The sequence below is a fragment of the Bemisia tabaci genome, chromosome 4 (genome assembly GCF_918797505.1).
Source record: "Bemisia tabaci chromosome 4, PGI_BMITA_v3".
Classification (NCBI taxonomy): Eukaryota; Metazoa; Arthropoda; class Insecta; order Hemiptera; family Aleyrodidae; genus Bemisia; species Bemisia tabaci.
This window is the reverse complement of record NC_092796.1, coordinates 29,619,203-29,741,098: the sequence shown is the minus strand read 5'-3', so window position 1 is coordinate 29,741,098 and position 121,896 is coordinate 29,619,203. Positions and strand designations below refer to the sequence as shown.

The 121,896-nt window shown below is 39.2% G+C and overlaps 3 protein-coding genes across 9 annotated transcripts in view; 1 reads left to right on the top strand and 2 right to left on the bottom strand.

Moving 5' to 3' along the window:
- Window positions 1-889: 889 nt before the first annotated feature.
- Window positions 890-20,248, top strand: LOC109036731 (pickpocket protein 19-like). The gene is made up of 10 exons (XM_019051093.2): window positions 890-1,552; window positions 6,149-6,383; window positions 7,787-7,990; window positions 8,680-8,848; window positions 10,358-10,503; window positions 13,602-13,800; window positions 14,623-14,902; window positions 18,211-18,267; window positions 18,759-19,019; window positions 19,491-20,248. The coding sequence occupies exons 1-10, from the start codon at window positions 1,495-1,497 to the stop codon at window positions 19,706-19,708; spliced, it is 1,827 nt and encodes a 608-aa protein (XP_018906638.2). The 5' UTR covers window positions 890-1,494; the 3' UTR covers window positions 19,709-20,248.
- A 141-nt stretch (window positions 20,249-20,389) lies between these two features.
- LOC109036701 (facilitated trehalose transporter Tret1) lies at window positions 20,390-73,612 on the bottom strand. Of its 3 annotated transcripts, none has more exons than XM_072299663.1 (8): window positions 73,487-73,612; window positions 40,018-40,135; window positions 35,387-35,522; window positions 29,651-30,042; window positions 28,037-28,247; window positions 26,137-26,375; window positions 24,579-24,844; window positions 20,390-23,944 (listed from the first exon to the last, which is right to left on the bottom strand). In XM_072299663.1, exons 2-8 carry the CDS (start codon window positions 40,045-40,047, stop codon window positions 23,692-23,694), a joined length of 1,527 nt encoding a protein of 508 aa, XP_072155764.1. In that variant the 5' UTR covers window positions 40,048-40,135; window positions 73,487-73,612; the 3' UTR covers window positions 20,390-23,691. The 3 variants fall into 3 exon arrangements, with proteins under 3 accessions (XP_072155764.1, XP_018906603.2, XP_018906616.2); XM_019051058.2 differs by lacking the exon at window positions 73,487-73,612 and adding an exon at window positions 61,605-61,896; XM_019051071.2 differs by lacking the exon at window positions 73,487-73,612 and adding an exon at window positions 45,440-47,188.
- A 6,392-nt stretch (window positions 73,613-80,004) lies between these two features.
- Sol1 overlaps window positions 80,005-121,896 on the bottom strand; it is a 307,494-nt gene continuing 265,602 nt past the window's right edge. For all 5 annotated transcript variants that reach the window (XM_072299662.1, XM_072299661.1, XM_072299659.1 and 2 more), the window contains 7 exons: window positions 111,077-111,309; window positions 109,876-109,956; window positions 98,832-99,018; window positions 98,085-98,269; window positions 95,731-95,938; window positions 93,113-93,357; window positions 80,005-80,926 (listed from right to left, as the gene is read on the bottom strand). In XM_072299662.1, the coding sequence (XP_072155763.1) occupies window positions 80,865-80,926; window positions 93,113-93,357; window positions 95,731-95,938; window positions 98,085-98,269; window positions 98,832-99,018; window positions 109,876-109,956; window positions 111,077-111,309 (1,201 nt within the window). In that variant the 3' untranslated portion in view covers window positions 80,005-80,864. The remainder of the gene's footprint in view (window positions 80,927-93,112; window positions 93,358-95,730; window positions 95,939-98,084; window positions 98,270-98,831; window positions 99,019-109,875; window positions 109,957-111,076; window positions 111,310-121,896) is intronic.

Here is a 121,896-nt window from a genome sequence, read left to right as displayed (position 1 = left end):
CAGCGTTTTTCAACCCATGATACTAAAATGTTTGCACATCCTGTATGGATTATTCTCATTTTAATTGATGAAAAAAAAATATGTATTAAAGGAAAATATAATGTGAGTTTTGTAAATATTATGGTGGTTCCGTATCAAACTTAATGATTTCCAAAGCGCACGAATTTCTACAAAATTTCTTATAGCCTTTTATAGCCGATGGCGATAAAATGTAAAGCCCGGCGATAGGAGCTATAGCCCGGCTGTATACTTTTTTTTATCGCTTCGTATAGCCTGGCTGTATGATTTGCTCCGCTTTCTACAGCCAGATATACGATTTTCTATTGCCTTCTTTAGCCGGCTATATGAATTCCTATGGTATTTTGAAACGCAGCTCCTATCGCCAATTTTTACCAGGGTGATGCCACTCGATTTTCCATCCTGAAAATACACCACTCCCATTTTACCCAAGATATGAATATATTATCAGCACACTAACTTCTCTCAATCTAGGCATCAAGCAGCTGTTCCAATTTTGCTCACCAATCGTTCAAAACTTATTTAGCCGAATTTAACCTATGCCCTTAACACGCTCTAACTTTTCAGGAAACCTATCGCTATACAAAGTTTGCACACCGATGTAATGAGCATGTGAGATAGAATCCATCACTGAAAAATTCACATTATGACGATTCGTTACGAATAGCAGATACGGTGATTAGGTTCTTTTCAAATCGTCGCTTCTTTTGAAAGCAGGTATTTGAAAAGAGGATGGGAAATGATGCCATGTAAATATCGTAACTAGGAAGAGAGTATTCATATGAATGGACAGTAGCCTTGTGAATGCGCAAAGCAGGGAGTTGGTATTCGGTAGTTCATTTCGTCCCCCACGCGTGAGTAGGTGGTTTGGTGTTTCAGTGGTGCCCTTTCTACTTTCCTTTCAAACTACAACGAGACAAGAAAACTCCGGACGTCATGTATCAAATTGACGTATTTCTATCAAACGAAACTATGTGCATTATGACGTGAACCCTCTTATGCACATATGCTGATGGGTCTCAAGGCTCATGTCTTCGTGCATAGTTTCGTTTGACAGAAATACGTCACAATTACAGGAGTCAGGCGAATTTTAATGTCGATGTCCTTGGAAGTCAACAATTTTGATGTTCACAAATGAGTCATAATTCGTGCAATGTAATACAATCTCAACCGTGATGTACTTTTTAACAATTTATTTTTCTTCTTAAATACTTTTACCGTACCCAATTATTTTTGGGGCCCAGCATGATTTAATTTAAAGACGAGCTCTGATTATGAAAGTTTCAAACTGTTATGAAAATATTCCCTCACACGTTACAAAGTAAATGTATCAACTCACGACGATTAAGCAAGTTTACTATCAAAGCTTGCTTTTTCCCTTATTGAGGATAAAAAAAATGCATTTATTAGAATTCCGTAAATTTGAATATACCCGCATAAAAATGTTTGATGGATTTCTGAGATAAGTTCACGAGAATGCCTGCCGGGAAGCGAATGTCAACGAATCGACTTGGATTGAAACTGGGCGAGAAAAGTGAGTATAACTTTTTTATGCAATTGGTTTAGATAATTGTTCCTCTATTCTGCCGTGTTAAGGAAAAACGCCATAAGTCGTTTGTCGTTTCGTCATTTGTCAGATTTTCTTCGATTCAATACGAATTTTCTGGAAGACTCGTGAGTATTTTCCGTTCAAAGAGCTTGATGCAAAAAAGGCTTTTTTCGCCTTGAGGGTCGCTGAGCTCAGAAATCATAGATACTTCCAAAAAATTCACGTTTTTAAAATTACAGCTCCGCACTGGACCACTGAGCGGCCGGTCGGCGCTCAGTGGGCCTCTAAAATAGCGCTAATGGCGCTATGGAGCTGTAATTTTAAAAACGTGAATTTTTTGGAAGTATCTATGATTTCTGAGCTCAGCGACCCTCAAGAGTCCCTAATAATGCATTTTGCTCAGTTTGAACATTCAATCTGATTTAATAACAGTGAAATCCGACTTTTTTGCACGCGAAAATCGGTCGGCGCGCGTTGAGCGGAAACTTCAACCGATCATAACTCCGGAACCGTTTGGTTCCCCAGCTTAATGGACCACTCGTTGGATGCGGAAAAAGACGAACAATTTAAAAAACTGGTTTTGGTTCAAATAAAAAATTGAAATCTTTGTAAAATTTTTGTTTAAAAGAAATTTTTCAGACCCAAAAACTGGAAAAAAGCACATATGTTGACTTAAAAACGTGATATTGGGATTTTGACCTTTAGAATCTTAAAGTATGCAATTTCAGACGATTTTTCGTCCAAACCGGACCTCGATATCTTTCTTCGTTCGAGAGATATCGAGGTTCACAGGTTTTGACTTTCGCCCCCTCTAGCTCCCCCCCCCAAAATTTTTTGGGGGTCTGAAAATTTGGGAAAAGAAGCGCTCAAGTATGAGTAATCAATAGACAAAGTCTGAAGAAATTCCAGAGGGGGGGGGGCGAAAAAAACCGTTTTTGCATCAAGCTCTTTTCAAAGAAGTTTCCTCGTAATTAGATCTGAATTATACGAAAATTTCGAGAGAAAATATTCACAACTCTCCTCAAAAATTAATATTTCATCACAGGAAATTTGGCAACTCTCGAATGCTCATACTGCGTTTTTCCTTGGCACGGCGGTATTTTAGTCCGTATCTTTGCGAATTCGGGGGAAATTCCTCCTTAGAGCCTCTAAAATTGAATTTTACCGATTTATTTTAATTTCTTCTGACACGACTTAAAAATCACAATTAATTTATCGGTGCTAATACCTCAGTCTCGTCAAACCCCTTTCGATTCTACATGCTTCAAATCGATGACCTCAGTGCGAAATCACGTACCTCCGTTGGCAACGCTGCAGACCGCCTGCCATCCTTTATTTTTTCTTTAAAAAACTATAGTTTATGGAAATTCATGAAAACTTCTTCGAGTTTTTTTCTCTGTTAGCAGAATATTCTGTAAAAAGTTCAAGCTATAAATACTAGTTTTTCTTCGAAATATCAAATTGGAGCGGAAATTTTGGGTCAGCGCAGTGAACTTGGTGTTGCACTTTGGCTGTCGATATGGAAATTATTACGTGTCGATAATCGAAAAAACGTTAAGATAGGATACGTCTCGATAACATTAAAAGTTAGAGAGCCAAAACCACAGGTATTACTGTAGTATCATCACCGATGATATAGAAATCTTTGTTTCTATGGTTTTAGAAACTTTTAGGCGTGAATCCTGTAGATATGAATCACCTGAATATGAATTGGACTACATTTTGCGATCATATACTATGATCTAGATGGCTCATTTTAGGAACAACATAAGTGCCATTAATTTCCATAAGAGGATATGTGCTTTTATCTATGAGCCAGACATTGTAGTACCTCATTGCAAAACGAAGTCCAATGTCCATGTCCGTATGTAGAGTGTGTATTTTTATACGAAAAAAACGACTCCGAGATGGATCCTTGTATGATGTCACTTAGGAATATCATGGATCCTTGTTTGACGTCACTTAGGAATATCTTGGCATCATCTCTCCCTCTGAGGAGTAGAACTAGACACTAGCTATGTTTATGCGAGCCTCTAAACCTAACTTCAATCGAAACCTGAGTTTGAAACCTAGGTTCAAATCACGGCATAAACGATTCGGAACTAACGAAATGTAGGTTTCCGAAATTTGTGTTTGAAACCTTATTTATCACTAAAGAGTAGGTTTTCGCACTCCGCATAAACGAACCGGAGGTTGAAATTAGTTGAAATTCGACTTCAAATGCGATTTTCAGGTGCGCGATCGGCAATATGGCGGATTTATTATCATACCGTTCGTAAACAACTGGTGCTAATCCCACGATTTAGCTTTAATTTTGCCATCATTCAACATTTTTTACAATCATAATTTTACTATAATTGTTGCTTAAGCACTTTTGCGTGATTCCTTCAGTTATATGTGGCTTACTTACCCTTATTTAGCTAAACGTAGGACGTTATTTTCTAGTGAAGGTGTTTAGTGTCAGATGGAATCCAGGCTTATTACTGCTTTTTCAGATTATTCTTGCAACTCTAATCAACATTTTATGACTACAGAAGCAAAGCAAGCAAAGAGCTTTACAGGCTACAATTGAGTAATAGCCTTACCCACCAGTTCATCATCTGCGGAGAACTTTTTTACTGCATCCGCACGATTTGCCTAGGATTTCAAGATAAGGCACCCTGCTTCCCTTTAAGTAGTGCACCGAATTTTTTCATTTCAATCTACCGATTAAATCCAAAATCTGATCCAATCAGAGCTGCATAGCTCTTGAATTTGTGTGTTATCCGTGTACGTATTTCCTGATTGTCCTACTGGAAGTGTGACTCCAGCCACAACCGTGACCTGCTGACTTATTTCTTTGATCCAATCTCTAGTAAATGATGACTCAAATTCTGAAGCCATCATTTATTGAAACTAGTTCAAAGTTATTGCTCCAAAGTATCGTCACTCTTCTCATACTGATGCAGAAGGAAGGAGATTCTTCGGTGAGTGCTCTGTGATCCAAGATTTTCAATTTGAAATAAGAATAAGGTTATTATTGAGGCGTGTAACAATTTTTGGTCGTTGAACCACTTGTCATAATTGAGCTTTGGCGTTAGAGATGCATCAACTGTGGAAAGTGGCTCTGCCTGTGCAAAAATATCTTGTGACAGCAGTGAATGTTAGTAAATGCGCTTTACAGATAGACTGAGAGCTCCAGATTCCAATCTACCTGAATAATTAAATTCAGAAGGATTTTTGAATTGAGTTCATATCGAATCTCAGTGGGAGAATAATATACAGTCTAAGCGAAAGAATATCAATGGTAAGGTTGGGTTTGTGTCTTAGGTTAATGAAATGCAATGGCAGGTTCTGAAATCTTGTTTGTCAGTTGCTCTTTACATGAGTCACCTTTGAAAATCAAGTTTAAGAAAAACACATATAGGTAGGCAAACAGTGGTAGGTAGCTTGCCTATTTTCTTCCTGTCTTGCTCATGGACTCGGAGAGCAGTCGGAAAGAGGGGTGAGAAACAGGATTTCAGCGCGTGTCTCTAGGAATGTGGAAATTCAAAATTTGTGAAGCGTCACCAGTTTGTTGAGATTGTCACCGTCCGTTGCCTCAAGAGGATTTAGACGCCTCTGCTTCAGCGATACATTGTTGACCTATCAATATCTGCTTATTTTGATCATATCTTGAAGGAGGAATTCCCATAAGTAAGTATATCCCGATTCTTTATTTGTTTCACTACAATAATGGCAGACACACAATCTTTACGACAGCATGGAGTGAAGGTGCGGTGCTTTACTGGATTAGCACTCCTACACTTTCAATGCCTATATCTACCTATTGTAAGATCATTAGAAGCTCAATCAACAACATGATGAATTTCTGCGCCTGCCATAATTATTTTTAACATGACTAAAAATTACCTATGGCAACTTTTCTGAACTCAGAATATAAGCTCGAGCATGATTTGGAGGGTTGTTGAGATTAGGCATTCATTCAATTTTAAAGATGAACGTAAAATGATTAAACATCTACTGTCATTTTTCCAACTGTTGCTCAGAAAGTCAGTAAAGGCTTTTCTAGTGAAGATGAAGCCTCCGCTTATATATTGTGGAAAAATTGAACATACACAGGATAAAGGAGTGATACCTAATAATTTATTGAATCAATTCAAAGTGGAAAAATGAAGTATAGCTTGTGAAAATGGCGCCAACATGAAATTCAAGTTCAATCGAAAATATGCGCATAAACAGCGCCAAAATCGGAAAGTTTGATTTCCCGCGAAAGTCGGGTTACAGCGCCCGCATAAACCCGACGGAGGAAACTTGCATTACAAACTCGGGTTTCGTGAAACCCCGGTTTCGAGCCTCGCATAAACGTAGCTACTGATGTGAGCAGTGATGGTACCTTTCCACAATCTAGGGAAAGCAATTTGTCTTACCCTTCCAGGCATAGCACTAAACTGTTTATTCTGTGTGATCTGTCACTATGATTTTACATTTTCGGGGAAAATCTGCCTACATGAATTTATGGTCAAATTAGGAGGACCGTATTCGCTAGAAACCTTTCTATTTCAATTGATTAACGAGTGTAACGGCTCGTAATTTTTATAGCGGCTATATCAGACGCTGTCACGAACCCGAAAAAACTACATTCAAAGGAGCTGATCGACGATGCAGCCTTCTGGAGGACGGAATTTCCATGGACGACGTCTGTTCAGAGCAAGCACTACTCTGCCCATTTACGCAAAGGGCAGTCTCTTATGGACACCATGAAACAATATGCTAGATACTGCACACTTCATGGAATTCAATACGTTTTTAAGGATGACTCCTCTCTGGTTGAAAGGTGACTTTTTCCATAATTGATCGAAACCTAATTTCAACCTGAATTTGATTTATTTGAACCTGATTTTCGTCCTTCCCTTTCAATAAAACGGGAAAAAATTGATTGTCAATTTAAAAATTAAATTGTCAAAGGGTATGTCCTACATGATTCAAAGGAGCATTTTGCAATAGTGGAAATTGTTAAATGAGCAATATAATTTTTTCCGTGAAGGTTTTCACTGCTTTTTATTGTTAATTTATTGGTATGTTTACTTGTTATCATTGGCATTATTAAAAAGGTAGAAGGCCTTTGTGAATAAAACTCCAATATATTAATACAAGTTAATGCGTAAGGCTATTTTATAAAAAATTAATATATTTACTAATAACGATTCATTTAACAATTGCATCATATTTATGTGCTTACGTGAAATGACAGATTTACGAAGCTACCTTGGTAGGAAAGGAAGGGAAAAATCATCCAAAACAAATTTTTCAATCTTGAAAAAACTTGGTTTTATTTCTTGTTTAATATTTTTTAGGTAAAAAGCCTGACAAAAAAGGCCTTATTGTGCTCCTTTTTGGAGGAACTCAGCGATTGTGTTCAAATGTGGCCTTAATGAAACGATTCAATGCGACAATGTTCCGGTGAAAGTTCTGGCTTGAGTTCAAAGTTTGTTTTGGCAGTACAGCGTTGCAAAGTTTACATTTTTTACCATTAAAAAATGCTACATTTTGAATTTCCTCGGTAGTAGAAAACTCTTTTAGTCGATACCGCTTTATTTTCTGAATCACAGAATTATCAGTTGACGTTACTGTTTCTCGGAAAATAAGAAGGGACCACAGTTGCTTTTTTTAAACTGACGAACACCAAAATATCAGAATTTTCAATGGTAAAAAATGTATATTTTGCAACATTGTATCGCCGCAACTAGCTTTGAAATCAATCTAAAACTTTCTCTGGAAAATTGTCTCATCATAAGATTTCATTTAGGCCACATTTGAACAAAATTTCTGAGTTCCCTTAAAAGGGCCACGTTTTTGACAGATTCTTCATGCATGCAGTATCACAAATGCATCGGATTCTGTTAGACGGGCGTGAGTCCAAAAACTCATGAGCCCTGGTTCTCGTTGATTATGCAGGACGCTAGGGCTCATGAGCTTTTTGGACTTCTGCTCGTCTAACAGAAACCGATGCAAATGTGAATGGAATCCACCGATGATTGCATTATTTTTCAGTTGATTTGTTCTAAGTATTTGACAACGATAGAAAGACTGATGACATACTATTAACTTCATAGTGTAATCACCTCCAAGCAGTGTTGCTCTAAAACCGTACGATTTTACGAGATCGAAATTCAGGATCAAAGAGGATAAAATATTTCATTTTGTACCGGCTTCTCCTGTTGGTGAATTATTTTGCAGACTAGCGTGGCTAGCTGTGATCATTTTGAGCTTCGTTTGTGCTAGTCTCCTCGGTGTCACAATGTGGGACCGTTTCTCATCTTCTCCAACGGTCACAGCTGTAAAGGACACTCACCTGCCTCTCTACTCCCTGCCTTTTCCAGCCGTCTCCATTTGCGCAACAGATAAAATACGCCGAGATGAGGCATACCACTATCTCTCCAGGTCGGTAGAAATTCTAATTCTGTTGGGTGCATGAAGTTTGGCCCCCGGCCCGAACGCGCGCTTTTTTCATCCGAATGAGCGGGTTTACCGGTTTCAGTCGTTTTTGAGTGAAACGTGCATCCACCGTGAGAAAAGTGTTTTTTCCGGAACGGATAATCAATTCCGTTGTAATTTTAAGGTAGCATCGTTACCAGTTAACAATTTTTAAATTAAATCAATATTGAAAAACAGTTTGTCCAAGGACTTTCTGCCTGTTACCTACTGTGTGACTAAATTCTGATCTAAAACTTTCTACGGTTACATAATTTCCATTTTCTCAGAGTAATCGCAGAGAAGAATAAAGGGTCAACCACAATATAACTACAGTTTGAAAGAATTAGCGCCTGCAAGACTGTAGAAATACCTCACGCATTGTGCCAAACAGTGCGGTCGGCACACAGCCCATAACAGCGCCTTCAAGACTGCGTGAATACTTCTCGCATTGCGCCAAACGCAGTGCAGTCGGTCAGTTGGTCTGAAACGCATACTTGCAAGAATTTATAGGAATGCTGTTGGACTGCGTGTCATCAGTTTTGACTTTCTGCTCAAGTTTTTACCATACTTAAAGGAGAAATATGTATTGTCGTTGTAAATTTCATGGTTATGTATGTTTCCCTCTAATTTTTAATATATTTTTTCACAATCACAAGTTACGTGAATCTTTCGAATCCAGCAACGGCCATTATGGTGGATGATTTTCTAGCGACTATGTCTCTTTTCCAATATCCTGCATATTCAAGGATGAAATATTACTTAAATCGGACGAATGATTTTTTACCTCAGCTCTCTAAAGTCAACTTGACTGATTTCATGCTCTACGTAAGTACGTCACATGGATACTCGAACCTAACCTAGAGTAAATTGTTTTAATTTTATGAGGGTGAAGTTTTGACTTCTTCTTGATAAAAAAAGAATATCACGCGATAAATCTCTTCAAAAAGTAGTGGCATTCCTCCAAGACAAGGTGTGGAATTTAAACGTAATGTAGTGAAAAAGGAGGGAAGCTTGTCTGAGTTGAAGTTTTGAGAGAAGGCTTTGAATCATTCAGCCACGAAGCTAGCCGAGTTTATGCAAAGTCCGAACTTTCAGAGATTAACCCTTAGACGCCCTTTTTTTAATGCAAGAAGTCCCAAGTCGGGTGAAATTTACTCAAATATAAATACATTGATTTTGACAGTTTTTGAAGGTAAGATTATTTTTTGAAACTTTCACCTTTTTGGTATCATACTGGCGCAGAGTAATCCCCTCACATTCGTCATGAGTAACTCCCCCAGCAGCGGTTGCGATATATCGCATGGTTAAGATAGGGCTATGTCTTTTTGTGTCGGGTCGACATAGTTTCAATAATCGGGACACAAGGGAGGTAGTCAGTTCAATTTGATCCGGTTTTGGATTTCCAGGATTAAGCGTTAAAAACGATTCCCTGGAACGACACAACTCTTGTTGCCAAAATACCAACTTTTAGAAATGCGGCCTTCAAGGCGCGTGAGACACCTCTAAACATCCTTTTTTCTCCAAAATGGTCATCAATTTGGACACACCATAGCATATTCTGAGCGAACTTAACCTTAAGTTCTCTCAAATTTCAAAAATAATCGATACCCCAACTCGCGTTGAGAACAGCGCAGAGATACAACAATTCAAGCTTGATGGATGTCCGTGTTTCATCTGCAAAATTGAAGGCGCGACAGGACGTCGCTAAGTGTGTAATCGCAATGGCCCCGTTTTTTTTCTAACAAGGAGTCGCTAAAACTCAAGCAAACAGTTAAAAAAACGAGGCCCAATTTTGCCTCTCCTATCTTCGGTTGTGTTGTTCACGTAGCTCTTGAAGCACCAATACAAATATGACACAAACGGAACCGACACAAGATGGAAGTCAAGCAAGGGAAATGATGCACGTTGATTGCGGCGCAGAGATACAACTATTCGTGCTTGATGGATGCCCGTATTGCATCTGCAAAATTGAAGGCGCGAAGCGGGCGAGACGTGAACTTGGAATACTCCGCTGTTATGCTGCCGATGCCGAGGAGGTGTCAATCAGATTCGGGAGAATAGTTAAAAAATTAGACCCGATTACGTTTCTCCTATCTTCGACTGCTTTGACACTTGATTTTTCCCCCTTTCAATTTGATGTCTGATTCTTTCTTTGCGATATATTTGTAGACCTGTATCTAAAGCTTGTATGTACCGGCCCCATATATCCCACGCAACACGTGTTTTCAGCAAGCCTCGGGTCAATTTGACCCGGCTTCGGCATCTAAAATTTGAGAAAAGTTAGAAGGTAAAAACTATATAAAAATGAATACAGTTACCTTTAATCATCCGCAGGTATCCCCTACTTGTGAAGAACTTTTTGCTGGATGTTTTTGGATTGGCCATCAACACAACTGCTGTGAACTTTTTGATGTCCAAAGATCAGAGGAGGGATTTTGCTACTCTTTCAATTCTTTAACATCACAGAGGAGAGTCGATTGGTAAGACAAAACATTTTTCAGTCATTATGCTCAGCGCTGGGTAAGTGACTTAAATTTGGTGTTTACAGGATCTCATTTTGCATTAAGAATAAAATCATTCGACATGCAGATTCCTGCTCCATATGAACGACTTTCTTTTTCATAGAAAGAAATAGCTACCAAAATCTTGTGTCAACATAGGAAGTACAACACGAAGTAACACAAAGTGTTAGTTGCTTCATTGTGTTACTTTCCCCTGTGTTAAGTCGGCCAAATTTTTGGGTTAAAAATCAGCAACCCCGTCAAAAATTAGTCGCTAGACGCCAGGTTTGTCTCACGAGCGGTAATGCAGTGCGTTAGTCCCTCGCAAGTTGCGACCTCAGAGTACCAAGGCGTGGCGTGCTTTGCGATAAATCGATCGGTCTGCCATTTAAACCTATGGAAAAGGATCGATATGCAGGGTGTTCGCAACGAACACCTTAATAATCGACTCTTTACCATAGCTTCAAATGAGGAAAAATCGATAATCGATCATTCACCCCTCGCCGCTGCAGAGTACGAGGAGGAGAACAAGAGTACATAGTAAGTTCGGCAGGAAACTTTCTTCATGATCCGATACAGCGGCAATTTTTCAAATTGGCAACACTGTATTTCCTCCATTTAAACGTATGTAAAACAATCGATTCTTGGTGAAGCAGGTTGTTTCACCTAAAATCGATATTTTTAATTGATTTCAATGAAGGAAGTACAGTGTTGCCAACTTTCAAGAATCGCCACTGATCCGACGTATCAGAGTAACCTGCGGTTTGGGTCGATTTAACACAAAATTATGTCAAGCAACCAAGTCCTTCGGGTTACTTTGACACTGAAAAAGTAACACGGACGTTTTGAACTGTGTCGATATGAGCATTTTTTCTCATTGTTTCAAGAAAAATTTCTTCTCGGCGGCAAACAAGAATATTTTTGCTTGACTCAAGTCGCTCTCTTATGGCGACAGGCGCTTAAATAAGCAGTGGCGAAGCGTGAACGATCGATTTTCGATATTCCCCCATTCGAAGCTACGGTAAAGAATCGACTATTAAGGTGTCAATTGCAAACATCCTGTTTATCGATCCTTTTTCATAGGTTTAAATGGGAGCGATACATCGCAAATCACGCCACGCCACTGTGAATAAGCCTGAGAGTGTGAACACGGAAAAAAATAGGGCAGTCGACACAACCAGCGGCTAGTTAAAAATGCGCCAGCTACCGTGCGGTAGTTACGATAACTACCGCGGTGGAGGTCATAACTAACTCGGTAGTTAGGTATCGTAACTAACGCACGGTAGCTGGCGCATTATCAACTAGCCGCTGGTTTTTTCGACTACCCTATTTTTTTCCGTGAAGATCGAAGTGCTTCGCTCAAAAAAACACGCCTAAACTGTTGCGAGGGGGGATGGCACATTTTTATCCTTCCATTTTCACTTTTCAAAAAATATTTCATTCTAATATATTTAAAACAGCCCGAAGTTGAGGGTCTTACGGAGGAAAGACTCCGACTTCTAAAGAGGAGCGCTCCACGTCGCCGCGCCATTTTGTCGCTCCTCTGACGTAAGGGCGTATCTCAATTCCAATGTGAGCCCTGTTTTACATAAAACTCCACGCTTTCTGGAGCTCATGCGGAAATCGCGATACGCCAATACGTCGAAGGAGCGACGAGTTAAGTGACGTATTGTGAAAGTAAAGCACTTTCAAGGAATAATTTGCATAATCTTTCGAGGAGGTTTCAGCCCCGCGTTTCTTCCTTCTCTCGTTTTAAGCTTTCCCTCGAAAGTTTCCGAGAGTGACGAGAAGCTTATATTCATAAGTTTAAGAATGACACCTCTCCTGCTGCAGAGGCTTTCACGACACTTGCGGGAAACTCATAAAACCCGATGTGGAACATTTCCTGTCCAGGAAGGTGAGCGAAATTCCCCAGGGAGGAAAAGCGTGTAGTTTCATTACAGTCTGAAGGAACTGAGACGAGAACTTTGATTAATCTTGCGAAACGTAATTAAAATATTAAGTACGTTTATGTTCCTCGGTTATTATCACAGAAAAATTATGGCCGAGTGACGTCATGATTATTTAAAGTTCTCGTCTCTTTTTGTTTTTGTTTCTAATGACATTTCACAAATTAATTTTTTCCTCTTGGAGACAGACACAGAGGGCAAGTCTCCTGAATTGCATCTTGAAGTTTTTATTTCTTTTTAGCGCTTTTACTCGATGGTGACAATAGCTCCAGTTTTCAAATATGAACAAGATATTTCTTTTTTCAGTTTCTGTATACCTCACAAAGCTCAGCTACTAGAGCGTTCACACTCAAAGAACACTAGAGAAAAAAACACATTGGATGTAGAGTCCAGACTCTAAAAAACATCGACAAGAAAAAATACTCTTGATTCAATCAGATTTAAGCTTAAATCAAGAACCAAGCCTCTTAATTTGAGCGGATTTCCTTTTGATTTAAGCTTAAATCTGATTGAATCAAGAGTCCTTTTTCTTTTCAATGTTTTCAAGAGTCTGGACTCTAGATTCAATGTGTTTTTTTTCCAGTGAATCTTTGAGTTAGTGACGGGAGTCTCGGATAGAAACTCAAGTATTCACTGAATTTTTTCTTTCTTGAGATATTACTTTGAGTTCTAACATCGTTTCTTGTCGACAACATTTGGTTTTTCTGAGTTGAAGCCGTGCGGATATAACTTTAAGTCAGTTTTTTTGAGTTGAAGAAACATTGTTTTGCCATCGTTTTTTAAACGCTTAAACTTAACGATAACAAAACGACGCTTTTTTAACTAAAAAAACCAAATTTTGTCAACAAGGAACAACGCTTTAAGTCAAAATGATATCTCAAGAAATTTTTTTTTCAGTATTCAGTGTAGAATAGAAAGTTCCGGTGTTAGAAGCAATATTTCAGATTGCATAGTATAAAATATGCGACTTTAAATTGCTGCCAAATGGTAAAGTTTTGGGTATTTTTGCGCCAAACGATGGAAAATTTTTCCATCTTGAGGCACATTTGTACTCGCTCTCCATCGTCACACATATTCGTTTGAAATCTACCGACATATGGTGCATATGGTATAATTTGAATTTTGCAGTCCTCCCCTAGGCGATCTAAGTAGTGTATCTTATATTCTGGACGTAGAGGAGGAATTGAGGAGGACACATCCAAGCTGCAATATTCGTCGCAACACAGCGGCGGGTGCTACAACGGGTCTTGAAGTATTTCTCCACAAATTCAACCAATCCGATCGAATTCGGAATGCAACGAATATCATAGGAGAATCTGGTTTTCGGGTAAAGTGTCCTCTTAGAGCTTACATTCTTATCCATGGATGAAGTTTATAAAACTAAGGCCAATATAAATACGGGCAAATTAGCTTTCATTTAAAACCAATGTTCCATTCAATTTTTTCAATTTTTGGACTTTAGAATGAATATTTTTCGAAACTATGTTTTATGAACTTTCAACTTCAAGAAACCCTGAGTCATGTAAAAATTGATGTTTTTGGACGTTACTCCTACATGCTTGTGAACGCCCCCTTTTTCTTGCCTCTTCCTCCCCTAATGGCGCGGCGCTTAGTTCCGTTTGATAGAAATAGTTCAATTTCAAAGTTTTGTACAAACGGAGTTATAAGCTTTTAAGGCCTTGTCTTCACGGGACGTTTTCATGGTATTTGCCCCAAGTTCGAATCGCAGGAATGAAACTTCTGGGATTTTTCCCAGTTACCGTCTCCACGGGACGAGGCTCATACGGTCCTGGGACTAGTTTGCGCGGGAAGATAAATTAGCTAAAGTCGAGTATTTAACCGGGATTAAAATAATAATTGCACTCAATTGACAATTACACACATTATTATAACTGAACAAACATTAACAATAGAGTAATCAAAAAAATATCGCACAATTCGTTTTCACTTCTTCTTCCTCTCTCAGTGGGTCCTAGGGGTACAAGGACCATACTTGGTACTGGGAAAAATATTGATTAACTCAATATTTTTCCCAACTTTGTAAGTGGGATTTTTCCCTGGGACAAATCCCGTGAAACGGCCCGTTGAGACAAGGCCTAAAGTTTCCAAATGTCCGAGCTCCCCAATTGACTCGATCCACTGTGTGTAGGTTCAGATTTACCACCCAAGCGAGTACCCGGAGGCCGGGATGGGGAACCTGATCGCGCCGAATCGGGCGTACAAGATGAGCGCCTCGGTCAAGTCCTTCATGACGATCAGCACGGACCAGATCCGGAAGCTGGACGTGGACATCCGCTTCTGCTTCTTCCCGGACGAGCAGCAGCTCAGCGTCTCCAAGACCTACACCCAGAGATCCTGCCTCATCGAGTGCCGGCTCGACTACCTCCACAAGATGTGCAACTGCAGGCCGTACTACTTCAATATGCTCGGTGGGATGGTTTTTAAAACAGTCACGTACTCCGCGGATGGCAACGGCTCAGCCGGCCGATTATTGAGACTCATAGACAAAGCCATAGACACACGGAGAAAAAAACTTCGTGCATGGGACCCGAAGTTGAGGTCATATGGATCTCTGAAGTTTTCGGATTACACGCCCAAAAACTTGAGGTCCAACTGCCAAAGTTCGGGTCAGACACCTGAAGTACTTCGGTATGTACCGGAGTTCTTCAGATGTGGGACCCGAACCCTCCGGTATGTACCTAAGTACTTCAGATGTCTGACCCGAACTTCGGCAGCTGGACCTCAAGTTTTCGGATGCGTTGTCCGAAAACTTTAGAGATCCATCTGACCTCAACTTCGGGTCCCATGCACGAAGTTTTTTTCTCCGTGCATAGAAGACAAGACAGCGGGAAGATTGTTGACATTTATAGATGAAGCTATAGACAAAGAAGACGAAAGGAATGTGGAGGGATTCTATTGGAGGAAGCGGGTGGTTGCAATGGACATAGGAGGTGGGTAATAGACTAACTAACGGCAACCTACAGGGGACCCTATAGTTAGTGCATCCTTAACCTTCTTAGTCTATAAGAACTTTCCACTTCAACCAATAGGCTCGCTCCATATTCCCTATGTCTTCTTTGTCTATAACTTTGACTATCAATTTCCACAATCAGCCCGCAGGTATGGATGGATTCTGTTGGTGGAGGCAGGTGGCTGCAATGGACAAAGGAGGTAGGTAATAGACTAACTAACTGCAACCCATGAGAGACTCTATAGTTAGTTCATCGTCCTCTCCCTTAGTCCATAGAAACCACCTACTTCAACCAATAGGTTACATACTCCCTATGTCTTCTTTGTCTATAGCTTTGTTTATCAATTTCAATAATCAGCTCGCAATGGGCTCATTATTAAGAGTGATAGACAAAGTGATAGACATAGGAGACACACGGAAAATGAAGCGAGATCCTGTTGTTTGAAACGGGTATAGTTCATATAGATTACGCGAAAAACTATAGACTGACTATTCGTCGTTGCCTTTCGTTAATCTGTTACTTGCATCCTTATTGCACTTACCCGCCTCCACCGGTAGGATCTCTCCATTTTCACTCCATTGTCTCCGTTGTCCATGGCTTTGTCTATCAATTTCAATAATCAGCTCGCAAGGCCGTGTTCTTAGGACTACCTCATAGTCGTTCTTTAAACAGCTCCCTTTCTTAAGTAGGTATATACGGTTTACATTGTGGTTAAGGGAGAAGAGATCCTCAACACACCACCTTAAAGGGGGCAATCTCTAAAACTCTCGATTTAAATTCAAAAGTACAGCTTTAAAAATCGACCCTGGTAAGGTATTACAATGATTTATCACTACAAGAAGTAAAGGATACGCAAGAGGAAGTTTTATAAATTTGACAAACTTTAAGGGAGGCACAAACCTACCGCACAACTGCCGAAAATGGCAAACATTTCTCTTTTTAAATTTTTTTACAAAAGTAAATCCGTGTAATCTTTTGCAAAGGTCTGTATCCAAAATTACACTGTTGAATTGTACTCTTGATTCGTCAGAATTATCATTTTCATGCTTTTAGGTAAAGGATTTCCCTTAGTCACGATGTCAACCATCAGTGGCGTGGCGTGCTTTGCGATATATCGATCGAACTGCCATTTAAACCTATAGAAAAGGATCGATACATAGGTACGCAAGGGACCTTAATAATCGATTCTTCACTACATCTTCAAATGGGAAAAAATCGATAATCAATCCATCATTCACGTCTCGCCACTGTGAACCATATGGGACTTCCTAAGGAGAGAGGCTGTTTCAGGAACAACTATGAACACGGTTTTAACAAACGTTTATAAGGACCTTTTTAACGTAGCATCATTAAAAGGACAATTTTGAAAAACACTCCAGTAAACTTCAACAGTTTTACCTCGGGAATAGATCTTTGCAAAAAATGCAAAATACAAAATAAAATAACCACTATAAAGTTTGTTAACATTACAGAATCTTCTTTTTTAAAATATATTTTTTGCTATGGCATATTTTTTATCCCCTGCAAATGATCTTTTTCCCGAGTAAACTTTTGAAACTTTACTCGAGTTGTTAAATAGCTAAGATGAGAGAAAAATAAGAAAATCCCTAGAATGCGGTCAAAGCGCTACGTGCTGTGTCCTGCGTTGAGCGAGGGAATGAAAACCAAAGCGCCTTCTTTTTAACAAATGCAACACGGACATCCACAAAGAACGAATAGTCGCATCTAAGCGCCGTCACCAACGCAGCGTTCCGCTCGCGCTGTGGGCTGTCACTAAACAGATTTTTAATCTTAATCTTCAATGAATGAACTTTATTATTTTCAATTTTAAAAGGAGAAGTGTTAACATTTTATTCAAGTTGACTTACAACACTTTATTCAAGCCAGATTTTTAAGGAAGCATCAGATTTATTGCAAAAAATATAAGTCTTCCGATTTTATGCAGATTTAAACGATTGACGGACAGTGTATTCAAAAAAAATATGCGTCATAATTTTTAAGGCAAAAATATGGCGAATCCGATTTCTACGCATCGTTCCATAGATAACATTCTTAAATTATTAATATTTCTCCTCCAGAACGAAGTTGGATGAAAATAAATAAATTTAAAATGAGTTTTCCAAGAGTCATTCACGATTGAAAATTGAAGATGTTTCTGGCTGAAATTCTGAAACACAACATTTTCAAATTTGACAAAAAAGTTTCCTTAGTTTTAAGCTAAATATAAGTATAGGTAAAAAGTGTGGTATGGGCGAATGAGAGGACTGATATTTGTCAACCGTGATTTTAAGAGTACGTTTCTGTTTTAAGGAATATCTTGACAAGCACATTGATAAAAAGGACTGCAGCTAGGAATTAAGCTTCGTTTCCAATCCAAATCATTGGCTTACCTACCAATTTTTATTCTCCCTTGACCAGGTTCTCTTCTTTTTTACTCAAAAATGAAACCAATCGAGGCTGAATTGTTCATGGATCGACCTATAAACTTTCATGATCAGAACATTTTGAGAGGTATATTTGCTGCCTTTATGGAACTCAATTTGCCCGTAATGCAGCGATATCAAGATGTCATCTTGTGTAGATTCTTCTTTAATATAAATGCAATATTTTTGTTTATTACAAAAAACAAAAATTAAAAAATGACGGATTTGAAGCATTTATGAGGGAGGTATATTCCTGAGTTAAAGCTGAGGGGCTCTTCAGCGATCTTCAATAATCATATTTTAACAGTTGTTTGTCTACTTTCCTTTCGATTATCATTACAGATAATAGGATTCCTATCTGTGGCCCAGAACAACTGAAATGCATTGCAGCCCATAATAGTGAGTCCTTACTATTTTTTACCTTTGAGCGAATTATCGAGATTAATAAAAGAAGAATTAATCGACACTTTGATTTTGTGTTACTGTGCATTACTGCCTGGATTTTTCACAGATGATTCTTCACGAAAAGAAGAAACACCAGCCAAGTTTCTAACAAATAAAGTCGAGTAATTTTCTATTTAAACAATAGTACATGACAAGAAGTCTGCAACGTCGCAATCTGAGATATGCGTTTTTGCAGTTTCACCGTAGATATTTTGCTGGAAACACTTTTAAATTATTCAAATTCTCACTCCGTGCCTCCTTTTTTATGAATGCTTCCAAAAAAATACAAGAATTTCTACCGTAATTTAATGTTTATATTTGGTAAGCCAATACGGCATCTTGTAAAATTACACTGTTGCTGAATAAATAAATCATAAAAAAGAAAGAAAGAAAAAAAATTACGAGAAATATACAAATATTCTACACGAATTTCTCACAATTTCTAGAGGCTCTGCGATTGTTCAGTCCTCCTTTTGGGAACATCAGAGGTTTTTCACAGAACATATCCAGTGGGTTGAGCATGCCTCTAAACTGCTCACAATGTTTGCCCACGTGCCATGAGAGCACCTACGACGTGGATACAGACTTCTCGCGTGACACTCAGCCCTTGGCTCAGAAGACGGATGGCTACGTTGATGTATTCTACAAGAATGAAGGCGCCGTCAAATATCAGAGAGACGTTACCTTTGGCTGGTCCGACCTACTGGGTAAGCAATGTCCTATCTTTCGTAATTCAAGGATTCTTCGGTAAAAATATGACGTCGTAGATGATCGAGTATTACCTCAAAGGATAACTCATTATGGATAGAATGTTGTCGTTTATACTGTGCTAAGGAAGAACGCCGTATGAGCCTTGCCATCTTTCCTCCTATAAAAAACGAATTTACCGGAAAAATTTTGAATATTTTTCTCAACATTTTGCAGACAATTTTCCCCGGGATTTAATCTTAAATATCTAAAAATTTGAAGGAAAAATATGCATAACTTTCCGCAAAAATACATGTTTTATTCATTGGAATTTGGCAATTAATGTGCTGTGAAAGGATTCCGCAGTTTGTGGTTTCGGTAACTTTTAAGCATAGGTGACGGATTAGTCAAGCTTCTGAAATTAAGTATTTCGTGTTTTGTTTCTTTTTTGCCCTTTGGCTCTTATCTTTTTTTTAATATTTTTTATCCAGTCTCATTCGGAGGTATTGCGGGGCTATTCCTTGGATTCAGTGTATTGTCCTTAGTGGAGCTGTTTTACTGGGTTGGGAAAATTATCTCATTCTACGCTTCAGAATCCAAAGCCAAAACAAAAAGACAATCCGCGGAGGAAAAACTGCGGACAAAACTCCCTTGGAAAGTTCATCCTGCACATTCGATACACTTCCCTCATGTTAAAAAGCTCTATTAGGTATGTTTCATCATTATTGAAATGTACATAGTTTTTGACCCGTTATGCTTTTAGCTTTTTCCTATGTTTTAAGTGAGTTCATAAAGTTAGAGAGCTTTGGCAACAGGTTATCAGTCTCTGCAATGCAAGTATCTCCTCTTTTGTCAATAAAAAATCAATGACAGTTTAACTTATGTATTTATTGACAAACTTTCCTGGTTCAGACAATCAAACTTTGTAGTCATTAGAACCAACTTTCAGTCTCCACTAGTATAACTTTCGAAATAGTCAGATCCAAAAAATTCAATACGAACCACATTTTTTACTCTCTTCATAGCGCTGATACAAAGAATATTAAACAATCAATATAACATAATTTTGACATGCTAATCTAAGTTCAGACCTAACAAGCGTTTTTGTGTCAAGGCAAAATTTTGAAACAATTGTGACTTATGAACGCAGATATGTTCGTTTACTTTAAAAAGTGTGCCCTACTGCTTACTTCTACCTGCCTGACTTTTTCAATATTCTATTAGAAAACTGATTATTCCCTTCAACATTTTATCAAATTGATGCTAATAAAACAGTTTTAGGAAGCAATTTTTCAACAAAAACGTTAGGGCCAGTCTTATCATAAGGCTACATTCCCTCTTCCCACCTGTCTTACCAGAACAAATAGAAACAGACAAATAACCGCAGTAATTGGTTTTATTTCTCTTTAATTTATTGCAGAGTATTTACAGTAATTATTAAAGCAATTAGGAGTATACATTGATATTTAAAAAAAAAGAGTTCATAGAACTCAAGGCTATTTTCGCACAGGAATTAAATCTAACAAAGAAATGTAAACTTATAAAATTAGGTGATAAAATAAAGTTAAAATATGAAAGCAGGTGGATACAGGTTTATTTAACATAGGAACTCTGCAGAAGACACCCAAAAGTCACTCCACCTGAGTTCCCTCATGAATATGAGAATGGAAATTTAATACTTTGATGCTTACCTTAAGAAATAATCTATCTTCTTCTTTTTTTGGTCCATTCTCACAATTTCAGATGTATTCAGGATAATGTTCCTGATAATAAAATGATAAAAACAAAAGATTTTGTTAAAAATTGGAAGTCTCTGCATTTTGTATAGGTTCCGAGTAGGCAGTGGCGATACTTGAAAGTTGGCAACACTGTTTTTCCTCACTTTAATATATCGATATTTTCAGTGGATTTAAATGGAGGAATAATTTCATATATCGAATTTTAATATCGATATTTTCAGTGGATTTAAATGGAAGAAAAACAGTGTTGCCAACTTGCGAAATCGCTGCTGCTAGAGGGAAGGACGTAACTACATTTCATTGACACGCAATTTCCACTTGCATTTTAAATTTTCGCCGAAAAATATTTTGCTAAGAACTTGTACCCGATATTTTCACCGGTTATTCTTTGGATCAAAGGCAAAAATCAGCAAAATTTAATTTGGACGAAAATTGCTGTCGTATTCTCAAGGGAAATGGCTGGTTTTATCCAGTTTTGCGACATCGGGGTGGAATTGGAGTCCTTCGTCTGGGAATGATGAATTTATTTCATAGTAGAAAATTTCCATCAGAGTTTCAATATTCATGATTTATGAATTTTATGAATTTTTGAGTACATGAAAAACTGAATTCTTCTTGTAATTAATTGCTTATCATTTCTATTGTAAGGTGAGGTTCTTCAGTCATGATTCTTTCTATGTGCTGTTAAATGGTTCCGCAAATGATGAAAATATAAAAAAAAAAAGGTTCAATCGTGGCGCACACGGTCAAATATTGAAAAAGCGTAAAAGAAATGAACATTTAAGTAGATTGTTGTAGGAATTTCTATGGATTTCAATCGGATACGTAAATCTCCAGCTTAGCCATTGCGATTATGTCGAATGTCAAGTCAGATCAGACAAATGTGTTGTGGTAAATGATAAAGTAAGTGAAAAAAGTACAAAAAAGAAAAAAAATCCTAATTTAATATTACATCCAAGTTGCATTATAATCAAAATAAAAAATTATAATAAACAAGAAATACATATTATAGGTACAAATTGATACTATAAATATTCAAAGAAAAATCAACAATCAAATACGTATATAAAATTTTAAAAATTTAACAGGACGAGAAATATAGCTTGTTACAGTATTGTAATTATTGTCATTGATGAACCTGGTAAACCTCGCATGGTCCTTTAGGTCTGATAATTAGATTTGATACGGACCTAAGTAACATTGAGTACACACAATATGTAGTTGCTGTGTTGTAGCTCTGGTATTAGCCCGACTGAATTAAAAAATATAAAAATTGCACGTTTGTCTAAATAAATTCTCAATGAGAATTTATCCTGTAATGCAGAATAATCAGTCTACTTTTTCCTACCATAATAATAATTTATCTAATTTATAATTTCCACGGCGAGTGTCATTTTGAATCAAATCAACACCGAGAAGAATTGAAAAATACCCGTATTGAAATTATCTTGATGAGAGAGGCACTGAAAGTCGTAATTATTATCATCAACAATGTTCCTTTTATGTTACTTATAATTCTTTATTGTTGCTTTTTTTTATAGGTTCTAATTTTTAAATATATGACTCGAAAACCCATAAGGAAATCAATTCCCTCTGCCCAAGAGAAAAGTGGAGGAGCAGGTTATGAGCGAAGACAGTTCATGAAAGGGAATTTGCAGGTCAAAAAGCAAGAGTAATCTGAGTTCTTGCATAATTTTGGTTGCTTTTCTTGTAGATTGCGAGAAGGAGGGTGAATGAAAACAACGCAGATCCCCTCAATCTTCACGCAAAATACTGAGGACATTAACTTTCTAAATATTAAACTTTTGAAAGCTCATTTTTTTGCTCTGAAGTCTTTGGATCGCCGTGTCATTTATTTCGATGTATAGGCAAAGATCTTTCAAAAAATGTCAATGACATGTTGAAAAATTTGCCATTTTGAGCCCTCATCGATCGAAAACAAGTTGTCATGCACGCAACTCTACAGCCAGGGCAGACAGAGGAAAACCTTCGTCTATAACCGATGTTTGGTTTATTCACAACATTAAGAATTTTTGGTTCAGGTAACCGGAATTTCTCGATCTTAAAAACCAAACTTTGGTCAAGAAAACCTACGTTTTTTTAAGGGAACACAAATTTGAGTGCACCTGCATGATTAAAACTTAGATCATCGATGGCTAAAACTCTGGTGTTTTACAATAGCCGAAGTTTATTTTCCTCCGTGTAGCGATGCAAAAACTCAAGAAAATAAAATAACTACGAGATCTTTGGAGTGACGTCCTCTGCTCATCGTCATTTTAGAATGACATACAATCCAGCCTCAACTGTTCGGCATGAGTACGTACCTCAATTAGTTTTTTAATACACTGAAAAAAAGTTCGACCGAATGAGCCAAACATTCGAGGTTCCATATCGATAAGTTTGTCAAATCGCGCTCATGACAGAGATTCCTTCGATTAAAGCCAGCTAATAAGTTAGGTAGATTAGAAGAATATTTGTTTCGAAGAACGTAATCTTGCTTCAAAAAGTCGAATAGATCAATCTATGTAGATGGCGAAAGTGCGAAATCACAGATCTCTGTTCGCGACGTCGTAAACTTCCTTTCATACTTTATTTTCTCTTCGGAAAACTTCTCGACTTAATTTCTCAGAAAGTTCCTTGATTTTTCCTCTCTGAGAGTATAAATTTCAAGCTATAAAGTTGGCATGCTTCTTTCCGAAAAATTGGAATAGGAGAAGAGATTTTGAAATCCTGCGATGGAAATACATTGTTTCATGGAAATACGTTGTCATATACGTTGTTTTTTAGCCATCAATATGGAACACCAAATGTTTGCCGGGAACAATTAAACTTGTTTTTTTCAGTGTATTAGGCTCTTCAAAAGTTGGAGAAGGATATTAAAATCAACGATTGCCGAAATGAGGATTGTCTGCGACATTTTTTAAGTACATTTTCGCTGAGCTTCTAATACGAATTAAACAGAGAGATTGTTGATGCCCTTCTTCCTACTCCTAGTGAAATAATCTTCAATCTCTTGGAGAGTTTTCCCCTCGGTTTCAGGTAGACATAAGAAGATGAAAATGACCCCAGCGCAGGCAACCAGACCGTAGACGAAGAATACTCCGGGGAATGTTACAATGCTTTCCAAGTCTAGGTATGTTTTCGAGATGATCGACAAGATTATGTAGAACAAGGCGGCTGACACGCCACCACCTGCACCGCGGCCTCTGAAGAAGAAAATAAGAAACAATGGTTATTTTAAAAATTGGACGTATTCATGCTAAAAAGAACGTTGTTAACCATCGACCAAGTAGGCAGATCAACAGTTGAATGCTGAAGTCCCGAAATTAAAAGTTTCCACCATTGCCAAGATACCAGTGGAGGGGAGGGTCTCTTGTTTCTGTCCTCAACTAACATGCACACCCCTTCTTTCCCACCTGTCTCTGGGTCCGATTAGCAGAGATACGTCGAGAAGCGTATTTTTGTTGATGATCGGTCGAGCCAAAATGCCGCGATAATGGAGGCGAGATCATAATCGGGTCGGTAAACATCTGAGGTTAGACGGGCTAGACTTTCGAAATTGATGCTGGTCGGATGCCATCATCTTTAACAGGCCATTTCTAAACCCTACTTTTTGTAGGATTATATTTTGGCTCCGACTTCTGCAAGAATTTCACCTTCTATCCGTCTGATGAATCTCGAGTTGTTCCGAAAAATTATGATCGCGTCGAAACAAAATACGAAATCGCTTGATCCCTTCCATTTTGGTTCGAACGATCGAGCATCAACGAAAGTACGCTTCATTTGTCCAGACAATGAGCGATGACTGAAGAAACTTTTTAAAATGTGTTTGGTACAAACCTGGAGGGGAAGACCTCGCTGATGAGCATCCAGGGGATGGGGCTGATGCCGACGTTGCAGCAGAAGTAGAGGGCGAGGAGGACGATGAAGGGGAACCAGGGGCAGTCGAAGTCGGTGCGCTCGATGAGGACGGCGTAGATCCCGATGAGGATGCAGGCCACAGCGCACAGAGTCATCGAGATGAGCGACAGGCAACGCTTCCCGAGCTTGTGCACCGTCGCGATGCACACCAGCCCACCCAGCACTTGCAGAGCCGCCGACAGGATCTGAAAGCACATTCGAGGAACATAAACATCAAAAGGAACGCATTTCAGGTCAGCGCGTCTGACTCTAGACCAGTACTGCCGTGCTAAGGAAAAACGCCGTATGAGCCTTCAGGCATTGCCAAATTTCCTCGGGCAAATCATTGATTTTCAATAAATTTTTTGAATATTTTTCTGCCAACTTCTCAGATAATTTTGTTTGTAATTTGATCTAAAACGTCTGAAAATTTCTAGGAAAAATATTCATAATATTCCTCAAAAATAAACATTTTATCGAAGGAAATCTGGCAACTCTCGAATGTTCATACGGCGTTCTTCCTTAGCACGGCAGAGTAGGTCTCGGCTTCGAATCCCGGTCGTGGCGACTAATTTTCAAGGAACTGACGAGTGGATCTGCAGAAGCAGACTCCGCCTGGCCTTTATCCCTGGAAATTTGAAAGCCTGGAGCATGGATCTGTACTAACCCTAAGTCGATGCTCATTCAAGGTCACAGAATCCTCATAATGTATTAAAAATCTCAAACTTAAAAAGAAAATAAAAAAAACCTGCATTTTACCCAGGTAGCTTTTTTCAACGGAAAATTCGCGATATCTTGAAATCAAGTTGCAATTTATTTGTGATTCTACAGCAATAAAACGCCAGGATCATTAAAATCTAAGCGCAATTATCCTCAATCTTGTCGCAGTTTCTTCTCCATAAAATCGCGTTTGATAAAATCGAAATTTTTTCTCCATATGTCAAAATTTTATGTTCGATAATATTGCGACAAATCGTCGTCGGTATAATCGCGATATATTCTCTAATCAAATCGCAACTTATACTGCTACTTAGGTAGGGTGGAGTTCATGCATGCATTGGATAGAGCCCTGAGCCTGTCAAAAAATGACCGTTTTTTGCCTCTCTTAATGAGCAAATGAGTGTCTGAAATAGTTGAGCTCTTTTTGAAAAGATCCAAAGTAGATATACCAGTGGCGTGGCGTGCTTTGCAATATCTCGATTGATCTCCCATTTAAACCCACGGAAAATGATCGATGAATAAGGTGTTAGCAACGAACACCTTAATAATCGATTCTTTACCATGACTTCAAATGGGAAAACATTGATAATAATCAATCATTCACGTCTTGCCACTGTGCTTAATGGCATCCATTAATATATGCTTGGAAAGAATCTTGTGCCCTGCTAAGGACGTTTTAGTTTTCCTCATTTTGTATCGTAATTCAATCTTTATCTCTTTCACCTTTTTTTTTTTTTTAATTTTTTTTTAAATCAAACCATTTATTCAAAATACTTACTGCTACAAAATGTGGATCCTTAGGCAGTCTGAGTTTTTGGAAAACGGGGACCATGTAAGGCCGGATGGCATTGAGTGATGCGCAGTTATAAAAGAAGAAGTAGGAAACAACAAGAACTAATGGCCTTAGCATAGCTGGTCGGAGTAAGTCTTTGATTTTCTCCCCGATGGTGACCTTGAACTTGTAGCTATTTTCTGCTGGCACTTTGGCTGGAGTCGTTCCTTTACCATCCGCATTTACTGAAAAAAAATGTGGCTTAAAATTTGTTGCAAACAAACTAATGTTATGCGAGTACATGTATTCTTATAGACGTATTTCGATCAACGACGCTGCAATACACAGAGCAAACTAGAAAAAATTAAGTGCAGTAGATTTGGGAAAAATACACGCTCCTCCAGAATGCAAAGTCAAGTAGGTAATGTCCACCTAAATCAGAGACAGCCTCTGAGTGTGTCTGAGTATATATTCCTGTGTTCCAATGAAACCTATTGCTTTTAGGAGGGCATGATTCCTGATTAGCTGAGAGAGTCAAGAAGATAACAATAAGAAAAGAAACCTTTTCATAGGCGTAGCTAGGTCATTTTGCTGGGGGGGGGGGCTGGCCCCCTACCACTGGGGGGTCTGGGGGGCCTGAAAGAATCATCCTCCACAAAAAAAAAATTCAAAATTCGGAGAGGTGAAAAGAGGGTTTGGCTCACAAAAAATCGTTGCCTTCGATACAGTAATCGACCTATCAATGGGCCTGTTGCAAACTTTTGCTAGAGCAAAACTAAGAGTTGTTTCTTATAGATAATGCCTCAAAAATCACGATGAGCGCATCGGCAAACTCTGAAATGCACTCATAACTTCACAATCTGCGTAAGAAATTTGCGGTTTTTTGAGCTTCTCGCTTCAAAAACGATACTACGGCACAGGTGAACATTTTGTAAGAGGAGTCGTTCCATCGTCGGCAATAATCATCATAGCCGACGCCAATCCGCCAAAACACGTTTGATGGGACGAGATAACACCTGAACTGGATTAGACCAGATAACAATCGGTGTGTTAACGTTCATATTTTCCACGCCCGAATTGATTGACCTTGAACTCTCCTTAGAATTACGCGCGGAACTGCGTGCAAGCGTCGGCCATGATGAATATCGCCGACGATGGAGCGACTCCTCTAACAAAATGTTCACCTATGCCGTAGTATCGTTTTTGAAGCGGGAAGCTTAAAAAAACGCAAATTTCTTACGCAGATTGTGAAGTTATGAGTGCATTTCAGACTTTGCCGATGCGCTCATCGTGATTTTTGAGGCATTATCTACAAGAAACAACTCTTATTTTTGCTCTAGCAAAAGTTTGCAACAGGCCCATTACAATCTTTAATTTCGTAGCCAATTCTTCTTTTCATTTCACTAACTTTTTAAATTGTTTTGTTGCGAATGATTCTTTGGACTCATGTCCAGGGGCTTTGAACCTTTTCTTCTACTTACTAAAAAGTCAAAATTTGCGGGCCAATTATCGAAATTGATGGACAAAGCTATAGACGACGAATACACAAGGTATATGGTGGGATTCTATTGGTGGAAGCGGGTGGTTGCAATCGACAAAGGAGGCGGGCAATAGACTGACTAATGGCAACCCACGAGAAACCTTATAGTTTGTCCACCATAGGAGTAGTTTCACCACATATAGTTTCTCCCTTAGTCTATAGGAGCCACCAATTTTAATCAATAAGATCGCTCCATATTCCATATGTATTCATTGTCTATAGCTTTGTCTATAAATTTCAACATTCAGCCCGCTACCAAGATTTGAACTTAATCGATATGCGATTTACTAACGGCATTTCGACACGCCAAGAACCGGGACGAATCTGTTTACTTTAGTATATCTTTAATACTGAGGAAAAAACTACCATATCCAGCTGTGGGCACTTGAACGTAGTTCTTTCCAGCTGCCTTTTGTTGATTTTCATTTTGCAATCTGGAGGCTTCAACGTAACGAACAAGTCCTTCGAACTCATCTCGAACACATTCCGGCGTCGTCCAACCCCTGAGCCAGCACAGGGCCTTCATGGCGTCAGCTTTTCGACCCTTGGTCAGGAGCCACACCGGTGACTCAGGTACCTGAAAATCAACGAGGTATACAAGATGAGTAATGCTACGCAAAATAATGAGGTGATAAAACTTTCAGTGAAGCAGTTTTATTGGCCTGTGTGAATTCTGCCGAAACCGGTCATATAATTGAGAAAAAAAAAATAACTAACTAAAAATATGTTTCATGACGGTTGCTTTTGTCAAACTTAAAGGGTTTAGCAGAAACCCAAACATTACAACTTGTATCACGTGTTTCGCCCCATCCAACTTTTCTACTCCTGCGTTTAAGTCTCTGAGTCTGCCGAAAAGAGTTCGCGTTCTCCTTCATTTTTTGACAATGCAATTTTATCATCTTGGAGGTGAATATAATTGTATCACGTGCTTCGCTCTATTCAACTTTCCTATTCCTGCGTTAAAATCTCTGAGTCAGCGGGAAAGAAAATAAGCTCTTTTTCATGTTGTGGATATGCGAGAGACTTGTGTTGCTTCATAACTGTGATCGGATATGTGAAATAGAACCTCACCATCTGGAAGAAAATTTTCGAAACTTTAAACTTCGCGCGACTAACGGTCGCGGAAGGCGCCTGCAAAAGTGTTGGGATACTTCAAGCATTGCGCAATCGCTACCCGATTTCTCTTCTCTGCTGGACAAAAGAGCCTCAAAAAGTGACCACACAGCGGCACTCCAGCACTTGGGCAACTATCATGTGGACGAATTTATGCTAAAAAGAACTATTTGGAAGTGGAAAGATGGGGTGTGCTGGTAGTGAGCTGCGTAAGAAACAATGTAAAAGTGGATATAGTTCCTTTTGAGAAAATATATAAGCTGGATTTGACATTAAATCAAAAGGAACTGAGCGCTAACTCGAGAGCCGTGGGCATGTGACAAGAGCGTTGTGGACAGGGCTCATGAGTTAATGAGTCCCGCCACCGATCTCCCCGTCGTGCCCGGTCTCGATCGTTGCCGCTGACGTCACTGGCGCTTTATCATTCCCATTCATTCTTATGGCCCTCAACTAACGATCACACCTCATCTTTCCACTTGCACATAGTTCCATTCAGCATAAGTACGTCCATGTACACAGAGAAAAAAACTTCGTGCAGGAGACCCGAAGTTGAGGTCGTATGGATCTCTGAAGTTTTCGGATCACGCATCCGAAAACTTGAGGTCCAGCTGCCAAAGTTCGGGCCAGATACCTGAAGTATTTCCGTATATACCGGAGGGTTCGGGTCACACATCTGAAGTACTCCGGTACATACCAAAGTACTTAGATGTATGGCTCGAACTTCGGCAGCTGGACCTCACATTTTCGGATGCGTGATCCGAAAACTTCAGAGATCCATATGACCTCAACTTCGGGTCTCATGCACGAAGTTTTTTTCTCCGTGTATCTTCTGGGAACTAAAAAGAGTGAGATTGAAAGGGACATTACCTGCGAAATAGCAAGAATGGATATGATAGGAAAGACAGCGCTGATGGCCATGGCCATCCGCCAATCCTTGGCGACATAGCCCCCAATGAAGAACTCGACGAGATGTCCGAGCGGAACATGGGAGTTGGTGATGCAGGAGAGCATGCCGCGGAGCCTCGGCTGGCTGATCTCGCCGACGTAGGCCAGCGTGGGCGCCTCCATGAAGCCGATGCTGAAGCCGAGGGTGACGCACGACCAGTAGAGCATGTCCACCGTCGTCGCCGCGTACATGAGGTACCAGCCGACCAGCTGCGGGATGTTCACCACCACCAGCGAGATCTTCCGCCCGACCACCTCCTGCACGTACCCGGAGAGCAGGCTCCCGATCGGCTGCACGATAAGGAGGATCGAACCTGCAACAGGAGGTTTTATTACTTGCGTCCATTTATACAAAGTGATTCTACATATATTGTCGTATTTCTGCGGAAAGGACTACACGGAGAAATAAACTTTGGGCACGGGACTAGAAGTTCAGGTCATCTCTAGACGAACCTCAACATTTCTGCTTCAGTTCCATCCTTCCACCAGAGTACTGCCGTGCTAAAGAAAAACGCCGTACGAATCTTTGGGCGTTGCCAAATTGCCTTTAATAAAACAAGAATCTCCTGGTAAAGCCTGGTAAAGCTGGTCCGCCGGAAGGCGACGGAGTGGACGTCCGTGGACGTGGTTTCACAGGACGTGGCGTCCTGTGAAAGGTTGGCGACAAGGGGTGGAGGAGGAGATCAGAAGGTGCCAATTGCCTGATGATCTCGGGGAGGACAGGGGGCAATGGCGATTGGGCGTCGCAGAGCGCAAGGCGGCGCTATAAAAGCGACTATATGTATGTATGTATCTCCTGGTAAACTTATGAATATTTTTCTTCCAATTTTTTAGATAATTTTGTTCGTAATTCCACTTAAAGTTCCTGAAAATTGCAAGGGAAAATATTCATAACTTTCCTCAAAAATTAAAATTTCATCCTGAGAAATTTGACAACTCTTGAATGTTCATACGGCGTTCTTCCTTAGCACGGCAGAGAACCTTATATACGGAGAGTGCGGAAATGTCGAAAAATGGAGCTTTTAGGGCCCAGAAAGACAGCCAACCAATGAATTGGACGTATACCTGCCGAACAGAACTGTGTGCATTATGACGTAAGCCCTGACGTTAATCCTGTTATGCATATATTCTTATAGGTCTCAGGGCTCATGTTTTAATGCACATAGCTCCGTTTGGCAGAAATACGTCCAATTAAAATTATCCAGAGTGATTTATTATTAAAATTGTCACGACCCGTTGTTTGTGAAGCACATATTTGACTTATTTTCAGCATAAATTTACTCATTTTTGGGCAGAACGCTCATTCCATCACTCCTCTGACGTAGGGGCGTATCTCTGTTTTCAAGTGAGCTCTGAAAAGCATGGAGTTAAATGAGGAACAGGGCGCACATGGAAATTGAGACACGCCCCTGCGTCAGGAGAACGACGATTTATGAACATTCTTGGCCATCTTGCTTTGAAATCGGGATCTGAAGATTGACAGTGATATTTTATGTGTTAGAAGGTTGGTTGCCCTTCTGGGCACTTAGAGTTCCATTTTTCGACATGTCTGCACTCTGCCTAAACAGGCTGTACTCTCTCTCTACCTTCCACCCACTCATTTAGGCGCCCTCTGCGCCTTCAGGAGAAACCCAATCTGGGATCTTCTTCGGCAACCTGTCTTCTGCCATTCTCTGAATCTCTGAACATGACCATGCCATCCAAAAAATAATGAGAAACTATTGAGTAAAATAGAGAGGTTTTTTTTTTTTTTTTTTTTTTTTTTTTTTTTTTTTACAAATTAGCCTAATGGTGTGCACGATTCAAGTACTGATAATATGCACGGGGAAAACTAATTAGTATAGAAACTACTCATATTTTACCATAGTAATTCCTGATTGTTCGACTTATTCTCCCCATCTTTTTTTTTTTTTGTTTAGTTTTTCCCCGTGGAATCGAACTCTCAATGGCCCCGGAAAACCGCCTCCAAAATCCAATAGCCGAGAAAAGAGCAGTTAATTAATCAGCTTACATGTGTAAATCAAATCTTCATGAGTGCGTGAACAAAGGAACACCAAGAATTTTACGTATGACACGATATTCTTGTGGTGTATTTTTCTTACATAATGAATTATATTGACCATACCGGAGGCAGCACTGAAATGTGCACGAAGTAGGCGTAAAGCACGACTAATGAACGATCAAGGCAAAAATGTGGTCGACATGGATGTCTGACTGGCGGAAAAGCTCGGATTTCCGCGTTGAAATCCCTTTGAGACACGAATATTTTGGGAGATTTGGCGCCCACGCTAAGGTACGTTTAAGTCGTGTAGATTTAATGACTCGACCTTGACACCGCGGACCTTTTATTTATACCTGCATGTTTAAGAAAAGTGTGCAGACTGCGTCCGCCTAATGGAGGAAGGTGTATCTATTTGCATCATTTTCGGGCTCTCACGTCGAGAGCTCAATGTGTGTACTCTAGGCCGTGAGGTTCTTACATTCCGTTTCTTTGATCGTGGCTACTAACTGCCACTGTATGGATTTTTAATTAAAGTCTGATTATTTAGGTAATTTTGAGTGACAGAAAAATTTGCAAATATAAAACATGAGGAAAGGAAAAGGAGGTTCAGAGGGAAAACATGGAAAACAAAAAAATTGAACAAAAAATTAAAACGCAAAGATTTGATACCTCATTTTTTAGTGGGCATGCTTAGAAAAAACTAGCATCAACCGGATCATTTCCGCTCAATCCCTGTCTCGAAGAACGGATTACCTATCGATGGCTAAAGTTGAAAAATGCGTATTTCCAATGCAACGTTAAAAATACTCTTATAAGCAAAGTATTCTTCTAAGTTTCATTTTTTCAAAAGTAAACTTACTCCTTGAAATTTCCTGAAATATCATTGAATGTGTTGAGAAAATTCTTCGGCAAAACACCAACTCAGATTGCAACGTTGTGATCGAAGATACGTATTTTTTTACTCCAGTCAGCGATATGACGGTCTCAGACGCTCAAATTTGCTAAATTTTCTCTACTGCCCCCCCCCCCCCATTTCCAAGTTAGTTTTTTAAATTTAATTTCTTTTTCTTCTCTTTTTTTTACTTTTCTCTCCATTTTTTTCAACGTTCCCCTGAAGAATCAGTTAAGGAAACCGAATTCAAATTTCACAGCTAAGCCGTAATTTGAAATTCTGTGGTGTGCGAGAAGTTTAAAAATCGTTTCAGACCCAGCCCAGTTATTTCAAATTGGTTTTTATTAGTTTCGATGGCTGGATCAATTTCTTCCTCGCATCAGAAACAGATGAGAACTATTCTGACTCATCGCGACACGAGTAGCTTTAGGCGACCAGCGCGTGTCCGAGAAATATGTTTTCATTTACAAAGTATTGACAAAGTGGCTAATTCAAAGATTACGGTGTAAAAAGCTCGGGCGTCCGTTACAGCCTGTAATTTATTCAGCGGACTGGTCTTTATGGTGGCATTGCCTGAAATTATGCAAATTAAGTGGGAAGGTGAAGAAAGGTGTGACTCGCCAACCCACTTGATCCATTAATCGCGCTCCTTTTCGCTTCATCACTCGTGAATATTCACTCAAGTTCGGATATCAAGAATGTCTCATTACTCTAATCGAGACGCGTAAGTGCAGTTTTTGAAAAGTTATGCAGTTTATGTTTGTTTATTCTCCTACACTGGAAAAAAAAACACATTGGATCTAGAGTCCAGACTCTTAAAAACATCGACAAGAAAAAGTACTCTTGATTCAATCAAAATCTAGCTTAAATCAAGAACCAAGCCACTTAATTTAAGCGGATTTCGTTTTGATTCAAGCAAAAATCCGATTGAATCAAGAGATTTTTTCTTGTCAATATTTCAAGAGTCTGGACTCTAGATCAAATGTGTTTTTTTCCCCAGTGCGAGCCCATTTTCATGCTTTTCCAGTTAATTGATTTCAAAATGAGCCCGTTGCAGAGTGCCTGTCTGGGACTCTCTTTTACGGGGGAAAAATTAAGCTTGAAAGTTATTTTAGAATGCTTTGGAATGTTGCTTGCAAAATATCCAGGACAATTCGAAGCTTGGCACAGAAGCTCAGTTTTTGCCAGCGTCAATAATTGACGCACACAGTTATTGTCGCAAAATATAAATATTTTCTTATTTACATATTCAAGAGGAAAATAAAATTAGTCCAAGATTGCTTGATTTTTTTCAGAAACAAATTAACACAGTTGCCAATTTGGCCCCTCCCTGTTTCAATCCTCGAATGGCGAAACGGTTAGGAAGCGCATTCCCCTGGTTCATGATAAGACAATTATACCACAACACTGCCATGCTTAGGAAAAACGCCATATGAACCTTCAGGCGTTGCCAAATTTCGTACGGTAAATCACGAATTCTCGGGAAAATTTGTGAATATTTTTCTTCCAATTTTTCATATAATTTCGTTTGCAATTCCACCTAATGTTTCTGAAAATGTCAAGGATAATTATTCATAGCTTTCCTCAAAAATAAACATTTTATCGAAGAAAATTTGACAACTCTCGAAAGTTCATACGGCGTTTTTTCTTAGCACGGCAGAACATCAGACAACTTTTTACGTGTAAATAAGGTGTCAGATTGTTGCGTACGCTCTTTCTTTCTTTAGAAGAGGTTATTTAGCATTATAAATCTCGATTGCACAGTTGCTTAACGCTGCAAGAACCAGGGATTGGACTAAAGTTGCGGTTGTTTATTTAATTGCCAACGCAACTCGGCCATTGATTTCGGGCAACGCACTCAAGTCAAGGTCTCCGCAGCTCGATCGTGCGATTTTACGAGGAGGATTTACTCGCTACTTTCAATTTTACACTCTCATCAGTACCCCACCTTGCCCCCCTCAAAGCCCAGTGTTGTCAGAAGAGGATTGTCCGCCAAATCGGGTTCGATCGATTGATTATTAATCGATTATTGATCGGTGCATTGTCATTGTCTGAAAGTTTGGGGTTGTCACGATTTCTGGCACACATCAATGGCTAATGTGTGAAATCACGTATCTCCAATTGCAACGTTGCCGACTTTCTTTCAAACTTTATTTTATTCTTGGAAAATTAGTCAACACAATTTCTTGAAAACGCTTTTGATATTTAATTTCTTTTCTATTCGCAGATTATTCTATATACATTTTAAGCCATTAAGTTGGCTTGTTTTTCTTTGATTAAATAAAACTAGAGCGGAAATTATGAAACACCACAATGGAGATACGTTGTTTCAAACTTTGGCTATCAATATTACGGAAGACGCATAAGAAATTGGAAAAAAGTGAGGAAGAAGTAGAAGGAGAAGGAGGGCGAGGAGTGGAAGAAAATGAAGAAGATGAAGAAAACTAAGGGGAGGAAGAAGGAGAACAAGGTAAAGAAAAGAAGGAGAATCGGACGACACTTTGCAATTCGGAACCTGGAATTTTTAACTGAATAATTTTCTCATGTAGATGATTTTTATAGATGAGCCAAAACTAGTAATTCTTGATTGAATCCGTAACTGCAGAGGGGGCACATTTCAACATTTTGGCGAACTTTAAGCACGAGCTATCATTCCTCTGTACTAAATACACCTTAGGTGCAAAAATGAGACATGTGTAATGATTGCAAGTGAGGGGAAAAACGAATCTTTCAATTTAAAAAGGAAAATGAAATTAACACTTACAGAACCACGATGATTGATCATCATCCAACGAGAGTCCTTCTTTTGCCTTATATATAGCACCGATTACAATAGTAGGAACTGCTATGATCATGCCTAAAGATAGAAGCAGCAAACTCTGTGCTAGAGTTGCCAGAACCTACAACAAAAAGGATAACAGTTTTTACTGACAAACGATTTTAATGGAGAATTATAAGAGAAGCTAGTGGCTCCAAAACTTCAAAATATTCCGAGCGCCAGAAAAACAATGTGAGAAGCCGCGGTTTGATCAAAAAATGTACTGCTCCTTGATTAATCAGGAACTTTCTAAGGATAAATAGTGAAAAAAATATTGAAAATGTGCATAGCTGTACTTCATTTGCAATTTGGAACTACAACATCTGGCTCAGTTTAGAAACGACGTAAGTGCCATTGGTTTCCCTGCGTGCATGAGTGGTGGTGTACACGCTGGTATTGCCTACTCTATCAAATGAAGGCAATCGAAGCTCATGCAATCCATCTAAGTTTATACAAAAGGAGCCGTAAGATCTTATCAGAGAAGTTTGAAGTTTTATTTTTCTAGAGCACTCAATGTTTCGGATATGGACAGGAGAAGATATGCGGCTGGCTACAAGCTCAAAACCACTCCTAACTTATTTTTCCTCCCAAAATGCAATTTTCATCTTCCCCGTTTAATTTAGTTCAAATCAATCATAAGCAACATATGAGGTACCATTATTTTTTTCCGTGCAGTCTGCTGTGCACTTGTGCAGGCCCTTCAAAAATCATTTTTTAAGTTATAGACATTTGTCAAATGCCAATCAAGCACGGTCGTTTTGATGTGGAATAGGCGAGCTTAAAATTGCAAATTAGTGGAAAAAGGCAGTTTCTAGCATGAATCGTTCATAGTGTTGCGGAGAAAATTAATGATCAGATATAATTAGTTGTCCAAGCTGTAGAAATGAAAAACGATCTTCGAATAATTTTACTACATGAATTTCCATGCGTCGACGGGATAGCTATCATTTCGCAACGAGCGGGTTAATGAGGAGCAATGGAAAAATAGTAATCTTAAAAAGGGCTCTTAAATTACGTCTCGTATTTCATAATGCTAAAACATTAATGATGTGCACTCACGCGACGGAGAATCTAAAAATAGATCCTACTGACGAATCCTATAGTGACATGATATTTATGTCATAAATGCATAGTTTACCGGGCGAGAAATCGTCAATAATACATCATGGTATGTAAAAATCACATCATACACTTCTACGATTTCTAATTGAATTCGTCACCTCCCGGCCAAAATATCACAAGTGCCATGGGACGATTAAAAATTTCCGCCGCCAGTTTATTTTTTCACAGAGAAATTGTTCAACGAAGCAGTTTGAAAATTTCATTGAATTTTCTTTGTGCTGCCGATAAGATTCAGTGAAATTTTCAAACAGATTCAACCAACGATTGCTCTGTAAAACAATATAATGGCGGCTGAAATTTTTATATAAAGTTCAAAAACAAAGGAAACAAACTTCGCCAAGCGTCGCATGGCGCTTGTAAAACTTTGGCCGGAAGGTGATGAATTCTACCATAAAAATCCAAGTTAGTCCAAAATGAGCTCTAATAATGGTATGAACAATAAAAATGTCATGCTCGATTAATTATCGATCGAATAAATGGATAAGAGTTTAAATGAACACTGCAATCACGCAGTTACCCTCTCATAGAATAAATGAATTAAGATAATTAATGATTAGTGTAGAATTTAATTAACTCTCGCCTGATGACGGCCCACCGAATAAAAAAAGTGATGCTGTGTCAAAGATTCATCTAATACTTTAGAGATATTACACAATCATCACACAGTCAACATTTTGGGTTACTTTTTCTCAGTAGTGGTATAATTAACATTTCTTATTTCCTTCCTTGATAATATCAGTTTACCTGTTTCCCGTTCGGCGATTCTTTGTTGACATCGAATGAAAAATGGGTCAACATTTTATTTTGCAACTTTGAGAAGAAGGAAAAGGGCCGGATAAAATGAAACTTTACCCTGCACGTGCATGATATATTTTGGCCGATCTTTTATCCTCCCATGATGAGACAGCGTTAAAAAAAGTCAGTATAAGGAATGACAACAGGGCACGCATGATTTATTGCAAGTAAATCGTCACGACAACCTGTTTCTGCAGAACTTCTCTCAAACAAGAGCACTGGAGCATGACTTCGCGGTGCGAAATTTAAATGCGCGAATTTGGCTCGAGACATTGCGATCGCCGTTTCTTAATTCCGTGACTCCTTAAAATACCGTTCGCACCAAAATGACGTTTAGTAATCGTATTACTGAGTCTTAATGCTCAATTATCGTCGCGCTGGCTTGCAGGGCGTCTTGAAAGCTTTCGTCAGGAATGGTTGCACGGTGGTGTACCTTGGAGTAAAACTTGGTAACCTTTAAGCAGTTTGCTAATTCCCATGAAAAACCTAAATTTTTTCGCATGAGCTATTGGGGGGGGGGGGGGAGGGCTGGTAAACGTATATTTGCAGCCTATAGCTGTGGAGTCAGTGCAAACACTTTACAAGTTATCGACACGCATTAGTAGGGCGTCATCAAGTGAAATTCTTCGCGGATTTGTTACTTGCACCCAAAGTACACTACAAAATAAATTAGATATTCACATTCCTTTATAACCAATGTGCCGTAAGTATGTGGTATTATTTCTTTACGCAGATTCTTTTCGTAGTTCTATGATATTAGACATACATATTTTCTCCCTTTAAGTCAAGACGCAATAAAAATGTTTCAGCACTTTCTCGTATAGATATCTCTAGCTCACTGGAAGGTGATGATCATAAACATTTTGAACCAACACGTATAATCCATGATCGTTTGTGTCATAGATCGATACAGAGGAGGGGGGATATATGCTGCCGTGTTAAGGAAGAACGCCTTATGAACACTCAACCGTCGCCGTATTTCCTTCAATGTAAGTCAAATTTACTGGGAAAATTCTGAACTTTTTTCCTCCAATTTTTTCTCAAATTTGTTCGCAATTTAATCTAGAATACGTGAAAACGTCAAGGAAAAATATGCATAGCTTCCTTCAAAAATACATGTTTTACTCGGGGAAATTTCGCAACTCTCTCAGGTTCATGCGGCGTTCTTCCTAAGCACGGCAGTATGGGTAGTTGGGTCGTGTGCCCCCCCCCCCCCCTCTTTTTCGCCCCATAGAAAGGAGGAAGAAAAACGGTAGAAAGAAAGGAGAAGGAGGGACGCTTATATTAGGTAATTATCCAAGACGAAATCTACTCAAATTGCGTATGAGATGCTTTAAAATTTCGAAAATTTTCTGATGAGGACTTCCCCTCCCATTTGAAGTGTTTGATTACTCTGATGATTTGTGTACATTAATTACCAGCTAATAAAATGCGAAAAAATATGACCAACAAGCCAAAAACCGACTTCTATCCTCACATTTCAAACCATACACTATTTCCCGTGTGAACCCGTTATTCGTTCCGCTTGGCAGCACAGTCGGTAGATACTACCTGTCCTCTTTGATTGAAAAAAAAAGAATCTCTGGAGGCAGTTTTTTTTGTTTAGACAATAAATTTGTGAACTTCACCTTCCTTGCCCTCATTTTTTACTGCGTCGATTCTTCATAATTATTATTTTCAAGGGATTACGTACGCTACTATTGTGCTGTAATTAGCTTGTGGCTACTTGTATATCCATCTATTTCATTGATGACTGACGCTCTGCCTGTGATGATGCTCACACGCGTTATGTTGCCAAATTGATAGGAACAAAGGAGACTTTAAAAAAAGGTAACTCATGTATGAATGAAGAATAATGAAAATAGCCGCAAGAATGAATTTCAGCAGCAAGGATCGAGACAGTTCAACATTGAATCCTTTTTTGTTTAATGTCGATTAAAATAATGCTTGCATTTGCCTTTGGTGTAACAAGAGATCGTGAAACACTTTTTTTTGATGTGCGCTTATATTAATAGCTATCAAATAGGTTTAGATTTAAAGTCAATAAATAGCTTGGGTAACCAGATTTAAAGTTAAATATTTTGAAAAAGAAAATTGTGGATCGAGGAATGAATGTGACATTTTCCCGATCAAAAAGATTTTCTCTCAAGAAAAGGGCTAAAATTAAGTAGCTTTTTGTTCTGGGGTACAAATGTACTGTTTTATCGCAAACAATTTAATTAATTGCCAAATTTTGGAATTTTTTTCAGTTGATAACTGCCAAAGTTTTACTTTATACAGCTAATGTAGTTAAAAATGTATATATATAGTGTTATAGAAAGTAAAAAAAAATTTTTTTTATGAATTTAAACACACGTAAAATGCGATTTAAGAGTGAAAAATGTTTTGTAAAACACAGATTGAAATGTACACAGAGGGTCCAAGTTTAAAACATCAAATCTAAAAATTGAAAACATACCGTCCCTTACGAACTTTAGTCAAGTACCTCATTAAATGTGACGGGGTTTTTTTTTATAAACTCGAAGTTCCGACTTTCTGCGTTTCGAAAATCGGGTCAAATTTTCCGTTTAATCATGAGTTGTGGCAATGATGTTTCTCAGCGCAAGCCGATCGATTTAATTACCGCGGATTGCGAAGTGAAGTGACGAGGCTCATTTTACCTGTGGTAAGGCCGTTCGCATGTTGTCCATGTTCACTGACTGTTCCGAATCGGACGTCTCCAAATCCAGACTTTTCACCTCGTCCACGCTGTCATCATACTCCTTCTTCTTCTCTCCGCTGAAATCATGAGAAAAAAAGTTCAATGAGACCAAACACTCACGTTTTTTAAGCATTGAAAGTTACGCAAGGAATGTTTTGAAAACTCATCCTCCGTTCAAAGTGCCAGCAGACTGATTATTGAAATTGATAGACAAAAAAGACAGAGGCATATTGGGGCGATCCTATTGGTTGAAGCGGGTAGATGCAATAGACGTACGGCGGTAAATAGACTAATTAGCCGCAACCGACGAGAGACCCTAAAGTTTGGCCAACATTTTCCCCTTCAGTCAATAGGAACCACCCTTTTTCAACCAATAGGATCGCCTTATTATGTCTCTATCTTTCATGTATATAGCTTTGTCTATCAATTTCAATAATCAGCTCGCAGGAGGGCTAGGAACCTATTTTCTCGATATGGCCTCCATTTGGATCTCAGTAAGTGCCCTAAAGTCTCACACAAAAGCATTCCTAAAAGTCCGCATGTTTCTGCAGCAATTTTTCACAATAAATATAGACGAAAGAAAAAAAATTACCAATTGGTCACAGAAAAAAGAAATTTTAGGGTTTCACTAATTTTTATATGTAATAAAAATTGGACTACATTTTGTAATGGAGAATTATCAGTTCTTGCTCACTTTAGAAACAACATATTTGGCATAAGTTTTTTTATGCAATTGAGTTCTCTTACGGGAATTCTTCATTACAAAATATAGCTGAATTGCCATAGGTGACTTCTTATCATTATTGTTGTTAGCAAGAGGCAAGATCAATTTGTCGCGTGAAATGTCCCCATAATTCACTTCATACCGTTAAAACTTAAAACATTTTTCTCTCTTAAATTATTTTTTTTTCTTCTATTTCGGCATTACCGAAAAAGAGGGAAAAGTACAAAAAACTTATGATACTCTCCCATGGGTTAATATTATTAGTTTTTTCTTTTGTTTTGTTGATCAATGCATTTGTTGTTATTTTTAAGGTATAAATATACTCATCCAAATGTCAGTTTGTATACAAAAATGAATGAACTATTTTGCTGTATGTCTAAATCGCGCAGGTCGTTTTTTTCGCTTCATTTCTCCTTTGAACGAAACACAGCTGGTGATTGAATTCGAGCCCGCTTCCACATGTTATAAAGCTCCAGATACGAGTGGAGGACTCAGGGCTCCGAATCAAACTAAATATTCATACGATTCGTCGCTCTTCTAACGTAAGAACGTATCACTAGTTTCACATGAGCCCCCGAAACCATGGATTTATACGTAAAACAAGGCTCACGTGGAAATCGAGATACGCCTTTACGTCAGAGGTTCAACGGATTGCGAGGCGGGAAAACCTGTGATGCGGATCGAGAGAGATATATAGAGCGGAGGTAGTAGAACGAGGGAGATGGAGATGGGAGGTGGGTTTATGAAAACAAACAAAAAATCGCGATCTTGTCAGTGCCCCGCAGCTTTCCAGCGCATCGTCTCGTGGGGAAATTCTCATTTCCATGGGGAATTCTTACTCATTAGGAAAGAACGGGAAAAATGGATTGCTGATCGACACGGCGAGTTGGTTTTTATCCATCACTCACCGAATAGTTTTTCCCGATACCTTCTTATTTTTCTCTTAAACGACTAGATGATTTCTCACAATAATAAGTTTGAAAAAAGCTGTAAAATGTAAATTAGGGATGAATTCATTAAAGTATTATTCACAAATCTTGTGAATATTATGTGATAAATTCCTTTAAACCTAAATGAACGCATTTTAATCTTTTATGATGTTCATTTTTACAAACAATTCTTTTTTACAGGTGCAATGATTATTTTGACTGAAATTGGGAAAAGAATCAGAATTTCAATCTACACTGAAAAAAAGGTGCTTGGTTAAAGCATGATAATTCTTTAATTTGCCGCCAAGAATTCGTTTTGTCTTGATTTTAGCTGAATTTGTCTTGATAAAAGCAAAATAATGCTTGGATTAAGCGGTAGAGTAGTTCATATTAAACAGCAAAATTCTTGATTTAAGAAAAAAATATTTCTCGGCGGCAAATTCAAGATTCTTTTTTTTTCAGTGTAAGTTAGGATATTTGATTATTTGCCTTGGAATTTGAAATAATACCTGATTTTACTATTTTTCTGCGACAGACATACGCTCATGCGCGGAAAAAAATCGTTGCATTTGAGTCGCGTGCTTATAACACGGCCAATGCCGCGACGCAGTGAAAGTCCAGCCGGGCTTCCTAGACGCTTTGACGGGTGCGTGGGTGGGTGCGCACAGAAGTTGAAGGCCTCCGCGAGTGGCACGCATAATGGCCTTGTTGGGATTAGTGTGGACACGACTGGCGCAATGGATCCACGCTGCCGTGATAGCGAAGAGAACAGAGTAAGTAAATGTCTGTATAAGCCATGGATAGCACATGCTTTTATGGGTCTCAAGGTTCATCCCAGCATTCACTCACTGCACTCTTTGCTATCACGGCAGCACTATACTGATGCCTTCGGAATTTTTCGCGCTGCATTGAAGCTCCGAAAACAGATCGACGGATCTGCATCCCATTCATCTTGAGCATCAAATGGATCACATATTGCAATCAGGAACTAAAATATCTAGCTCATTTTAGAAATAACATATCGACGGTGAAACTACCAAACCACGTATCTCGGTTTGCGATGTCGCAGACTTCCTGTCATACTTTATTTTTTAAATGAAAAACTACTTAACATCCAGTCTTGAAAATTTCTGTGATTTTTCCTCTTTGTGCGGAGAAAATTCCGTGAAGATTTCAAGGAATGATATTGATTTGGTCTACTTCAAATGAATAAAATGTGAGCGTAGATTTTTAAACACCGCAAACGAGATACGTGGTTTGGTAGTTTCACCGTCGATATGTGCCATTAGTTTCCCTACGCAGGTAGGTGTTTTTATCGAAGGGCCATGCAGAAATTGTAGTTCCGAATTGCAAAATGCAGGCCAAGTGGGCTTCCATTTGCAATAAGGCGATGTTTTAATATTTTCGCTTCTACTTTATTTTTTCGAAAAAAGACAAGCTAACTGTATAGCTTAACATTTTTACAGAAAATTCTGCTGATCGAGAAGAAAAACCAAGAAAGTTTTGAAGAAGTTATGAAGACTAATTTTGCAGAGAAAAGATATGGTCTGCAACTTTGAAAACGGAGATACGTGGTTTTGCACTTCGGTCATCGATAAGTACGTATGAGCTTGTAGATTAGTCCACGTATGTGCGCTATTGGATCATTTGGTGTTGTTTTAAGCAGAAGGAACTTATTGACATAATATCCTTTGGAAAACCACGATTATTCATCACATCGTTTTACTGGACACGCGATCTTTAATGTTTCACAACGTTTTTGAAATGTTTTGAAGATTCCAAAATGTTCTATATAGAAAGACATGGGAGTAGCTGGAGGGGCCCTGGAGGATTCCTTGATACTTCTTCTGTTAAAGCTCTTCTAATCGCCCCTGTAAAAAATATATGTGGTTTTTTTGACATTGTTACATAGAAGAGATCTATACATACCTACCCGTGGAAACATTTTTGAAAACAACGTGCTAATTCATTGTGTCCTATCGTCTTTGAGCTGAATAGAATCGTTTGATAATAGTCAAGAAATTAAATTAGCAATAACATATTCAGAGCTTTAGACTCTGTTTCGAACGATCCAACCGAGTGTAGTCGTTTACATGCCAATACTTCGCGTGATCAGAAAGCAATTTGTCTTTTTTTCTGAATTCACATAGCTGTCCACATTTCTTGGCAAGAGATTTTAGTCTAGTGGCGCGAGTCTAGCACTATCAAGGGCATCCTTAGTAAGACACAGGTGAGCGCCTGAACATTGAGATTATTCTCACTAGAATGTAAAAAAATAAAACAATCTAAAGTTGTTTTGGTAACGTAGAATGCAAATTTAACTAACTAAAAAGGAGTTCACAAGTAACTCTTTTGTGACAAAAAATGGCGATTGGGTGTGGTACATTGATCCTATTGCCGAAATCTTTGCTCAGAAGAATTTTCCGCAGCACGCTCATAATTTAAATAGATCCAGACTATACGGATGTAAAATTAGAGACCCAAATGCCAGGGATCTAGTTTTCAGCCCTTTATTTTACGTTAAAATTATATCTGGTCTAGAGATCACATGGTGAAAGTAACACGCTAATTTTGAGAAAAAAGCGAGAAGGGGTCAGATAATAAAAAGTGCCGCGATTTTTTTTTTTTTTTTGGAATGACGGATTGAGAACATTTACAATCTTCCAGAGACTTCGGACTGGAATGATTCAAATGAAAATTTACTGCATAGGAGAATTTCCGGTAAAAAAACACGGTGTTTTATTTTAATGTCGCATCGCAAAATTCGTAATATGAATTTAAGAAAGGGGTACAGAATGTCAAATTCAAATTTCAGAAAAGAAAATTTTCGTTACGTAACCACAGACAGCTGAACACCCACCATATTACGTAACATCTGCAGAGGCATACTGTTCACACTGCAGGCTGCACGTAGGGCACGGACATTGTTGCAAAATCGAGCAGGCGACTAGTTTCTATTTTATTCAAATGAGCGCAGAACGTGTTAACTCGTATCATAGAGTCAGACGTTTGCGACGATGGTACAGACACAAATGTCACCAGACGTAACAATAGTAAGCTGAAAGTATACTTTGGCAGAGGAAACTTAAAGCGTAAAAATCCTGCTTATAATATCCTGACCGAGTATTTCGTTCTCCTGTTTATTCGTAACACTTCATATCCTTGTTGGGAAGTTGCTAATAGATTCCATTTTCCGGGAGCTGGATTTAGTTCACATACACTCATGAAGGTCTTTCACTTTTTGGGAATGCACTATCTCCAAAAAAAGAAATGGCTATGCGGAAATGACATTCCAATTTGAAAGCAGCCGAATAGAAACCACATTCTAATATATATTTCAAGTCAAAGTTGGGAAAAATCTACGAAAAGTTTCTGGGGGCTGGGATGTTTCGACCGCTGACAAATGAAAAAAACATGACAAAAAATTAGACAACGTGAAACAAAGTTAGTCCGATTCTTGTTGATTCCGTTCAATTGGAATACAGGTTTTTGCCGATGAAAGAAAATAAATATTTTATTTGACAGGAATTCATTTATGAAGGAACTTATTTCTACACCAAATAAGAACTGTGTGCCTCTAAAGACTGTAGCAAAATAGCATAAATTAGACTTTTCTTTAAATGGGCTTCAATATTTTTGCTCGCTACTTGTTAAGTCGAGTGGAATTCAGTGAATTCTGGCCACTTATCCAAAGTTATTCGATGAGATGTAAATGATTTAAAACTTACATGATAGTTCCTGCATAGAGGTATCATGTCACCGTGTTAAAATTGGTGGCATTCAGTGACCCACATGACCCAGATCTCACAATGGCATACAAACCAATCGCAAATTTTAATGAAACTGTCGATTTTAATATATGGTAATTCAAATCTATACGGGTGACTTAAACGCCGAATAGAAAGGTAAACTAAAACGGAATGAAAAACTGATCAGAGGGTCCACAACTGAACGTTCTATAAACTATCCAATAGATTTAACGGCCACAGCAACGCAACAAATCCCGGTGACTTGAACGCAAAACAGAAAAGTAAACAAACAAATTCATCAACGACCACCAATCACCAAAATCAACGGATGGACCCGTATCAACGAAAACAGAACGAATTTCAACCGAGAGCTTCGCTATCGTAAAACCCGATGGAAATGCACGTTACGTAATTGGCTCGCTGATGACTAGGAGGTGGGGAACCAGTTCGAAATGTTCGCAACTCTGTCTGCGAATTTACATGCACGAGGGCCGAGTCAAGACCCAGTGGTGCCATTTTTACGGAAAATTCGTAAAATTTCTCCAGGGAGGCAATGTAAAAAGAGCGAGACTTCACTGAGAGACGGTAACACTGCCAAGGACCGGATGCTTCTCTAGACCGACAAGATAATGACCAACAAGACAACGCTGAGAAATCGATGGACCAGCGGTCACCGGTCTTGTTTGGCACGTGTAAAAATTTACCCGGTGTGTCCACAGTTGTCCAACTTTCGATCAAGTTCGACCATTCTGTGCTTCATGTGGACATTTTGCGAGGGAAATCTTTTTACATCCAACGGCTGTTATTGCATAATCGGCAGGAAATGCACATCCTTCTATCACTATAGGTGTAAATCAATGACCAAAGTAGAAAACCACGAATATTCGTCTGCGACTTTGCAGATTTCCCGTCATACTTGATTTTTCCTCGGAAAAATTGATCTGCGATGACTGAAATCGTGCGAGAAATTAAAGTTACTAAAGTGATTGCCGTCTTGAATTAACAGTTTATTGGGAGTAGAGATATAACTTGTTTGGATGATTAGTCTATATTTGCAAGAGAAGAAAAGTTGCACGATCTTAGCGACACCGGAATGCATTGACATTGGTTCCTTTTTGCGAAATGCAATCCAAATGAAAAAGAAACAGAGTGCACTCACCATCTGCTTTATTCTATCATTGGTTGCGGACTATAACCTGAGGCATTAGTCAACCTTTTCAGCTGAGCTGACACTTTTGGAATGATTCACAAGAAGTGACTTACGACAATCGATGTTATCGAGTAAATAACATCTGTATTCATTAGATTAATATCTCTGCGCAAAGTAGTCGGCGCGGCGGCCGGCGTCAATCATATTTCATGAGCGTAGCATGCAAACGGTATCTTTTGCCACTTTTTTTGAGGCCGTTGCCTTGGCCTGGACTGGGAACAGTATTTGCGGCTTGATCAAGAAAGTAGTAATCTTTGCATCATAGAATAATGCTGCTTACTTGGAGGTTGATAATAATTCTGTCCGGCTGGAGAGAATCGTGTAAGATTTCATTCAAAACCCTACTTTATTTGTCATACTGATCTGCTGTGTGCAGTGTACCGAAAAGAACAGTAAAATAATACAAAAATGAAGTTTTAAAGATGGATCGAGTAGCGTCCAAGTAGAAAATTTATTGAACGAATCCTTCGTTCCTTGTGTAACTTTCAATGATCATCCGAGAGGCTCTTAGGAACAGTTCGAGTACTTGAAACTCGACGAATTTTATTTTTTACGAAATAAGAAGGATCTGTTTCATTTTACGTTAGGCAACTAAGCAGCACGTGCTCTCATATTCGAGCGTGGTTTAATTTTTTAAATTCACTACTATTTTTTACTAATTGACGAATTAAAATACGCCGAAATTATGGTTTCTCCGCTAATCGCGAAGCTTACTGCAAGTCTAGAAAAATTAATAACACCAAAACGTTTTAATTTGCCAAATGTAAATACAGTGCGTTAGCTTTCTGTTACAATCTAGGTTGTGTTCGGAATATTCGTAAAATGAATAGAGAAAGTGCAATGTTAAGTTGGTAAGTTAATTGTAAACTGTAAACTGTAAAAAAAAAAAAAAAAAAAAAAAAAAAAAAAAAAAAAAACAACGGTGCCGTCATTTTTGACAACTGTGGAGTTAATCCCCTGTTTTAATTGGTTGCAATTGACACTTCCATTCACCGCTAATACCTGCTAATCAAAGTTGACATCTCTATCAAAATGAAAAAAAAGAAAAACATCACCTGCGCCGTTTGGTCAACTTGACGATTAGTGAGTAATTTTAATTCTAGGCGTTGATATTGCAATCGCCTCCGATTGGAAGGATTATTGGAATGTCAGTCAGGATTGCGATGCGCGTGCCGGCATGCATGGCATTAGTATGTATAATTTTTACACGCCTAGTCGTACAACATAGAAAAAAAAAACTTTAACAGGTCAATCCATGGCATCCTAAATTTTTCAGTCTTTGAACATATCTGTAATTTGAAGGCTAATATTAAAAATGAATATATATCCGAGTTTCTGATTATTAATTTTCATATTTTCCTCCAAATTTACTTTTCGATATGTTGGCCCACGTCATATTATTGATCAGTAGCAATTTTTAACTTGTTGAAAGTGAAAAAACAAATAATAATAATAATAATAATAATATTGTTAGATCAGTTTTAAACATTTTGGGAAGAAATCGACCTTCTTAGGACCGACGAAGCTCGATTTCTTTCTAAAATTTTTCAAACTAATTGACAATTTAAACAAAAAAAAAACAGTACGTTGGTTTTCTTAAATCAGTGTTTTTTTCTTTCTTTGTTGTTAACTCTCATTATTTTTCCCTTGTGCCTACCAGTGCGCCTTCAATATCTCGACAGGCAATGTAAGCGGCTTGGGAGCAGTAATAGTTGCTCGCAGAATTTCGGCCACGCTTACTTGGTTTATTCACAACACTACTGGTTTTATTTGAGACATTAGAGTCCTTTATAGGTCTTACAGGTGCACATTCGAAGAACTGTGGGGTCCTAAAGAGAAAAGAGAGGATTCAAGGCTACTGAGAAATACGTAATAATCTGGGGAGATAGTCGCCGCAAGGGCTCCTGCGCGCGGCACCCCGAGGCAGATTTTTGAGAGGCGATTGCTCCCTAGCCTCCCTAGCTAGTCCGCTCCTGGTCCACTAGTGTAGCATTAAGTCGAAAAAATCTAGGTGTTTAACCACAGATCTGACGTAAAGATGCGCTAGGAAGTCATACAATTGTTAGAAGGAATATTTGATCAATTGGTGATTGCAATATTTTTGTTTGCCAGAAAATCAGGGCCGGATTTACCTGTTTGCCGCCCATGGGCCGCCTGTATTTTGCCGCCCCCTTCTCATTCGTTTTGAAACATCATTAAAAACCATCAAGTGAACGTGCCGGAGGGGGAGGGGTGCATAAGACGCGTTTACTCGTGTTGGACACATTTTTTGCGAAAGCCCTGTCAACACTACTAGTACTAGCAAAAGTTCACGGAACTTACCGCGAAAGTTAAGTTCCGTAAACCTATCTCTGTGTGAACAAGGCCTTCCATTTGTAAGCAATGAACGTAAAAGTTGTGCAAGAACAAACATAAATGTGATTTAATAATTTTAACTTCCGCCACCGCGAACGCACTGTGTTTGACGCAATGCGTGAAGTATTCATGAAGTCTGGTAGGCGCTACGCGTTTCACGCTGACCGTGCTGTTTTTGGCGTAATGCGTGAAGTATTCACGCAGTCTTGTAGGCGCTATGCGTTTCACGTCGACCGCTGCTGACCGCACTGTGTTTGACGCAATGCGTGAAGTATCCATGCAGTCTTGTAGGTACTATTATGTTTTACATGCCGACCACCGCGCTGAGAGCTTCGCCTTTTCATCTCAAGTCCTCGTCATCATTGCTCTCTGTGCCGCGCCGCTCCATGCCAAATTGCGTGTTAGGTTTCTCTCTTAACTCGACTAATTAAAGGTGCAGTCTATTTGTATCACCGTAAGACTACACAATTAGAAATTACTATACTCTTAAGAAATGAGAGATTTTGTCGCCTTTTCTCGTTTGTAATTTTTTCTCTGAATCCGATTTTTTTAAATACCCACAATTGCGAAATTTGCCGCCATGGGCCGCGGCCCATGTGGCCACCCCCTTAATCCGGCCCTGCAGAAAATGAGACTAAGTTTGATAAAAGACCCTTAAAAGCAAGGAGTTGAAAAGGTTACCTCCAATCTTCACAAACTCACTGCATGTGAGAAGGACACTGTTGGTGTGACCCAGTTTTCAGGAAGGCGCAAGGTATTTGACTTTTCTTAAACGTTGCAAGCACCCCATCAGTGGCGATCGATTTGTAATATTTTTCTATATGAATCTGTGGTAAAGAATCGATCATTAAGGAGTTCTTTGCGACCACCCTGTGTATCGATCCTTTTGTACAGGTTTATGGCAGATCAATCGATATATCGCAAAGCACGCCACACCATTGTATCTCATTGAAGGTTTTCTTCGTGTGTATTTCTCGTGTGAGTAAAACTTGTTGCTTCTGGGTTCCAATTCTCCACTCTCCGGTCAACGGACTTTAATCTGGCGTTGGTTTGTCAGGGGAGTCCGTTACAGTGTGATCGTGAAATTGGAGACTTTTTGGCAGTGGGAACAAGAGTAACCTACTTGGAGAGTGGACGTAACATTAGTAGAGCTGGCTTTGCGTATTTACGTCGATCATCCAACGCACTTTTTAAGGAACTTTATCCTTTTAACTCGCCGCTAACACGTTACACTGCCCTATATATTATATCTAATTATACTGAGCAACGAGGATATATTCCTCCTTTGTGTCGGTTCGGTGTCGCCTGTGTTAATCTTTCAGTATAAAAGTTCAATTTCTCTTCCTTTCCCACTTTCAGCCCGTCTCCATAACGATATATGTGACGAAGTCAGGTACATGAAACAAAAAGTATGATAATTTAAAGTAAATTCTGGGCTCATATTGGCGCCAGCCAGAACTGTGGTCGATTCAAGTACATTTCTGGTTGACGCTGCCATAACTCTGGCTAGCGCAAAATTCAGCCAAGTATATAGTTGAAATTATACACCATTACTGATTTCCTGAGCAACATTGGTACACAAGTCTTGCATTGACAAGCAAGCAATACAAAGTAAATGCAAAGTAATGTGATGCAAGGTAAATTTTGTAAATGCAAAATAGTAGTGTGGTGTCAGCTTTATTTTTTTTGGGAAGGAGGGACACGAGTCCTCCATACCGAGCACAGGTCACAAGAAGTAATTTACCGCGGCAATGAGCTCATAGTCACGTAACATGGGTGACCTCTTATTGAGACGCACGGCCTGGAGGCCAAGCTTTCCTCAAGTTAATTTTTCATGAGTTTCGCGGTTTCCTGCATTTTTGCAAGTTCATACGATTTGTCCGTAGGTTCGTAGCTTGAGGGTATCCCCGACTTTGTGAATGATCAGATTTCGGCAGCTGGACCTCAAGTTTTCGGATGCGTGATCAGAAAACTTCAGAGATCCATATGACCTCAACTTTGGGTCCCATGCACGAAGTTTTTTTCTCCGTGTGGTTATTTACAGACAGTTCCAAATTTACTGTTGATGTTCAAATGGTTTCAGTCAAAACACAATCCCAGTTCATTCTTTGTTTCAATTGTAAAGACTTATTTCAGACCACCTTGTAGGCCTACTTCCTCACGCGAGTTGAGCGTTCATCAACCCATACAAGTCGCACGAGGTCGCCAACCGAAACGCAGTTCCCCCAACTTCACGCTGCACGGGAAATCTCTTGCTGCAAATGTTGCATCACTGTGGCTTCAGGGATTTCCGCGTAAGCGCCGCGGAACTGGATACTTATAATGCGGCTCGTTTTTCCACCCTGAGAAGCCGAAATTCCTCTTATTCCTACTGACCTACATCCTCCAACTCTCACTCAAACAGAACCCATTGGAATAATTAGTTGCCGCATGTGCCTTGAGCACAGCTACTCTAATTGGACGTATTTCTGCCGAACGGAACTATAAGTGCATTGAGACATGAGCTCCGAGACCCACAAGAATACGTATGCATAACATGGTTCACGTCATAATGCACATAGTTCCGTTTGGCAGAAATACGTACAATTTAAATACACTTTCAATTTGAGTTTGTCACTGTAGAGTAATCTGTATAATTTATCCTATCTGACAACAGTGGGGTACAAAATACGATATTTGTCGAAATAAAGTCAGAGAAAAAGGACTTTCTATGGGACACGACTAAAAACTCGTCGGCCTCCTGTGGTAATGTATTACCTCCTGTCCAAAATATTCTGCCAGTATAGAAGTAAACACAAGAAAGTTTTCCAGAAAATACGTCGATTTACGAGTTGATAGAAAAATAAAGTATGACGGGAAGTCTGCAACGTTGAGGTACGTGCGGTTTCGCACTTTGGTCATCGATATTAAAGAAATCCCCGAAAAACTGGGCGTTAAGGTGATTCGATGGACGCCATATTTTGTGTCAGAGGGACGTGCGATACATCGCATCAATTCGTTCCATAATTTCAGCTACTTGCCTTTTTTTTCGAAATTTGAGATCGCACTTCTGTTGTCATGAGACTAAAGAATTTATGTACCAAATTTGACAAAGAAATTCAACGAAATAAAGGCAGGGTTTTTTCAGAGGAAAAATATCGCATTCGAGTGCAGTTTCGATATCAGTATCTAATGCGATGTTTTCTCTCTTAAAAACTGCGCCTACATTACGTTGAATTTCTTTGTCAATTTGATACATGAATTTTTCAGTCTCATGACAGCAGAGGTGCGATCTCAAAATTCGAAAAAAATGACAAGTAGCTGAAATTATGGAACGAATTGATGCGATACATCGCACGTCGCTCTGACACAAAAAATGGCGTCCATCGAATCACCTTAAGAGAAACTGAATGGAACGGAGGATTCAGTTTCACAGTGGGTGGGAACTAGCGTTATTTTTGTTTACATCATCAGAGGGAACTGACCTAGAAAATCCGAGACAAAAAAAAAATGATCATTAACCTTGACCAAGGACTCGCAACAGTCCCGAATTTTCTCATCTCCCCAACACGCGCGCGTCTCTCTCAAAATCGAACTGGAAGGAATAAAGCGCTGTTCCGGACCGGATGCATTGTCTTATGTTTTCCATTCCTGCATCCAATTATCAGCAAATCTACCGATTCTGCTGAAGAAGATACAAAAAAATATGAGAACAAATCGATCGCGAGACGTGAAAAGTAACAAAGCGTGATGATATGCACTTTTTTCGCCCATTCGAGGAGGAAGAATAGCATCCACCACGAGCGAGGATGCAACAATGATGCCAGCTTGTGCATTTGCTTTTTACTTTATGCAGAGACTACGATTTTAAGAGGATAAATTTTTATATTGATTTGACAGCTGCCGGGATAAGACAACCCAAACAAGCGTGGTAGCGCGCCTGCGCTCTATTGTTCGTCTGGACGTCCATCTGGGCGTTCATCGGTGTCCTTGCGGCTCATCAGAGCAAAACAGCAAATCGAATTAACTAAAATTCGACTCTTGTAGACACGAAGCTAATGGTATTAATCAAATATACGAATGAATTTTGACGTAATTGACTATTTTTTCACACGGATATTCGTGGGAAAACACACTGAAAAAAGCTTTTGCAAATTATGTCTTTAATACCGATGTCTGAGCTCTGAGAGCACGATGGGCTAGTTGTGCTGGTTACAGAATTGTGTATTGATGTGATAAGCTTATAGATTGGCAAAAAAGCATTAAAATCTGTTCAAACGACAAATCTCTACGTCTAACATTAAGATATCAATCATAGAAGAACACGGCGTACTTGGAAAAAAGAGAATGGGGGTTGTTGGGTGATATGGGTGTTTCCAATCAATTGTGGTTGTGCCCCAATAAATTAGGCTACTGGCCCAAATGCTCCGGTGCTAACCCAACTTGAGTTGCGACACTACCACGAAATTGAAAATCATTTTTAAAGTATAAGGAGAAAATATGCGTTGCTGAATCGTAAAAAAGGTGATCTTGAAGAAATATATGCGTCATTTATTGTGAAGAAAATAATGCATTTTCTGAACCGTCACACACGATAGCAGTGCTTCACCGATGTGAGATGGAGATTCAATCTTGAAATAAGTGAACAAGCATCAACAATACTGATAATGAAAAATAAAGCTACCGGGTATTCAAATATACCCATAACGCCAACAGAAAAGGTTGAAGCGGTAGTTTAATGAACTTGCCGTCACGTGCGATATCACGACTTGTCGGCCGACGTCGAAATTAAGGATAATTAAAAGTTCATGCGAGATGTTCAACACATCGCTGAAATGAGGAGTGACACGGAAAAACTGTTAAACGATCGAGTTTTTGCCGAGCACAAGACGTTGGATGCCCCTGGGGAACGAAATAAAGACCAATCCTGTCATAGACGAGCGTGATTGATCACAGCGTGGACAGCGAACACAATCTCCGCGGATCCACCGAGAAAGAAACACGGATACGAGATAGCTCTCCCAATCCATCAGCTCCTATAAAAAATACTACGGTTGTAAGAGATATTAATGTATGTATATCCACGTAGGAATGAAAACATTAATGAATGTATCTATCGCGAGTCCCGGGGAACGGCCGCGATTGTGGTTTCAACCTTGATCTTGATCGTGGACTCGGCTTCTTGGGTCCTTGCATGCATTTCAATTTGTTTTATTTCATATTAATTATCCTCGACACACTATGCTCATAGAAATATCCTCACTCTAATTGGGCGGGGAGAGTCACGCGAAGAATGGAGATGTTGCATATGTGAGGAATTTACGATTTGACTACTGATTTTTATGTAAAAGTCCGCGAGAAACACGATGATGCCGCTGGTTTTCTCTGAAATCAACTCCCAAGCTTAAAAAAAGCTCTCAAGTTGAGGCCAAAATGGAGGGGATATCCCACGCTATCCCGAGAGTTCATGCTAGATGATGTCATACACGGAAAAAAGTTTTGGGAGTCATCCCCTAAAATTGTACTACTATCCCAATTTTTTGATGATATGGGCATTTCCAATTATGTAATTTTTTTCTGCTTGCCGGTATTTCTAGACAGAACGTGGGTGGATGCGATATCAAATGCGGCCTTCTGATCCAATGAATTAAGTTTTTTTTAAAACGGCCACTTGGTTTTTAATTTTGGAGTGCCTGGCTGAAAAGTATAAGGTGCGGACGCCTTGAAGTTCATCTCCCTTGAGATGGGGGCTAAGCGGTAAGTTTACTCATTCTTTCGATGGACTTTGAAATTTTTCGGTTTCTAAAACGCAATTTTAGGTGTTTTGCCGGCGTTGCTTGGTTCGGGCCATTTGACCCGCTTTGTCCGTCTTTATGGTAAATTCGGCCTTGTGGAAAAATATTTATGATATTATGTCGAATAATTTTATAATTTATTGAAGGTAGTATATTCATACGTAATTTAAATATCAGTTCTACTTTTCTCACTCTCATAGAGTGGTACAAAAATTTCTAAGGGGCGTGGGTGGCAGGCCATGCGGTGGTCATGCCGCTTTGCAAAGATCACACGGCATGAATCAGACGACACGCCCTCCGATAATGCACATTTACGATCTCTCAGTCTTTGCTGCATCACCTAAAAATAGGAGTTATGGATGATGCATATCAGGCTATACATCCATACATAACCCTCACTTCAAATTGAGTTAGTTGCTTGGTTACCTAAAACTTTGACCCAAAGGAATAAAAGATGAAAGGGGAAGAACACTGGAAAAAAAAAACACATTGGATCTAGAGTCCAGACTCTTAAAAACATCGACAAGAAAAAATACTCTTGATTCAATCAGATTTAAGCTTAAATCAAGAACCAAGCCTCTTAATTTGAGCTGATTTTCTTTTGATTTAAGCTTAAATCTGATTGGATCAAGCGTCCTTTTTCCTGTCAATGTTTTCAAGAGTCTGGACTCTGGATCCAATGTATTTTTTTTTTAACGGTGAACACTAAAGTAGGTTCGAAGCAAAAAATGTATTATTTCAGCTAGGCACTCCAAAATTTAAAACCAAATGACTATTTTACGAAAATCTTAATTAACGATCTTTTTCCATAGGTTTAAATGGCAGATCCATCGATGTATCGCAAAGCACACCTCGCCACTGCTGTTGATGGTCACATTATAGATAAATGTTTAAAAATGTCCTTCGTATCCACACCTCTTCTCTTAGAGGAGACTCAGTGACATTTTGAATCGTAAAAAAACTGGTGGAAATAGCAAGAGTTTTCTCGTGCGCCTAACTGAATCTAAAAGCACAGAATGATGCTGGAGCGGATAAGATCAAGCACGTCCGTAGCGGACTTAAAGGAGCGGCTACTTGAACTCTAGGATGGATGTCGATTAAGTTGTGGATGCGTCTTTGACAGACCGTGTTTATTTGGGCCCTGAGCAATGCCACGGAGATAACGACCGCGGTAATTACCTCGGTTTCCGCCGCCTGACCTTAGGTCGTTTGGTCAAATTGTCATCGAATTTATCTCGCGAGATTCAGCGGCGGTCTGTCCCACTCAACTCAATTCAAGGAATTAGCTGGGCGATTTTTGAAAGTTCCCGCCACTTTAAACCCGTTTCGAGGTCAACTTTGCTATGTTGTGAAACCAACCCGAAACAAAAAGTCTTGTCACAAACTATTATTTTGATACGAAACGAGAAATTTGGCAAAATTTTTAAATAATGGTTTTTTCTTGAAAATTTCATCATTGATGGATCCTATATTGTTCCATCGAATGTTTTGCTTCGATTTTTTTTGCAGGAGTATGTTTCTCTCTTCTTTGAAATACGTAAGTGAGTAAGAATGTGAATCTATCCCTTAAATAACTGAGAAAAAAAGCATATCGCCGCATGTATCTGTAAGATTTGGATTAAAACGTACAATTTATCCAGGAGCCAACTATGTCTAAAAGTGATTTCCCCTTATCTGATCTGTCATTTTTGATCTATCTCGTCGTATCATGATCTATTTCCGTAGTTGCCGTCTATTGAATCTTTAATTTTAAAATGCCTTCCTCCAACTCTTCACATTGAAAGAATATGGGGAAAAAGTATGGAATTGCACTTCACACATATCTGCTTAACAATTAAAAATTGTGGAAAAATCCAAGATTAATTGTATATTCGTGGGATTTTTTTTTTTTTTTTTTTTAATAAAAAAAAAGTATGCACTCATGAATGACGAATAAAATTAAACTTCCATGGATATTTTTCGTCATGAAATGAATTAGTGCGTGTTAACATTATTTGCCTGCGATAAGAAAAAAATTTCACTAGGAACGATATTCACGTAATTTTATTCCGACATTAGTCCGTAATTTTAAGTCAATTTTCAGCTTCTGTGTCCGTCTCACAAAACTTGTACAAAAAAACTCATCAGAAAATGTCATTTTTTGATTCCATAAAAACTAAACAGTAATTTGAAAGTTTGTCGCGCCTTTTGATCGAAAAATGTCTACTTAATCCTGAGAGTTAGTCTAAAAAGGAAAAATCCGATTTTTTTCTATCGATTTGAGCCAAGTGATCGATTGCCATAAAACTGATTTTTCCAAAATTTACCGGTTCATGTTTAAAACAAGATTCCACGGAGAGACGACGCAAATTGTTATCTTCTCATAAACAACCGTTAAAGGACCTAAACTTCCCTCGTTTTGTAAGCAACATTCCTCGAGTTTTGCATTGTGAGCGACAAAGAGCGTGGGTCGATCTCGTCACGAGAAGTTGAGAGAATCGTGTTTTCCGAGAAAACTTGATCCTTGAATTTTCAAATTTGCATTGAGGAAAACCCATCAGGGAGTGCCACCCTCCAGAGGCCCTGGAGAAAAGTGAGGGGTCAACTGATGCTGGTTCAGCACTGTTCGAATGGGTGACATAACCAGTGGCGTGGCGTGCTTTGCGATATATCGATTGTTATGCCATTTAAACCTATGGAAAGAAGATCGATACACAGGGTGTTCGCAACGAACACCTGTAATAATCGATTCTTTACCATAGGTTTAAATGGGGAAATATGATAATCGATCATGCACGCCACGCCACTGGACATAACGCATAACGTGAGATCAGATACCATGAGATTCTATGGCACTCAAATTGGTATTGTCGCTCACGACACATTTAATCAGATTCATGGAACGATGAAATATTGTAGGAGGAGAGAAATATCGCTTAGGTTTTGCTGAGGAACATCAAAAATGAAAATCGTAATGCTGTTTTAGATATTTTAAGCCCCCAAACCTGTGATAAACATATCACGCAAACATGTTGTAGATTTTAAAAGTTGCCGAATCATTCCGAATAAAATGTTTATTTAAAAGTTTTTGAAGAAAAGTTAGTATTTTTCTTGAAATTTTCAGATACTTGCCTTAAAGTGGAACTACAATTCTTTGAACATTTCAAATAAAAAAAATTCACAATTTCCAAAAAAATCTTACATTACCAGAAGAAATTTGGCAATGCTCGAACGGCATTTTTGTCGACACGGCAGTATGTCCGCAAGATTTTCACGTCTACCGTTTCTTGACCGGCGTAAAATTTGGAAAAACTTAAATTGTTTGAATTCATAATCGTATTATCTTTAATTTATGTGTGTGTAATGAAATATTTATCTACCTTTACAAATATAAAATTATGATGAGGATGAGAAAAACTCGTTTTTTAAAACAAAAAAATAAAATAATATAATATGAGCAAGGGCTATGAGGGTGATTATCACGCTAAACCCTTTACACACCGTGAGTCAGTGTACTTTTTTAACAGTACTTTTTTATATGTTTAACAGAGTAATTCGATAGGAATTTTTGACCGTGATCCAAATCCCTCGATCTAAAAAATCAGCAAGAATGCGCTCAGTTATTTTAATGCTCGATCGATGAGGTGCTTGCAGCTCTATTTATTCACCAAACCGCTCCACTCTTCCTGGCTTCTTTTTATGTATCGGTACTTTCATGTACACCGCCAAGGCTCTAACCTCTCTTGTTGAACATAATTTTTTGTGGAACTTAAATTTGAAGGGTATTAATTAAATGGGTGATTATAAAAGGAGACGTATATGGCTACTTTAATCGGTGCAACTACTGGTGAGAATAAACAGAATATATAGATGAAAAAGGAGCAACAAGAACGCGTCCGAGTTTTATGAAACACATCAAAGCTCAACTCCACAGACTAGAGTACCTATATTAAGAGAGTATGACCACTGGTGTTACCACCTCTGATTGGCTCAGCCATCTTAGGCTGAATGGAGCCCTTAGGACCCAAAAATGGCGGACGCCATAAGTTAATGTAATGCAAATGACTCAAAATGTAGTTTCCTTTGCTTATCGTAACGAGAAATTTACCCAAATGCACTATTGCGACTTCTTACATATTTTTACGGCTTATCGTGTGCAATTTTCGAGAAAAATTATCTTAGATGTAGTAAGGTTGGCAGCAAGTGCGGTTGGTGATAACCGTCAAAAGTTGGCATCCTCAAAAACCAAAACAAAGCACCGCCATTTTTGGGTCCTAAGCCTCTCCATGGGGCCCAGTGGCCATACTCTCTTAGTATAGGTACTCTACACAGACAATAGGTATATTTTAGAAACCTTGCACTGCTGTCTTTCCAATAGTGTAAAAGTAATTTTCGAAAGTTAACGCTGGTATTTGCCTACAGATGACTGACCATAAAAGAGTTGATAAGTTGGTTTGGCGATCCCAATCTAATTTGCAGAGGCTCGCCTAGTAAAGCTCTCATTCCAACATGCATCGGTCAACATTGCGAATTTTATATGGACTTTTTGCTAAGCAATTCGATCGTCGACCACCATTAGGGGGCAAATAGCGTTGACCTCCGAACTTAAATGTTGCCCCTCTCGAATATCTTCATTAGATTGTCAGTATGGGTTTCCAATTCGTTGATGGCAAAAGTGCAAAACCACTTACCTCCATTGCGGTGTTTCAGAATTTCCACTTCTATTTTATTTTTTCAAGGAGGAGCAAGTGAACTCTATAGATCGAAATGTTTACAGAATATTCTGCAAACGAGGAAGGTAAATAAAAGAAGTTTTCAAGAAATTATGCTCGCTAGTTTTCAAAAAAAAAAAGCAAATATGACAGGAAATCTGCAACGCCACAAACAGCGATACGTGGTTTCGCACTTTGGCCATCGATACATTGTCTTGCTAGACTCATTCGGCCGATCACTCATTAAGGGCTTCCTTCTTCCCGTCATAAATCAATTCAACTTGTAAACATGTGTTATTGAATTGAAAATTAATACAGAGCACGAACCGATATTTTTAATGGCACGGCCATTAAAACAATTAATGTCTCAGAATAATTACCGGTTCTTTTTGCCGCACATGAAACCAGCATTGCGAGAGCCGATACGATAAAAGTTGCAATATGCACGTTTAAATCACAGGATATCTACTCAAGCATTAAAAAAAAAAAAAAACTCGAGACAACTCCAATTTTTATGGCACCATTTTTAAGGTCTTACGCTTTTACGTGTTTTCTCCAAAACTTTAACTCATCATATTTACTTAATTTCGTTGCATAATGCACTTATCTGATCAGCTGATAGTCGATGTTATTGGATAATTTTTTAATTATGTAATTAGAAACAAGTGTTTCGAAAGCTTCGCATGTAGTATGAAATTGTGATTAAGGGTCCTCTAGTAATTAGGTCAGGTACTTTGGGGAGGGGGGGTATGTTTAGGATTGGTCGGCAATTCCTTTTCACGGAAAATTCGAGGGTAAGAAGGGACCTAACATGAAGAGGGAGGGACAGCCTGGAGGAAACCGTGGAGTATTTCAATTTTTTTTGCGTATTTTGAGTTACCCACGGTCCTTTGGTCTTAAAAACCTATGAAAAGGAAATGCATATAATGTTCATCTGGAATTTCATCACCTATAATTCTGTGAACCAGCCATCATTTCGATAAATTGGAAAAACCAAGAAAAGAACGTAATTTTTCACCGGTTTTCCAATTTTTTGCAGTATGACACAAGGATTTATCGGGAAACCAAAATTCGGATTTTGCGTCAAAAATTACACAGGATCAATATGAAGCCTTATTACACCTGAATTTTGCATCTACAAATCCTCCATTGGATACCGAGCCAATTCGTCATTTCCTCCAGGAAAAAACGTAACTTCATTTCAAAGTTGCCATATTTCCTCTTGCAAATCGCAATTTCATCTGAGGAATCTTAAGCATTTTCAACTGAAAATGTCACTGGTTTATCATTTGATCTCATGCAAACAGCAGAAAAAAATCGAACAAAAATCGCTCAGGCGCACTCGTGTAAAAATTCGAATAATTTGAGTCAAGTTTACAAACTTGGATTGGATTTACGTTCCTTTCGTTCGGAAAACGACGAATTGTAGGATTCCTTAATGTTAATTGGACGTATTTATGCTAAAAGGAACTATGTTACACGCAAACCCAATGCACATAGTTCCTTTTAGCATAAATACGGCCAATTCTTCAAGGAAAAATTGGATTGCTGCTTAATTTACTGAATTGTTTCTTTCAAGGTTTTGCACTCAGAAGGCTTAGATAATTGTTAAAATATATGTCCGACATGTTTCAAATTTACATTTCACAATAACAGAAAGCTACTTTAACCGCAAGGGTGGTTAAGTTACCATTTTTTAATTGTAAAATCCATATTTAAAGATGTCAGACACACTGGAAAAAAAAAACACATTGAATCTAGAGTCCAGATTCTTGAAAACATTGACTAGAAAAAGTACTTTTGATTCAATCAGATTTAAGCTTAAATCAAAAGGAAATCCGCTCAAATTAAGAGGCTTGGTTCTTGATCCAAGCAAAAATCCGATTGAATCAAGAGTATTTTTTCTTGTCGATGTTTTTAAGAGTCTGGACTCTAGATCCAATCTGTTTTTTTTTTCCCAGTGCACTCTCTTTTACTACTAATTTGTCAAATCAGCAACATCATTAATTGTCCCCGTCTTTTATGAGTGCCGAAGACCCAGCCCGATGACCAACCCCAACATATAGGACCATGAACTTTTTTTTTAAAAAAAACCTCGAGGACCGGAGACTGACCTGCCGAAGAGCGTATCCTGAGGCGCCATGCTGACCCCGATAACCGGACACCTGCACTCAGATCACAATTGACACTGGGTTCGCACTTAACACTTGACACTCGGGCACTTAACCGCGCGGAGACATTGACACTGGGAGTGAGACGGGCAGAGGAACCGCCGACCGGACCCGGGCGCGAATGAATGGCATGGGGCGTCCTCTTATTACATAAAGCTCGGCACTTGGCACTCTGCGTTACGTAAGCGCGTCCTGGAGCCACGGGCACGGGACTACCGCGGGATCGGTTCTGGACCTCGAGGATCGTGCATCGCGATAGTTGGGTCGCTGGGTGTCGCTCGGGTGCCGGGCCGTGGTGGTGGCGCCAAGGATAACCGGCTCCCAGAGCCCCGTCGCCCCCGACTTTCGGACGATCCTGTCCTTTTCTGCCGTCCTCAGGAAAAACCACATATGAGCCATTGAGCCTTGCCAAATTACCTTCGTCAAATCACCAATAGAGAATTTGCAGGTGCAAACGTTGTTCTCACAAAAAAACGTAACTACATTTCCATATTGACAAATTTCCTCGCGCTAATTGCACTTAAATTAGGAGAATTTAGGGAATTTCTAATTAAAAATTTCACTGATCACACATTTCTGATCTCGGGAAAAAATCAAACACATTCACAACAAAATTGCGTGCACTGGAAAAAAAAAACACATTGGATCTAGAGTCTAGACTCTTGAAAACATTGACAAGAAAAAATACTCTTGATTCAATCGGATTTTTGCTTGAATCAAAAGGAAACCCGCTCAAATTAAGAGGCTTGGTTCTGGATTTAAGCAAAAATCCGATTGAATCAAGAGTATTTTTTCTTGTCGATGTTTTTAAGAGCCTGGACTCTAGATCCAATGTCGTTTTTTCCCGTGTGTCTGAAATTTGATGAATTTCGTGTTTAAGTGGTAACTACTGAGTGAACTGTACGCGAGGATACCCTTGATTCATGAATTGAACAATTATCGGAGAATACATGACAAAATGATCTGATCTGCTAAAATACATTTTTTTAAATGAGAAATGCCGCCAGATGACGTTACAAGACGGTGCATTTTCTCACTTTTAAATCTATTTCTATGCTATTTCCTATATCAGGAACAAATTGTAAAAAAGACTGTGAAATCAGCTCTTGAAGCAATTTCAGATGAAGCAATACAAAATTTTTATGCAAATTCTCCATTCTTAGGAAAATTTTTGAATTTTTATTTTCCGGTTTTTCAGAGGATTTCCTTCGTAATTTGATTTTAAATGTCTGACAATGCAAAAAAATATTCATAACTTTCTTCCGAGATAAATAATTTCTAAGAGATAATTTGGCAACTTTCGAATGCTCATGCGACGTTTTTACTTAGCGCGGCAGTTTTTAGATACCCTGACGCTTTGTCGCCTTCGCCGAAATCGGGGGCCGAGCGCAAAAAACGGCCGATTTTTTTGTTCTGTTGCGGACTTTGATGGTGAATTCAAGTTAATAAAGTGATTATTCATGTGAATTGCGGAAAGGCTAATCACCCCACGCAGTCGCTTTCATTTTTTTTTTTTCACGTTTCTTCTCTTGCTCTCTTACCTCCGCAATGTTTGCAATATATTAGAGAAATGGTTATTCTTAAAAATAAACTTGTGTAAATACCTTCTTTCATTCTTTCATCATCATTATTTTTTTAAGAATGTACATACTAAGAACTCTGCGCATGCGAAAGATACTATGCCACTACAGTCAGTCCAATTTCAGGGCGCGTTAATCCTACGTTTAATACTACTACTACTACAACTACTACTATACTACTACTACTACTACTACTACTGCTACTACTACTACTACTACTACTACTACCATTACTATTACTAACACCACTACTACTATCACTACTACTACTAACACTACTAACAGTACTACTACTACTTCTACTACTACTATTACTACTACCACTACTACCACTACTACTACTACTACTACTACTACTACTGCTACTACTACTACTGCTGCTACTACTACTACTACTACTACTACTACTACTACTACTACTACTACGGATACCACCCATGTGTTCCAGATTCTATTCTGGCGGCTGCCGACTAATTTTCAAAGAAGTCGCAGATTTTCAACACAAAAATTTGGTCACTTCAATTCGAGTCGATTTGACAAAGGGAAGATTATAATTTTAAAAAAAGGCAGCTTGTGTTACCTTGTGTTTTATTTCCCATATTAACACAAGGTTTTGGTTACTTTTTCTCAGGCCTTGTCTCCACGGGACGTTTCTTGGGATTTGTCCCAGGTAAAAATCTCACTTGCGAAGTTGGAAAAAATATTGAGATGGTCAATACTAATCACAGGATCAACTAAGAGTCCTTGTGGAGTCCTGGAAACGACTTTAAAGGAAAAAAAGCGATTTTGTTGTGCTGTTTAACGGGGAAAAAGCCCAGAAGTTACATTCCTGCAATTCGAACTTGGGAAAAAACCCGTGAAACGTTCCGTGGAGACAAGGCGTTACTTTGCACCACTCCGGTTGATTTTGTACCACTATAGTGACTAGAAGAAAAATTCAGCACTTGCCTTAATATGCACCAGATACTGTGTGAAAAGTTAAAAACCCAACACTTCCAGCCACAAATCTGTGGACGCTGGGAAATTCGAATTACTTTTTGCCAAATCGTATGATTTTCAGTAAATCATCCACAACTCTGAGACTCACGTAATTGAATAATTTACATCCCTTCCATGCAAGAGGCCTCTTTTTCTTTCCTGTTTTAGATCCTCCCAGCCTCCGAATACTTGGCGCGCGCCTCCTGTGCTCAATCAATAATAATTATCGACTTAACGATCAATTGACGAGGCAGACCGATAGTGTACTTATGTAACTGCTCTTGTAAGTAAGTTTGCATTGCACGCACTTAAAAGCTTACGCTTTCCCTCTCAAGCGTGATCTGAGAACCGGGCTACATTCTTTACTGAGCATCTCAGTCATGTAAAAACGCTGTGCTCATCAGCGATATCGACGCTGAAACTCCCAAACCACGTATCACGCTTTGCGACGTTGCAGACTTCCTCTCGTGGTTTATTTTTTTGAAAGAAACTACTCGACGGCTATTTTTAAAAACTGCCATGCGTTTTCTTCTCTGAGTGAAGAACATTATGTGAAAACTTCAAGGAATGATGTTGATAATTCGCTCACATGTAAAAAAGTAAAATGGGAGATGAGATTTTTACACCTCGCAAACGAAATACGTGGTTTGGAAGTTTCACCGTCGATATTCTCTGGAGAGAGGATAAATCAAACTTCAAGTTGAAGTTGAGAGTACGGGCAAATGTAAACTGCCTTGTAACGTAAAGAGAAAAAATTTGGTTCACATTGAATTTCAAAGTTTTTCGGTTCAATGTTTTCAATGTTTTCTCACAACTCGACTTACCTTAATTTTTACAAATAAGATATTGCTGTTATAGCTGAACCAGTCAGTTTGCTAAAATTAGAATAGTCAAATCTTCAAGGAACTTTGAAATTTGAAACTTGAAACTTAATATGAGGAGGATAGAATGATTCACCCAGGTTCATGCACTGATTGCAATGACCGTGGGGTAGGCATTGGAAGTGAACAGTTTTGATAGAGGCGCGGCGCGGTGGATCAGAATATCAATAATGACGCATTGTTGATCCCGCTAAAGATACAGCAACATTGTTTCATAGTGTGAGAGTGGCCCAGGGACCTGGCACCCAAGTCGAGGGCGCTGACAAAAACCCATACGTCACGGGACTGGGCAGCGGTGGAGCACCCCCCAGCGAGAGGGCAGAGGGGTAGTATCCCTTCTGCGCATGCGCAGGGCGAGGCTTGACCGGTTCCGAGTCAAGTGGAGGGGGTAGCCAGAGCCGGAGACCTAGGGTGCCAGGTCCCTGGGCCACTCTCACAATAGTATTGAATACTAAATGATGACCATTCCAACTATGACACTCATTCCGCGATAGTTTTGATCCCTAATTATCCTAAATGTGAAGATTAAGTCATTTACGTAAGTTGTGATGTACATGACACGGTTCCAAGAGGGAAATTGTAGAATTTATTCACCGTTTTTCCATTTACTCCTTATCGATTGCAATCATACATAGACATAGTATCAATCATAGTATTATCTAACGTTAACATATAAAATTAATGCAGTTTGTTAAGTTTTAGTTTTAAGCCACGTAGATAGATACAAGAAACACTTGTAGTAGTTACGATATATTTAAATAAAATTTCTTTTAAAAAAAAAAAAAAAAAAAAAAAAAAAAAAACATAGTATCATTCAAAAACAATACATGGGTGGGCTGATCAAATCGATGACCGAATCAGCGTCGATCAAATCACATCGATCGGTTCAAATTTTATTTTTCAATCCATCTATGTCGATCGAAGCGACACAATTTTTTTTAATAATTTGTCGATCGATTCACGTTTTTATTTTTTGATCGACTACCCTCCCTACCCTAGAAAGCCCTATTTAAACCGTGCAATATGCTGCATTTCCATGTCTTATCGCGCTGCTTTAAATTTTAAAAAAATCGGCCTACAGGAGGCGTGGCCCCCTGGTACTTTTATTTCAAGGTTATTGTCAATTTCAAATCTCTGGCTACGACCGTTTAGAGGACATTCATCCTCCTCACAGAACTTCACAACTTCCCCTGTCTGATAGTTGACGGTTTAATCCCATAGCTCACGAGGGACTGCAAAGATGCCACATCGACATCTTTTCGCGAGAAAAATAACATTGTATAACGATTGGACGTATATCTATCAAACAGATTTATGTGCAGGTGAGAAATATGAGGTGTGCTCGTCAGTTCTCTGGCCGCGAGAGTGAAAGAGAATACTGCCGTGCTAAGGGAGAACGCCGCATGAACATTCGAGAGTTGCCAAATTTCCTTTGATAAAATGTTTATTTATGAGGAAAATTATGTATATTTTTTCTTGAAATTTTCAGGAACTTTAGATCAAAATACAAAGAATATTCTTTGAAAACTTGGAAGAAAAATATTCATAATTTTGAAGGGAATTCGTGTTTTATGGATGAACATTTGACAACGGCTGAAGGTTCATACATGGCCGGATTCACCTACTTGCCGCCAATGGGCCGCCTGTATTTTGCCGCCCTCTTCTCATTCATTTTAAACATCAATAAAAACCATCAATTGAACATGCCGGAGGGAGCAGGGTGCATAAGACGCGTTCACTCGTGTTGGACACATTTTTAGCGTAAGCCCTGTCAACACTACTAGCAAAAGTTCACGGAACTTCGCGCGAAAGTTCAGCTCCGTAAACCTATCTCTGCGGGGACAAGGCCTTTCATTTGTAAGAAATGAACTAAAAAATTAAGAAAGAACAAACATCAATGGTTTAATAATTTTAACTTCCGCCACCGTGCCGCGCTGGCCACACTGTGTTTGGCGCAATGCGTGAAGTATTCATGTAGTCTTGTAGGCACTGTGCGTTTCACGCCGCGCCGACCGCTGTTGACCGTACTGTATTTGACGCAATGCGTGAAGTATTCATGCAGTCTCATAGGCGCTAATATGTGTTACATGCCGACCGCCGCGTCGAGGGCTTCTCCTATTCATTTCAAGTCCTCGTCATCATTCTCTTTGCGGCGCGCCGCTCCGCTCCAAGCCAAATTACGTGTTTGGTTTCTCTCTTAACTCAACTAATTAAAGGTGCGCAGTCTTTTGTATCACGGAAATACGACAAAATTAGAAATTATCGAACTCTCAGGAAATGATTTTGTCACCTTTTCTCCTTTGTAATTTTTTTCTGAATCCGATTTTTCCGTGCCTGCATTTAAAAAAATTGCAAAATTTGCCGCCCCCTAATTTTGCCGCCATGGGCCACCCCCTTAATCCGGCCCTGGGTTCATACGGCGTTTTTCCTTAGCACGGCAGAATAATAAAGCGCCGGTGACGTCAAGGATGCCGTTGTGCAGCTCGCCTTGTTGGTCATTAACTTATGAGCCCTGTCCACAGCGCTCTCGTGCCATACCCGCGGCTCATGAATCCCTCATTCAGTTGGCACATAGTTCTGTTTGCTGAATTTAAAATCCCGCTTTTCCAATTCTTCAAAAGGAATCACGTCCACTTTTACATTGTTCCTTACCCAGCTTTCTAGAGCATACCCCATATTTCTCACCTGCACATAGTTCTGTTTGATAGAAATACGTCCGATTGAAAGAGGTAAATTTGTATAATCCAGCAAAGTGGCAACACTGCAGCGGACGACGACTGAAAGCTCAACCGCGCAGGCGCTCATCATGTCACTGCCGTCGCGTCACTGTCCCGTCACCCGTCATCCCCGGTGCGAGTGAATGACCTGCATCGATGATGTTTACTTCTATTACGTCGAACAGCACGATGACGTCATGACGCGTCAGGTGTCGCCCCTCGGTGTCAGGTGCAGCTTTACACCCTTTGAGGGGCTGCCCGGCACCACGCACAAACAGCATACGGCATCACAGAGCCGTAATAATCGGCGATTCGCCGCGGGGCATGGTTTTTTTTTTCCATTTTTGTGATTATTTTATTTTCCCGATGCTCGTTTGGATGGAGGCGGTGACGTCATATGGATTTGAGTGAATGGCTAATCGAAGTGATGATTGGAATTTCATCAGTTTTAGATGCTTTGAGGCCCCCGGAGCGAAGGAGACTATGCTCGGAGAAATTCAGGGTGTTCCAAAAGTCCAGCCAAAATGTTGACCCCTCCCCCCCCCCAAAAAAAAAGATGGTCCCCTTTGAGATAGGAACATTCCCAAAGTTTCATTTTTCTATCTCGAACCGTTCAAAAGTTAGAGGGGGAGGGTACTGGACTTTTGGAACACCCTGTACATAAAAAAATAGAGGAAAAATTATGTCAGTCTGCAGGCTGATTAACGAAATTTTGTGCTCGTCGGGCGAACATAGATGACATGGGGTAAATGGCGTAACGTGATTCGTCGGCTATGTCTTCTCGCTGCTTTGTCGTGTTTATGTCAGGTGGAATTCAACAGCATGCTGCGCAAACATACTGCAAACATAACATACCAACACGGAAAAAAATGATATTGCTGATCTAACAGTTTTGTAGTTAAAAGAATAGTCCTACATGTATGAATGTAGTGTAGATTCTACAATAAAAAATGCCAATTTAACCACCCTTATGGTGAAATTAGCTTCTCACCATTGTAAAATGTACATTTGAAACATTTCGGGCATATTTTTTAACAATTTAATTGCTGATTCAGCGATCCATTTTTTCCCGTGAGGCGCTCTCAAAACGCAATACAATTTGTTCGTGCAATCCTATTAAAAGGATCTGAAGGAAAGTCGCGTCAAGCCTTGCATCTTTATTCGTCGTCTCCCTCACGAAAGAACGTAACTCCAATTTGAGGTTGCCAAATTTTCCCTCACAAATTGCATGTTAACCAGGAGAATCGAGCGTTTCTAACTGATATTATCACTGATTTTTCCTCAGATTTCATGCGAAATCAGAAAAATGTTGGATACATTGCTCAGGTGGATTTCTGTGAAATTAATTATTTGTTTGAGTCAATTTAGCAACCTTGGACAGTTCCTTACGTTCCTTTGTACGGGAGACAACGTATTACACTGGGAAAAAAACACCTTGGATCTAGAGTCCAGACTCTTAAAAACATCGACAAGAAACAATACTCTTGATTCAATCAGATTTAAGCTTAAATCAAGAACCAGGCCTCTCAATTTGAGCGGATTTCCTTTTGATTTAAGCTTAAATTTGATTGAATCAAGAGTCCTTATTCTAGTCAATGTTCTCAAGAGTCTGGACTCTAGATCCAATGTGTTTTTTTTTTCTAGTGTAAGAGAGTCCAGGGCTACATAATGATGCGTTACGAGGAGGGAGGAGACGTCAAAAATGCCGAAAAGTGCGTTGCGTAAGTAATGAACGCTCCCTTTTTCAAAGTTTCACGAGCACTCATACGCGACCGGGGCCGGGGGGGGGGGGGGTGGAAGAAGGGGGCGATCGGGAAGTCATACGGGACCCGGCGAACCGCAAATCTCGGCCCCGATTCGGGGGTGGCTCGTAATTAAACGCGCAAAGTTGACGCACCTGAACCGTGGCCACGAACAAGATGAGTTTGCAGACTCTTGTTTACCGAGCTCGCATTTGTTTCGGCGAACCGCCGCCCGCCGCTTTCCGGGCACAAAAACAGCCTCTCGCAGCTCGGCGCAGCGGCGGATAATGCCTCAATTTAAATTCTGCAGCGAGCTAGCGGTACCCGCATGATTGGAATCGATGTCAACACTACAGAATAGAGAGCTCCTGCTCCTCACGCAAATGACATCCTCCGCGCCGCGGCGCGGCGGAAGAAAGCTCGCGCGCTTTTCCTCGTTTCCGGCGAGCGCGTCGGGCGATGCCGCTCCGGGAGGAAAGTGGCTCAATTAGACCCGGAGATAAGGGTTCCCGTCTTCGGAGCGCACCTCCGATGAGACGCAAACGTCGCCGTGAATACGAATCTGTCGATGGGTCTATCGCGAGAGTAAGCAAAAACACTAAAAACGTGGCCCGAATTGTACACGGAGAAAAAACATCGTGCGTGGGACCCGAAGTTTAGGTCATTTGAAGTTTTCGACTTAAGCATCTGAACACTTTCAGTCCAGCTGCTGAGGTTTGGATCACACATCTGAAACTTCAGTTCTTACATCTGAAGTACTTCGGTTTTCACAACCGAAAAACTTCGGTTCTCACAAATCTGAAGTAAATCTTCAAATCTGAAGTACTTCAGATGTAAGAACTGAAGTTTCAGATGTGTGATGGGAACCTCGACAGCTAGACCTAAAGTGTTCAGATGCTCAATCCGAAAACTTCAGAGATCCATATGACCTAAATTTCGGGTCCCACGCACGAAGTTTTTTTCCTCCGTGTATGTAACAAGGCGGTAACATAGTGCTGGGTCCATACTATTTTGCGGAGAAAACATATTTTGAGGACAAAAATTTCAACAATCTCAATTGAAAAATTTAAGGTCTAATGAGTAACAACAAGCCAGGAGGGGTAAGTGAATTGAAGGCATGCTCCTTTCCTACAGACTATCCAAAAGTGACGAAACGCTCTATTCCGTTTTGTTTCAGTCTTGGCGTGCAGTTTGAAATAAATGCCGATTTTTCATTCGATCTTATTGGTCGAATCGCTCCAGGCCAGAGGGAGATTGGACAAATGAGAGTCGGGTATGATAACCTTTTAATTTTTTTTTGGTCACTCTTTTGTTGACGCGAACCGTAAGAGAGCGCGAAGCACCCTCTGGGGGTTGGGCCGCGTAGCGGCCAGGGGGCATGGCCCCCTAGTGCACTCGTAGAGCCGACCTAAATTATGCAGAAACGACCTGTGTATTCTTCGCAAACTCGTCGATTCTGCGTCAATTTTGCAAGCCTGTCAAGAGGCGTAAACGAGATGGTTTAATCGTTTTGCCGCTAGATAACGGCATGATCAAAAGGGGTGAGCGAGCATTGTTTGATGTATGTTAGTGCTTGTAGATGTGTTTACTTTCGGGGCTTTGCATAGTCGAGCAGTAGTAATAGCAACGTTTAATGAATCAAAGGCAGTATTGCCGTGGTCGTGAAAAGGGGGTCAACGGTATTAATGCCGACTTGCTTTGTCAGAGAAGGCCCCGATAACCATCACCGTCGTAACGTCCATCTAACGTGATGTATTAATTCCATAGTACCGTGTGCAAATGTGCATTGTTTTTATTGTAATTTCAGTTTAAGGAACTACTAGTTACAGAGCATTTTAAATGGGTTAAAATGGAGATTTGCATGCAATTTTTTATTGCTTCATCTGAAAGTGCTTCAAGAGCTGATTTCACTAAGTTTTTTTGAAAAAAAAAAAAAATTCTGATATGGGAAATATTAAAAAATAGGTTTAAAAGTGAGAAAATGCACCGCTTAGTGACGTCATCTAGCGGAATTTCCCATTTAAACACATGTATTTTAGCAAATTAGATTATACTTTGTCATATCTTCTCCAATAATTGTTCAATTTATGAAGCAAGGGTATCCTCGTGCTCAGTTCACTCAGTAATTTCCATTTAAACACGAAATTCATCAAATTTCAGACACCTGCAAATTCTCTATTAGTTCGATAGTACCCCGCTATAAATGAGGTAAAGGAAACCGACACAACATGGAAATAGAGTTAGAGAAAGGACTCGCTTTAATAACGGCGCAGAGATACAACTATTCATGCTTGATGGATTTCCGTGTTGTATCTGCAAAATTGAAGGCGCTATGCGTGAACTCGCAATTCTCCACTCGATGCCGTCAATGAGATATCACTCGATTCGGGAGAAAAGGTAAAAAAAAAGGTTCGATTACATCTCTCCTATCTTCGGATGTTTTGCTAACGTAGCCCTTGAAGCACCACTATAAAAAAGACTGACGGAACCAACACAACATGGGAACAGATCAAGGGAAAGGTCGCGCGTTGATGACGGCGCAGGGATAGAACTATTCGTGCTTGATGGATGCCCTTGTTGCATCTGCAAAATTGAAGGCGCTATGGCGCGAGACGTAAGCTCGCGATACTCCGCTCTATGCTGCCAATGAATTATCGCTCTGATTCGGGAGAAAACTTATGAAAACCAGGTCCAAAAACGTCTCTCCTATCTTCGATTGTGTTGATATTTGATTTTGTGTTTTTTTTTTCAATTTGATGTCTCATTCTTTTTTTAAGATGTATTTGTAGACCTACATCTCAGTTTGGATGTACCAGCCCCAGAACTCGCGGAATACGTGTTTTCAGCAATCATTGGGTCAATTATTGACCCGGCGTGGGCATCTAATACTTGGAACCGGCGAGGGACGCTAAAAGTCCATCTCTTTGCTAGCACCATTGCACTATTTCTAATAATTGAGGAGATCAGAGTTAAAGGGGATTAGATTGTACGGTTACGCCATTAAGTTTTATCTGTCAACTTATCTCTTTATTCATTAACAAGTTTACATATCCACGAAATCTCGTAGAATTGCCATCAAATCATACATAAATGGAACGCGTAAAGCAGAAAGCAACCAAGCCATATCAGCTATTGCCAAATTCAATTGGGGAATTTAATTTTTTCATGAAAACGGTTGTGCGAATTTTGCTGCGAATTTCAGCTATTTTTTTTTTGCATTGTACGAAGCATCTTCCTGAACATTTTCACAGGAATCCGCACAAATGTCCTATTGTAAAAAATTGAATAATCATGTTAAATTTGGCAATAAAAGATGAGCATTGGTTTCTTTTTGCTAAAGGCGGTCCAAATGATAGCCGCCTTCACGACGCTCTCTGGCCACACTGGCGTTCTGCGATGCCTAGCCGCTACAGTACCCTATCCTCCTATAGCTTTTAAAGGAGTTGGTACTCTCTCATCGCATTTAAAACCCAAATAAAAATTAGAAATGCTTTTTACGAAAAATTCCCGAGAAAAATCTATCGCTCTAAATAAATGATCGATTTGTCAGATGGAAAGCAACGATGCAGGCCAGCTCTCCTGGCTCAAAGTGCAGAGTGCATATCGTTTTCTCAAACTTCACTGTGCGATGATTTCTCCAATCTGCTCAAAACGTGTAAGGAAGAGCATTTTAAAAGGAGGAAGAGGGAAGGAAGTGGGAGGTAAAGGCAACCAATGAAAATAATTTATCATTGCCGAAGAAACGAATTTTTTTGGAAAAGTAGGGGATATGCGTTCCTGGCTTTCTTCCCTGAGTCTTCTGAATCCGTTGGATTCTGAATCAAACTTTCTTAAACTTATCCCCCAAAACTAAACATTCTTTCTTGATTTTTTTTCAACCAGTTATTTTCTTCTAGAAAAGTAGAACCCAATTTTGTTTTCACTTACCTGCTAAGATACCAACGCCGAAGATCATAACACGATCCTATAACCCATAACCACAACAATAAAAATTTTACAAGGATGCGACGCGAAATGACTTCGACAACTACTTATGAGATGACAATGAGAAAAAACTATAAATTCGACTTGTCAGATTGCATCGATGCTGTCGATAAGAATACACAATTAATTGTCATATCAGTAGTGCAAACTTGAATTACTATCAATTTATGATAATGTTGCGTCTTAGACTTCCGCGACAGATAGATCTCTTTCAGAATCCGAGTTCTTGGAAAAGCCGGTGGACAAAGAGAAAGCTCAGGATTTAGAGAAGTCCAGTTAAATGGTTTCCACGTGTATCGATGTTAGACGCGATAGGTAATGAAATTATATTCTTTGCAATAAAGTAGTATTATATAAAATGCAATGACTTTGAAGCAACTGTTCGTCTGAGAGGCATCGGTAGGTAGATTTTACAATTTCTATTTCAGTTTATTAGTTAAATATATTTAAAAAAAAATAAAAAAAAAATAATAAAAAAATAAAATAAAATAAAAAAATAGAGCGCTCTATTAAAAGAAGCGCGCTGCTTAAGCAAAAACATTTCGACGATAAGACGCCCGAACCACGTACCTCGTTCATATTTTTTGTAAAATCTCCGCTACCATTTTTGAAGGTGAAAAAATCAACATCATTTCTTGAAGTTTTCGCAGAAGTTTTTTCGCACAGAGAAGAAAAATCACGAAAGTCTTTAAGCACGGACGATGAGTAGTTTTCCGAGGAAGTTACTCAGCATTGACGTTGATCAGTTTTCTCTTTGAAAAATAATGTATGACAGGAAGTCTGCGACGTCGCAAACCGAGATGCGAGGTTTTGGAGTTTGATTGTCTGTTCGTTTCATTATGGCAGTTTGGTTCAGTGCTGCGGTGCTAAGGAAAAACGCCGTATGAACATTCGATAGTGTTAAATTCCCTTCGACAAGATGTTTATTCTTGAGGCAAGTTACGAATATTTCCCCTTGAGATTTTCAGAAACTTTAGGTGAAATTGCGAACGAAATCATTTGAAAAATTGGAATAAAAATATTCATACATTTACTAGCAATTCGAGTTTTATCAAAGGAAATTTGGCAACGCTTACAGGTTCATACAGCGTTTTTCCTTAGCACGGCAGAGTAGATCACCTACGCTTTGAAGGTGGTAGTGCAGTGTATTTGACATAAACGCTTTAAAAAACTACAAGCAATTAAACGACGACATCAATGACGTCTGAATGATTTCCAGAGGAAACGAGATTCGTGAAATGAGCGTCACTGGGTCGAAATGCGGAGGCTGGCGCCTGTCATGGATACTGGACAATGGAGGTGCTGCGATGAGAGGTGACGGGAAATTGACAAAAGAATCGGAAAAATGAATCATCCGTCTCTCGTTATCTTCGTTGTCACCCGCGCTCATGTTTTCGGTTTTCGTTTTTTCGCTATTTTATTCCTCAAATCAATGTCGCTCCGCTCGTATAAATCTGGTTATCGCGTCGATTAATTTGATTTTGACACAGAGTCGTTTACATTTCTCTTTTCGAAACGAGTGGGCGACCCAATATTGCTCGTTTTCAGACGGGAGTTTTTTTCATGGAGATCGTTTTATTCATTTATTTACGCTGCCGTGCTGAAGAAAAATGCCGTATGAACATTCGAGAGTTGCCAAATTTACCTTCATAAAACATGTATTATTGACGACATTCATGCACATTTTCCTTTGAAATTTTCAGATATTTTAGATTAAATTGCGCACGAAACTGTCTGAAAATTTTGGAAATAAATATTCATAATTTTCCCTATAATTTCGGTTTTTATGGAAAGAAATTTGGCAACGTCTCAAGGCTTATATGGCGTTCTTCCTTGGCACGGCAGTACGCTGACGCGCAAGTCGAACTCAATATCCTCATCATTACTTGATGGAGGGGATGATTTAATTAGTTCTAGGACAGCTCAATTTATTTTCGTCTTCCTTCGAATCCAAGGGATCTGTTCCTTTCGAAGAAAATCATCCTGATTTTATTTTGTGACAGAACTTATCAAACGTGACACAAATTTAGGCAATTGTTGAAACGCATCAGGATAGTATGGATCGCATTCAGCAAAAAGGCACCAGCGCGATTACAGTGTTTTCAAAATCGTGCAACTTCTCCCTTTTCTATTAAAAATGCGTATTAGGTGTTCAGTATTAAAATTTATACTATTATTTTCCATCAAAATTGACAAACATTTTGGTGGGAAGCCAGAATTATTTGCTATTCTGGGAGATTGTTTATATAATTGTGATGAGGCAAAATTGTTACAATAGCATAAATGCGCTGGTTCGTTTTTGCTAAATCGACGGTGTAAGTCCGCAATCACATACCTCGTTTGCGGTGTCTGAAAATCTCCGCTTCTATGTTTTTTTTTTAAAGGAGAACAAATTGACATCATACCTTAAAGTTTATGCAGAATTTTTTTCGCACAGAGAGGAAAAATCACGGCAGTTTTAGAGAATTGCCGTTGAGTAGTTTTCCGTTTAAAAAATAAGGTATGACAGGGAGTATGAAACGTCTCAAGCCGAGTTATGCGATTGCCGACTTACGCCGTCGAAATGCGATCCAAAGTATTATCCTGTAGTTTCCAGATACAATGAACAGCAAACATTTGAAACACAGGATGAACAGAATCTTCCCCATTCAGCAAGATCATGCTAATTGAAATTGAAATTGAGTTGATTGTGATAATTTTTTCAAACCCCAAAAGGATCGAATGATGTAAAACTATGACTAATCGCACATGTAAACAGGGCTGGATTTACCTACTTGCCGCCCGTGGGGCCGCCTGTATTTTGCCGCCTTCTTCTCATTCGTTTTGAAACATCAATGAAAACCATCAAATGAACGTGCCAGCGGGGGAGGGGTGCATAAGACGCGTTTACTTGTGTTGAACATATTTTTTAGGAAAGCCCTGTCAACACTACTAGCAAAAATTCACGGAACTTTGCGCGAAAGTTAAGTGTCGTAAACCTATCTCTGTGTGGACAAGGCCTTCCATTCATAAGAAATGAAAGAACAAACATAAACGTGGTTTAAACATTTTGACTTCCGCCACCGCGCCGCGCAGACCGCACGGTGTTTGGCGCAATGCGTGAAGTATTCCGACAGTCTTGTAGGCGCTATGAGTTTCACGCCGACCGCTGCTGAACGCACTGTGTTTGACACAATGCGTGAAGTATTCACCCAGTCTTGTAGGCGCTATGCGTTTCACGCTGATCGCACTGTGTTTGCCGTAATGCGTGAAGTATTTGTGCAGTCATGTAGGGGCTAATATGTGTTACATGCCGATTGCCAGAGATTTTGTCGCCTTTTCTCGTTTGTAATTTTTTTTCTAAATTCGAATTTTCTATACCTATATTTAAAAAAAATTCAAAATTTGTCGCCCCCTATAGATTTGCCGCCATGGGCCGCGGCCCATGTGGCCACCCCCTTAATCCGGCCCTGCATGTAAATTTAATAAAAAAATGCGTCGTAATCTACGAGTTGAAATTATCTTCATGTAAATAAAATATATGGGTAAGTGAGTAATAAAAACTGATTGCTAATTTTTTGAAAACTATATTCAACGATTTTTGTTTGATACAAATGTATATAAAAAACGAGAAACTTACTGTGGAAGAGGTGTTTCTCTCACGTGGAATAGGAGGAGAGGGGACTTGTTCCGATTTTACTCGAATTGGATGTATTATAGGTGAAAAAGAGTAAAACGCATTTCTACCATAACGGAAAAGAAAATGAAAAAAAAGTTTGAAAACAGCTGTTAATACTAATGACATGTAAATCCTGTACGCCTTATTACACTAGTTCGGATGTGAAATGCTGTTCAAACTGTACGCCGTATACTTCCTTGCTAAGGAAGGACGCCGTATGAAAATTCAAGAGTTGCCAAATTTCCTTCGATAAAATGCTTATTTTTGAGGAAAGTTATGAATATTTTTCTCTTAAATTTTCAGAATCCTTCTGTAAAATTGCGAGCAAAATTTCCTGAAAAATTGGAGGGAAAATATTCATAAGTTTACCAGGAAATTCGTGTTTTATCAAAAGAAAGTTGGCAACGCCTGGTGGCTCATACGGTGTTCTTCCTTAGTACGGCAGTATACTGCAGCTTAAAAAATATTTTTGACCATGTATTTCGTTAAGTTTACGTTTGATACCTGTTAACTGGTATGCATGCATAAACAAGCAGTGAACTCCAACACAATGTGTTGATAAGGCGCGTCATTAACTCGCACATATCAACCCCTTTAGTTTACATTTACAGAGATTTCAAAAAAGGCAAGCAGCACAACAAGAGAATTCACGATCCAACAGTGCAAGGTCAACGACGCACCTTGACGAGACCGTGTATTGTGAATCTAGAAAGCTATTCGAACAAATTTAAGTTTTTTGATCTGCCTCAAGCAAAATCTTATCAGATTCTTGAAGAAAAGTGCTACGGAAAAATTTAAGCGAAGAAAGGAAAAATTCTGTCGAACTCCTAGAAGATAAAGTCGATTTAAAGGTATTTTGGGGCTAAAATACCCAAATCACCGGTATTATAAATCCCGTTATATTATTGAAAAGAGATTTACTCGATATAAATGCAATTGTATTAAATATGTCTTGATTTTTTTATTTGAAACGTCATTTCATGCAAAGAAGCTTAACCATGTCCATGCTTTATTCATTCATGAATTGAAAGTAAGCAATCCACATCCCGAAAATCTACCGATTTGCCGTGAAAAATTGCAGAAACTTGATATACCAGGTCGATGTACCCACTCTTTGAATTTACCAATCGATTTAGTGAGTGCACGTATGTGAAAGTCAAAATGCTATAGTCATTTTGGGTGCATTCATTTTTCATGAAACAATTGTAAGTAATTTCAATCCCGAAAAACCATACATTTTCCGTATAAAATCGAAAAAATCAAAATATGTCGACTCCCTGACGTGAAAATTAAATTCTACGTGTGAAAATACTTATGTATCGATATGCTGAACAGAATGCCCGCCTCTCCTCGTAATTTACAAACCGTTCCTATACTCATCTCAAAATTTTTCTCAGAGCTTTGTGTTATTATCAGCTTCCATTTAAACCCCGGTTTGATGGCCGATTCGGCTGCCCAAAAAGCAAGCCATTTTTGAAGGGCTCTATGAGAAATTCGTGATATTATCAGCTCTCAGGAAATCACCCCATGGGTAAAATTGCTGGTATAAATTTTCGAGAGCTTAAAATAATCGTATTCAAGAAACTAAGGCATTAAACTATGGAGTCAATTTCGTTTTAATAATGTAACGGGATTTACTTGTCTTCAGGTCAAAACTCATACAAGGAAGCCCCTTGCAAGAGGCTAATTTTTTGTAATTTCACTCAATTTTTTCTCCTTTTTATAATTGAATTGCTTGTCACATTCTGAGGTCAATCATATTAAATTGTAATTTATACATTTCTTTTTTCCCCCCTTCATTTTATTTTTTGTTTGGAGAAGTTTTGTTGATTTCTTCGGATTTCGAATACTGTAACTTCTCTTCTATTTGGCCGATTTTTATGAATGAGACCTCTTTTAATTCGTGTTTCAACGGAGAGTAAGGAAAAAATTGCTAAAAACTCGCGAAACAATTTTTTTTGAAAATTGGGCGAATCCTAGCGTGACGGTGAAATGGTTAATGAAGCGTAAGTAATTGGGCGAGGGGCTGAGGATCCCGGCCTAGCTTGGCGACCGTCATTAGCTATTGTTCGTCGAGACGCCGACGCAGTGATCAGGAGCGTGGGGAAGAGAGGGGTAAGTGGATTCCTGTATGAGCCACGTTTAGCTAATGGTCTAATGAGTCTCGAGGCTCATCACAGATTGCACTTACACAGATTGCACTGTATTTCTTAGTTTTAATAAGAAATAAAATATAATTCCGTAAAATTAGTAAATAAATACCAAGACAATTATTCAGGATGTCAAAGACTGACTGAAAACTTTTTATTAACCTCATATGATAAAAATATTATTATCAGCTGACACTGACATTGTTGTCAGATGAACAGCACTATCAGAGCACGGGTACCAACTTTTGAAAAGTATAACAGAGGTTTGGAGATCTGTCAAAGCAACGTTTTGAACAAAACGGAGGAGTTAAATTCTCATTCCGAGAGTGCCGACCTGCTCAGCCATCCTCGAATCAGTTCGCTTGATTCTGCTTATATATGCATATTTTAAATCAGCGCGTCGTACTCTTAGGCTTTTTTTAAGAAAACCAAGTAACGTAGACTCTTGGTATTCACTGCACATAAACTAGAGAGCCCCAGAATGAGAAACAACTTTAAATCATAATTATTGACGGATAAATAAACTTTTTACACGCTTTGGAAAATCTCAGAAGTTCGCGGTAGTCACTTTTCGGTAAGGAACTAAGGGACTCGGTTATTGTATCGAGCAGGGTTCGAAACGATCGCAAAGGCGTAACCGTACGCGCAAAAGGGACCTTTTCAAGTTAAAACTTTCCACCAAGAAAAACATTGAACATATGGTCCCAATACTGCAAGTAACACGAAAACAGAATAAGGCAGGGGTCGAACTTCCTGTGGAGGAATTAAGACCAAAAACAGCAAAACAATCAGTATGAACCTAATGAGTTTCAGTGCAAGTTTCAAAGTTGAGTGCGCCGCATTTTTCAGTTTTTAAAGATGAAAAGGTTATATATTTTTACAAAAAAACTCATCGAGAGACAATGGAAATGTTACGAAATGCAATTGGACGGAAGAGGGTCCGTTTATGCGTTGCAGTGAATAGTGAGCGAAGAAATGTGACGCAAATAGTTACGTGCGGCTCCAAATTTCAGAAAAGTACTATAAATTTGGGTCGTGAGCGATTTTAACTTACAACTTTGTTGAAAATCTATGAAAATGGGACGTTTATTTTAAGATAACTTGGGTCAAAGGTAGAAATAGGGGGAACAATCTTGGATTATGGTTAGATTATAGAAAAGGGGTGGGATAGTTAAAGTATGCGTTACGTGGTTTTTGAACGCTTACTTTGAGAAGTAAAAAATAAGACATACTAAAAAAGGCAAAATAAAATACAAAAAATTACAGATTTCCTGGAAAGAAAACAAAATTATTACAAACACAAACGCGTGTTATTAAAATTCTAATCTAATGATGATTGGCGAAATGGCACAAAGTAGAAATATGAATGATATCAGATTCGATGAAATGTCCATCGAACTCCTCCACCAAATGAGAGAAGCGTTGTAAGGCGGCTGTAGCATTCACTCCATAAAAAGAGTTGAAATGCGTCCGTGGATTGAGCATTGGGATGATTTTTGAGGAGAGCATGTCATCATAACTCGACCACCACCAAAAGTAGAAGAAGTATTAGGAAGACAGAATTATGGACAACACCTGAAAGATGAAAAAATAACACACTCAGTTAGATATTGTGCATAGTTTGAGGATGAAGCAGACCATTCCTCTTTCTCTTCCGTAAAGTTTTCACGCGATAATTGAATCGATAATGGCTTTTTTATGGAGCGTTCTTCAGGCTCACAATGAATACCTCCGTCATAAAAACGAGGGATTAATTACTTAAAATGGACGTACTTCTGTCAAACGGAACTATTCGCATTATCTCGTGAGCTCTGTAATGCACGCATTCTTATGGGCCTCAGGGCTCATGTCTTCATGCACATAGTTCCGTTTGGAAGAAATGCGTCCAAATTATAAAATGCGTGACGCCTTCACAAAAGTTTACCTTCGAAAATGCTGTAGAAATAAAAAAAATTAATTAGAACACTTTTTATACCTGAAATGAAAAACAATGTAAAATGAGTAGCGAAAAGAGACTCAAAAGCAAGGGCGTTAGTTTCTACGCCTGAGCTTTGTATTCCAACAGGTAATTGCATTATCATGCTCACAATCAGATGAACGCAAGGGCACGTAATGAAGTTTGAAGTCCTGATGATTTGACCGCGCAGAAAAAATTGATCTCATCTGCAAACTTTCAAAATTTCATGGTGCATTTTGGAGGTCAAATCTGCCATTTAATTTTAGGCGGAAAAGATACTATGAAAAAATTTCGAGTTGAAACTAATTTTGAACTTAAAACGGCATTTGGTCCATTTTCTTTGAACTTAAAACGGCATTTGGTCCATTTTCTTTGAACTTAAAACGGCATTTGGTCCATTTTCCTCAGGGTTTGGTTGAAAATTAAATACTCGCAACTGATCCGTCCTTCAAAGGTGTACTAAAAAAAACTCCGGCCACGGAAGCCGTACTTACGGGCTAAATATATATGGATACTAGTCGTGATTAGCTCGCTTTGCGAGCTGACACGTCTAGCCGGGGAGTGCCCCTGGACCCCAGTTCTACGCTTCGCGACGAACTTGCGACTCGCTCCGCGAGCCGCCACCGCCCCGCACAGTTTTTAACATTGATGAGGAGACAACATCTATGTCTTAATCTTCTTTTTCACCAAGTTTTACAGAAATTGATGTTCTAGGAGTCCGGACCGCGTTTTCGTGCGGGGCCGCCATCTTGGATTTGGAAATGATGAAAATCTGACCAAAAATGCGAGTTTTCCGTCGAAATACACCTCCTACTACCGAATTTCACAAAAATCGATGGATCGGAAGCCGAGATAGCAATTTAGGCCACGGCCGCCATCTTGGATTTTGAGATTTTGAAAATCCGACCAAAAATTCGAGTTTCTCGACGAAAAATACCCCTGGATACCGAGTTTCACGAAAATCGATATAACAGGAGCCGACTTAGCATTTTAGGCCACGGCCGCCATCTTGGATTTTGAGATTTTGAAAATCCGACCAAAAATTCGAGTTTCTCGTCGAAAAATACCCCTGGCTACCGAGTTTCACGAAAATCGATATAACAGGAGCCGACTTAGCATTTTAGGCCACGGCCGCCATCTTGGATTTGGAAATTTTGAAAATCTAACCAAAAATTCGAGTTTCTCGTCGAAAAATACCTTAGGATACCGAGTTTCACGAAAATCGATCAAACAGGAGCCGACTTTAGCATTTTAGGCCACGGCCGCCATCTTGGATTTTGAGATTTTGAAAATCCTACCAAAAATTCGAGATCCCCCGAGAAAAATACCCCCGCTTACCAAATTCCACAAACATTCGTCGAAAAATACCCCCTAAAACCTTAAATTTCGTCTATAAGGCAGTGACGTCACGCAACAGGATTGAACCTGTTCGGCGCGATGCGCGTAAACAACCGCGTATCTCCAATGTAATACTATATGGAAAAACAACTTTTCGCTCTTGCGGGCGTCCTAAGCAGCGGATTTGAGTGGGAATAATTTTAATCAACTCCTCATTACAATAGCTGAGCGTGTACCAATTTTAAAGGAAATCGCTTCGGCCAATTTTTATCTAGGGGGGGCATAGTGAGTGGGAACAGCAGCTTTATATAGAGTAAAATACCGTACGCGTTCCGGGTTCAGAGGCCGTAAGTTCCGGGCGTAGCACCTTACGGCTCCAGCATCCGGAAGTTTTGGCCTCTGAACCCGGAACAGACGGTATGTCTCTACAGCCCTTAACTTTTTTTTTCAGCGTGATACGACAGTCATTCATCCAAACCATGAATCTAGTCGCGGAAATTCGCCCAAGCGGACTCTAATGGTCTCTGTTTGCGTCTGGTCCAATCAGAAAGAAGCGTCGCTTTTATCAGCAACGTATCAATACGACGCGGCTATCGCATCCATTGACGGGGATTATTTTCCTCGTGAGCAAGTCATCGTCCCAGCAGTGCAGACGGCTCTCCGCCGCGCCGCCCAGACTCCTGCGTGATCGATCAATCATGTGTCAAAGGATTCCGTCCGTCCGAAACAATTCCAACTTTCCGCGCCCGGCGTGGCGTGGGCGGAGAATTTCCTTCCTTCCGGCGTGGCGCCTCGCGAAACCGATCCGCTCGCCAAGGCTGCAAATTCGCAGGACGTTCCGCCGACCGCGGTGCAAGGAACGCCACTCTTCGCCCACCGTTTGACAAGCGAGTGGATACCTGACGCGGGATTAATCAATCAAAGAGGCATTATTCCCGGATGCGATTTCAGCGTGTTACCACACACTCTGCGGTCGCACCGTGACTGACGATGTGTCCACGCAGGAGGGGGGCTGCAGGGGGGTCTGATAGGGGGCAGGGGGGTCGGGTGGGGGGGGGGCGACCTTGACTTAGTCCCGCACCGTTCTCTCGCGGGCGAGCCCCTGCCCCTGACTTCTGCGATCCGCCGATGACTTGATCGGATGGCGATCCGGCGAGCGCCGAGCGCCAGTGGCTGACGCGGCGTGCGCCGCATGCCGTCGTTTGACGTCGCTTGACGTACTGCCGTGTTACCGAAGAGAGCCCATAGAGAGGATAAAAGCCCGGGAAAATGGGTGACCATCAGATCTTCCCACGCTTTTTTTCAGCCACTCGAACACTCGACGCTACGACCAAGTGCTTACTCATTTCTTATGGAAGAAACGTGGGAGAAAGAACTACCTACCATATATTTTTTTTAGAATGCAGTCTGTTTTTCAGAAGAAAGTATGTTCACAACTGACTTCTCGAGGAATTGGTATTTTTATTGATGAATACTCCTTGTTTTTTATTGATGTTCCTCTTACTCCAAAAACACCAAAGATTTTACTTGTTGAAATCTCCATTTTCTTCCATCGGGTCGACGTTTTTGACTGCTCCGCTGGCTCAAGTGGAAGGAAATTGCCATTTCAAAAATCATGCGAGATACTTGATGTTTTTTGAAGTAAGAGGAACCGGTAGAAACGCCAAATCCTCGAAAAGTCAGTCGTAAACATATTGCCGAAAAATTGACCGATTCTAAAAAAATACATGCTTTTAATTTCCCATGAGAAATGAGAAAGAGATCGTCGCGTCGAGTGTCTGAAAATTTGAGCGTTACTGCTCTTTTCGGAACCAGGGCATACTAGACATAGACGACTCCTAAGAGGGGATCAAGGGAGGAGGCGAAGAATGATTGGTTTGAATTCGTACTCGATGACGTCGTGGGGGAGTTGCGCGTGTCACAGAATAGTGTTCAAATAAAAAGTAGACTAGTAAGAAATTCTCAGATCTATCTAGACATGTGTAATACAGGAAAAAGTCACTGAAAAACATGATACAACAAGGCTAAAAAATTGAGAGAAAAAACGCACAGCCAGGAAGTTTTGGGCTAATTGCAAGCCCACTCTTGCTTAGAACAAATGATAAACATAGTAAATTAAAACGAGCAAATGAGAATGCAAGTGACTGAGGTAGGAATCAGATGTTTGGCACTGATTCTGATTCATGGACGCTTATTGTCGTGTTTTCATTTGCTACTTTTAGCTTTGGTTCCAGGTGAAAATATGCATGTAATTAGCCCGAAAGGGCTAAGTTGTATTTATTTTCATATCTCGGCGTTCAGACCCCCCTTTTTCCAGTGCATTTCTCTCCATTTTATTGTGAAAGTGCGTTTTACGTTGTGTTTTCTTACCTATATTTTTACCATTATTGATAATCTCATACCGCATTCAGTTACGTTGACTACACATTTGGCTTATTTTGCAGTACTCTTACTTTCCTGTCCGTAGTTTTGTAATTTCATGTATAAACTGACGAACCAAAATAATTATGAAACTTATGGCAAAAGTTTCCTTAACCCCTTCAAAATTCAAGCTTTTAAACGTTTTTCAAGTCTTTAGGGTGAAGAACATTTCCAAAATTCGATGATATTTTGACTTTAGTGCGTAAGAGAGTCATTCCAATATCTTCATTTTAATTCCTACGGTCCATCACCAGAAATAGTTGCGACAAATTCTTTGCAAGAGGGGTGATAAAACAATGCGTTTCTGTTACAGGGCTCAAAAAGAACAAAAAAACAAAAAACAAAGAAAATCAAAACGCGCCATCAATCATAAAACCTAATCGAAGGAAATGATGTGAGGTTGTAACTAACGCTAAGATATAAAACTATATCTACTCCAAAGCTGCCCGAATTGCATAACCAAAAAACTGCAGGCGCTCTAGATTTTCTTCTCATGACAGAGCATGGTGCCGCGGGTCATTCTAATTTATAACTAAAAGAGGGGCCGTTCCTTTTTTAATGCCGGTACATCCACGGTTCGGTCGGTTATTAATCGGTAAGGGTTCAGCGATTAACCAGATGAGAACATCTGAATCGTAAATAGCCCATGTTGCATAAACACCTCTACACCATAAAAGAAATGATTTACAACTATGATTGCACAACTGAACGATGAGACCGCTGATTCAACAACTTCCACACGCGTCGACAGACTCGTTCAATGTGATATAAAGCCTTTGATAATTGTCATAATTAGTTGTGATTTATCGTGGAAAGAAAACCATTTTCGATGCTACAGTCTGCCCTTTTTTAAAAAATGAAATTCGAAGGACATTCCGACTCCAATGTAGGCAATTTTCTGCGCAGGCATTTACAGTAAGTAGAACTGATACGAAAAGAACATAAAGTCAAAGCACGCTGTTATAAATTTCCTTCAATTTTTTGGTAGGCCACAAAACATCCTTGGCACAGCTAACATTTCGCAGACTTAATGATGACGTTAGCATGGCGCATCTTGTTGTTTTGATGGCACACAGCTTTCAACGTAGACTCTCATAGGTTTTTACGCGTATTTGAGTCACGCGGGAAAAAAGTGTCATTATCTTGCCGGACCACAGCAGCGACCGCCCACAAGGATCACACGCTAATCCGATCACGCGAATAATTATAATAATTAAATGTCTGATTCTGAACGTCATTTCACTAGTTTACTGCTCCGACTAATCATGCCACGATTCATAAATAGGACACCAATTATTGGAGTATTCAGTATTTATGACGTTCATTGATACCTAGGAGGAACTACACTAATTTTGTGAGAGAAAATAAATCTCGTAATATGAAATTTGAAAATGGAAAGCACATGAAAAATTAGTGCTTTTTGAAACGATGAATTTATGATTGTTTGGTAAAAATTTGCAGTTACGGTTCCCTTTGGGGCGAAAGAACGTAACTTCATTCCAAGGTTGCAAACTTGATTGAAACAATTCAATTTTTTACAAGAGTACACCCGCGCAATTTTCGTTGAGAATGTGTCTGACTTTTTCCCGAGATCAGAAATGTGTGATCAGTGAAATTTTTAATTAGAAATTCCCAAAATGGAGATGTTGCATGTGTGAGGAATTTGCGATTTGACTGTTAGTCCTATCGTAAAAGTTCGCGAGAAACACGATGGTGCCACTGATTTTCTCTCAAATCAACTCCCAAGCTCAAAAAAGCTCTCAAGTTGAGGCCAAAATAAAGGGGATATCCCACGCTATCCTGAGAGTCCACCTTTACATCAAGACAAACTCTCCGTGCGAAGATAGGGAGCAAATGCATTAGCAGGGTTGCCGTGTTTTCAGTTGTGGAGTCCCCAAATAAAGTGGCAGCCCTGTTAATGTATTTTCTCCCTATCTTTGCATGGAGAGTTTGTCTTGATGTATAGGTGGACTCTCAGGATAGTGTGGGATATCCCCTCCATTTTGGCCTCAACTTGAGAGCTTTTTTTGAGCTTGGGAGTTGATTTGAGAGAAAACCAGTGGCACCATCGTGCTTCTCGCGAACTTTTACATAAGAATCAACAGTCAAATCGCAAATTCCTCACACATGCAACATCTCCATTTTCGTTGAGAATGTATCTGATTTTTTCCCGAGATCAGAAATGTGTGATCAGTGAAATTTTCAATCAGAAATTCCCAACATTCTCCTGATTTAAGTGCAATTTGCGCGAGGAAATTCGTCAATATGGAAACGGAGTTACTTTTTTTTGTGAGGAGAACGACCTATCGTGCGGCAATGGCTCTTGTGAGTTCCTCAACCTCACGGCTGGGATGCGAAGGCGAGAGACATCAAATTACAGTTTCGCCGATTTCCTTTGTTTTAATTCTCGACGGGAGCTGACCAGCTGACCTCTCAGCGTGCGCCGACTGCATACTGCAGGCACAGCTTTGCCGGATGGTGCCGACGATGCCCGGTAACGTCGGGGAGGGGGCACCGAGGGGGGCACCGAGGGATCCCGGCCACGTTTGGCGCTGGGGCCAGCACTCCCTTCCATGATATGCAAATCGTTATGACGTGCTCCTCGCTTCAATGTCATATGCAACTGCTCAGCGCGACGCGACGATGCTGTCAAGTCAGCCGGAGAGGGTTCCGAGCCACCGGTCAACGAGGTGAACGGATTTATATTTCCACGTGGGTTCCAAGGGTGGACGAGGAAGTTGTCGTAGTAGCACAAAGGATTTATTCGACTCCTACATGGAAAACAATGAAATTTCTGATTTGACAATTTTGTAGTTAAAAAACGTGTCCGACATTTTTCAATGCAGATTTTACACCTCCCCCCCCCCCCCGTGGTTAAATTAGCTTTCCACCATTATAAAATGTAAATTTGAAACATGTCAACACGTGTTTTTTTTAAAAAAAAATTAATTGTTAAATCAGAAATTAATGTTTTTCCGTGAAAGCAACTACTGGCCATAAGGCACCTAAAGTGAGGTGAAACTTGAAAATTTGTAAAGTCAAGGAAAGAAAACGTGAACTAACAGAAAATGCCTTGGAAAGAATGATATAGAAATTCTGGGATTAGTAGGACAAGAGGAGAAATGGATCGCATTCAGCAAAAGGGAACCAGCACAAATAATCTTCCAAAATAGCGAATAGTTATTGCATCCCACCAAAAAAATGATAATTTTAAAGAGAAATAGTTCTGTAAACTTTAATGCTGTACATATACCTATGTAGTGTTTTTTTTTTTTTGGGGGGGGGGGGGAGGTTATTTTGTAGGTGCCTTACAAAAGGACGGAGAAGTAAATCAAAGAGTAAGCCAAAATGCCGCGGCCGTAGGTAACGGATCCACAAAGGCGAAGTGGGTCCATTGCGTAAAAAAATGTTTTCAATCTCTTAGCGCACAGGTAGCGCTCTGCATATTGAGTATTTTCACATTTACCGCCGTAAACATTATATTGCGTGGATAGCCAATGTAGAGGGATTATTTTATTGCTAATATGCAATACTGGACAAGTAGAATACGATTTTATCATACCTGCGACTGGTCTCTTCTGGACTAGTGAAACTTGTGCCATAGAACGGTTTGGTAAAAAGAGGAAAGAAGGGAAAATGCAAGAGTGAACGCATGATGTAACGCTGAAGGCATTGGATGACAAGAAAACCTTCATCTACGGAGCTTTATTACACACATGCCTTCATGTTGCTAAGCGTAGGAGCGCAAAAACACATTTACACCACAACTCTTGAAATAAATTAATCGCGATATGAGGAACTTTATTAAAAAAAAAACTTTTTTAGATTCATCCATCAGAAATGAAGTAAGCCCCTCTTTTCTGAATAGAGAAGAAGATAAAAGCTCAATTCACCTAGATACGCGCACGTTTGATGAATCGGACGTATGTATGTTGAAAGGAACTATGTTACATGCAAACCCAATGAACATAGTTCCTTTCAGCATAAATACGTCTATATATCCCGCGACGCAATAATTCAGCTATGGAAGGTGATTACTTAAAGTGCTGGTCTCGTAAAGATTCGATTCAATGCGTGTTTACATACGAATGCAGCTTGGTCTAATGCACACTGTCCACAACTAATGGAGTGAGAATGGTACTTTGATTAGAAAGAGGGAACATGAAAGAGGCTCGATCGAGAAAAGGCCTTGAATTAGCTGGGTTTGCAGTAGTTATTTGGTGCGGTTTTAACAGTCAAAGAATCACTGGGTGGATAGGCATTTCCCGGATGATGTTCTTGCAACTGCACTGCCGTGCTAAGGAGGAACGCTGTATGAGCCTTCGATGTTGCCATATTTCCTTCAATAAAAACATAATTAACGAGGATAATCATGAATATTTTTTCAATTTTTTCAGAAAATTTTCTTCTCAATCCTATCTAAAACGTCTGAAAATTTCAAGGAAAAATACACATAATTTTCATAAAAAATTCATGTTTTATCCGGGGCAATGTGGCAACTCTCAAATGTTCATACGGCGTTCTTGCTTTGTACGGTAGTGTAATCGAAGGTTCTCTCGAAGATATTCTTGGATTAGCGCATTGTAAACGAGGACTTTGATTGTTCCGTAAAAACTAGACCTAAGTTGGGCTACCTGTCTATATGCATTGAACCGCGCCTTTGTCGACACTTGAGTGGACAGTCAGGGATTTATTCATGGGCGGATTCGGACACTCACAACGGGGAGGGGGGCGCAAGGGATGTCCGGCCCCCAAAAAATTTTCGAAATTTTAAAGCATCTAAAATATGCAGTATGCGAGTCAATTTCGTCATGAATAATTACCAAATATACGTGTCTTTCCTCCCTCTTTCCTCCGTTCCTTCCTTCTTTATTTCTTCTCTTTTCTTCCTCCCCTTTTTGGGGCGAGCGGCGCCCCTCCCCTCTGAATCCGCCTATGGGTATATCCTGATTTTATCTCCTTGGATGCTTTTATGCAAACGGTTGGAAAACAATTCAATAGTTAAAAAGCTGTTAAAGAACTTTTTAAGGAACCGACTTTTCTTGAAAAATTTTCCAATAGCGCTTTCTTAAATTTTAGTAAAGAGAACATCGGTGTGTTGCGTTCGAATATATAATCGTATTCAATTAAAAAGGAGATAAGGGTGACGTTGTTAATTCAAGTTTGTTTGATCATCGGTACTCAATTATCGCGCGAGGCTCATTATTAGAGTAAATATAATTCAATTCGAAGTTTGAGGCAATGATTTTGATCAAGCAGTGTAAGCAGATAAGCCGTTCAAGTATTACATAAGCCATTTTGGCCGACTTCTTGACCTTACCCCTCTCCCGCCAATAAACCCCCCGTGTAATCCGACCTCTCACCCTCATCCTTTTGAATTCCGTAAGCCTAGCTTGTCTCTGGCCTAGCTTCAATCCCTCCTAAAAAAAAAAAAAAAAAAAAAAAAAAAAAACCCAGTTGCTTCTGTAATACTTGAAACGGCCCCAATGTTTAGTGACGTTAATTTGCAATTTGGTTCCAAAAATTTCTGCTCCAGGGAGCTGAGTCTAGTGAACTGTTAGAATTTTTTCTATGCATGTGATGGAGAATCGTCAAAAAACATAAAATACTCTTCAGGCATATTTTCGTACAGGGCTTGATGGATTATTGCTATTCATCAACGCACCTTTAAACAATTGATTCTACTCATTCAGGTCGGTTTGACGTAATCTACTTCCTTGGAAAAGGACTCGTGACAGGAGCTGAAAGTTATGTACCTGTTTTTCTTTATTTACTAGCTAATACATATTCATTACCTCACAAACTAATGCGATTGATTAAGAATGTAGATCAGGCAAAGGATGTCGCCTTCCTTAATAAATTTACGTTAATTTTATTGCTCGTAGTTAGATAATACTGTCGATAATATGTGATCGAACTGACCACATTGTGCACAAATGCGCTCGACAATCAGAGACCTGCAATACCTGCATCCACTGCCAAGATTAATCTCCTAATTTGGTCTTCGAATATCGACGGTGAAACTACCAAACCACGTATCTCGGTTTGCGACGTCGCAGACTTCCTGTCATACTTTATTTTTTAAATGAAAAACTACTTAACATCCAGTCTTGAAAATTTCTGTGATTTTTCCTCTTTGTGCGGAGAAAACTCCGTGAAAATTTCAAGGAATGATATTGATTTGGTCTACTTCAAAAAAATAAAATGTGAGCGTAGATTTTTAAACACCGCAAACGAGATACGTGGTTTGGTAGTTTCACCGTCGATATATAATTTAACAGGTAGATAATTATCGCATTGCCAATACGGAGATAGCAAGTTTGACAAACTATAATTATGACTCGTTATCATTTTTATTTCATTTAAAAGTTGAGCGCCGTTTAATGATCGTTATCAATTTTAAATATGATTGGTGATTAGAGAAAACTATTAACTTTTACTTAATTAAATAGTTTCAATGCATCACTTTTCTGAATCGGAGGTTGTTTCTCTCGTTCAGTGGTTGTTCCCACTGTGCGTCGAATAAGCGACGATTCAAATGAGGGATTTCAAGAAGAAACTGCCTGACTTCAGCTGTTAGCAAATTTCACAACAATTAGACGATTCTTTATTGCTTACAAGAGAGCGGTTGTACCGAAGCGTCCGAAAGTTTCAGAGAACTTTTTTTATGAGACAAGCAAATTTCTCGGATTTTTCGAACGAATTGACTCAAATGTTTGTCAGTGAAGAAAATGACTCGTCCAATGAAATTCGGCGATTGCTGATGAAACTTGGTTATGTTTCGAGAAATACTGGCCACTTGTGCGATGGTATTTGTAACTGGGGACCTGTAGCTAGAGGACATTTAATTGATTCTTGGAAGCGCAATGAAAGAGACCATGACAGACTTAAAAAGCATTTAAAAAAGTCATTTTTACGACAAACTCACACATGATTATTACACTGTAAACAAGGTATTTATCGAGATAAAACGCTTAGAAAAACATCTCCCGTCGTTAACTTCCAAACGTACGACACTTATGATCAAACTATCACCTAGATCATTAGACGACATATGAAGATAAAAGCCTAGTAATTAGCTTCTTCGAGTGTTGGAATAGTGTGCAATTCGAGGAGTTTTGCGGTTTTTACGGATGGAAAACTTCTTCAATGGAATGAAAACCCTTTAATAAAATGACGAGACCTTCAGTTCCTTTATGACTCTTAGCATGAACTGAAATGATTTATTTGGAATATTTTACGTAAACTTTTTCTCTGAATATACGATATGTATCTTTATGAATCCACCATAGACAACAAAGGGGACAAACGATTATTTCACAAAAAAGTAAACAAAGCATAAAAAGAATCGCATGCATCAAAAAGGGACGGTGTTTTGAAAATAAAAAAATATAACTGTACTGCCGTGCTAAGGAAAAACGCCATGTGAGCATTCGAATATTGCCAAATTTCCTTTGATGAATATTCAATGAATATGGATTTACCGGAAGACCTATAAACATTTTTCCTCCAATTTTTCAAATAAGTTTATTGACAATCAGATCTCAATTATTAAAAAAATTCAAGAGAAAATGTTCCTAAGCCTCTTCAAGATCAAAATTTTATCGGAGGAAATTTGGCAACTCCCGAATGTTCATACGGGGTTTTTTATTAAGGACGGCCGAATAGATGAACACATGTGGTGGTGCGAGCGATTTTTCTCCAAGGTGTGGCGTTCTCAAAACTTATCTTAAAAATCGAGATTGTTGATAAAAAAAGTTTTTATACGAAGCAGGATTCAGATTTACATAATTCTAGAACCTTTCGCGGGTAAGAGAAGAACGCCGTAGGATTTCAGTTGATGTTTTTTTTTTTTTTTTTTTTAAGCCCCGCACTCATATTAGTGCCGATGAAAAAACAAACTTTAAGGAGTCTCTTCACCCCTCCGTTTGGAAGAGACATCCGAAGCATAAAATCAAATTTAGGAACTCAATATTTCACGCAATCTCGATTCGGTTATATTCTTCACGAAAAAATAAACAATAAGGGTGAAATATCGCACGTACCTGAATGATTGGCTTTAGCTACAGGTTGCGAAGACACAGATTGCTCCATTTTGCGGACGAAACGATACGAAGCGTTGAACCCGGTCCCGTCGAGTCGATCGTTGGATCTGAAGGTTATTCTAAAAAATTTCCTATCTGATTTAATTTCGAACGCCTCCTTCTGGCCGCAATACCGCTCGTAACGGCGGTCTCGGGCCATGAAATTGGAAAATTCTACGTAATCACTGGCTGATATCGCCTCGCAACTGAAATCAAAACACATTTCAATGGCTTAATTAAATGAATTGATGGAGAGATCGGCATAAACAGAAAAATTCAAAAGATCTCTAGATGCCACTGAAAAAAACAATATGCTGTTTTAGCACATAGGATGCCAAAAATGTGTCTGGTGATCCCAAGATGCTGCTTTTACTACCCTCGCAGTTTACTTTACATCCTATGAATGCAAATTCAACTGCGTGGGCAATCAGGGTAGCGTCCTAGGATCACCAGACACTTTTTTTTACATTCTAGGTGCTAAAACAGCATACCATTTTTTTCAGTGTGATGTCAGCGAGGGGTGCTCGGTGCTCCAATGGCGTCATCAGTGCATTTCCTGATCGGAATCAGCCAAAAATGCTCAAAGAAGTTTCAAAGGCACCGAGAGGTCAACGCCGTCAGGGGAGGGAAAAAAGAGGCTGGTAGATAGAAAAGTAAGAATATGTCCTAATGAGCAACTCATATTTTCGAGGAAAAAAATTAAGGAGTTAGGAAACGGCCAAGTTCGGATTAGGTCATTTTTCCGGCGAATACATTTTTTAAAACTACATGTAGTGTATGGCATGTGTCCAAAATGTCCATTTTTTTAAAAAAAAGCTCATTTTTGTATTTTTTGCTACACTAAACTTATATTTTATTCAGTGTTTTGTTTTTGAACCTTATAACATTGTTAAGTACATTTTCTGTCTAAAAAGTCAATTACTCGAAGGAGGAAATCAGTCACAAGTGTTTTAAAAATGCAGAAAAATGACCAAATTAGACCTTCAATATTTCTAATGTTTCTCAATTCCAATCATGCCCAATGACATCTCTTGCACAAACTCATACTTTAGGGTTTAAATCAACGAATGTTACCGCATACGAACCCATAGTATGACCCACGTGCATTTTACACATAACTAACGGCTTGTTTATCATTGCATCGTATCCCGTGCTTGGCCGTTTTCCACCTAACCCCTAAATTACAATCATGATAAGGAAAAATTTTGGTCCTAAAACTGAAGAGGTACCAGGACTTAATAGGGATTGATTGGGTTCTTTCTCTGAGGAGACGAAGTGGACGTTTAGTGAAAAGGTGGCGACAGGGGGCCTTAGAAGAAATGAGGAAAGTGCTAACTCCCTGAAGGGCTTTGGGAGGATAGGGGACTTCGGCGGCTGGATGTCGCAGAGCGTCATAAAAGCGGATTTTATGTATGTATAATAGCAAGTTTCCATCGATTAATGAAAAACTAATAAAAAATTTAAGGAGAATTAATTGGGTTCTCAAATCGATCGTCACTAATCAAAGATTTTGTGCTTGCCAAAGTTGAATATTTCTCTGACTTTCAATCCAAATTTTGCAAAGAATTAAAATAACTGCAAAATTGAGAACAATCTGGCACACAACTGGCAACTATGTGTTTTTCCAAATATTTCACATGAAAGAGGGAACATGGAGTTTCGAGCGCTCTCTGATAATGTCGAATGTTTTAAATCAAATTCAGAATTTCGGGGTCCGAGGTATTGGAAATGCAAACCCGTTAAATTATGCAGGTTACAAACGTAGGCTGCGGAATAAAGACCGATTCGTTTAAATCCGTTGGATCTTCATTTTTGTTGCTCGCTCGGTCAAAAAGTAAAGCGGTGTTTATTAATAAATAAACCTCGCCATTCGATGATCTGATCGGCTTTTTGGGCGAATAAAAGTTTCCAAACCTTTATTGTTAACGAGAATGCTGTTCATAAAATACCCATGCATACATGCATGCCATGGACGTATTTTGTGAATATGAAGGGCTGCAGTTGAAGCAAATAGGGTGAGAAAATAGGCAGGGTGAGCTAAGCCAGATCCTATGATTTATCATCGAATTGGTAAAAATTCGGAAATGTTAAAAATGATGGAAAAAAATTGAGGTGGTACATTTTTTTTACCCCTTAAAAAATATCGATGACTATACAGTGCGAATCCGCGTATGTCCGATTGCGATGTTATAGACTTCCTGCCATACATTAATTTTTCATTGGGAAACCAGTCACCATATTTTTTTGAGAACTTCCTTAATTTTTCGTCTCTATTTAGAGAATATTCTGCATAAATGTCAACCTGGAGAGTTGGTTTGTTTTTCTTGGAAAAAAGTAAAATTGGAGCGGACATTTGGAAATACTGCGGTGGAGATACGAGGTTTGGCACTTTGGTAATCGATATTAATATTTGAAGTTCCTCGTTTGGTTGTTGCCTGTTCTTACAATTAACAAAATTACAAGTTAAGAGTTTCAGTATGGATGATTAGGAAAATTAGAAAATTACAAGGACCAGAGGAAGGCGGAAAAACCTTGGAAGAAATACAAAAACTACAGGTTACCAGTAAAGGGATACTTACGGAGGGACGCCTTCTACGTCAAAATGATGAAATTTAATATGGATGGTATCATCATTTATTCCCTGGAAGAAATAATGACATTCAGTATCGCGCGGGTAGTATCCAGGAAAATTTGGACTGTACAGAACTCCAGAGCGTTGCATTGTGCCGTTGAACGTGAAGGCGCAAGGCAGGTTTGCAATTTGTTCCCCACTATGAATACCATAATCTGGTGAGATAGAAACGCAATAGGCATTAGAAATCAACGATTGAAATTTGTGAAAAATTGAAAATCCAATCACAGCCAAGCTTAGATGCATAAAATAATTGTTCACCACAAAAAACAATAGCTACGTTGACATACCACCTAGAAAATCTTTACCTAGGATAAAAAAAAAAAAAAACTTGCCATAGGATCCCGATGAACCCAGGGGATTTTTAAACCAAAGAATAGGGGGGTACTGAATGTCGACGGTAAAACCACCACCTCGGTTTGCGACGGTCGCGGTGTGGTCTTCCTGTCATATTTTATTTTTTAAATGAAAAACCACTCAACGTCAGTTCTTTAAAACTTCCGTGATTTTTCTTCTTCGTGCAGAGCATACTCTCTGAAAATTTCAAGGAATGATATTGATCTGGTCTTCTTCAAGAAAAGTAAACGTGAGCGGAAATTTTTAATCACAGCAGACGAGATCCGTGGTCTGGTAGTTTCACCTGGGATGTGTATTTAAGCACATGTAACGCTGTGACATACGTTTTTGAAAAATTCAAGCTTAGAATGTGCTTGTTCAACGATTAGTACCGAAACATTCTCTTCACTTTGTATTTACTGTGTTGGTTGAGGGATGTGATAGATAGATAAAATGTTGCACATAAAAGGGGCTTGACGTAAGTCGCAGTGCAAGTAGAAATTAACTATTGTTGGTCGAGATAATATGGAAAACTTCTGATTAACTCACTGTGACCTGTGATATAAAGTAATTATGGACCCAACAAGTCGGAGAGAATTAAATATTTTACCGGCTTCGTTAACGAAGGCTCTCTGATTATTTAATTAAATTAAATGTAAAAATAAAATAAAAACAACAGCCCGCGAGACTTAGAGAAAGCAAAGGATATTATTTAAAAGAGTAGCAAGTTAAGGTGGTTAACTTTTCTTGCTGCAGTATGTTCCAGGCTCCTCGTTTGTAGTGCAAGTCACGTCATTCGGGATTGAAGGCGCGTTGTTTGGGAAAACAATCGGAGTAAAATGCTGAAACCTGGAGGTCTTTTGCGACCCGACTGTGACTTTCTCAACTCCGTTCATCTTTTTTTCATGGTGGGCAAATTCATTTAGCTTTCTCTCATTTTCCACCCCATTGAACTTTTCGGTGCTGTTCGTGTGGAGCGCACTTTGCAACGGTGGCAGTGCGGTTCCATTACTTTTTCTTTGAACAAAAAAAGCGTGAGTTTGTGTCTTCATGCCACAAAGACACGAATAAAGATACTGTTTACATAAAAAAGCTATCAAATAAATATTCTTCGGTCAAACAGACACAGCTTTCGGAAAGTGTCGTGTTGAAATAAATCTTTTCGAGCAGTTTCCGTAACCGTTTAAGCGTTTCTATTATTTATTTTTTCTCTTTCTCTGCTCCCCTAGCTTCTTTCCTTCCCTCTCTTTTTTTATATAAACACCCGGCACCTTATCAAAGGGTAAAATTAACTAAGTTTCAGAGACTAAAGCTGATTATAAAAAGAGTCGCATGAAATTCATTCACTCTATCAATCATTCGTATTTTAACGCTCGGAGAATTATTAAACTTGAATACGAAACTTCGCAAAGGAAGTTGAGAAAAGTATGGAGACAATAAAAAAATTAATGTAAAGTTCAAAACTCAGAAAATGAGATTGAAGCTCGGCCTATTTCGTCAAATTATCCTTCTTTATTTCAACCGGTTTACATGTTGTATGCGGAGTTTCAATTCCAACTGGTGAAGAAAAATTTCCTTGCGTAAAAATTATAAAAATCAAAAGCCTTTAGTACCTTGAAACTATAGAAATACACCGAGAAAAAAAAGTTGCGTAAGTAACATCCCGGATGTTGAAAATATGTGCGACAACTCTTGAATGTTGTTATGAACATTCTGGCTGTTAAAGTCAGTAAAAACAACATTCAAGAGTTGTCGCGCATATTTTTAACATACGGGATGTCACTTCGGCAACTTTTTGTTCGGTGTATCGAATGGTTACAATGTAGAGGGTAGGGGGAATACAGTAATAACAAAGCACATGATGAAAAGAAAAGGACATTATAACTAAGTGAGATTGGCCTGCTTAAGAAAGGAAAATATTTAGTCATGCTCTAATAAAATTATGTTGAGATTCAGACTGCTTACTTTCGATGAAGGAGTATTCGGCTAAGTAGCCCCTAGAATTGCGGGACGAGTAGACTCCTTTGAACTCGAGCATGAGTCCCGGCCCATTACTCATGATCGGCCTGGGCAATGTCTGACCGCAGTGGTTGTCCACCCTCTCCAGTCGACCGTCAATTTGAACATAAACTAATAAGGCATCGATGCACCTACAATCCGACAGTGAACATAAGAAAAAAGAGTAAAATGAATCAACTATGAAAGTTTCGCGGATTATTGGTAGAATGCAATGCTTCTTGTGGGTATTTAGCCCCAGATAATAGGTTTTGTCGCTCCAGGAGACGTTGCTGGTGTCGGGCACCAAATTCAAAAGTAATATTTAATTGATGAATCAAGAATCAAATGATAGCATGAAAGCACAATGTTTCGGATTAAAAAGGCAAAGTTACGTGAGAAATAGGAATAAGTATGAACTTTTGCGAGGAAAGTTCATTCTACGTCAAGTTGAATTATGCTAGTTCAAGTCCTAAACTTTTGAGGAATATATATTTCTATGTGAAAATGAGATTTCACCCCTCAATCTCATTTATTGATGCATGTTTATTTCTATTTAATTACCGTGATACAAGGTCCAATGCATGATAAGGATTTTCGACGAAAAAGTTTACGCTCGAATGAAAATGAGACTGGGCTTAGCGGAACTTTTAAAATCTATGTGCATTGTTAATTTATTTTATTGATGTATATCTAGAGAAAAATGATCTTACTTACTCTTTGGCATCATCATTTGGATTAAACAAATCAAAGTCTCTAAAAATTATTTGAACCCTTTCTTTGCCTCGTCCCTGGAAGTCGAGTCGGCAGTAGGAATGAGCGGGATAGGGCTCAGGATATCCGGGCGACGATATTGTTCCATTTTTAGAATTATCACTATAAATAACCATATCACAGTTTGTAACTGAAACAACAAGAAATTCACGCATTAACCAATCGTCGTAAATGATAATTGGCCTGTTGCACGCAAGAGATATAAGGACTGGATTTTGCACTGGGGAACTGCAATTTCTGGCTCATACGTAAAAATACCTATCTGCATAGGGAAACTAATGGCGGATACGTTGTTTCTACAATGAGCCAGATAATGTAGTTTTTATTTACAAAATGCAGTCCACATGCAAATAGAGATAATTTTTACGAAAGAAATCGCACAAAAATCACAATGGGCACATGAAAAAAGTCTGAAATTCACTCTTGAAAAAATTGCTCGTAGACGCGGTACTTTTGAAAAAAGCGTGTCACAAACTATGCAGATTGCACACTACGGAGTAGTTTAAAGACTTTTTTGATGTGCCTATAGTGATTTTCGTATAATTTTACTCGAAAAAAACAGTTCGGTTAGCTGCACCTCGTGCGTGCCAGAGACCCAGAACCCTTATAATGCACGAAAAATGTTGCTTGACGAATTTTGCTTGATTTGCCGTCTGTTTACTTTTTTCTTTTCAAAGTCAATTTTACCGGGACTATCTTGATCCTTTCATGTTGGTATGTAGGCTTGCACCGAACTCCGCAGAGCTGTAGATTACCTTTATCAGTTTTATACCATTTTCATGAGGAAAATACAGAATCAAGAGCAAACCCAGTCATTCTGTAGCTAGAAAATTCAGCAGATATTCCAACACAGGTAGATATTTGTAGACTCAGTTCAAAATGCATAAGCCTAACACGAGAAAATAATAAAACCATCAAAGGATGCACAGGTTTTTAAGTTATGTGCTCAACAAATTACTTTATTTGATTCCATACTTGACACAATGATGCAAGATCAGGACGACAGACCCCGCTTCGCTACGATGACGGAGGAATATTCGAACGTATTTCTATCAAATGGAACTAAGTGCATTATGACGTGAGCCCTGTTATGCACTTATTCTTATGGGTCTCTGGGCTCATGTCTGAATGCACATAGTTCCGTTTGATAGAAATACATCCATTCCTGTCCTAAGAATTTGCACTCGAAGTTGAAACATCGACTACGTGATCTCTAAATGCAGATATCGTCTGAATCGGGAAAGTTCAAAAGAAAACGGCTGCAGAATATTGATTCGCAATAAGTCGTCGCCCTCCTGATAAAAAGCCGTAACTACATTGCGCGATGAACCATGTCGTCCATGGAGCTCAATACTTTCCCGGGCTCAACTCTAAATGCAGTTACGCTCTTTTGTCAGTCAAGCGACGCAGTGTAAAGAGGTCGGAGGAATCTTGTTTGCTAACTTTCCCGATCCAACATTCATCCTTCGGGCGCGATCCAGTCGAACAAAAAAAAAAATCAAGAAGAGATATAGTTGCTTTGTCGAAAATTTATGATCAATAGCTATTTTGATACTTTAAGTTGCAGTTTGCGAAAAAAGGAGAATGGGCTAAGTTCAGTGGCAATTTTGCAATAGACCACTAGACAAGATACGAATTCAAGCACTCTGATACATGTCATTCAACCAGAATTTCATGTAGAACACGATTCTTGCATAAAAAATTACCGAAATCAACTCCTAACTAAGATGTGAAGGACAAAGTTTAACAACCATCATCTGGTTCAAAATATTTATTCTTACGCCTTTGAACTTCCGTCAGGAGAAAATTCACGACTAATTCATTCGAAAACGGCTGTAAATTAATTTATTTCGATAATTTGACATGGCCTAATTTCTAGAATAATCGCAAAATCTTCCTCTCTGAGTATTGAGGGCCCAACCCTGAAGAGAACTCATGGTTCACTTTCACTTTTTCTCAAGAAATTTTCATCGGAGTTAGATTTAAGTATTTTTCTCACTCGTGGATATTTTACTCGATCGCGGGATCCGTAGAGCGCGGCAGGCAGGCATTCTGGCAGGCGTAGTATAGGCAATTTGCACGTCGGGACGCATGCGTAAAGGTGTACCGTTGGAAGTATCTGTGCGATGTTGAAGGCGCTATATCGGGTGCGCGCGGGCGCGCTTTTAATTGCCCGCTATAATTTGAATTTGTAACGTTCGCGAATTGAAATTATTAGAATTGCATCCTTCTTGCTGAAGAGTCTGCAAAAATTTGTATTTTGAAAAAAAAAAAAAAAAAAAAAAAATGTATGAATTTCTGCTCGCACACTGGTTTTTGTGTAAATAACTGCAGCTGCGCTGATGTTTTTGTCATTATCATTTAGAATACTGTGCTTGTATTTTATCAATGTATTGATTTTCTCATTTGTAGGGTCATTTTGTGAGGCCAGGACAACATTGGTGGCCAAATTTTTTTGATGGTCGTAGGAGTGCACGAAGGAAAAATTCCCAGTTTTTAAAACCAATTTACAGACAAATTCCCTGGTATTCCCAGAGATTTTCTCTCCTTGAAAAATCCCAGCATCTTCTCAGGAATCACCTCTCAGTTTTTCAAGCTGCTTAACACCAATAATGAAACGTTCAAACCCGCAGGTGCGCTCGACAATTTGACAACGCGGTCAGCGGGAAAACCTATGCTCGATTGCTGGCCCGGTGGACTTGCAGCGCGGCGAGGCTGCCCCATTACCACCCGTACATACCGCGCTCAATCCTGGCTTTTTTCCAATTGCTCCCAAGTAAAACTTCTATCGGGAGACTCGGAAGTAAAATAGACCACCGCGCAGTTTAATTTATATTCTTCGCCCACTCCGTTGCTTCCTCCCGCTGTAGCTCTGTCGCTTCGTCTTACAACCCGCCCCCCAACCCCCCTCTTGATACCCCCCGCCGGACTCACCCTCAAAGGCCAGGTTTCCCAATTCGAAGCTATGGTGAAGAATCGACAATTACTGTATCCCCTGATATTCGGTCCTTTTCCATAGGTTTGAATGGCGGATTAATCGATTAATCGATTCATCGCAGAGCAGGACACGCCTCCGCTCACCGTTACTTTCACCACCGCGACCACCCTTAACATATTATTATGACCGTTGCCGGACTTTCCATGAAAATTAACGCGATTTATACTGAGTGAATGTGAAAATGATGATTATTCTAATCGTCTGACAATCCTGCTTTCTTCGCTCATGATTTCTTACTTTGTCCTTATGACCTCGTGTGAATGTATCGGAAGGGGTTTTTTTTGTGGGACGTTGGTCGTTTTTTATCATCCTCTCGTGTGTTAGTTTTCTCTCGCTTGGATTTCGATACCTTCGAATTCGACGTTATTTTAGGAGAGGCGTGGAGGTAGTAAGGGTTTGTGAGAGACTTGGAAGGAGAAAAAGGCAAAAAATGTAATAACTCTACCTTTGAAAATTATTCCACCTCACAGTCGTTTCGCATTCGCAAGGCATCTCATCAAGTCGCTTTATTTGCTGAGTATGTGCACCCACATGTTTAATGAGATAAAGCGCATACATATACTACATCACAATTTTCATTTTCAAACCTACTTTTCTCTAAATTTCCTCGCTATAATACGATAGTGTAATAGTGTTCACTCAGCTCATTAAGCCCTCTTTATGAAGCAATCAAACTTTCATGTGACATCTTTCGCGGTTGCTTTATTCCTGGCCTCTCGGGTCCATCGCTTCGCCGCGGCTCAAACAACCCACAGAAATTTCAAGATTGCCACATTTCCCCTCGCTAATTGCATTTTTACTGAGAGAGTCTTGCTTATTCCTGCCCGAAAAATTCACTAATTTTATTTCTAATTCCATGCAAAAATCAGGAAAATTTTAGACAAAAATTGCATGGGTACAGCCCTGTGAAAAATTGAATTGCTCGCGTCAATTTTGCAACCTTGTAATAGAGTTACGTTCCTCTGTTCGAGAAAGGACGAATTGTTCCATCTGCTTGAATAAATTAGCTCCTTTCAATTTAGCCACAGCTTGAGATTCTTCCTCGTTTGCCGCGCCCGGGTGGAGGAAAACAGGGTGTGCCAGATTGTGCGATAAACTACGGTCATTACACTCGGGTTAAATGGGGGAAAAGTGCTAATTTATCGGCAATTTTCGGCAACAAGGGTGGAAACGAGGAGCGAGAAAGCCAAAGCGCTTGAACTCCCTAAACGGCTCCTAGCCTTTTTCACCGCTTCGTGAGATTCATACAATATCCCTGTCCCTACAATAGCGGGCGGAATTGCGCAGAAAGTGTTCGATTCATTAGAAGGATCCCAACTTCCGCCGATAGGTTAGTCGGGCGAGGCGTCTTTTCCAGCGAGTGTTTCGGTTCCTTCGTTGCGCGAAAACCTCCGGATGTTTTTCGCGCCGCGGCTGCCATATCTTAAACGAAACCCTCTCTTCATGCAGTTTTCTTTGGGAAAACGACAAAGGTAGTGGGTCACCAAACCATAAACGAATTTACATGTTTCTGGGGGTGAATGACACATAGAACACGATGCGCACACTTTAGAAAAAAACACATTGGATGAGTCAACATGGAGAGTCCAGACTGTTAAAAACATCAACAAGAAAAAGTACTCTTGATTCAATTAGAATCTAGCTTAAAATCAAGAACCAAGCCTCTTAATTTTAGCGGATTTCGTTTTGATTCAAGCAAAAATCCGATTGAATCAAGAGTATTTTTTCTTGTCAATGTTTTCAAGAGTCTGGACTCTAGATCCAATGTGTTTTTTTTTCCAGTGCATTGCAAAACGCGGAAATGTAACTCAGAAACTGAGAAAAGCGCAGTTCAAAGAACGCGACTTTTTCGCTTTGAAACGCTTCAGTTTCATGCCAAACCGAACGTCATCCTGCACCAATCAGATGCGAGCACGAGTTTCTACGACTTCTGTCAAATGTCTTCACTCCTCGCAAATAAATACAATAGGGAGGTCGAAATCATAACTTCAGAATCAAAGAACCGAATCACATTCTTGTCATCTGTGGTTAACAAGCAACGATTCCACATTAACTTATATTTATCTGGGGAAACATCCGCGGAACATGAGCGGGGATAGCGATTTGTTTTAGTGTATCACTTCAATCATTTTCCCGTCATTTCGGGACGTGTGAAATTCCCTCTAGTCTTTGGACTTTTTAAAAGCGGGCTTTTGCCTGGGATTTTGGCTCCAAAAAAAACACAATAAATCGTCGCGTAATCTACTCATTGGGTGCTTTTAGAAGATTCAATCAGCAACAAGAGATTTAGTGACCCGTTTAGATAAAGTTAAAAATTACACGGAAAAAATTAAATTGCTGATTGAACGATTGAATTGTTAAAAAAAGTGGCTGCAATATTTTAACGCAGATTTCGAAACACAAAAATGCTACTTTAACCACTATTGTAAGCTAATTTAACCACGGGGATGGTTAGAGTAGCATTTTTGTGTTGTGAAATCTACGTTGAAATATTGCTGTTACTCTTTTTAGCAATTGAATTGTTAAGTCAGCAATTTAATTTTGTCCGTGTAGAGAACAGAGCGCTTGCATGCCTCAGGGATTTTAGATTTAAGTATTTTTCTCACTCGTGGAGAATTCACTCGATCGCGGAATCCTTCGAGCGCTGCAGCCAGGCATTCCGGCAGGCGCAGTATAGGCAATTTGCACGTCGGGACGCATGTGTCTTTAGGTGTAGCGTTGGAAGTATCAGTGCGATGTTGAAGGCGCTGTATCGAGTCCGCGCGGGAGCGCTTTTAATTGCCCGCGATAATTTGAAATCGTGACGTCGGCGAATTAAAATTATCAGAGGTGCATCCTTCTTGCTGAAAAATCTGCAATTGGATTTTGAAACAAAACAAAAAATGTATGAATTACTACTCGCACACTGGTTTTTGTGTAAATAATTGCAGCTGCGCTCATATTTTGTCAGTTTTATCTAGTAGACTGTGCTTGTATTTTAGCTACGGAAAAACTAAGTATGAGCCCTCAGACGTTGCCAAATTTTCTTTGACAAATCAATAATTTTCAGGAATATTTGTGTACATTTTTCTTCTAATTTTCCAAACATTTTCGCTCGTGATTTGATCTAAAGAGTCGGAAAATTTCAAGGAATAAAAACCTTGACTTCCCTCAAAAATTAATATTTTTTGAGAAGAAACTTGGCAACATTCGAATGCACGCGCGACGTTTTTCCTCAGCACGGCAGTAAGAAACTTTCTAAACTGAAAAGGCGAACGATGTCGTCATTCAAGACAAAAACGGCGGACTTCAATCAAAGTGCCCGATATTTATAAACCCTAAGCAGGTTGGCATTTAATTAACATTTAACGAGAGCCTTTGTGCCGCTCAGTTTTGCAGAGCCCGTGGCTGAAAAAGAAGGGGGTGGAGGGGACGGATGCTGCGCGGGGGGACCGGAAAAGTAGAGATAGTGGAGCGGAGGAACCCGGAGGTCTGGACAACGGGGGCGGCTATTCATTATGCAAATGAGCCCCCTGCTGTTTTTCTCGAGGTGACACAACGGTGTGCGATATTGCAAATTTCCATGCAACCTGCCATACTGCCGTACTATTGAAAAACGTAGTATGAATATCCAGAGATTGCCGAATTTCCTCCGATAAGATGTTCGTTTTTGAGGAGGGTTACGAATATTTTCTATCGAAATGGAGATGTTGCATGTGTGAGGAATTTGCGATTTGACTACTGATTTTTATGTAAAAGTTTGCAAAAAACACGATGGTGCCACTGGTTTTCGCTGAAATTAACTCCCAAGCTCAAAAAAAGCTCTCAAGTTGAGATCAAAGTGAAGGGGATATCCCACGCTATCCTGAGAGTCCACCTTTACATCAAAACAAACTCTCCATGCAAAGTTAGGGAGCAAATACATTGACAGGGCTACAACTTTATTTGGGGACTCTAAAACTGAAAACACGGCAACCCTGCTAATGTATTTGCACCCTATCTTTGCATGGAGAGTTCGTCTTGATGTAGAGGTGGACTCTTAGGATAGCTTGATTTTTCTTATTATGTATTAAACTCAAAAGTGACTGACCATCCGCAAATTTCCTGACATGCAACCCTGAGTTTGGACGTGATGATATGGGTGATGGGAATAAGAGTAATAAAATTGGGGATTGTCGCGTCGCACAGTAGATAGAGACAACGGGAGAAGTCGGACAAAATTTTGAAATTTTAAAAGCTCATACTCCGTTCATGAAAAACTTGGAGGGTTTAAAAGTGGCTCCATTGGCTTCCTCGTTAAATTTTCCTTTTGATACACCCATTAATATTTAAAATGTGACGAAATGAGCATCTAATTTGCAGTTTCCGTCAAAAATTTCATGTCCGACCTCTCTGATTTACTCGATCCACTGTGCGTCGTGGATTGAGGCGCTCACTGGTTCCATGGCAGAGATATGCCTTTTGTGTGAAATGCACTTTATACAATGCGGCTCTTACGGCAAAATTCTAAGGGAGCTTCACAAGTCTAAAACGCTAAAACCCGTTTAATGAAACCGTTATTTTATCCTCGGCTGTTACGCGTTCATGAGCCACCCTACGGTACGGAATTTTGAGCACATCGTTTCTCCGCCGATAAAAAATCACGTTTACGTTTTTTAAGATGAGCTCTGTTTTGAACGAATCACCATCTTGTCGGGGACTCAAGTGAAAATCGAGTCAAGTCTGTTTATTTTTAAGGTGAAGCAAAGATTTTAATACTCTGGACGAATTTTGGACGGTTTTAATCAAATCCAGAGGAGCTGAATCGCCAACCTAGACAATGTTTGAAATTAAGTATTGTAACGCATGCTTCCAAATCAAAATGTCACGTATGATGCAGATTGAGTCCGACCCATAAATGACAATCTATCTTTCCTAAATTTCGTTGGTTCTGGCCAACTGTCTATAATTCTCGATTCATCTCATTTCCTGATATCATGGGAAAAGTTTTCTGACAGAATCCGGGGTATTATTCAATTTTCCTCCGAAGAATCTTGGGAAAAATAAACTTTTTACAGATTATAGAGCAGAGAAAAATAGGAATAATTAGGAAAATTTTGAAAAATGACGCTTAAAATTCTTCCATTTAGAAAATAAAATAAAACGGGAAGCCTACAACTTCGCGAAATGAGAAATACGTTCTTGCGGTATCACAATCGATTTGAATTTTGCTCTGTTACCTGTCGCCTTCTTACATAGGTCACAAAATCCGACATTGAGGACGCTGCATAAGCTGGGTCGGAACCGAGGGCATAAATATTCTCAAATTGACAACTTCGTTCTTGAGTTGGAGGAGATTATAATCAATGCTTCAGAATACGGGAGTATGATGCCGCAAAGAGGATTTGTGTAACATTCTTTCACAACGCTCGATTTCACCGAATTTAAACTTATGAGATAGACTTCGACTTAGTTTCATATTCCTCTCGCCTGGAAGGTATTATGCGAGGATTTTTACAACTTTAGAAGTTGAGATTTTTTCCCTCACGACATCAAGGGATGAATAAGGAGTGACGATGCCATTCCATGTTCGAAAGTTATTGCTATTCTCAGAGGGTTCAAGTTCTTTGGCGCTTCTTCCCCTTTTTTCATTTTACTCGAATCGAACAATCAATTTTCGGTAAAACAAACTACCCATTATCATAGAGGTATTATAAAACAGCAATTAAAAGTTGTATTTCTTGCAAAATTCTCTAATGCGCCTACATCTGTATCACCTCCCAATTTATTTTTTTTTGTTAAAATGATCGACTTCAGACCATAATAGAGCATTCTAAAAACGGTTATTTAGAGGCAAAAGTATTGTTCTTTGAAAAATGTGTGATGAATAATTTTATTGAGACACGCTCTAACTCTCTCTAAAGATTATGATTTAGTCCTCAAAACTGCAAAATTTTGCGGCGGGTGTGACATACGCTGATGCTGATATCAAAAATAAAACAGAATTTCGGCGAAAAAAAAAGACAAAAAAAAGAATGCTAAAGTTTTGGAGATAGTGCTTAAAACTGAGGGATATTCTGCAAACCGATAAAAAATGCAAGGAAAAGTATTCAACAGTTACCGAAAACAAACAACACTGGGAAATAAGGATGTCCTTCTTCGTAGGGTAAAACCAGCAATTCCGTTTGCTTTTGAGCCACTTTTACATTTATTGACAATTGGTAAGGTGCGGTGTTTAGTCCGCGTTAAGCAGAAAGGAACCAAACCACAACAGCTATTGCCAAATTTAATCGGGCAATTTAATGTTGTAAATTAAAACTATTGTGCGGATTTTTGTGCAAACGGTGAATTTTCTACACGGTGCGAGACAAATACCTTAACATTTTCAAAGGAATCCGCACAGACGTTATGTAAAAAAGTAAAGTGCCCACTTAAATTTGGCAATAGCTAATGTGGCTTGGTTTATTTCTGCTAAACGCGGTCCATTTGGTATGGAGCTTTCTGAAGCATCATCTACGCTAAAGAAAGGAAGAAGGGGGATACAATTTCGTTGAGTAGACACACTTGGGAGCTACTAATATTGCTACACGGTATTATATTCACACAATTAATTTTCTAAGCAAAGTGCAACGCGTTCGCAGTTTTTGTACTGGTATAGGGCAACGACGATTCCTTAAGAAAGCGGAAGTAAAAATGTGCTGTCGTGAGATGGACACTCGGGGGCTATAAGACACATTATTAATGGAAACATTTGGGGTTCTACGAAGAGGGGCGTGGACTCTTAGAAAAACTACGGTCTCTCCTATGACAATAACTGAGTCTATTTGTGCAAACCTTTATTAAAACTTCACATATGTTCTTTCAGCTCTGATATAGAGGTATCGGCGCGTCGGCGTGCTGCCAGCGCGACACGCGCACTGACGCCTTCAAACCTAAAGGGAAACTTCAAGCATTGCGCAATGCTCAAGTATCCCTTTAGGTTTGTAGGGGCTAATGTGCGTTCCGAGCTACGGCAGCACGCCGCGGCGGCTCAATTATACGAGGCTCTTTAGTTTACGTAATGGAATGGTATGATGGTATCAACTGGCATAGTTATTGATGTTACTTTAATACGGAGTTACAGGAAAATGAACTAATGAATCTCAGAAGAAGGGATAATCTATTCAGGAGTGAAAACAGACGAAAGGTCCAACACGATATCCTACAAGTAAAAAGGTGGATAGTCGGACGAGACAGATCTAAATAACTATCGGACCAATCTACTTCCTTTAAATTTTTGTAATTGGAATTCGCTAGGAAAGGGTCATATCTCAGTAATATTTTTTTCCACCTGCCTCTTGGACACACCACAACTTTCTTAGGTCTCTGTGTCGTCATTTCAGGTTCCGACAGTTCTATGTCAAGGTCGGCGTCTGTTGTTGGTGTCATTGGCGCTAAAAAAGTTTAAAAAAAATAAGAGTGAATTGTGCTTCAAAATTCCAACAAAATGACTTCTTATTTCACACTGCGTGGTAAAAAATTTAGGGAATGATCCAAGTAATATTATTGTTGGAAGTTGGAAAGAGAGGAATTCCGATGAAAATTACTGGAATGAACATTTTTTAGGGGATTGCAATCTCCAAATATATTTACTCTCATTTGAAGTCTCTTAAAATTGTCTTTAGGGGGAAGGATTTTTTTTCCCTTGGGAAAGTTAAACTGCATCTATAACTTACTTACGTTCCTCTCCGATCACCTTTCAACTTAAATACTCTGGAAATGCAAAAGAATCATTTTTATGTCTACTTTGACGGGTCTTGTCAACAAACTGCTTTATTATTTCTCGAAAAACATTTGTTCGAAGTCAGAGAGAAATGAAATTGTGCGTATTGATCAAATCAAAAAGTAAATATTGCATCACGCATATTACATAATGATTGCAAAAGAGTGCATCGTGATTATCATTCAGTTCGGTCGTGCCTTTATACACAGTTAGGAGAGATGTCTCCCAGTTATTAACATGAAGCAAGATGAATTGTGCCAGTGACTTACTTGTAGTTGCAGGTGATCCCGTATCAGGCATTTTTTTAATATGCGTGACAGGTCCTGTTGCTAAGGTACTTTTTTCAGTCTCTGAAAGAATTGAAAAACATAAAAAAAATGATTTTAATAAATTGAAAGTTGCTCCAAAAATGAAATATAATATATATTGTACTAACTGTCTAATAAAGCTCAAAAATAAAACTTGAAAATTTAATCACGTCAGAGCAATTACGTTTAGGTGTTGTACACGTTGGTCTAATTGTGACTCCCTGTAACGTTCATTGCTGGATTCATTTGAGGCCTTAAAAAATTGAAATCTCAAGTTAAAGGAAAATTTCAGAGGGTCAAAGGTTGGGAGGGGGTTGAAACCATGTTTTATATCCAGAGACATACAAAATCCCTCAATATTCCCCATTCACGCTTGATATCAATATTCTGAAGACCGTTGATATATTAAGAGCTAAAAATAAGGGTGAGTGTAGGGATGTTTGACAACACACATCCCACCAACTTGTCAAATGGACGTATTTATGCTGAAAGGAACCAGAAACAGGTGGGGAAAAAAGTGTGCTCGTTAGTTGACGGCCGTAAGAATGAATGGGAATTATAAAGCGCCGGTGACGTCAGCGGCGACTAAGGGGACGTGGAGATTCAAGTTGACGTCATTTAATTCATGAGCCCTGTCCACAACGCTTTTGTCACATCCCCACGACTCATCACATCATATTTCGGCGCTTAATTTCCCTTTAAATTAACATCAAATCCCAATTTTCCATTTTCCTAAAAGGAATTACGTCCACTTTCACCTTGCTTTTAATGCAGCTCAAACGAGCGCACCCCATCTTTCCCATACGTTTTTAGTCCCTCACTGGAAAAAAAACACATTGGATCTATAGAGTCCAGACTCTTAAAAACATCGACAAGAAAAATTACTCTTGATTCAATCAGAATCTAGCTTAAATCAAGAACCAAGCCTCTTAATTTAAGCGGATTTCCGTTTCGATTCAAGCAAAAATCCGATTGAATCAAGAGTATTTTTTCTTGTCAATGTGTTCAAGAGTCTGGACTCTATGGATCCAATGTGTTTTTTTTCCAGTGATTTTAGCATGAATACGTCCAAATTTAACGTGAAGTTTGACCAGAGGTGGTTGAACCAGCCCTTCCCTCAAGGATTTGCAGGCTACAAGTAGGTATTTCTGATTGGGCTTACCGATAGAGTGCAACCTATCGCTGGTCGTGGTCAAGGTCGCAACCGGCTGAAATTGGAAGAGGGCCTTGAAACCTTGACCTGGGAGGTCGGAGTTTGATATGAATTCGATGTACATGTCGGAGCCGGTGGACAGAACCTCTTGCTCTGTCACCTCGTTGCAGAGCATGGCTATCGTCGGCGCCAGGTTGTTCCTCCCGTCGTATACTTTGATCACGTCCGCCCGGTTCAGACAACTGAAACACCAACATATCAATAATCAGTGTCAATTGATCAGTATTAAATAATCAAGGTGCTACACACCATGCGAGTAAACATTTGATCCGTGTAACCCATCGACACCAGCAGCTCAATAGAGTTTGCTTCAGAGGCTCTCTGAGTCATAACTCCTGAATGGAATCGATGGCCAACGTGCATAAGCACCGTTGCAAAGTGTCTCCACTGAAAAAAAAGATTGGTAGAATTTACCATTCCTTCACGCTGCATTTTACACAGCGTGAATTGGACGTATTTCTGTCAAACGGAACTAAGCGCCATAGGGGGAGGAAGGTACAGGGGGGCTTGGATTGGCGGCGGAATCGGGTGTCGGGCTCATTGCGTCCTATACTCGCAATGCTTTTCCATGGCGCTTAGTTCCGTTTAACAGAATTCGCTATCCGGCATTCTAAATTCTTCAAAAAAGGAACTCAAATGGCGTTTAGTTCCGTTTGACAGAAATACGTCCAATTCAAAGTCGATTCTGCCTGAGGAATGGTTACATGTACCAGTATGTAGTAACGTTTACCTTTCTTCTGGCCGAATTGACTCTGAATTAACGCTGTGTGATATACACCGTGAAGAAATGACAAATTATACCAATTTTTATTTTCAGTGTCCGTTTCCGGATATGCAGGCTTGCTATCATACTTTATTTCCTCTTTGAAAAATTACTCGAGGTGATTTCTTGGAAACTCCCTTGATTTTTCCTGACAGGATTTTTCAACCCTTAGGGATTTTTGACTGCTATGCGACGAGGAAGGATTACACTTTATCTCAGGAACAGTTTGATGGGTCATTGTCTTGTTGGTCAGCTGCTGTATGCATGGGTTGGCAAATTAAATGAAACTTTCAGAATACAAATAGGAATGCTTCCTGTGTATAATATCGATGGCTAAAGTGCGAGACCTTGTATCTCCGTTTGCGATGTTGTAGGGTTCCTATCATATTTTATTTCCTCTAAGGAAAACTAGTCAACGCAGCTCCTTGGAAACTTCTTTGATTTTTCTTCTCTATTTGGAGAATATTCTGCAGAAATTTCAACCGATAAAGTAGGCTTGTTTTCCTTTAAAATAAGATAGTGGCGGAAATTTTGAAACATTGCAATGAAAATACGTGGCTTTGCACTTTGACTATCAAAATAAGTTTACCGGGAGTGAATTACATGAAATGTGACTGCTCACGAAAATGGGGTCGTTAGGAAACATAAAATTGAGTTATTCATAAGATATCAAAGTGGACTTCAACGAACATTTTGGAACAAGAAAACGAATAAAAATATCAAGATAACTGGATTATCAATAGCCCGGTTTCTGATAATTAAAGAACTTCGAATTTTCAAACAGGATCTTGGTATACTCCCTTTGCTGGAGCTGAATATTTTCGATTGAATCACTAATGTTTCATTTTTCCAATACTTATATTGATCCTTGATAAGAATTCTTCAACGACAGCGAATTAAAAAATGCTTAAGCACCTATAAACGTGGATTTTCTACTTTCCTTTAAAATAAATTACTAACATCAGCGATTCACCGTTTTGGCCGTCAATAAATTTAAAAGAAACTTATCGAGAGAAAAAGTTAATATAGGTCACAATATGTCCTAATCTTTAGAGATATAAAGTCTGGAAAAATACTTGTCAAAACTTCTGAGGATTATGAAAGAGGAGACATATTGCTTAATATAAAATCAAAATTTAATGACTTAGATACTGCAAAGAGAACTTGGTCGTTAGAAACTCCGTCTCGGATTCAAAGGCGTGGAGTGCTTTGCGATGTATCGATTGATCTGGCATTTAAAACTATGGAAAAGGATCGATAAACAGGGTGTCCGCAACGAACACCTTAACAATCGATTCTTTACCAAAGCTTCAAATTGGGAAATGTCAATAATCGATCTGTAAAGCCCCACCACCGCTCTGATTGAGGTCTGACAAACTCTACTCAACGTAAACTAATTACAAAATCCTTGAATTGATTTCGCGGAATGGAATAGAACCGTCACTGTTACCAAGTTCCCAATTATTTTAGTTTCCTATTTGCAATATAGCTCGATGTAACAACAGATGAATTAATGAACATTTTTGGCAACTCTGAGGGTGATGGAAATGAGATGAATTTTGAGAGAAATTTCCTGACTATTCTGTAGCTTGGTTCTGACCAAGCTGCAGGATTCAGATAGGCGTTGTTCAGAAACAACGCATAAAGAATCTGGGTGCAATATCAATACTGGAATGCCGACAAAGAAATTGGTTTATTGAAAACGATTTCATTCCATAATTTACAAGGTTGTAGACTTCCCAACTTTAAATTTTAATTTTTAAATGTTTTCTAGAAAGGAAATAAAGAGTGGACATTTTGGAGCCGATCACCGCAATTATCAAAAATTCCCACTCACCGAATCCTTGGTTCAAAAGGAACTATATCCACCATAATATGGACGTATTAAAGCTAAAAGGAACCATGTTACACGCAAACCCTATGTACATAGTTCCTTTTAGCATAATTACGTACATATGAGCCCTGAGATCCAGAGGAGCACATGTTACACGCAAACCTGATGCATATAGTTCCTTCTAGCATAAATACGTACATAAGAGCCCTGAGATCCAGAGCACGTGTATTACAAGGCTTATGTCTTAATGGATATAGTTTCTTTTGACGTCAATGCTTTCAAAGGTACCAATGATTTGAAATTTAATATGATGAAAGCCAAATATCCTATTAGCGGAATTCTAGTACAACCGTGCTCATCTTCGATAACCGGATGGAACCATGAATTACAAGCATTTGACTCACAAAACAAATGACTTTCAAATTTTTAGTCAAAAACCGTTTACATTTACTTTAAAATATTTCTAAATTTTAATTTTAAGTCGTAACGGGATTACCTGATACCAAACAAACGACAGCACATGGCAATGACTATGACAAATGACTTTCACATTTTTAGTCTTAACTGTTTAAATTCTTATTATTATTTTAATTTCAAGTAATTAATCTTGTATTGCCTTGTCTTTGTCTTGTATTTGTATTATCTAACATCTATAGTCAGTGTGCCTCAGAGACGGAATGGCATACTAAATGTTTGCAAATTCTTCGGTGTCACCGAAAATGAAGTTCCTTCAAAACGTTGATAGGCAACAAGGCCTACATAGATCATCAATAGGTATCGTCTCAAGTCAAATACAAGTGACCAATGAGGAGGTTACACATTTTTACTTCTTGCTCTCTCGGCTAAATACCGATAAGATTATTATTGGCTTTTCTTCCCTTTCACCTACGCACAAAAGTATCTTTCCTATCTTAGCTTTTACTTAAATAAAACAGTCGAAGCGTTCTCCAATTCAGAACTGTCAATGTTGATGCGCGTGCAGAGGTCGTGGATGATTTCATGATGTACACCCGATTTGGGAAATGCCATTCAGACGCATTTAAATCAAAAGGAATCACTGAGTGACAATTGAGCCCTGTCATTTCATGTATTTTTATGAATCTGAAGGTTCCCTGGCTCCTGTCAGAATGGCATCGTTCCTTTTGCTTTAAATACGTCCATTTTATTTACGCCCGTCAGCGTTCTCTTGACAATAAAAGGCATCTAATTCGATGGCAAAAGTGCAAAACCACGTACCTTCATCGCAGCGTTTCAAAATTCTAGCTTTATTCTATTACCTCGAAGAGAGTTAAGCCAGTTTCATACCTTGAAATTTGTACAGAATATTCTGATAACGGGGAGAAAAACCAAGAAAGTTTTTATGAAATTACGTTGACTAGTTTTCCTACGAAAAAAATAAAATATGACAAGAGGTCTGTGATATTGCAAACGGCGTTACGTGGTTTCGCACTTTAGCTATCGGAACGCTGGATTGCGATGGCGGAATTTTCATGGAAAAGATGTGCAACAATCATTTCCGCTGGGGCGCCTCAGGATAAAACGAAGTGCATTCAATCCCGAACGTTTGTGCTTGAGTGACAGATTCGTTTAGATAGAACTAGAAATGCTAGAGGAGAATACTGTCGTGCCAAGGAACAACGCCGTATGAACATTCGAGAGTTGCCAAATTTCCTCCAATAAAATGTTTATTTTTAAGGAGAGTTGAGAATATCTTCTCTTGAAATGCTCAGATAATTTAGATCTGATTGCGAATAAAATACTATAAAAATCGAAGAAAAAATACGCACGGATTCCCCTGAAAAATCATATTTTATCGAGGGAAATTTGGCGACGTCTGAAGGTTCTTACGACGTTCTTTCTTAGCACGGTAGGATAGGGGCAGGTACCTGCACGAGATATTGCATCCCGGAAGGATGCTTCAATTATGAATTTCGACCGGGAATTTTCTGCCACGTTCTTGGAATGTTCTACTTCTGCAGAATTGTAAGAGAAACATGCAAGATACCTTTGTCTCCAAATTGATATTGAATATTTCTAGCAAATTATGAGGCCAATACTTTGAATTCAATTGCATTTTTAATTACAAGTGCGATGCACCGTCCACTTTTAGAAAATTAAATTTATCTCTTCTTGGTACGACATTGATTAAAAAAGTCAAGGAATGTGCAGTTATGCCAGCACATTTTACAGAATAAAATGAAGGAAAATGACATTCTTGCAAAATACCTATTTTTTAATTACAGAAACTGAGAGGGACTTTTAAGGATTTGCCGATTGTTGTGATTGAACAGTAGTAGCAAATTAGTTAGTTTGGTTTTGATTACGTGCAATAAAAACTTATTTAAATAATTGAAATTTTGAAGTTTTTACACCTTGACTAGAATATTTACAAAACAGAGAAAATTACGAATAAATGCAGACTTCCCTCGTGAATGATGTCTATAATAATTCTTGTGTTTATACGTTCCCTGATCCTTCCTCAAATTTGCCCGATTTCCAAGAAAATGCTCACTGATAGAAAATAGGGATTTTATTTCACTTTTAACCGTAAGATCTCTCGGAAAAAACAAGATTTTTTCAAAAATGTTGGTGCAAAATAAAATCTTCCATTTTTATTTATCTCGTCCTTTAAAGCCGAGTTAACCCGAACCATCAATGTTCAACCAATTAGACCTCGAAGCGGAGATAGAAGGAACTCCTGGTTATTTTGGCACTAATTCCCAGACAAATTCCCTCAAGTTTAAATATTTATTCCTCGATGAATCCCAGTCTCTCTGGTTTTTCCAGATTCTAGACACCGTACCTTCACTTCTGAGACGAACAGTGAAATTAAACGAAATGCAGTCTATCCTCAGCGCAAACTGCACTTCAAATCAGAACAACTGGGGGAGTAAATAAATCCGCAGAAAATCGGGGAGGGGGGGGGGAGAGGGGAGGCAGACACTTTTAAGACGACTCGAATCTTATCCACATCGTTCGCCACTTGTGGAATGCTCGTACTCTACCAATCCGACTAAATGAATTTCCACGTTTAAACAGTTTAAGACCCGGTTTCAAACCGCGAGCAACGTGTATAATTAGAGGCGCCGACGCTTAATGGCTGAAAAATGATAAGGATTCAATTTCTAGAATTACTTTTTAAATGGGATGAAGCAAGCCCGCTCGGCTCGAATTTATCTTTGCGCCCTCCGACGCCGGGGAAACTAATAGCCCCTCCGCTCAAAATAAATTACGCGGATTCGACAGAGCCGCCCCTTTTATCTCCGGAGCAATCGATAAATTTTCCAATTTGTTTCAATAAACCTCGTTTCTACACCTAATTTTCAAACGTACTCGCGCAAACCCAAATTTACCGATTTCCCGTTCGCCCCCGAGCAATTCCATTTATGCGGGGGCACCGTGCCCTTATAACCGGCGTGTAACTCCATAAATTATTTTGTTATCGTTTCCAAATATTTGCTTACCTAAATTGCATACCCGCAATTTTATGTTATTACTCGAATCTCTTTATTCTTCGTCGAATGATTTTTGCCGTGCCCTCGTCTAGAGGTTTAAGTTCCCCGTTCCAGACTTTTTTATAAGGGTTGTTAGAGTATAGAATTTACCAACCTAGGATCGAACACGGATAAGATACTATTTTCTTTTGTACCTCTCAAGATTTATTTTTATTTTCCATATCCCCTATCTTACATTATCTAACATTTTCTCTCGCGTAACGGCACGCTCAAATAAAATGCACATTGCATATTCATTACTGCTGGGCGCAAATATACTGATTACTAGATTATCCTGAAGATTCAATTTTATGAAGGTCATAATTCACGGTAAAAATACATGACAATTTTTTTCGTCTCGAACGTACAGGAAGATGAACCAAAGACTATTAATTATTACAATATCAATATTTACTTCTTAAATTAAAGTTTGAAGAACTGAACAAACCTTGGAAAGCCAAAAGACCAAAGGTCGTGTTAGCACCAAAATATTGTAACTACCATGACTAGGCTATTAGAAAAGCTGCCATATTCACGCTATTGAAAGACAAAAATCGTAAGACAAGTAAAAACGTTGGGAATGAAACCGCAAATCTATGAGTGCTTAACACCTTGCAGTACTGGACTATCGTGCTGGGGAAAACGACATTTAAACATTTAAGAGTTGCCAAATTCCATCCGATAAAATGATTACAATTAAGGCGAGTTATGAGTATCTAACAACAATATTTTCAAATAATATAGATTTGATTGCGAATAGAATTCTCTGAAAAACTGGAGGGAAAATCCCTTCAGAAGTCCCGGAAAATTCTGATTTCATTAAATGAAATTTTGCAACGTCTGAAGGCTCATACGGCGTTTTTCTGTGGCACGGAATTAGAGCTCCTATACCCTATCATTCTGGGATGAGTGTTCGTACGGGCTGAGACTGCGAGAGCTATTCTGCCGTGCTAAAGAAGAACGCCGTATGAACCTTCAGACGTTGCCATATTTCATTCAATTAAACCTTAATTTACTGGGAAAATCTTAAATTATTTTCTTCAATTTTTTCAGACGATTTTGTTCGCGAATTCGTCTAAAACGTCTGAACATTTGTTTGACAAATACGCATAATCGTTCTTAAAAATACGCTTTTTATCCGGGGTGATTTGGCAACTCTCGAATGTTCGTACGGCGTTCTTCCTTAGCACGGCAGTATTATGTTCTAATTACCAACGTGTTCGTTATAAATTTTCGCGCTACTTAGCTCCGCGTGCTGGCAGGGTCGGTAGGAGCGCACATAGCAATTACCGGGAAATTAATAACAATTTAAAACGCAAGCTGAGAACGCGCGGAGTGTTAAAAATACATATTGAGGATGGGAGGGGTGGAGGCGCGAATGAATAAGTCACGACCTGTAACTGAGAAGCAACCGTTATGCCTAAATTGAGAATAAATCTTATTTTTCAGTGCACCGTTGTCATTGTGAGAAGGTGCTTAAAACTTTCTCTTGTCTTTTTTATTGCGTGAACGTTCCTGAATGATTTCAAATTTATGATCGTGAGAGAAACAAGTAATTTTGGAACAGATGTACCTACGTCTATTTTAAATATAACATTACCAGAAACTCGAACATTCGGTTTTTTGAGATAAATTTATCTTAAAAAGGACTTCTATTATATTTTGCCTAAATTATATATGCAAGAAAACGCCAAAAATTTGATACATTTTTAAAAACAAAGCATTCAGTTTAAAAACCTGACACTTTCAAAATTACACTTATGGAGTGTACTGTAGTATATTAATCATTTGTCATCTAGTCCTAGAAACAAACTTATACTTCTCTTGTCGATTGATATTATTTTTCATTCAATAATAGTAGTGGATGGGAGTGGAGGAAGAACAATGGTTTGCTTGACGTATCAACGCGAGAAAAATGTAAATGGAGGTATTTCTGCCAAACGGAACTATGTGCACTATAACGTGAGCCCTGTTATGCATATATTCTTATGGGTCTCAGGGCTCATTTCTTAATTCACATAGTTCCGTTTGGCAGAAGTACGTCCAAATATAAACTCGTCAGTCGATAAAATCCCGTCTCTTCACGTGTGTTTTGGCGGGTTGGTGTCAGTCATGTTCAATATTGTGCAGCATCCTAATGGGCAAGGGTTGGATGCAACGACTTCTCCAACGAAACGTTCACTTGTTCACCTATGGCCGTAGTATTGCTTTGAAGCGGGAAACTTAAAAAAATGCATATTTCATACGCAGATTGTAAAGTTAGGAGTATATTTGAGACTTTCCCGATGCGCCCATTGTGATTTCTGAGCCATTTTCTACACGAAACAACTCTTACGTATTTCTATCAAATGCAACTATGTGCAGTATGACGTGAGCCCTGTTATGCACTGAAAAAAAAAGATCGATAGAATTTCCTTCACGCTGTATTTCATACAGCGTGAAGGAATGGTAAATTCTACCGATTTGTGTGCGTGTATTTTTATGGGTCTCAGGGCTAATGTCTTATTGCACACGGTTCCGTTCGATAGAAATACGTCCCATTTTGCTCCAGCTGAAGTGTGCAACAGGCCCATTAAACTTTGGCCTCAGTCGATTACCCTGCTGAGATGGTTAATCCGGGGTTTCTAAAATGGACGTATCTCTGGCAAACGGAACTATAGACGAGTGGAAAAGATGGGGTGTGCTCCAGACAGCTGCATAAGAAACAATGTTAAAATGGGCGTGAATCCCTTTGGAGAAATTGGAGAAAGGCGGGCTTTGCGTTCTGTCAAACGGAACTATGTGCCGACTGTATGCGGCATTCATGAGCCATGGGCATGTGACAAAAGCGTTGTGGACAGGGCTCATGAGTTAAAGACTCGGGTCGACTTCTCCGAGGTCGCCGCCGACGTCACTGGCGCTTTATAATTCCCATTCATTCTTACGGCCCTCGACTATCGAGTCACCCGAAGCTCATCATCCACCACGTAGGTAGGTCAACAGCCGAAATTATGGTGATGAATGTTGCTCCCTTGTAATTTTCCACGAGGAACTGTTGATTACCCGAAATTAAAAACTTCCACCTGTCGCCATGAGGCCAGTGGAGGGTTTCTTGTCTCTGGGTTGAAGATTCGGAAAAATCGAAGGACGACACCCACCGAAAGTCGATCTTGCAACATGAGCAAACAATGGCGTTCGTTTTTACGCTCTAGTCACCGCGGGAGCTGGCGTTCATAGCATTATCTCTCCGAATTTGTTATGCTTCGCTCCAAAAGAGAATCCGATTTTCGCGTCCCGAGTTGGGAGCCCTTCGCTCCACGAGTGACGCTTCTTCCGGATTCGACTGCCACGCAATTTTAAGTCACGCTTTAGAGATGCGCCACCTGACTTCGCCGGCATATGCTCGCGTTCGCAACCAAGGATTTGTGAAATTGGCAGCAGCGGCGATTGCAGAATCGATCTGTGGCATGGCCTGCTTTGCGATACATCGATTGATCTGCCATTTAAACCTAAAGAAAAGGATCGATAAACAGGGTGTTCGCAACTAACGCCTTAATAATCGAGTATTTCCGACAGCTTCGAATGGGGACTTATCGATACATCGCAAAGCACGCCACGCCACTGGAATCGACATCTAATAACCTCGGCATTTAGGCAATTTCATATATTAATGTTTTTATAAACTATTTAGATTTAAATAGCTAGTATATCTGGATTAATCGAAATTAAAATCATGGGGATAATGTGTATAATGGAATCATTTTTGTTCTTTGAGTTGAAGTTTCTAATTCTAATTAATAAAGTTTGATTTGAACAACACCATATTTAATTTTAGTTTTGAAGTATAACCAAGGTGATGTAATGATCGTTTTTTATTAATTTACTTAGGACCTTTCAGCATTTCGCCATCTTCAGAGTACAGTCTTTGAGTCAGAGTTTGAGGTAATATTGACTCTCTCGTAATTAAGACTATTTGTATAATGTGCCTTGATGTGTGTTATTAAGTTTAGGACGAAAGTGTAATAACTGTGATATATTTATGTATTAATGACTGTACTCTGAAGATAGCGAAATGCTGAAAGGTCCTAAGTAAATTAATAAAAACGATCATTACATCACCTTGGTTATACTTCAAAACTAAAATTTCTAATTCTTATAATTGATTTTTTAAAGATTCCGCGAGTTGCAATATAAAACATAAACATTCTATACGAATTGCGTAGAATGTGAGGTTTTCCCCTTGCCCCCCAAGAACCCTGCTTTCATTTATCTATATTATGCCAAGTTTTTGGTTTAGGATGATTCTTCAGACTCATGCATAAAGGCTATCGTTCTGTATTTCGCGAAAAATTCAAAATCTAACGAGATTGTTGCTTAAATCCATGTGTTGTATATCGCACGCCAGTTTAGCCAGACCAAAAACCGTCCGAATCACTTTAAGAACCGTTAAGGCGCTAAAATGTCATTGACTGTGTTTTCTTTGTTCCTCTTTCTTTCCGTAAAAGTCGAAGTCTGAATCAATAATGACAAACTTTAAACATTGGCTGAGCCCTGCATAAAATTGAAAGGCAAAATTGTTAAAAGTTTTTGTTGAAAATATTAATTATGAGAAGAAATTCGGCAACTTCCGATGTAGGTAGGCCGATGCTGGTTGGATCCGTCGATATTCAATACGACTTGCAGTCGCCAGTCAATACGA

Bases quoted from the DNA above. Each gene is read 5' to 3' on its own strand.
- LOC109036731 (XM_019051093.2), top strand. From the start codon at position 1,495: ATGCCTGCCGGGAAGCGAATGTCAACGAATCGACTTGGATTGAAACTG. The intron at 1,553-6,148 runs GTGAGTATAACT...TAATTTTTATAG, and splicing joins ATTGAAACTGGGCGAGAAAA to CGGCTATATCAGACGCTGTC. The intron at 10,504-13,601 runs GTAAGACAAAAC...TGAATTTTGCAG, and splicing joins TCACAGAGGAGAGTCGATTG to TCCTCCCCTAGGCGATCTAA.
- LOC109036701 (XM_019051058.2), bottom strand. From the start codon at position 61,633: ATGGCGCCTCAGGATACGCTCTTCGGCAG. The intron at 24,845-26,136 runs GTAAGTATTTTG...ATGTGCTTTCAG, and splicing joins AGGATCCACATTTTGTAGCA to ATCCTGTCGGCGGCTCTGCA. The intron at 23,945-24,578 runs GTTTGTACCAAA...TTTCTTCTTCAG, and splicing joins AGCGAGGTCTTCCCCTCCAG to AGGCCGCGGTGCAGGTGGTG.